The sequence below is a fragment of the Propithecus coquereli genome, unplaced genomic scaffold (genome assembly GCF_000956105.1).
Source record: "Propithecus coquereli isolate 6110/MARCELLA unplaced genomic scaffold, Pcoq_1.0 Scaffold77, whole genome shotgun sequence".
Lineage (NCBI taxonomy): Eukaryota > Metazoa > Chordata > Mammalia > Primates > Indriidae > Propithecus > Propithecus coquereli.
The window spans coordinates 4,873,117-4,994,606 of record NW_012153840.1 but is presented as its reverse complement, the minus strand read 5'-3'; the positions used below and the strand labels follow the sequence as shown (position 1 = coordinate 4,994,606).

The 121,490-nt window shown below is 55.2% G+C and overlaps 1 protein-coding gene across 1 annotated transcript; it reads left to right on the top strand.

The window, feature by feature from the left end:
- Window positions 1-50,196: 50,196 nt before the first annotated feature.
- PTCHD2 (patched domain containing 2) lies at window positions 50,197-102,718 on the top strand. Its single transcript, XM_012662540.1, has 21 exons — window positions 50,197-50,324; window positions 69,713-70,811; window positions 71,391-71,610; window positions 82,585-82,721; window positions 83,581-83,715; window positions 84,192-84,352; window positions 85,572-85,711; window positions 87,397-87,545; window positions 87,743-87,904; window positions 89,293-89,454; window positions 91,400-91,513; window positions 92,230-92,366; window positions 93,509-93,693; window positions 95,617-95,747; window positions 95,819-95,991; window positions 96,842-96,968; window positions 97,468-97,613; window positions 99,606-99,765; window positions 100,242-100,355; window positions 100,800-100,966; window positions 101,543-102,718. Exons 2-21 carry the CDS (start codon window positions 69,716-69,718, stop codon window positions 101,903-101,905), a joined length of 4,179 nt encoding a protein of 1,392 aa, XP_012517994.1. The 5' UTR covers window positions 50,197-50,324; window positions 69,713-69,715; the 3' UTR covers window positions 101,906-102,718.
- The last annotated feature ends 18,772 nt before the right edge of the window (window positions 102,719-121,490 follow it).

The following is a 121,490-nucleotide window of genomic DNA, read 5'->3' as shown; positions in this document are numbered from 1 at the left end:
AAGCACATGGGGAGGGTGCCTGGTCTTTTCCTGCAGAACTGATGAGCCTGGGGGGTCCGGGGGAGGCCCAGGTGGAGGAGGTGGGGGCGGGCAGGGAGAGGAAGATGGTGGGGGGAGCAGGCCAGGCTAGATATTTGTAAGAGGCAGGGAGAGCTGGGAGGGGGGAGGAGAGGGGAGCCCAGGGGGGGTGTCCCTTCAAGGCCATGAGAAAACAGAGTGTGTCTTAACATTTTAGGGAGTCCCAGACCCCTTTGAGAATCTGATGAAGGCTATTGGCCCCTGCGACATCTTGCTGCCATTCCAGGTGCTACATCCTGCTGTCCTTCCCAGCGTCTCTGACCTCCTAGGGGTCCAGATATGGCAGAGAAGACAAGGCTGCAACTTGGGACATTCCTTCGTCTCTGGGAAATTCAGAGGCCCTGCGGGGACCTGGGTGCCGTCCGAAGCCCCAGGTTTTCCCAGACCACAGAGAGCGCTGGGCAGCTTTGCCGGAGCTCAGCTTCTCTGAGAGGTCTGCCACCAACGGCCCCTCTGACCGGCACTGCCTCGCTGCAGCCAGGACTCGTGTCTTGCTCTTGAAGTTGGCAAGTGCCCGAGTCTACACAGCAGAAGCGAGTCGGGCTCTATCAGGGACTTCAGGGGCCACAGGGACACAGGCAAGTCCTCACCCAGTTGGCTAGACCAATGGAGGGGGCAAAGGAAAGCCTTTTCGCGGATATCCGGGCTCTGTGAAGTGAATGGAGGATGAGGACCCCGACCTGCTGCTGCTGGCTCCGTTTCCTCCCCCGGACTTCAGTCCTAAGCCTCTAAGCAGCTAATAGAACTTTCTGTCCCAAACTGTAGCCACCAGCCTTATGTGACTATTTCAATTTAAATTAATATCAAAGAATTCAGTTCTTCAGCTGCATTAGCCACATCTCAAGTGCTCAACAGCCACGTGTGGCTGCTGGCTCAAGTATTGGACAATGCAGAACCATCTAGAACATTTTCATCCACAAGGGAAATCCTGCTGGACAAAGCCGGTCCAGGGTCCCGGTACGTGTTAACACGAGTCAGACCTCAGAGGCTGCCCCCCGACTTTGTGTTAGCCATCTCTGACTTGGCCCTGCATTCGTTTCCTGTGGCTGCTCTAACAAAGGCTCACAGCCCAGTGGCTTAAAGCAGCACAAACATATTGGAGGTCGGAGGTCTGACGTGGATCTCGGCGGGCTAAAGTCGAGGTGCCAGCACAGCAGTGCGCCTTTCTGGGGGCTCCAAGGGAGGCTCGTTTCCTTGCCTTTTCCGGCTTCTAGAAGCTGCATTCCTTGGACGGTTCCCTTTGTCCATCTTCAAAGCCAGCAAGACCGCGTCTCTCTGTCGCCGCAGCTGTGAAGGGTCCTCCCTTTCAAGCACTCACGTGATTGGACTGGGCCCGCCCGGATGGTCCTGAGTCAGCTCCCCATCGCAAGGTACTTGATTTAATTCCACCTGCAAAAACTCTTTCCATATGAGGTAATCTATTCACAGATTCAGTTAGGACATGGACATCTTTTAGGGGCCATCATTCTGCCTACCGCAGGTCCCAAACTTTTATTTTTTATTTTTTTGAGATGAAGTCTCACTCTGTTGCCCAGGCTGGAGTGCAGTGACCCAATCATAGCTCACGGCAGCCTCAAGCTCCCTGTCTCAGCCGTCCGAGTAGCTGGGACTACAGGCATGTGCCACCACACCCGGCTAATTTTTTCTATTTTTTGTGGAGATGGGGTCTCGCCATGTTGCCCAGGCCGATCTCAAACTCCTGGTTTCAGGCAATCCTCCTGCCTCTGCCTCCCAAAGTGCTGGGATTACAGATGTGAGCCGCCATGCTCGGCCACAAACTTTTCTTTTTCCAGGCGGGGACCCTGGGATCCAGAGAGGAGAGGGGGCTTCTCCGAGGCCACATAGGGTGTGGTGGCTACTGCAGTGTCCACCCAGATCCCTCTTCTGGGGCACCCACCCAGCCCCACGTGCTGGAGTTCGGAGCTGCTGGCAGCTCACAGCTGTGCCCTCACAGGGCATCGCCCTTAGCCACAGAGAACTGCCTTGATCAAGGCTGCACCCTGCGCCTATCGCCTACACCTGCGGGGACCATCTGCCGCCAGTGACTGACAGCTGTGGAGGTGTGAAACTCTGCTCCCTCGCCTCCACTCGGGACCTCCGTGAGGGACCAGCCTAGGTCCAGAACTCCCCCAGGATCGGCGCGGGTCTCACGGCAGCGCACCCCCATCAGCTTCTCCCTCCGGCCAGTCCTGCCACCCCACTGCCTTCCAGGCGATCTCTCCGGACCTCTCCGGAGACTCCCCAACCACCTGCGGCAGCCCAGGGATAACACTCCAGCCGCTGTCCTTGGTCCCTAACGCCTTCCGGGCCCTGCTGACCCCTCAGCTTCGGCAACTCACACGCACCCCGCGCTCCAGCCCAAATGAGTCACGTCCAATTTTCCAAATGTCCCAGACCTTCTTGGCCTCCAAGCCTTTACCCATGCTGGTCCTGCTACTTGGAAAGCCCTCCGTCACCTGGCCACTCCTCCTCACTCTTCAGGACTCAGCTCAAATGTCAGCTTTTCCTGGAGGCCTTCCCAGACCTCCCTCACCCCGCCCGGTCTCCAGGACGAACCCCTTCTCTGAGCCCCTGCATCGCCCTCAGCTCGCTGCTCTGCAGCTCTCACCAAGGTCTGCAGAGTGCTCTGAGGAGGACTATGGGAGGACGGAGAGTTTGCTGATTGACTGTTTGTGAACTCAGCTGTCTTTGTGGTGGGCCCTATCATTCCCATTTACAGAGAAGGAAAGTGCGTTTGAGAAGGGAGTGAGACTCCAGACACTGAGCCCGATCCTGGGACTCCTTTTCCCAAGCAAAGACATCCCGGCAGCTCCCCAAACTCCAGCAGGCCAGGAACGGGGTGGAACCGCCGACAGCTGCAGCTCCTGCCTGATGAGTGATTCCTCTTCCACACGTATGTTTCTGGTGATCGGTCGGCCCGTCGTTAGCCCACGGCAGCAGTTGTCTCAGCTCCAAATGAAATGCGAATGTGATTGGTTTCCTTAGGCCTGGTGGGCTCGGGCTCCCCTTCCCAGGAGGGGGCCGGTCTTCCTCTCCCAGACTGCGGGGGCCCTGGACTCGGGGCTGCAGGGCCGCAGGTGCCCTGGAGCAGGTAGGCCTGGGGCTCGCCGAAGCGACATAACCCACGACGCTCACCCGGTGGTCGGGGCAGGACCCTGACTTCCACATTAGAAGGAGCTGGAATCTTGCTTTTGGCTTGTCTCATGCAAAGGGGTGAAGGATCTCTGCTTCCTCCAGGCTCCTTGCCTCCTTCTGCTCCCACCCCGACCCCCAGCCCCCGTCCCCCTTCCTGCCATTCCTGGACATTGACATTAAGTGCGACACAGCCAGGGTTCGGTCCTGCCTGGCTCTGCCTCTCTTTACCTGCGTGACATTGGACAAGTCACCTAACCTCCCTGATCCTCACTATTTCCATCTGTGAAGTGGCAATAATAAAAAAATAATAATAATAAAATAATAATAATAATAAACCTGCCTGGAATTTGCTGCGAGATTACATGGCGAAGCCCCTGCCCTGGAGCCAGCCGGCCCGGGGCCTGCACGGAGGCAGGACTCCCTAAATGTAGCTGCCGCTGGTACAACCACCACTATTACCTCTTCTATGCCCTGACCTCCTCCTCGCGGGTGCCCCAGGGCTTAACTGGAGAGAGCTTCGAGCTGTCACTATAACTGAATTCTTAAGCATTTCCAAAATGGTAGCTGTGGGTTGATCAAATTCTCTTTCTGCCTTAAGCCCCTTCCTCTGGGTGGCTCAATAAGGCAGGGGACAGTGACAGAGCCTGGTGATGTTCTGGGGGAGGGTGGAGGTCAGAGCTCCCGGGAATCCCTGGCAATGTGGGTCCCTGACACGAGCTATGACCCTGGGTAAGGCAAAGGCAGCTCTGGCTGGCCTGGCAGGTAAGTCAAACAGGACAAATTCAATCAAATCCATCTGCTCTGTCATTTGCTAAGAAAAAAACAGAACCACATAATCCTTCCTCTCTACCTGGCCAAAGCCTTCCTGTCTTCAAAGCTCACCTGAGGAGCACCTCCTACAGGAAGTCCTCGTTGACTGCCCAAGCTCATCTCAGGGTTTTGGCTTGTTTTGTTTCTCCTAACACCAACCAATCTGCTTGCCATGCTGGTATGCAGTTCAGTCGCAAGTGTGCTCAAGTAACATGCCACTAATAATCATTGATGTACCAACCCTTGTGAGTAATTTGCTTTTTTTAAAAAAAGATCAAGTAGAGTAGACTTAATGTTCTCTGTCTAATAAGGTCACTGTCACTCATCCCGTGTGCTTCCTTGCAGCAAAGAGGGCGGGGGCATCATATCTGGGAACAGCATGGCCTCCAGGGCTGTCTCATCACCGTGGCAGCTGAGGGTCATAAACGGTCAGGCCAATTGTGAGCGATCACGGGGCGTGTGCATTGCGATTTTATAGCTACATTCATTTCCTTTTACATGGCGGTTTTTATTAAACTCTGGATGAGCTTGGATGGGGGAGTTACCGAACTGCTTATAATGAGGACAGTTAAGCCCTCTGGAGCACTTTCCCGCGTCGCGGTTACCACGTTCAGAGCTCTCCGTGCATGATGATCTTCCTAATCCTTTCGTGAGCCCATGAAGTAGGTTCTATTACTTTCCTCATTTTAGAGAGGAAGGAAAACTGAAGCTCAGAGAAGTCATGAGATTTGCTCAAGGTCACACAGCCGTGTCAGAGCAAGGATGCGAACCTAAGTCTGTCCGGGTCCAGAGCTTGCTTGTTTACCTTGTCGCAAGATGTAGTTGAGCTGCTCGGCATCCGCCCATTCGCCCACCTCCCGTGAGCTGGGCCCCGTGCTGGGCTCCGGAACATCAGAAGCCAGGTCCTGGGAGCCACGCCGGGGACCCCAAGGGTCCCTGCTCCCCCAGAGGAAAGTTGCTCCCCGCCTATGTCCTAGTGCCGTCCTCTCTCCCTCCCCAAGGATGGCGATTCTCTCCTCTCGCCCTCTCCGGCACCATCAATTTTCCCTCTCTGCCGGGTCATTCCGACACCACGGGCATGCTATTATTTTTCCCGTCTTAAGAAAAGAATCTTCTCTCAACCACGCTCCTCTCTTCCGCGCCGCACTGTCTTTCCCTCGTCGCTCTGGAGTCCTCCCCATCAGGCAGGCTCTCACTCCCGTGGCCCCATTGGAACTGTCTTTGCCAAGGTCACGATGACCTCCTCGCTGCTACATTCCGTGCCGATCCTCGCTCCTCTTTGTACTTGTTCCAACAGCCGCCTGTGACTCTCCTTGCTCCCTCTTGACCCTGCTCTTGCCGTGGCCCCCGGGGCACCCGTGTCCTGGCTCCCCTCCTTCTCGTTCCAGTTGTCCCCTTGCTTCTTCTTTTGCTGGTTTTTCTGCGATAATCCGACCTTCTGCGTGCCCCAGCCTCAGCCCTTGGACTTCTCTGCTCTATCTACACTCACTCCCTAAATACGTCATCCACGCTCATAGCTGCAAACGCCATCTAAACGCTGCTGACCCTGGACGCCTGTTTTCAGTCCCAGTATGTCCCCTGAACTCCAGACGTACGCGTCCAGCTGCCCACGCACCATCTGCACCTGGAGGACTGCAGACAGCTCAAGGCTGACACGCACAGCGCTGAGCTTGCGAGCTTCTCCCCAGACCTGCTCCACCTGCTTCTCTTCCCTTCCTTCTCCGCACCGACCCGTGAGCACGTCCTGTCTGCTCTCCTCTCAAACACACCCCGGATCCGGTCACTTCCTTCTCCCTCCGGGGTTACGGTCCTCTGGGCCTCGTGGGCTTTCATCTGGTTTAGGGCCGTGGCTTCCCAGCTGGTCTCTCTGCTTCTGCCCTGGCCCTGTTCACTTTATTTTCTGCCCAGCAGCCGGAGGGATCCTGTTAAAACATAAATCAAATAAACCCTCAAATGGCTTCTCATCTCACTCAGAATAAAAGCTGAAGTTTCACTCTGGCCTGTGAGGTGTCACAGGATCTGGCCTCTCCTTTGTCCCCACGCATCTCCTTCCTCCTTCTTCTTATTTGCTCTGCACCTGCATCCTGCTGGTCCTCAACCCTAGGTGAGCTCCTGCCCCAGGGCCTTTGCACCTGCTGCTCCCGCTGCCTGCTATTCTCTCTCCCCAGAAATCCACAGGGCTCCAGTTCCCTCCCTGCCTTCAGGCCTTTGTTCAAATGTCCCTCCCCAGAGAAGCCTTCCCTGGCCTCCTTCTAACATGTCACCACCTCCCCCCCTTACTCCACTCTTCTTCCATGCTCTACTTTTTCTCCTTAGCCCTTGTCACTAGCACAACATATATTTTATTTATTTGTGAGTTTATTGTCAGAGAATCCCACTGCAGTGTCAGCTCACAAGGGCAGGGACTTTGGGCTTTTTTCTCCACTGCTCTGTCGCAAGCCCAAGGCACATAGTGCCCAATAAATGCCTGTTTAATGAAGGAGTGAATGAATCCCCTCTCCTGTCCAGCGTGAATAGATACAAATTATCCACAACTTCCATGCCACCCAGGGGTCAGGGGTGAGAGGCCAAAGGGCACCCCAAGACAACAAGTGGGCCCTCAAATGTTAGTAGCAGAGGATTCTCCATTTTCCCAGTGAGAACTTGAATTTATATTCTCCTATGCTACTGGAAAAAGTAGTTAAATATCTACTTATAATATTTAATTTATTAGTTTATGTGTATCTATTAGAAAGCACACATGTAAAATAAGGTGTGCTCATTCAGAAATGTGGGACTTTTCCCATTCAGTGCACCTCGTGAAGTTATTTTGCTCAAGCCCCTTTCTGGGGTCTTCCCCACCAGGCCTGCAGCGTCGCCGAGCCCTGTTTGCAGGTGTCCGTCTGGGGTGTTTGAGATTCAGCACTTTTGTGTCCTTGTATTACGTGTTGCCATCACTGGGAATTCAGCCCAAGCTTCGGGGGCCTGTCCACTTCCGATCAAGAAAGTGTGTTTTTCCTTCGTCCACTGGGTGTGTGTCACGCTCACCACAACCAAACCACACTCCTACTGCCGGCACAGTGCCCTGTGATAGGGTGACCAACTGTCCTGGCGTGCCTGGGACCAGGAAAACCCAGGTTGTTCTCCCTGTCCTTGAGGGCTCGTCCCCAGCCCTCCCTTTGCAGTTCTGAGGTCACACGCCCGGGAAAAGCAAACACACGTGGGTTGATTTTCCCTTCTGCTTTTTATTAGCTAATCCACCGGGAGCTCCGTGAGGGTCTCACGCTAGCTTTGGTTGAGGCTGACGTGTTTTTCCTAAACAGTGCCGTGTGGTCCAAGATAAACGATTGTCAAGGACTCCAAAAACAGAGGCTTTGTGAGGACCCTAACATAGCCCAGCCAGGCCTTCTTAAGTTGTCGTGAGGCTTAAGTAAGGAGAGTCCCCTCCCCCATGCCTCACTACCCTCCCCACCCCCCCCCCCCATTGGGTTTTGGGTTGGCTTGTTGTTTGCCCTTTCATTATTCCCGGTTCTTCTTTGCCAGGTTAGGATTTTGTTTTTTGTTCTTTTTATTGTTTTTTTTCCTTTTTGGGGTTGGGAAACTTGGGGTGGGGGGTGGGTGAGAAGTGACTTGTCCAAGTTCATACACCTAGGACTCTCTCTGCCCCTAGCACCCCCACCCCACCCCCGGCACGTCGTGACTCGAGCTTGTCTGGATTTACTCTGCAGCTGGAACGAGGTAAGGTTTATCCAGGGACTCGGCCCCTCATTCCTGGTGTCCAGGCGTATGACGTGGCCCTTGGGCTTTGGGACCCAGTCCCCGAGGCCTCAGCCTCCAGGGCCAAGACTGCAGACAGGGTGGATGATTTTCTCTTTACACTTCGTCTTTCAGGGTCCCTGCAGCATTCGTTATGAGTACAACACAGGAGATTTCATTAAATTAGCCCCATTTATCGTAACCGGCTTTTAAGTCACAACTTTCTGCAACCCTTGACACCACAGCGAATTGGCTTCCTTCTGCTTGGAAGGGGGACGTGGCCCCCGATGCTGCCGGGAGACCCGGCGCGCAGAGCCTGACCGGCAGACTCAGGGAGGGCGGAGGCGGGGCCTGGGGACACAGGTGTGCCCTTCCTGCCTGTCTGCAAGCACGTTTTGAGCACCTGCCGCGTGCAGGGCGCATCCAGGGTGTGAGGAGGCAGTGGTGGACACAGCCTGGCCCCGGGCACACAGTGGCGCTGTGAGCTGGCTGGGGCATGAGGACTCACCCCAGGCCTGATCCCGTTTTCCATGTCTCTCCCTGCCTCTCTGCCTGATTTTCAAATCCCAGCTCTGGTGACACCTCCTCAGGAAGCCCTCCCCGCCTAGCCCAGACCACTGTTGTCCCTGCCACACAGTTGAGCAATGAGCCAGAGACAGTGGGGGCTCCTTGAGGGTGGGGACCAGCTCTCTTGGTTCTCCTTACCCCAGAAGCACACAGCCCTGTGTCTCTGATTTCAACGAATTAGAGAATCATAGAATATCCTTGATGGAACAAAAAAACCCTGAAGATCAGAGAGGGGCAGTAACTTGCCTGAGGTCACACAGCAGTTTAGGGCGGAACGAGGACTCACATGCTTCTCTGCAGAGTCCTTTCCCCTAATTATGGTAATACCCTTCATTTATTGAGCATTTTTTATGTCTCTGGCCCTGTACTAGGTACCTGAGACACATGAATTCATCTAGCTTGTCCGCAGCCCTTCAAGGAAGACATTAACATCGTCATCCCATCCCCACGGACAAGTGTTCTACCTGGGCTGGGAGAAGCTGCAGAATCTGCTTTAAGACCCTTAGGAGTCGGTAAATAATGGAGTCAACATTCCAACCCAGGTGAATCACCCCCAAATCTATGCTCTTAACCATGGCATCATATTCATAGTTCAGCTGGGGGGCCTGGATAGAATTCAGGGGGCTCTGACACCCCCCAAACTTGCGTGCGTGTGCATTTTCAGGGGAGAGAACCTATAGCTTTTATCAGATTTTCAAAAGGGTCTAAAGCTCCCCAAACTAAGGCTCACTGTTCTATGTGGCATTAATTGGACGGTTAATTACAAGGATGGAGTTCCAGGTGAGCTTAGTAAAGGTGTGTTGTGTGCATGTGTGTGTCCGTGTGTGTGTGTGTGTGTGTGAGTGCATGTGTGTGCGTAAGCTGCCATGGAGGGGGTGGGGTGGGCTCCTGCTCTATCCATTTTCCTGCCCTACCTCCAGCCCCTGACGTTCCCTCCCGACGTGCTGTCCCTCGTCAGCAGCCGTGGCCTTCACAGGGCCTGGCCGCGCACACGCGTGTGCTCCCACACGCAGCAGGCTGGACTCACCCCCGCCTGCACGCCATGTTCCATTTCTCTTCCGCCCATCAGCCGGGCCTCCCCGGGGCCCGATCTCCGCGGTTGTTTTATGGAAGGTGTCAGCTCCCTGCTCCACTCTCTGGCCTGATGTAGTTATTAGGAACAGCTACAAGAAGAGACAAAACACCAGGTGAGAAGGCGGGGGCCGGGGTCCCGAGGCAGCTGCTGAGAACGTGTAATCCCTCATCCCCGGTGTCACTGAAACCGTCTCTCTGCTCCTGCCATCGCTTCCTGTTTAGAACTGCGTAATAATTAGGATGCATGTATTTGGAAACAATTACAAGTAAGCTGCCAGCGTGTGGCTAATTTCGCTCAGGCTGCGCTGATAACGTTAACCCAGCGGAGGCGGAGCAGGTGGGAGGCGGAGCCCACGCGGGCACCAGGGCCCAGGCGGCTCCTGGCTTGCTGCCGGTCTTCATCCAAGGCCCCTGGGGCCTGGGCCTGGCGGAGGTGCAGAAGGTTTGGGCCAGCAGCCAAGGCGATCAGCTGGCGGGTGGGGCTGGTCGAGAGGGCCCTGTCTGAGCTGGACCTCACCTGTCCCTTCTGAGTCCGCACACCCACGCCCCCGGGGCTATCCTGGAGTCGAGTCCCCGATGCTTGGAGTGGACAGCCCTCCACCCACGCCTGGCCAGCCCCCCGCTTCTGAAGCCGCCACGGTTCCTTCTGCTCTGGCAGGTAACTCACAGGTCACCCGATACCTGTGCGTTTGCGCTTTGTGAACCGTGGAGGTCCCGGCTTGCAGTCCCAGCCCTGCCGCCCCCTGGAGCCTCGTAGAGATTCCGCCCCTCCTGCCCCTCTGCCCTCACTTGCTCAATCCACGCAGCTCCCTACACAGCACGGCCTCGGCTGCCCTCTTCCTTCTGGTAAACCCACAGCCCGTGTCCTGGCTCACAGGTCACTTGCTCAGCGAGGACTTCCTGGCCACCCTGCTGAGCTCTGTCGAGCACCCTTTTGCAGCCCCTCCCCTTGCCTGCTTTATTTTTCTCCGTAGCAGCTACTGCCTTTAACGCACATCATTCTTCCTATTTCTTCGTTGGTCGTTGCCCTCCCCCAGTAGAATGAGCCCCCATGAGAGCAGGGACTTTGTTTTGTTCATCACTCTATCCCTCGTGTCTAAAATAATGCTGAACACATGGCAGGTGCTCGGAAACCATTTGTTGAGGACACGAGTGACGGGCAAGGCGCCGCGCCGTGCAGCGACGGCAACAGTGGCCAAGTCAACACGGCCCCTGCGCCCTCGGAGCCCACTGGTGGGGTGGAGGAGGCGCCTCTTGCTGTCCCCCGTGCTCCCCTCTCCTGCAGAGAAGGGTCCAGGGAGAAGACAGCACCCGGCCGAGGGCGGACTGATGGGCTTTCATCTTCCCCAGCAAAACTGCTGGGAGCACCTGCTGTGTGCCAGGCCCTGAGGCAGAGCAGGGTCCTCGGGGGACACGAGATGTGACCCGGGAGGGCGGCTGTCCTGTCGGTCTCACTCCCGCTGTATCCCTAGCGCCTGGCATATCGTGGGTGCTCAGCAAAGATTTGTTGAATGAATGAATGAATGAATGACTCACTTCTGCCCTGAGTCTGAGACTGTCCAATGCGGTGGCTCTAGTACTGGCCCAGATGGAAGTCCTTGGTCTGTAATCCGAGTGTGCCCCCGTGAAGGGGTCCTGGGTCCAGGGCGAGCCCCTGCCCTCGGTACAGGACGGGAAAAGGGGTGCAGACAGGGGTGCTGTCAAGGGGCCTCGGCAGCAAACCCTCCTGGGAAGCAGCAGAACTACCTGCTGGTGTCCCCACTGGTGGGGTGGGGGGGTGCTGGCCACTGACCAGCCCAGACCCTCAGGCTTTGCTGGCCCCTGGGCTAGTTGCCCAGGTCACTATGGAAGTGGCCCCTCTGCATGGGCTGGCGGTGTACCCACCCCTGCCAGGAGGCCATGATGGCTTAGAGCTGTCCATCACAGGGCACGATGCCCCCTAATGACCGCCGGCCTGCAGAGCCGGGGACAGCAGGCTGAAGGGAATGCCATTCATTAAGGGCAGAACCTCTCACCCACAAACTCAAAAATCACCACATCATCTGTTGTCCCCTCTGCCACCTGCAGTTCCAACCTGGCCCTGCCACTGGCTGCCAGCTGCACCCGGCTCCCCAGGGGCCGTCTCCAGCAGCTCAAGGAGGCTGCTGGGAGCCTGTTCCACACCCTAGGGAGAACAGAGCAGATGGCTACAGGCTAGCAATGGTGTTCCCCAAAGCTGCTCGCAGGGGACACTTTCTCCACCCCCTCCCAGGCCCATGCCCAACATCGATGCCCCTTCACCTGAGGCACCTGGGTCCAGGGGTCAAGAGCCAGACCGGACTCCCGCCCCTGGGAGACGCCTGGGCAGGGATCCCAGGCAACTCTTTCTCCCCAGACACCCTGACGCTCGAGTCTATCTCGGGGGATAAAGTCCACGTCCCCATCTGGCTTCGCAGCAGCAGGTGGTCTTTCTTTTGGCAGCAGGCAGGGGCCTGGGCATCGCACGCAGCTTCCCCACCACTGTCTCCCATCGTCCGTGCTGCCCCGAGGGAGGCCGGGCCCTGTGTCTGCCACAGGCAGGATGTGAAGGACACGCCGCCGCCAGCCGCAGGCTCGTCAAAGGCCGTAATTGTCGGGAGAGCTTCGCCAGCGCAGTGAAATAAAGAGCCTTGGAAGTGTAAAGAGTCGGCGCTGCCGAAAGGACGCTGTTTTATGCACACTTTCATTCCCCAGGCTGGAATGAGAACACAGGGGCTTTTTTTTGTCATCTGAGCCAAAGCTTTTATGCCCCAAGAAGGCCAGTTCGAGTGTGAGAGAGATTGAGGCTGGGGCAGACAGGGCTGGGGGAGTCTGTCTGCCGGGGTCCCCACGGTGGCTGGAGCGTCTCCTGCCCTCTCGGGCTGTCTCTGAGCCCATCCTCGAGCTACGCTGTGGCCCAGAGCCCTCAGACCCCATGGCTGTACCCCTCCTGTGTCCCTCCCCACCCTCCCAGCTCCAGAACTAGGGGCGGGGCCCACAGGCCCCAGGACCCCACTTCCACTGCCCCCGCAGGGCTCAAGGGAGAATGAATGGCATCCTCCGCTGGACCCCGTGTTTCCCCACCTCCCCACCCCCTCTTTTATATAATTCAGTTTGGTGACAAGGTTCATGGTAGAATATTGAGAAAAGCTGTGAGCCCGAAGGAAACATTTACTTTGCCCGTACAACCCTTCACCGTCGCGTGCTGTGGGTCGCAGGCGCTCTCTCCTCGCGTTTCTGCAAGCGCGGGCTCCTACCACACACGTTTCTCTGCAGCCGCTCCGCCCCCGCGCGGCAGCACATCCCCAACGTGAGGCTGTGCAGCCCCCTCCACGCGGCGTCCAGCTGGCCCACGGGTCCCACGTGACGTTAGCCACCTGTCTCACTCATTGATTGAGAACGTGCAACAGGACAGCAGCGACCATGCATCCACCCAACACGCATACGTAAATTCATCCTCTACGAATCGCGAGAGCATCTTCCTACCCCTGAAAATGGTCTTATGTAGATGGGCGAGCCACAGTATTTATTCAATCTGTGGGCAACTGTGAATGTGTGTGGGGGCCCCTTTGCCCAACTTTGGCCCCTTGGGTCTGGAGGAGCTGGGGAGTGCCCGGTGGTGTGTGTCAGGGTTTGGGGATAGATAGGTTTAGACCCGCAGCACCTTGCACATGTAGACTGAGCTATTTGAGAAGTTATTTGTGATTTGCAATATTTGCTTCCCAATTCCTTGTCCTCCTGGTCACAGCTCCTCAAGCAAAGGAGCCCTCTCCCTCGGCCCCCTCCCTCCCCACCCTGTGAATGACCTGGGACAGGTGACCCGTCATGCAAATTAAAATCCACCCAGGTGGACATTAGCATAGACAGCAGGCTGGACAGTAGAGGAGGCAGACGGGATGGGGCAGCTTGATGGGTGAGAGCTGGAAAGGATGTGGGCATCGAAGACCTAGGAGGGTTGGCCGAGACGGGGCACCAGAGTGGGGGCCACACGAGAGCCTTCAAATGAAATGGAAATTGCTGGAAACGGACGGGGAAACACGCTGAGGTTCAGCCTTCTCTGGCGTTTGATCAGCAGCCGGCAAGAATACGGGATCTCAGCGCCGGGCTCCCCAGTCGCAGCTCTTTCCTCGAAGGAAACCTTCTCTGTCACGGCCCAGCAGGGAACCGTCCAGCTGCTGCTGAAGGATCAGACCTGCCAGTCCCCTCCGATGGCTTCCGCCGCGCTTAGGCTCAAATAAGCTCCTAATGATGGTCCAGAGTGCCCTGAGCACTGGGTTGTGGAAGGGTTTGAGGTCATAGTTGAACTCTGTGATCAATTAGTAATGCCTGCAATGGGCATCAAGCCAGAAACAATGGCATGTGTGCCACATACCTGCCGCACCAGGATCAGATTGGCAGCCCCCTGGAAAGGAGGCAGAGACTTCGTATTCTCCCTGGCAGCCCCTGGCACTGGCATGGGCCAGGTGCTTGGTCACGACGGAGCTTGGCTGACTGGCCAACTGGGAATTGCACAACTTCGAGGCCCAGGTTCCTGAGGAGACAGGAGACAACATCTAAGCCAATGGTTTTCAATTTTTTTTTTTAAAAAAGCCCACAGTGTTCTTTCTTCAAAGGACATCTTACACGAAGCCTGGCATATTAGCAGATGAAAGCAAAGCTGCTCTGGCTGAACTGGGTTTGGGGCCCAGAGCCCCACCTGCCTGTATCCCCACCACCAAAGTCATCCCTGAGACACCCTCAAGGGATGCGATGGCTCCCCAGAACCCAGTCTGAGAGCCATGGATGAGGAAATCAGGGTCAGAGAGGGGAAATGACTCACTGCAACCAGAACTGAAAACAGGGTGCCAGCCCCGGACTCCCAGTTCAGTGTTCCTTCTATCGCATCCCCCGGGGTTCGCACAGGGCAGGTGGCCTCGGCTCTGGGCTAGGCTTGCAGGCCGGTAAAGGACATCCCCCACCTCTTCGGGGCGGGGTGGGCACCTGAGTAGCCACCTCGCCCCAGACCCTGGGAGAGGAGCATCTGCCCCTCCTGGCACGGGCCCACGGGGGTGGCGGGCTTCTGCTCTGTTTGTCTTGCTCTCGGAGCCCCGGGGTGCTTTGGAAAACAGCTCCCTCTCCCTGACTGTGCTTTATTAATTAAAGCATTTCCTCTCTTTGGTAACAGCTGCTTCGAAAGAGCTCAGCAAATGTTTAATTCATTGGTTCTGAGCTGGTCCCCCAAACCCCCCCAACAACCTCCTTCCTTCAAAGTGCTTTCCCGGGAAACCCTCCTGGCACGGGGACTGTTTCCCTGCCTCTACGCAGAACCGCCAGGCCGCCTAGCCAGCGACGCTCCCCCTCAGCGAGCTGAAGGTGATTCGTTATTCAGCCCCAGAAATCTGCCAGGAACAAGCAGGGCTCCGTGCAAGCCCACGTCCCCTCCTTGAGACAGCCTGGAAGCCTGGGATTTGTCCAATTACTACATGAGTATTTAACGATCGCCTTCCTTGGCCATTTAGAAGCAAAAAATGAGGGCATTGATTGCTCCACGAAGCTGATTAGAGGCCGCAGCTCCCCAGGGTGTGTCTGGAGAGGGGGTGCTGCTGGCTATCGCTGGGAGGGGACCTGACTGAGGAAGCAGCATCTGGGGGCCCCCATCCTCTTTGCAGCTGTGGTTAGCAGAAGAGAAGGGCCCTGTCACCAGGTCTGATCGCCGTCAGTGGGAGCCTGCAGACCACCGGCTCCCCCCAGCCTCCAAGCAGGGGCTCGTCTGCACGTCTGCACACGCACCGGACCCCCTCCCTCGCCACCACTTCCTGAGCTCTTGAAAGATCCAGTTTGAGCTCCAGTTGAGGGTCGATAGAAACCCTCTTAAGATTGGGAGCGGCGAGCCCATCTCCTGCCCGTGTGGGTGGGGCTCGAGGAAGGGGAAAGGCCGCCTGAGAGAGGAAGGCAGCCGGTTCAGCCCGCCCCCCCTTGCCCTCCCTGAAGCCCCCGATCATGGCGCTCTCTCACACTACCCTCCCGGGGTGTCCCTCGCTCTCTCCCACCAAGCAGGCACTACGCAGTGTGCACCGTGGTGACATCGTATGTTTGCAGATTTGTAACAAGAAGCAATTCCTGTGCAATTTGGGAACTTAATGATTACCAGGAGTGGACCACCCAGGGGACACCTCACCACAGATGGGGACAAAACAAGGGCCTCGACCCTGGGCTCAGGGCCTGCTGACTTGGCTGAACCAGCCCCATGGCCCTGACACGGGGCTCTCCATGACCCACCCAGGAGACAGACCAGCGGGTGGTCCTGCCAGCGGGAGGCATTTATGAGACATCTTAGGAAGGGTCAGAAGAGCAGGCAGCACCCTGAGCACTTGGCCCGTGTAGACGCTGTGCAAAGTAGGACATGATCGCTGGCTCCCTGAGTCCCCACGCAGCCCCGGGAGGCAGGTGCCATTGGGCGGGCCGGTAAACCAAGGCCGGGAGAGACTTGGCAGCTGCTCAGCGCCCAGTGCTGGCGAGCGAGTCTGCACCCACGTCCAGGCCCGTCTGGCCGCGTGCTGCACAGCTCGATACCGAGCGGGGTGGGGCCCACGCGGTCGCTCTGGGCAGCTTTGGGCTCAGGCAGATTGGTTCAGATCCTGGGCCTGGCACCTAACGGCAGCTGCGTGGCCCTGGGGAGTTACCAAACCTCTTTCTGCCTCAGTTTCCTCATCTGTCAAATGAACACACTGCCAGTGCTCACCCCTGGTGGTGGTTGCGAGTTTCCTTTACTCGGACGCAGACATCTGAGGGAAGAGTGGTGCAGCCAGAGGGCGCGGCCCCCGCACGGCTGCAGGGGCACGGCCGGGAGTGAGGTCAGCGCTGGAGCCGGAGTGTGGACGTTACAGGAGATGAGGCTGAACCATGGGCGCCTCCGAGGTCTTTGTGAGGATCTTGGCTTTACTCTAGTGGAGCCGGGGCTGACCCAGGCGCTGCGCGCGGTGCCTGGCGCAGGGACTCCCTGTTCAATATCAGCTATTCTTCGTTATTCCTTTTAAATCATTCTCTCTTTTTTAAAGGGGTCGAGTCGGGTGCCAGCGTAGCCTTGGAGAGAAGCTCCCCTCTTGCTCCCAGAAGCAGACAGCCCAATGAGATGTTCGCCCCGTCGTGGAGGAGGTTATCTTTCTGTCCTTGCACTAGGACTGGCTTCTCGGTCCTGCTCCCCCTCTGAGAACAAGCGGAGTTCGCAGAGTGGGGGCTCCCTGCACTCTGGGGCCCTGGGCAGGGGAGGGGGTGAGTGAGGAGGAGGAGGGAGAGGAGGAGTAAAAGGGAAGAGAGTGGAAGGAGGAAGGAGGAGGCAGAGGAGGAGGGAGAGAAGAGGCAAGAGGAGGAGGAGGGAAAAGAGAAGGATGAGGGAGAAGAGAGGAGAGGGAGGAGGAGGGGGGAGGAAGGAGAAGCAGAGGAGCGCCAGGGCAGGGCCAAGATGTCTCAGCCTGTTCAGCTCAGGGGTCCCCACGTGGGGCCCCCCACGAGTCTCAACGAGGTGGTTATTTTGGGTGGCAGCTGATTGGGAGCTTAGAAAGCAGGAAATTGAGTGGTGATTACGCTTGTAATAAGTTGACAACATCAAATATCATTACCCTTAGAACATGCAAATGATCACCTCTTTACCCGGGATTTGCCATGCAAATACCAATTAGCCGGGGAAGTATTTGCCTTGGGGGGGTTGGGGGGAGGCTGGTTCTCTTTCCAGTGCCCCTGCACCGCCCCTGCACCAGGTAAACAAACGGGAGGGGCACAGTGGCAGTGTGGGGGAGGGGACTGTGCTTGAATGTCACTGGCAGAGGAGAGGGAGGACCCGGGGGCTCTGACCAGCCAGGAAGGGTGGTGACTCTGGCCTTGCGGAAGGCTACCAGAAACTCTGACCTAGAACTCTCCACAGTGGTCTCAGGGCTGCTAGAAGCTTCTTGGACCAGCCCCTGGGGCTGTGGCCTGCCCTGTGCTGACCTGCATAGCCTTTGCAGCCCGAACACCCTCAGACTGTCAGAAACTCACTTTCTGCAGCTTGGAGCCACACGGCTGGTGATGCCCTGCGGAACAGGAACCTGGAAGGGGACGCACAGGGCAGTGTTGAGGCTGTGGCCCAAGAGTCCTCTCACTACTGCGTCATGGGGACTGACCTCTGAAGGGTCCAGGAGAGATGGCAAGGAATGACTGGGTAGGAGGTCCTGGTGTTTCCTTCTCCTGGCCAGATACTTGCCACCCTGCCATGTACCTGGCACCGAGAAGGCACCATTTCCCATTCCGAGATGAACGCGGCACGATGCCTGCCCTCAAGAGCTTCTAGGCTCATTCGGTAGGTAGAAGTCACCACGGTGAGAGTCAGCAGGCCCGGGGCGTAAGGGCAGAGGTACCAACCAGAACAGCTTATGCTGTCGCAGAGATGAACTTGCTCTTTGCCTTGGTGGCATGAGAAGGTGGCACAGAATTTGGGCTGAGCCCCAAGGGAAGATTTAAGGGACAGGGAGAAGGGGAGGGAGGGAGGGAGCTCTCGGTGGGAAGAATGGCAAAGGCAAGATCTGAGGTTGGAAAATGCGTGCCATGCTCTAGGGCCAGTGAGTCTGGCATCCACCATCCTATCCAGCCATTCAACTATCCTGCCCTAATCCACCCATCCCATCCGCGAACCAGCACACCAACCTGTCGCCCAACCACCTCTCCATACACCACCTGAACTGCCAAACCTACCCACCCACCCAAGCCTAACCCAACCCCGAATCCATCCACCCATCACCCACTCGCCAACCCATCACTCCCTCCCGAGTGCACCTCGCCAGCACGAGCCAACTCTTCCACCCACACCCACCCGCCAGCCCAGGGGAGAAGCATTGACTCTGGAGCAGGCCTGGGTTCCATACCTGGGTTCAACGTCTCTTTCTGCTGTGTAGCCTTGGGCAACTTTCTTAACATCTCTGTGTCTCAGAGCTCTTGTCTTTGGAATGAAGGTGACAATTACATGTGCGTTATTGTGAGGAGTTGGCGGCATTGTGCGCGAATGCGCAGTGTCTGGGAGGTAATGAGTACTTGATACATGGTGTCACTTGCTACCTAGGTTGACATGACTTATGCCAAAGCTGACGGGGCCCAATAGGAAGGGGGGTACTGGCGTTGGAGCTGTATTGGAGGAAGGTTAACCTGCGGGGGGATTAGTGGGATCAGAGGGATTCGACCCCTGGGCTGGGGGCCCGACAGGGCATTTATCTAGGCCCAGATCTGGTGGGGAGGAGACAGGTTCTTGGGCCCCTCCCACAGCGCACCCCTCCATCCTGCCTCAGAGAAGGGCCCATGGGGCGGGGGGAGGGGAGCTGGGCACCCTGGGATTTGTCCACAGGGGTCTCGTTCTTATTCCCAACACCCCTCTGCCTGGTGCTCTGTCCGCTCACGTCTATAGATCTCTCCATCCTCTTAGAGACCTCCGACTAGCCCAACCCCCCTTCCACCCCATCCCACCAAGCTCCTGCGGAGGGGGGAGGGAAGGAAGGTTTCCTGCAGCCCTTATCCAGCCAGAAGCCTCCAGTGGCTTCCATATAGCTGCCTCAAGAAATGCTTTTGATCATCTAAATCCGGGTTGTATTAATTCACCAAATCCCTTAAATTCCCAGGGATTTTCTCTGATGTCTAATGGAGGTCCCTTCCCCAGCTCCTTGGAACACCTTTGGCTGCAGCTTGCCGGCAGCCTCCGGCAGCCACTCGGGCCACGGGAGGTGAGCAAACTTGAGAGAAGCTTCCTGGGGCCGGAACCAGGCACCCTTGGCTGCCCAGTCCGGGGGCTGGATTGCCCATCCCCCATGGCTGGGCAGGTCGGGCTGACCCAGTGGGTTATCAGCCCCGACGCCTGGCTGGCAGAGCTGTTCCAAGGCACAGTACAATTTCATGCCCTGTTTCCTCCTTCCTTGGTCGGCAGTTTCTGCTCTATTTGTCCAAAATGAACAGAGACGAAGTGCAATGAATTACAGTCTCTCCTTCCCCCTCTCCTCTACCCTCTTTTCCTCTCTCTGCCTCCTTGGCACACCTGGTCAGCCCCTCAGTTTCCCTCCTCATCTCCTCTGCCCCATGTTCCCTTCCCCATGCTCCGTGTCTGGGCTCCATTAAAATGTGCAACTGTGCCCCACACTTGCCACTCGCTCATGCAGCCATTCAGCAAACGCTCGCTGAGCTGTGCGTGGGGCATGTGCCCTGCCGTTTGCCTGGCCGCTCCCCACCCTCCCCTCTGCCATCCTGCCTGCCTGGGCCGCATCAGACCACAACAGCACTGGTGTTTACTCCCCTGGGAAGGTGGGGTTACACTCTCTCTTGCCTTCAGTGCCCCAACCCTCTCTTGGCTCAGGTAATCATGGCTGGACAGCTGGCCCTAAGGTACCTGCAAGATGTCAGGGGCACTGCCAGGCAAAGGTTTAGCTGGGGTTGGTCCAGCCCAGCCTCTCTGCTCTGAGAACTGTATCGTCGTTTGAGTGCTCAGTCCTTGTGTCGTGTTCGGCCCAGCCCCCGAGGTGACCCGGACCAGCAGTGTGGGGGCCGGTGCAGGCTGGGCCCTGCGGCCTCCTTACAGGGCTTGGGAGTCGGGCCCCAGGTGATTCCCCCAGGGATGGGTGCAAAGCTGGGGCCACATCTGACCCTCTGCATGGGACGAAGGGGAAGCTGGTGTGCAGAGGGGAGGAGGCCGAGTGGACCTGCGACCTGCGACCGTCAGAGAAGAGGGAGCCCTGCTGGCTGAAGGGTAGGGGAGCGCAAGACAGAGAGGGATGGAGAGAGATGGACGGGGAGACAGAGATGGAGAGACTGATGGGCGGAAGGAGCACAAAGACCCAGTGATGGGGACCAGGAGAGAGAGGCTGATGCGCACAGCAGGTGCGAGTAAAGGACAGAAATCCAGAGCCAGGGGCAGCCACAGTCCTGCTGTCTGCTGCTCGGCCTCCATCCCGCCCCTCCTGCCCTCGGTCCCATGAGGAACTTTTAAAACTATAATAAAGTCCCCTTTTTGCGCAAATGAGCACGGATGGGTTCCTGTCCCCGGCAACCATGAGTGTCTTGTTGTGAACCTGACTCGTCGGGGCCTGTCCAGGGTGTGCCGCACAGCCGCTGCTCCAGGGCCCCTCCTGCCCTCCTGTCCCGTGCTCCTCTCCCCGCCCCTCACCCCTGCCCCCACTCTGGGGTTTCTCGATTTCACACACACCTTTATTCTTCTGACTTCAGCTCAGCGGGTCCTGCCCAGCCTCTGCTGAGCACATGTACCAAGCTGAATGCTGGGCCTGGGGCTTAATCCCTTCCTTCCAATCCCCCGTGAAGCTGGCACTGCAGATTAGGGAGGCAGCTCGGGAAAGCTAACCTGCCTGAGCTTGTGCAGCGGGTAGGAGGAGACGCAGGGACTTGCTTCATGTTCTCACTGCAGCTCCAGAGCTTTTCTCTATTGCACTTAAATCAAGCCCCTTCTGTAGACAGCACTATGCTAGGGCCCCATTCTGAGGACAGCATTGGACAAACCACCCCCCATCTGCGTGGCCTGGGCCCTGAGTCAAAGGCGACATAGAGCCAAACAGGCACTCCTGTCTATCCAGATGAGCAGAAGTGCAGGTGACGACGGGACCTGTCCAGGTCACCCAGCAGCTGCCCTGATCCAGAGGCCATGGCTGCCACTCCAGGCTGCAGGTAGGAGGCTTTGGGATGACGGTGATGGTGGCAAGTCAGGAACAGAATGACCTACGAAAATGCCCAGCAAGACCCAAGACTCCTGACCCTAACCCCTCTATCCGGCAGCCTCTGCTGGCGAGGCTTGATTTCTGGAACAAGTACGCTTTTTGGTGTTGGCCAAAGTCCTCGGCAAGGAGGTCAGTATGCAGGCAGGACAGGGGAAGGAAGGTAGGAGCTGCCCCTTGCCCAGGCATGCCCCTTCTCCTGGATCAAGAGCTGGTACCTTTCTAGGGCACCTGAGTCCTAGTTCTTAGCTCTGCAGCTCTAACCTCCTTCATTTCTAAGCTTTCCAAACTCTAAACCAGGAGCTGCAAACTCAAATGGCTACCGGGCCCAGCCAGGTGAAGCAAATGGGCAGAATGGGCTGGATGGGGCACAATAGGGAAAGGTGAGGACTGTGGTAAACTGGAAGGGAATGCACGTCTCCAGGGGACAGCCACCAGTCCAGCCCACCGTTACCCTGTGGGATTGTGGTCCAGCGTGGCCAAATTTTGTTTCTCTAATGGGCCCACACGCTCTGCCGAAGACACTTTTCTAGAAGCAAAGCAAAGGACTGTGGCCCTTCCCCCACCGCCCCTGGGCCCCACGGCAGCACACACCCTGTTGTTCAAGAGAAACGATAAATCTGGGCTTTTAGACACATTTGTTCTTTTCGTTTAAACATGTTGCAGATCAACATTTTAAAACAGGTATGCAGGCCAGATTGGGCCTACAGGCTGCCAATTTGTAATCATTGTTCTAAATGCCCTGAGTTCTAAGTGCTCCAGAACTCTCCAAAATGCCAAATTCTCCCCTCTGCATGTTGCCATCAGGATGGATAGATCCCACTTGCCAGGCTAAAACTCTTTCCAAACCACTGCCTTCAACAGAAGGGGTAGTAATTACACTCTGACATGAATATTTAAGCCACAAACAGAGTTAGCGTGCTAATACTGTCCCTGAAGGCTTCGGATGCGCTTGAGTTTTATCCTTGTGAGACCTAATTATTGTCAGCAATGAATCCTGAGCAACTGCAGGATTAGGGCCAGGGAAGAGGAGTCAGGCAGATCCCTGGGGCTGGTGGCTTATGGGGCAGACACAGGGTGGCCCGGGGACTGGGGTCGATGCCCACTGGTCACGGGGCGTCCAAGAGGCTTACGAGGCAGTAAGTGGCTCTGCTGGGTCCTCCTGGCCCCGTACGTAGGGATCTTGCTCCTAATACGTCCCCCACGAGTACTGGGGTCCTACGCCTCAGTATTCACATTCTGGAAGTTCACGACAGTCTCTGACCTTTGACCCCTTGGCCTAGTATCAGGGGAGACCCCCCTCACCGACCCACTCACTTAGGAGAGCTCTCAAGGGGGAAATTGGCATTTTGTGCTTCTGTGTTTAGAGAAAAGAAAAAGGGTTTGGGCAGGGGTCGTGGGTGGGTCAGGAGTGTGCCACGCAGAGGAGGCCGAAGCCGACTTCCCAGAGACTGGTTTCTGGAAGCTTCCATGTCTCCCAGCTTCTGCTGGGCTAGTGGGTCTCATTGGACTGGTGAGGTTTCTGCCCTGCTCGCTGCAATGGTGGCAGCCCCACCTCAGCACAGATGCGCTAACGGCCGAGTGGGATTGCCGGGAGACCCAGGCAGAAATAGTCTGGAAGCTTCCGTCCCCATCTGCAACCGAGTTTGGCCTTGAGGAGGGGTCTGGGTGGGGACGAGGGGAGAGCGTGATAACCGCATGAGCAGAGCTCAGGTTTCTTCTCCCTGCGGGAAAGGCGCGGGGAGCTGAGACCTTGAGCCGGGAGGCCTGGGTCCGAGGCCCAGCTCTGCCCTCTTCTCAGCTGTGAGGCCCTGGCGAGGCAGCCCTGCTAGACTTAGTTTCCTCCTCTGTAAAATGGGATCATTTCTGGGGCGCAGGGTTGAGGGAGCGTTAAGTGAGGAAATATGAATACCGAGGCCGGCGCACGGTGAGAGCAATTGCCAGTTGTCTCTCGGAGGGGCCCACACACCCTGCCTGCCGAGGACGCTTTACTGGACGCAGATGCCGGACTGGCGTCCTCCCCCCACCGCCCTGTGTCCCATGGCAGCACCCACCCCGCCCCCAGACCTGACCCCACAGCGCCTGGGCGGGCTCCCCAGGCCCGTCCTCCAGGACTGCAATGCCTCCCCACCCCCACCTCGCCCTGGAAAATGGCAGGCTGTGCGTATTCTCAATTTATCTCCAGGAAAGAAAGACCCAGGAAAAACACCCTGGACTAATCCGCCGGGGGAACGGATGGGGCCGTAACTCAGCCGGGCGGCGCTGGCGGACGGAGGAGCCCGGCTGCAGGCCTGTGGCCGGGAGGTTGAGAACCTGGGTCCGGCTGCGAGGGGTGGAGCCTCTCCCCCGCCTGGTCCTCTGGCTTGGGGACTGAAAGGGTGATTTGAGGGTGGGAAGCTTAGGAGGGGCTCATGGCGCAGGTGGAGAAAGAGTCTCACACAAGGAGTAGGATGTAATGAAGAAAAAGGTGATTTTACTGTCTCAGAGAGAAAAGGCAGGGGGTGGGGGAGGAAGGTCGCGGCACCCAAAAGGAGGAAGAGGGGATGCCAGCCCCGAGCCAAAGAGGCTGGGGCTTTTATAGGGAATTCTAAAGGGTAAATAAAGGGTTAATGCTGCAAGTTGGTAACAGCAGAGGTGACACCACCCGCCTGGTTTTCCATTTTTTCCCCCTCTTCTCTCTGAGCCTGTCTTATCAGAGTCCTTGGAATCCGTTCTGGCAGGAACTTGGGGGGTGTCACACCCCTGCTATCTGCTTAAGGCTCTTCAGGGCTCAAGAAAAGGCAGGTGCGAGGGTCAGAGAGGTTCCGGGGACGTCGCCAAAGACAGGGGTGGGGAGTCACCTGCCTGCTCCCCTCAAAGCCACGTAGAAGCCAAAAGAGGCCCGGGAGGAGGCATCTGCCTCAGTTCCTTGCCCTCTGCCCTGTCCCCAGAGGGGTCTGTCACCTGCCCTCGATGCAGCGTCCACCACTGGAGGAGGCGTGTGCCGGAGCAACCGCCCTGGGGGGTGATTAGAGGCCTCTCTCAGGATTAACAAGGCACAGACCCTTTGATGCAGCAAGACCCCTCCTGGAACTCTGCGCTGCAGAGACATTCACCGTGTGCACGCTGAGCCGCGTGCCCGAGAGTGCGGCAGCCCTCGCGGGAGCAGGACTGGGAACAACAGCGGTGCCCGTCAGTGGGGACTGGTGATAAACGATGGCTCGGCCATGCCGTGTGGGAACGATGTCTGCGAAGGAGTGAGGCAGCTCTCCGTGTGTGGGTGGGGACAATCGCCATGATCCTCTGTGATGGGAGGGAGGCGAGGGACAGACGATACGCGAGGGACAGACGATACACGAGGAACCGTGAAAGGCGGAGGCTGAGTCGCAGAAGGACGGAGACTGGTTCCACTTAGGTGAGGCCGTGGCAGAGTCAGAGTCCCAGAGAGGGACGGTAGGACGGTGGGTGCCAGGGGCTGGGGGACGGAATGAGGACATAGGGATTTATGGGGACCTTCCTATTTCAGTTTGGGAGGATGGGAGAGTTCTGGAGATGGATGGTGGTGATGGTTGCACAACAAGGAGAAAGTTCTTGATGCCTTCGAGGTTTGCTGTGTGAGCTGGGGGAGACCTAGTGAGTCTCTGGTCCTCTCTGGGCATCAGTCAATGTTCCATCTGTGCAAATAGGAGGCTGTATCCAGTCCTGCCCTCTCTGGCTGCAGCCTCTGACTTTCCAACCTTGGTTAGCGGCCTCCAGGGCAGGCTGAGCAAGGCAAAGATCAAAGGACAGCAGCGTGGTCTTGGCAGGGCTGGATAAACCACCCCTGCATCTCGGGTGGGCAGCAGTCCTCGGACGGCTGCTGTCATGAGGACGGGGGACAGCTTGAGCCATCTGCTGGGGCCCCTGCCAGCGTGTGGTCTCAGGGAGCTGGCCGCCCCTTCCCTCTGCAAGCCCCCAGCTCCTGCCAAGCCCCACCTTCCCCACTCCCCGCAGCAGAGGCTGTGCTGAAAGCCGGTCCCTCTGCTTTCCGAAGTGGCAACTTTGATTTTTATCCTCCCGGGGGCTCCTCAGTGCCAGTCAAGGCCATTACCAGCACGTGGAGAATCTTCGAGCAAAGGAGAAGCAGGTGCCCTTCCGAGGACCTGGTGCTGCCGGGGGTGAGTTTGCTCCAGGGCATACATGGGGCGACTGGGCCCCAGGAGTGAAGCCATCTGTCCTAGGGGCCCATCTCCGTAGCAGCGATGTTGAGCGCAGACTGGGCTCTGCACCCGCAGGCCAGAGCGGCTTCTACTCCACCAGGAAAGTCTCTGCCAGGCAGCAGCGATGCGGTGGGAAGAGCAAGGACACCAGGCCACCAGGGCAGTTCTGCCCCCACGAAAGGCCAAGAGCCTGGGCTGGGGTTGGTGCAGGGGAAGGGGGTTGCGAGGAAGGGAAGATCGCAGAGACATCACTGCTGAGAGAAGAGGGCTGGCGTGGGAGGAGCAGAGCAAAGTGCCCACCCAGGTGATGGGACCCAGCCCTGGAGCCAGGTGGGCCTGGGTGCGAATCCCTGGCTCTGTCGCAAAGAGAGGCTTCTCGAGCCTCAATTTCCCCCTCCATAGACTGGCAGCAAACTCGCACCGACCACTTAGTGGGGTGTGAGAAATACGTGAGATGATCGTTGAAAGCGCCTTGGCCGTGAGACTCTCACGGGGGCGGGAGCTCCTGTTGTGACTGTTGCTGTTGCTGCCTGAGATAGCGGGTGGCCTCATCCTGCATGCCTGGAAGGCTGGTTTGGGGAGGTGCACTTGGAGGAGAAGGAGGTACAAAAGGGAAGAGGGCTGAGACTGGGCAGGGCTGACCCTAGGGCAGAGGTGGGCTGGGGATGATGATGATGATGATGAATTTGGCTCTAGGCTTAAGAGCAGGATCTGAAAAAGGGGACACAAGGACCCCTACCCTGCTCAGGTGCCCACCATTGGTCCTCCCAGCCGCACCGAGGCCCTGCCATGGCACCTTGCCCTGATTTGCCCTCCTTCCGGGATCCTTCCCACAGGGCACCGGCTTAACCTTCCCTGGCAAGGAGTTAAACTGCAGCAAGAATTTAGGGTGCAGGGGCGAGGAGCTGGCGGAGGCTGACAGCTGAGCACGATGCTGTGCTTCCGGTTCACCCCGCACGCGCCTGTCTTTCCCCTCCGCGCATCCCGGCGCGAGTGCAGCACAGAGCGTCGAGGCCTGGAGAGACCGAGGGACTGGCTCAGGTGGGGTGACAGAACCGTGGCCGGCCTGAGCCCCGTGAGCTGAAGGCGGGGAGCAAGTCCCAGGCAGCCTGACCGTTAGCCCGGCACCTCCCTGCTGTTCTCGGAAGCTCGGAGATTTCAGTGGTCGGGGACGTGCGTCGGGGGGCTGTTGACCAAAATCCCCCTGGAGAAGGGAGGGGCTGGCTCCCCCGGCATCTCAAAGTCGGTGCTGAACGGATTCATGAACTGAATCTCAGACAACAGCCGAGGGCAAGGGGCACCGTCGCAAATCCACACGCGACAGACCCGCTCAGGCACTCGCTGTGGTTTATCTTCCCTGGACGTCGAAAGCGTCTCCGGCTCAGGCAGGCAGTGGGCAGACCTGAGTTCAAATCCCAGTTCTGTCACCTGCAGTAAGGCCCTGGACAGGTCATTTCTCATGGAGTTGGCGTCCTCATCGTCACCATTTTACAGATAGGGAAACTGAGGCTCTGAAAAGCTGAGGGCTTGTCCAAGGGGCCAGAGTCAGTGGGAAAGCTGGGACTTGAACCCCGGTTGATCCGACTCCAGAGCCTGTTCTGCCGGCCAACGTGCTGCGGGTCAACGTGAGCTAAAGGAAGCTGGTGACGTCTTGGCCGAGCACGGAAGGAGGGTTGGTGCGGGGGATGGGGGGTCTCTGAGTCCTGCTTCTCGGATTCTGCCCCTGGCTCCAGAGCCCAATTCATCATCGCATCCCAGCCTGCCCCGCCCATGGTCACCCCCGCCTGGTCCAGCCCCTGGGGCTCCCGTGCTTCCTCTGACTGGAACGAGATTTCGTAGGGGAGACAGCTGGTCATCCCAGGCTCCAGTTCAGGCTGCCACCGTGACCTGGCGCAAGCTGCTCCCCTTTTCTGGCCTCAGTTTCCTCATCTGTGAAGTGGGGATCAACTCAACTGGGATGATAACACAGAGTACTAAGGAAGGAAAATGACCAAAAGATACCCCTGGCCGTTGTAAAGGGCCGAGAGACTCAAACGCCAAGGCCCCGGGGAGTGCGGGGGGCAGGTGGGGGGCGCTGATGCTGTGTGGCCTTACTGTAGCTCTCAGCCCTGCACCCAGGGAGGGGAGCTGGGACACGGACAGTCCCAGAGAGCAAATCACTCTGGCTGAGACTTAGGGTGCATTCCACTGTCATTTGTGACACCTGAGTCACCTCCTGACCCACCAAGCTCGAGAGCCCTCCCTGAGCCGGTCATGGGAACAGGAGTGGGCTGAGGAGGGCAACGCCCGCCAAGGGGCGCAGCGGGCCGGGGACAGGAATATGGGGCTCAGCTCTTCTTGGCCACACATTCCCTTCCCGGCTCTGCTGTCCTGGGCCTGCACCGAGGGCCCGCCTGCTCCGCCCCGCCTGGGCGCTTGCCACACTAGCCTGCACGCAGCAGGCGCCACGCTAGCGCTGCCGCAACCCCGCGCCTGGCGCTGCAAGGGTCCCGACCTATCCCTGCTCCTTGTCCTCCCCACCTCCTCCCCTCCTCCCCTCCTCCCATCCCCTCGCACATTTCCCACCTAGCCGGGTCGGAACAGAGAGGGCGAGGCGCCCGCGCCTCGCAGGACTTCGCCCTCAGCGGGCTACGCCGCGCAGCCGGACGGTGACAGCAGGACGACCAGACGACCTTACCCAGAGGCTCGCGGGCTGCAGAGCTTTAATTTATTTAATCAATTCCGGCCCCGGGCTGGGGAAGGGAAGCGGCAGGATATTAAATCTGTCGCTCTCACCAAGCTGTCATAGGGCTGTCAGCGCACATCGACTCTCCTCCTCCCGCCTTCATTAACTGTCTCCTCGGGGCTGCCGGCTCCGCCAGCCCCAGCCCGGACCCTGCCGGGAACAGAGAGCAGATTGCAAGTGGGAAGGAAGGGAGTGGAACAGGGGGCACAGGGTCCTTTCGGGGGACAGTTATAACGGGAACATTTTTCAAGTTGGGAGGCGAGGAGCCTGAGGAGCATTTGTACTCCCAGCTCTTCAGGTTATAGATGGGGAAACTGAGTCAGAGAGCAGAGGGGGATTGTCTGGACATCACAGCCGGTCAGGGACGGGGCTGGGACCAGAGTCCAGGACTGCTGATGTCCAGGCCAGGGTTCTTTTCATTTATTTAATCAACGTATTTTTCTCGAATGACTATTAAGTGGTGACAGTATTGGCTGCTGTATCGAATGACCACGGCTCACTGGTTTCACACAACACAAATTCATCGCCCCACCGTCCCGGCGATCAGAAACCTGGAAAGGGCCTCAGTGAGCTAACACCGAGGTGTCGCCGGGACTGTGTTCCTTCCTGGAGGGAACAGATCCTCGTGCCTTTTCCAGCTTCTAGGGGCCACCCACAGCCCCTGGCCGTGCAGCGTTCAAACCAGCAATGGCAGGCGCGTCACTTGTGTCACATTGCACCGACACTGACACTCCTGCCTTCCTCTTTCATTCATAGGGACCCTCGTGATCACCCTCGGCCGCCCGGACAATCTCCCCATCTCAAGGTCAACGGATCAGTGAACTTAATTCCATTTGCGACCTGGATTTCCCCCCTTGCCACGCAAGGCGCCACACTCACAGGTTACAGAGATTAGGACACGGACGTCTCTGGGGGCGCTACTCTGCCGAGCACAGGCGCGTCGGGTGGGTCCTGCACGGCAGCGAGCATCTCACGTCAGGCTACAACTCAGTGAAACCAGTGTAGCTCACGCCCATTTCACAGACGAGTAAACCGAGCCTCAGGGGGGGTCAAGACTTGCTAAGCCACACAGCTGGTCGGTGGTGCTGACTCGGTCCAGGTGAGCCCAGAGGCCAAGCTCTCTGCTCTGCTGCCCTGGACTGGGGGGTCCCGAGGTGCAGCCGCCAGGGAGGGGCAGCCTAGAATCGCTGGCTGTGGATCCAGGCAAGGAGGACAGGACCCTGCAAGAGATCTGGCCCCTGCCTCGGCCCAAGGAGGAGGTGAAGGAGCCACACTTTAAAAGAGGGGAAGCTGGACAGTCCCCCCAGATTTTGGGAGGCACTCTCTGCTCTAAATAATTGAGCGCACTTCCCCACCTCCTGTCCCCAGCCCACTCTCTCTCATACGATTTATTTGCTCATAAAATTGAAGGCCTTTTCTGGCACCATTTTCTGTTCATCTTAGACAAATATTTAGCAGCCAGTCCTGACCTTAATTTCCTTAAATAGCAGGGGCCCTGGAAGATGAAGAGCCTGCCTGGCGGGTGAGGACACAGTGCACCTGGGGTGGGGAGAACGGCCGGGAAGCTGCTCCCCCTTCCCCGGCAAGGCCCAGCTCTCCCCTTAACCAACCACGAGACCACCCCCACAACTGCCAGGCCTCCCCTCTGCTGGGGCTGCAAGAAGAGGTGGGATGCAGATGGCAGGGTTCCGGCAACTCTCGGTGCCCGACGGAGCTGGCATTCTGGCTAAGGCCTCTCTGCCGGGGGTGATGGGCAGTGCGGTGACCCACCCCCCACCCCACACTCCCTCCCCGTAGGGTGTGGGTGAGCTGTGCATGGGCGGGCCGGGCCAGGAGGCGCAGGTGGAGGCAGGAGTGGCCTGAGAGGGTGGGGGCCTTGCACTGGGGCTGCCGGGGCCGGCGACTCTGTCATTGGTTCCCTGTCCCGCAGTCATTCACGGACTCATTTCATTCACTGATGCACTGAGCAATGTCCAATCTGCGCTGGGCCTAGACATCAGAAATGGAGTCCAGGGCCGCTGCCTTGCAGGAGCCGGCGTCCTGGAAGTCGGCCAGTGAAGGGGGATGCGCGGAGTCTTGGGTAACGGGTGGGGTGGGGGAAAGAGAAAGGTCGGGCTGGCCTCAAAAAAGAGGGGTGACCAAGATGAGTCCTAGAGGGTGAGTTAAACAGGCATCCTGCAAATGGCCAATGTCTGGAGGAAGCAGGGCAGGTGGTCCTGGGGGTGCATCTGTGTCCTCGGGAGACAGCATCCTTGGGCGCTATTTTTAGGTCCTGCCTCTGAAGCCAGCTCCAGAGTCCTTGTCTGTCCTGCCCAGCCCTGGCCCCATCCTGGCCCCCTTCTGTCCTCCCTGTTTGTGTAAGTGGGGCCCCCAGAATCCTCCCAGCCACCCAAGTGGAAACCATCCCCTCAGACTGATAATAAAACCAGCAACCACACTAAATGCTTTGTACACATTATCTCATTTAATTTGCACAGCAGCCCTGGGAAGTAGCATGTGAATTAGCCTTGCTTTGTAGAAATGGAGGTCTAGAGACATAGTCACCTCTGCAGGGTCACCCAGCCAGCATCCCGTAAAGCTAAGTTTGCAAAGAGGACAAAAATAGGGAGAAGGCACTCCAGGCAGGACACAGTCTGTGCAAAGGCCCTGGGGGAAGGGACAGCAGAGTGTGACACACACAGAGAACAGCAGGTTCGTGCAGCTGGGTGTGCCTGAGAGTGTGGGGTGAGAGAGGCACAGTTGTGACTGGATCTCGTGTGTTTGAGAAGTGGTGACATTTCCTGGGTGCCTTTTAAGTTCCAAACCACTTTCACTTCTCTCATCTTTGATCCTGTTCCGTTGCTGTTACAATAAGCAGCTCAGAGAGGTGAAGAAGGTGCCCAAGGATGCACAGGTAGGAAGAGGCAGGCTTGGCCCCTGCCCTGTCATTGTGTCCCCCCAGGGACTTTGCAGATGGCCAAGACCACCAGGGTACTCTCTGGCGAGCTAGAGTTGGACCAGGAGCCCTTTAATGGGGAAGGAGAGGCAGAAGGGGCAGTTGGAACCAGAGCTCTGGTCCCTCATGTCGCTGGAGCCTGCCACACCTCGCCCTCAACACTGTGACCTTGGGCCTGCCCTTCCCTCCTCTGGGTCTTTGTCTTCCCGTCTACAAAATGACAAACTTCTACTCACTCTCCAGATCTCTGTTGCAGCAGCATCTCCTCCAGGAAGATCCCTTAGCCTCTCCATCTCTGTCACCACCTCCAGGAAGCCTTCCTGGCCTCTTCATCTACATGACATGTCCCAACCAAATGCCCTTGGTGCTCCCAATTCCTCCCGTCACCACCGTGGTGTTCCACCTAGTGTGACTCTGTACAGTATCTTCCTGGGTCTGCATTTGGTTTGGGACCTGCTACATTCTAGCTACATGCCTCTGAGCCTCAATTTTCTCATCAATAGAATGGGAAAGTAACAACAGTGCCTACCTCATGTTTCTGTTGTGAAGATCCGATCCGAGAGCTCATGAGTAGCTCCTAGCAGCGTGCTGGGCATCAAAGAAGCTGTCAGTGAGTGTTCACTGTTTGTTGTGGGCTGAACTGTGTTTCTCCAAAATGATGTATTGGAGTCCTCAATTCCCAGGACCTGCGAATGTGACTTTATTTGGAAATAGGGCCTTCGCAGATGTAATCGAGTTAGGATGAGGCCATTCTGTGTTAGGGTGAGCCCTAATGCAATGACTGGCGTCTTTATAAGAGGGAACTCTGGACCCAGACACACAGGGAGAACGCCACGTGATGGTGGTGACTGAGATCGGAATGATACATCCACACGCCGAGGACCCCAAGGACGGCCTCCACCTGGAGCTGGAGAGAGGCCGGGGACAGATCCTCCCTCAGAGCCTTCGAAAAGAACCAGCCCTGTCAACACCTTGATTTTGGACTTGTAGCCTACAGAACAGTAATAGAATGCATTTCTGTTGTCTTGAGCCACACAGTTCGTGTTGACTTGTGACGGTAACCCTAGGAAACCAATACACTGGTATTTCAGTGCAGCAAAACTCTGAGCACAGTACTGGGTACACAGTGGTGCTCAATAAGCTCCGCTCTCTTACGTCTCCTTGGTGCTACCCTCTGCCTTCGTCATCTCCTCCTCCCCTGCTTTGTCCCTGGCCAGTCTGGGCCGGGAGTGACTCGCAGGGGCAGGCTCTGGCTCCAGGCCGAGGCCCTGGTAACACGATTTCGCCTGTGGCCAGCACTAAAAGCAGCCCCGCCGGCGTCATGGATGGGCCGGAAGCTGCGATCAGCGCCTCCCACCCCCTCCTGGGCCCAGCAAGTCTCCGACGTCCCAAGCAACTGGCACGCAGCGCGCCACACAGCTGAGGCGCGCAGATAAACCGCCTGGCGCTCGGAGCGAACGTCAGGAAATGAATGGGGCTTGCGGTGGGCAGCGCCCCGCCCGCCCCGTGCCCCGCTGCGTGGCTCACTCTCCTGCCCACGGCCCCTTCCTGGGCTTTGTTCACTTCTCCCCTTTGTGTCCTGTTCGGATAAACACGATTCATGCCGGTCCAGCCGGGCCCTGTCACCAGCCCTAGGCCAGCGGTATGTCTCAGCAACGAGCCACGGCGCTGGCTGCGGGAGCCAGGGCCCGACAGGCATGGCATCTGGGGTGGAGGCAGAGGCGACGTGGGGGCAGCACTTGGGCAGCAGAGCGCGGGGTCTCCGCAAGGTGCCACCGAGTACTGGGCACTCAGGGGGACTCAGAGAAGTGACTGTGGCCAGACGCTTCTGGGTGGACCCTCCCTGCCTGCAGGCTCCAGTGTCTGTCTCCTAAGGCTGCTGTTACAAGTGCCACATATTGGGTGGCTTAAAGCCACAGAAATTTATTCTCTCACAGTTCTGGAAGCCAGAAGTCCAAACCCAAGGTGTCGGCAGACCGTCCTCTCTCTGAGGGCTCCAGAGGAAGTTCCTCCCTTGCCTCTCCCAGCTGCCAGCAGCAGCAATCCGCAGGGTTCCAGGCCTGCGCAGCTCCAGCCTCCGCCCCGTCTTCACACGGCTCCTCCTCCCAGAGTCTCTCTTAGAAGGACACCGGCCATACTGGGTTAAGGGCCACACTGCAGTATGACCCCATTTTAACTAATTACATCTGTAACGATCCCGTTTCCAAATAAGGTCACAGTTGCAGGTACCAGGAATCAGGAATTCAACTGACCTCTTTTTGGGGGACACAGCTCAGTGCAGACCAGCTGCCAAGGCTCCTGGCGGTGTGGCCCCTGCCCCTCCCTCGTGGCTCCTCTCTTGTCACCGCCTGGCACACATCTGATGTCTGGCCACCCTGGGCACTCGCGAGTTCCTAGACGTGGCACGTTTTCCCTTTTCTCTGGGCCTCTGTGTGTGCTGTTCCCCCTCCCCGGATGCCTGACCTGAATCTACCCATCCACCTGCCCCCCATGACCGTCCTTCTAGATTAAGCCTCGCCGCCTCCTCTCCCGGAGCCTCTGCTGACCCTGGCCTCTAGGCCCCCGAATGCCCCGTGCTAACTTGCACCGCAGCTCACAGCCCGCGTGGTGTCTTTACCCACCTACCACACCCCCAGGCCTGGGCTCACCGGCTCCAAGTGGGCAGGGCCGGTGGCTCAGCTCTGCACTCCCAGCGTGGGGTGCGTGCAAGTGCCCGGCAAAGGAATCACTGAATGGAGAGTAACTGAGTACTTCCTGTGTCCCAGTGCCAGGCACTGCTCTAAGCTCTTCGCATGGATTCACTCACTCAATCCGCACAGTAACCCTATGATGTAGGTGCCATTGCTAATCCCATTTTACAGTTGAACAAACTGAGCTCAGAGTGGTCAGGCAAATTGTCCAAGGTCTAATGCCTGATACACCGTAGTGGCTGTGATTTGGAGCTGGCAGTGTGAACCATTCCTTGGAGGGCTATGCAGCTGAGCGACAGGGCTTCCCGAGCTCCTGGGAGCTCACACTCTGGGGTCCTGGGAGGGGCCCCAGGCATTGATGCGGTGGGAAGCCAGGGCCCAGACACGTGCAGCTGGACTGAGGAGGGGGTGGTCTTGCACATCCCCAGGCTGGCGCCCTCCATCCAGTCCCTGAGACTGCCATCTCCCTGGGGGCAGGCGAGGACCACAGCTCTCCCTGCATTTGTCTCCTGTCCTATTCTAGCTATGTCCTGCCCCCAGTGGGCAGAGCCTGGCATCGCCAGGTGTGGGTCCCTGGTTCTGCTGCCAGCTAGGTGATCTGGAAGGGGTCACTTCTCTCCGGGCCTCCGTGTTCTTCCCTGTCACTCCGGAACAGCCATTCAGTGAGGCTCAAGGGGAGGTGGCTTTAAAGTGCTCTAACTTGCCGCGGGAAGGAGGAGGGCTTGGCTTCGGGGTCAGACCAACTGGTGTTTCAGTTCTAGTGCTGCCACATATCCACTCTGTGACCTTGGGCCAGTTACTTGAGCTCTCTGGGCTCTCTTTCCTCGTGTGTTCAGTGTGGAAGACAATGAGGAAAGCCGTGCCAGACAAGCAGGGAACAGGTCCAAAAAGCCAGCAGGCAGTTGATAGCGGCCACTGTGCCCTCCCAGTCTCTGCCTCCCGAGAACAAGGACCAGCACCAACCTCCCCGGGGCGATGCACGTGGCTTTCTCTTCCTTGGCATTTAACTCACTTAAATTTTAACAATTTTTTAAAGAAACGAAGGCAAACACAGATAAACAGCCATTTAGAATCATGACTCCATAATCCAGGAACTCTCTTTCCGATGCAATCTGTTCAGTGATGATTTTGTGAGGCGGGAGGGAGCGCGTTGTGGGTAAATGCGGCATGCAAGTGCCCAGGGGAGGGTGAGAGCCCAGTCCTCCAGATTGGTCTTTGCTCCCTAGAAATGTCAGCGTGTGTCCCAGTTCGGGACTATAATGTCCCGAGTCTTGGTGAGCTCCAGGGGAGGGGTCTCTGCCACGTCGGGACCAAGGCTTCAGTTTATTGTAAAAACGGCCCGTGGATGTCTCCTGGGGCCAGCCGTACCCAGGTGCGCGGAATTGGGCTGGATCATTCACCCCATGGCCTTGGGAACAGCTGTGCTTAGGGTCAAGCTCTGGCTTTGTCACTTGCTGGCTGCACGGCTTCAGGAAAGTCCCTTAGCCTTTCAGGACCTCGGTTTCCTCAACTGTAAAATGGGTACCAGTAGAACCTACCCAGTGGCTTGGTGGCGAAGACTGGGAGAGAGAATGATGGCAGCGCTGCGTGCCGTTTCTGGCCATGGGAAGGGCTGGACACATGGACGCTCTGGTCGTCAAAGTCCCAGGCGGAGAGATGAGGGCTGCCTGACACGCTGCCGAGAAGAGCAGAGCAAAGAGCCACCGCGCAGGAGAGGCTTCCCACAGGAGGCGGCATCCTGGAGGAGAGGATGTTCCTGCATGTGAGCCGGGCTTTGGGCGAGGAGGAGCCGGCTTCCTGCAGGGGACGGAGACTAAGCGTGGAAGCCATTTCCTGCAGCTGCCCGGAAGGACTGTCGTGAGGTTCAAATGCGTGTGCTGTTCCTGTCGCAGGACTCTGTTCACAGCGGGCGCTCAATCCACATTCTCCTCTCTCAGGGCCCGGTGCTGAGCGGTGTGCAATACACACGCCCCTCCCAGGGATGGCGCACGGCAGGTGCTCTGCGCACTCTCCTCTCGCTCAAGGACCGGCGCACGGCAGGGGCCTGGTCACGTTCCGATCACGCAGCGCTCGATGCACAGCTGCGTTCAGGTCATGTCGCGTCTTTCCCCATCTCATCCCCCTGGAAGAGCCGAGACTGTGTCCTCTCCCAGAAGGCCCACCACCTCCCACCCGCGGTGAACGCACAGTAGGTGCGCAGTAAACGTACACTGAAAGGACCGTGCCCTGCTCCCTCCCGGCTGGGCTGAGCACAGCAGGCAAGCTGAGAGAGCGCAGCTTCCCACATCCAGAACTTGACCTGATGCTGAGCACAGTTACAGTCCTGGCGCCTGCCTCCCCGGCCCTTTGGGGTCACTCATCTGACTGCAGTTACTGCCTCACTCACCTGCTCGTTAGCTCCCTGCTGGGGACGGTGGGCGTGCAGCTGCCACCTGCCTCCCCCTCTCCCTCCCTGCTGCTTTCCTGGGAAGGAGCCAGGTCAGGTGGGCTGTGCACGGCGCCTTGGCAGCTCCCGGGCTCTGCACCTCTCAGTCCGTGCCAGGGCCAGGGCTGGGCTCTGTGTGACGGAGGATTGGCGAGTGGGGAGTCAGCCACATGCCTTTCAAATGAGGCTCCAGAGGTACCTAGACCAGGAGGGTACCGGAGCCCATGGGACACCCTGCCCCCCACGCTAGTGGTCTGGGTGCTTCACTCGATCACATTTATCCTCTGTCCCGGCCATGCCCAGAGCTTGGCGCTAGGGAGCCTGGTGGTCCCCGACCTCCAGCGGCCACAGTCCATGGGGGCAGGCAGATTACAAGGGAGGTGCGTGATGCAGGCAGGAGTTGCCCCCACGTCCAAGGAAGCTCTGCTGTCCTTGCCTGGAGGCATCAGATGGGCTTCACTGAGAAGGTGACGTTTGAGTTGTGCCTTGGTGGCTGCATAAGGCTACTCTGCAGGAGGAGGCGGAGGAGAGGACATCAGGTAGTGAGGGAGTGTACCGAGAGTCTCTCAGTGCTGTGAAGAATCAGCAATGTCCGCCAGGGGGCCATGGCCCTGATCTGGTCCCCTTCCACCCCTCCTTTTGCACATGGGGAAAGCCCACTGAAGGCAGGTCACTCGCCCGAGGACACACAGAGCTGGGAAGGGACACCAGATCTCTCCCAACCCAGGGCTGTTTCCACTACACCAGAGATTCTCGAACTTCACTATGCATCAGAGTCACCTGTAAGGCCTGTTAAAACGCGGATGCGGGCCCCACCCCTGGAGTTTCTGATTCAAAAATTTGCATTTCTAATGAGCTCCCAGGTGATGCTGACGCTGCTGGTCTGGGGGCCTCACTTTGAGACCTGCTGGGGGTAGAGGACCTCAATACCCTTTTCTGAAAAACGGGGGTAACCACACCCGCCCGGGCTCCTAGGGTTGTCGAAAGGGCATAGGAGGCAGAGTGGGGCCGTCCTCTGTGAAAGGCAGCGGTCCTCAGCCTCGGCTCACACCTGCCGGACTTCAAAGTCCTGACGCCGAGGCCGTGGCCCAGACCAATCAAATCGCAATCCGTGGGAGCAGACCCAGGCATCAGCGTCTCTAAACCTCCCGGGGTGACTCTAACACAACTTGAGAAGCAGCAGGGATCTTGGTAGAGACGCCGGCTCACATCCTGCAGGTTTGGGACAGGGCCTGGACTCTGCGTTCTTGACAAATGCCGCGGACCGACGCTGCTGGTCCTTGGACCATGCTTTGAGAAGCAAGGTCCTGGAGGACAGAGAGAAGCTGCTGGTGTCATCCCTGGAGCTCAGCACATTTCAAGATATTTTAAGTACGCAGTGAAGGGTTCATCCTCACATCTGCAAACCCTCCCTCCCCATCCCCACCGTCTCCAGCGCGCCACCCTGACTGCAGTCTTCCCACCCTCTCGGAGCTGTGACTGGGACACCCGGGCACCGCTCTGGAGCTCACTGTGCTAGCGCAGCCCCTGCAGGCCCCAAGCTGCTTCGTCAGGCAGGAGCCAAGCGCGACATCCGCCACCACTCATTTCCCGCATCTCCATTCTGGTCTTTAGCAAGCAGCGTCAGATATGAGAGATTTTTTTGTTTGCAAACCCAGCCGCGAGGCTGGAAATTGACATCTCCCTTTCTCCTGTTGCATCCTGTGCGTCGTCCTGTCTTTTTGCTCATGGTTCTTCCTTGTCAGTTGCCCACAAGGTGTTTCAGAAATTCACGCATCGACTGAGCACCTGCTGAGTGCGAGGGGAAGGACAGTTTGCTCTGTGGCCTTGGGCATGTCTGTTACTCCAACTGAGCAGCATATGGGTTGGGACCTTGTTTTAGTCACCTTAGTGTTCCCAGAGCCCAGCACAGTGCCTGGCAAGTAATTAGCACTTAAGCAGTGTTTGTTAATGCTGCTGAATGAAGTCATGACCTCAAAGAGCCCTGGTTTCTTTGCAGTGGGGGCGGTAAGGCCTATTTCATAAGAGCTTAGCGAGGTGTTTCACTACTGGGGAGGCCTCCAGTTTACAGGTGGCTGAACTGAGGCCAAGATATGCAATAGCAGGTCACTGGAGACGGTGGAAATAGAACCCATATCTATTGCCCCCAGGAACCTCCATTCAGGGCAAGAGAGTCCTCTGCCTTCCAAGGAAGAGTGGCCAGGCCAGAAGTAGAGCTGGATCCAGGAGCTGAGGCCAAGCAGGGCCCCGTGGCTGGAGGGGAACAGAGCCAGCAGCAGGCCCAGCCCTGGCAGAGGGGAGTGGACAGGAGCCAGGTCAGTCGTTGGCACCTTTGAAGATGGTCTGTGCAGCTGGCGAAGCCAGGGTGAGGTGGGAGCCTTCATTTTCTTTCCTGAAATATCTATGCAGCAAGCTGAGCCAGCAGGAGCAGGCAGTGATGCCAAGCTGGAGGTGGGCTCTGTGGGTGGGCCTGGCCCAGAGGAATCTGATCTGGGGCAGCCCTCCCTGCAGGCCGAACACAGCCCTCCAGGGCGCATCCTCACTGCCCACCTTTCCTTCTGAGCAGCCCTTGTGCTTTCCAGCCCCTTGTCTGCTGGTCTCTCCCAGCAACACCGCCCACACTGCCCCAGGCCAGCTCAGGGCCCACCTCCTCCGTGGATGACAGGATGGAGGGTACCATCTAGAAACACAACCATGCAGGACCACAGGTTGGTGCCATGGCTGAGATAAGAAGCTGGGATTATGGATCTCATTGTATCTGACTCATCTAGGCCAGTCAAGGGCCCGACCCTGCAGGACCTCCTGGTCCAGAACAAATGTGCTGGCACGAGTGGGGGCACATAAAGGCATGTTGGTTCTCCCCCCTGTCCATACTGACAGCTTTGGGCCATTCCCCACATTCCCCTGAGTCAGGCTTAATTTCTAAGGACTTCAACTCTCTGAGATTCAACAAATATATGACTCTAAACATCCTTGGCTCTAGGTGTCTAAAATTTTATGATTATAGGATTCCAAGTTTATTTAATCGGGACTCTTTCAGTTGCAAGTGACAGAAAACATGTTCCACCTGGCCTTATAGCCATAGAACAGTCCAAAAGTAGAACTAGGACTTCAGGCATAGCTTGATCCAGGAGTTCAGGCCATGTCTCCCTCTGTCCCTCAGTTTATGGCGACATATTCTTGGGATTGATGTTGTGTCATGATAGCTGCTGGTAACACAAAGCCTACATCCTCTTAGGTTCAATCCTGCCAGGAGAAACTGAGTCTCCTCCCCAGCAATTTGACAAAAAGTTCAGAACTGAATTTTCATTGGCCTGGATTTGCCATGAGTCCATCCCTTGAACCAATCACTGTGGTCAAGGAGATGATGGGATACTCTGATTGGCTTAGGCCTGGGTCACATGTGCATACCTCCATCCAAATCGCATAGCCTGAAGGGAAAGACGGTTCTTCATTGGAAATTGAGGGGCTGCTATCAAAAGAATGATGAACAGATGCAGGAAGGCAAAAATAAAAAGTGGGCTGGGCACGGTGGCTCACACCTGTAATCCTAGCACTCTGGGAGGCCGAGGCGGGAGGATTGCTTGAGCTCAGGAGTTCAAGACCAGCCTGAGCAAGAGCGAGACCCCGTCTCTACTAAAAAATAGAAAAAATTAGCCAGGCATGGTGTTGCATGCCTGTAGTCCCAGCTCCTGGGGAGGCTGAGGCAGGAGGCTCACTTGAGCCCAGGAGTTTGAGGTTGCTGTGAGCTATGGATGATGATGCCGCGGCACTCTAGCTGGGGCAACAGAGTGAGACTCTGTCTTAAAAAAAAAAAAGCGCCCCCACACTGAGATTCTGAGGCTTGGTAGAGCAGTGGTCCTGTGAGAAGTTGACTCAAAGCTTTGAGGAATTCCTAAAGCTCACCTCTCAGATCTGGAGCAGTGGACGGTGCCAGAGCCCGTAAGAGGGAAGGTGGCAGCATAAAATGCACCGTAGAAGATTGAATTACTGGGCTCACTTTTTCACTCTCCTGGAGTGGTATTGCTTGGTCACACGCTTGTCAAGGCCACACGGTGAGCAGAGTCTACTTGCTCAACACTTGACTTCAGGCTTGGCCAGGTGACTTGTTTTGGCCAATGAGATGGCTGCAGAGACAATGCAAGAAGAACCTTGAGATGTGTTCGTGTGTTCTGCTTGTCCTCTTATTTTCCCGCCATAGCCAGAAAGGGAGCTTAACCAGGGCAGCCTTGGCCCCTCACATGACACACGGGGTAGACTTGAGCTGTCCCACAGCCTGAAGCAGAGCTCCCCAGCGAGCTTCTAGACCTGCGAGCAAACTATCAGTGTTACTGTTAAATGTCGCTGAGGTTTTGCAGTGCAGCGTTATTGTGGCAATAGCTGACTGCTGGGATTAGAGGCTCTGGTATGCAACAGCTCCGCCCTGTAACTGGGATTTTAGGAACCCCACAGGATTAGAAACTGGGGAGCCAGGTTTGGCAGTCCCCCACAAAGTGCCATGTGATCGTGGGAAAGTCATTCTTTTAAGGAGCTTCAGTTGTCCCACCTCTAAAGTGAGAGAAATAATGTCTGGCCCCAACTTCTGACCTTTAGGAGCCAGCTCCTTGAACAAACGGTCCCAGAGGGATCCACCTCTACCCTGACCCCAGCCCCCTGCCTGCAAAGTGCTCCCCCGGAGAGTCTCGAGCCCCCTCACACTTAGGCAACTGACTCTATGTAGAAAACAAGTCAGACCGTGATAAGTGCAGAAATAGACGTGTGAAATTGTTCTAGGAGCAAGGAGGAGAGAGGGTTGAAGGTTCTCCGGGGGAAGGAGTCGGGGGAGGGCTGGGGGTGGCTTCTCCGTGGAGGGGGCGTGCTGGGCTTTAAGGATGAGTAATATTCCAGCTGGCAGAGAAGAAGAGAAAGAGCGTTTCAGGCAGAGGGTGTGACGTGAGCGAAGGTTGGGGGGCAGGAAGGAGCCCGGCGTGCTTGAGCCTCTGTGGGATGCGGGGATGGGGAGGGGACCGGCAGGTGATGGGGTCAGAGAAGCCACTGGGGAGGAACCAGCTTCGAGTGCTGCACTCGGTGTCAGGGCTGTGTCCTGTGGGCAGTGGGGCTGGGACACGCATGGCTTGGAGCAGCAGACCCTCCCCCAGGGACCAGCGGGTGCCCTAGAAGTTCTCCTGGCTTCTCCCAGCGCCTGGTCTGGATTTGGGACCTCTGTAGGCGCCCATGCCCTGGGATCCCTGCACAGTGAGCAGGATTAGAGGCGGGGAGACTCTGTTGGAATTAAGGAGGAGTGTTTCCGAAATAAGTCAGTAGGAAAGGGCAAGCTTCCAGCTAAGGCAGGTGGCGAGAGGAAGCAAGAGGGTGGGGCGGTGAGCTCACCTGGGTCACGGGATTGGAGGGGATGGCTGAGCCTCAACAGGGCCCACGGACCCCCTCGGCCTCTTAACCCAGAGACGTGAGGCTGCACTGGGAAACCCTTAGGCCTGGGAATCAGTCAGACCCGCGTTCGCAGTGCTTTGCCATTTCCTAGCTGTGTGACCTGGGACTCGTGACTGAACCTCTCTCGGTTACTTCTTTCGTAAAACAGGGACTATAACATCCACTTTCTGAGATTGTTAGGAGATAATAATAATGGCTAACACTCACTGAGCACTTATGTCTCGCACCAATCTCTCTACTTTCCATGCACCCCCAGCCCCACAACACAGCACCACTGTTAGCATCCCTTTGCAATGAGGAAACGGGTGCACAGAAAGGTTAGGTCCCTTTCCCATAGTCACACAGCTAGTAGGTGGCAGGGTCGGGATTTGAACTCAGGTCCTCTGGTTTCTAGGGCTTGTGCTCTGAACCCACACGCCCTGTATGAGGTGATAGGAGCAATCTGTACATCGCGGATAGGGCACACACAAAAATGTCAGCTAACACCTTGTTATCTAAATCCTACCAAATAATATTTGCGAGAACAGACATCTCCTGGGAAGTGAGTCCTAAGGAGACCTCCCTAGGCCAGCGGGAGTTGTTTCTGTAAATTCTCTGGACCCACAATGAGGCAGCTAGGGGCAATGACATTACCCAAGGACAGCTGTGTGCCAGGCACACTACATGTGCTATCCTACTCGATCTCACAACCACTCCTTGAGGCAGGTGTCACCTGCATGTTACAGGTGAGGAAACTGAGACTAAGAGAGTGGGGGACCTGGGCCAACATCATCCAGCCGGTAAGTGACGCAGCTATGCGTCGACCCAAGTCTGTCTGCTCGAAACTCCATCCTCTGAGCCGCCTGCTCTGCGTGCCTCTTAGTTATTCTTGGATTAAAATCGATGACACCACAAGCTCCCCAGGGCGTAGGGGAAGTCCCCTGCACTTACTCTCACATGCGATGTCTGGTTCCGTCTTCCTGAGTCAGCATAACGGTGAGCACCCGCTGGCCTTGGGCTGTCCAGATGGCACAGAGCGTGTCACACAGTAAGTGCTCAGTAAATGTTTACTGTGGTCATTACCGAGGCAGGAAATAATCGTAAGGGAGGGAAGGCAAAGAGCTTGGGATTGCTGGGGGGAGAGGGGACGGAAAGCGAGGGTGAAGGAGGAGGAGGAGGAGGAGGAGCAGAGTGGGACATACCGCCAGCCAGATGTGCTGCTCCCCCACGCGGTCATTTAGACTGCTCATGCATTCTTTCTGCATTCCGCTGCCACATCTGCCAGATGTGGCCCTGAATGCTAGCAAGAACAGCTGTCCCTCAGCGTGCCCAGCTGCAAAATGAGAACCCAGAGATGTCAGGAAGGACACAGAGGCTTGGAGGGCTTCCCAAAAGGACAGGGCTGTCAGGAGGCAACCACACCACCACGCTCACCCGCCCTGGGCCCCCACGTGTCCATCTGTGAGATGAGAGGCTAGGAGATGACTAGGCATCCTGTGCCGGGTGACACCAATCCCATGGTGTGTTCACAGCTAGTGGCCCTGGCCCCTGCATTTTATCCTGCAAGGCATTAGGTATGACCCTGCCCCCCGGGGTCCTGGGAACTGTCCTACCATTCCGCAGGATGCCCCCCTGGTTTCCAGGGGAGGATCTCATTGAACAAAGCAATTCTCAAATTGGAATGTGAGCTCTGCCTTGGAATGTTTCCCTTGGTAGACTGGGGCTCAGAGAAAGGCAGCAACTTCCCTAAGGATGAGCAGGGAGATTGGTTTAGATGTGTCTTAGACCTAGGATGGGACCTGAGGGCCACAGTAGGGAGCACTGAGAGTGGGCACCTGACAGGGACCCGATTCATGAGGGAGCAGTAGAGTGGACCAGCGTGGTGTCTGTGGCATCAGGCACACCTTGGTTCAAATTCTTGCCATCACTGACTCTTCCTGTGACCCTAACCAAGTCCCTTAAGCTCTCTGACCCTCAGTTTTTCCATCTGTAAAATGGGGAGAATAATGTGGTAAAGATCTTGGGCTGTAGAATCAAACTGCCTGGGTTTGGGACCTCAGTATTTATCTGCTGTGTGACCTGAAACAACTCATGACTTTCTGAGCCTCAATTTTCTCATCTGGAAATGAGGATGTTAAGAGGACTCACCTCATGGGGTGGTTGTGAGTTTGAATGAAGTAATGCACATATGGGGCCTGGCAATCAATATGTGGTAGCCATTAAATATTATTGTTGATGGCCAGGCGTGGTGGCTCACGCCTGTAATTCCAGCACTTTGGGAGGCTGAGGTGGGAGGATCGGTTGTGATCAGGAGTTCGAGACCAGTCTGGGCAACATAGTGAGACCTCATCCCAACAAAAAGTTTTAAAAATTAGCCAGACATGGTGGTGTGCCCCCGTAGTCCCAGCTACTCAGGAGGCTGAGGCAAGAGGATTGCTTAAGCCCGGGAATTCAAAGTTACAGTAAGCTATGATTGTGCCACTACACTCTAGCCCAGGTGACAAAGTGAGACCATGTCTATAAAAAAAAAATTATTGTTGCTGATGTTGTAAGCAGCATCCCTTGCTTGCTGCCTAAAAGGTATTTCAACTGTCAGGACACTGATGATCTACCTGTCAGCCCTTCGTGTCAGTGCAGGGGCCCTGGCACAGAACATTCTCCACCCTGCCCACACTGAATGTGCCAGAAGAGGAGCTGGCACTGGGGCAGCCCCTCAGAGCACCACAGATTCCTGACTGGGAAAATGCCAGAAAAGCTTTTTCTTGCTGTCACCGCAGAGGCTTGGATGCGATCTGGTGGCCAGGGTTAAAGCTGACCTGGCTCCTGGCACCAGTGGGCCCGCCAGGCTGACTGGGGTGGTGGAAGGTGCTGGCCAGCTTGTGCCAGGAAACCAAAGCCAGAGAGACAGAGGAGCAGCGCAGGGTGGGGAGATGGCTGGGATTCTGTGCTGAGTCATGGAGAGTTCATGCACACGCAGGTGCCCTGGGAGCCTCAGGTACTTAAAAGCCAGGTGTAGCCGAGTTATTCTTGACCCTGGCCCTGCTCCACGCCACTCCCCCAGCCTCAAACCACCTCCAAGGACTCACCTCAGCGCTGAGTGCACGCCCCCATCCCTCTGGGCCACTTCCGCCGGCATCAGCCACTGTCCGTGGTCCTGAAACACCCCAAGGACAAAGACTGTGCCAGGAACTTCTACCCAGCCCCTCCCAGGAGTTCTGAACCAGGTGATGGCTTTATTTTGTCTTGATAAAAGATATGTGGTTCCTCTTCCTGCTGCAGAACCAACAGATTTATGACTGGCTTAGCTATTTATGAACCTGGTTCTGTTGGCCGTTCCATCGCATTTACCACTGTTGCCATTTACCTCCTTGGAAAATTAGGGATTAAGTATTCCTTGTGGCCTCCTGCTCATTCTGAACTCATTCTGTCTTCCTATGTTTTCCTGGGAGATCACAGTCAGAGGTGCTCCGGAGCACATCTAGATCATGTCCTCATCTAGCAAGTGGGAACAAGAGGCCAGAGATGGAAGAGCACCACGACCCCAGAGTAATTTTAGAGCAAATCTGGGGTCAGCATTCAGGTCTCCAACTGCCCGTCACCCCACACTTCTCTAGGGCTCATGGAATCTCCTTCCAGAACTTTTTCTTTTAGCTGGGCAGAACATGAGCATCTCTCTGAATCTTCCTCCATGGGGAGGTGTGGCCACTGTCCCCAGTTTATAGGTGAGGACATGAGCTCAGAGACATGAAGTGATTTTCCCAAAGCCAGAAAGCTAGTATGTGGCTGAGCTGGGATTAAAACCAGAACTTTTTGGGTATTTCTGACCTCCTCCTTTCAAGCCAGTTCTAATAATAGGAGCCCTCAGCAAATCTACTTAAAACCCTCACCCTGGAGGTTATAATCTTTCTCCCACAATGGGACAGACAGTCTTTGGCTAATGCCACATTGTCCAGATCTTTGGCAGGGTCCTGCTCTTCCCACCAGTGGTTTGGCCCTGCTATGAGAAGTGCCCCTCTGGGTCTAACCCTGCACTGGCATTTACTCTTGAAGGCCTCAGCAATATTTGATCTACTCCAGATGTTGGGGTCAGAGCAAAGCCCCTAGACACGTGGCTTGAGGATGAGAGGGCTGTCTTGATGGGAGAGGATTATGCAGCAATGTGAATATTGATGAAGCTGTAATTGGCTCCCTCTCTCAGAGCCCTGGTGTCTGCAGGCCCAGGAGCTGGGGCTAATTGTTGCAGACAATTAATAACTTGGATTGTATTCACTGTGGCACAGGCTGCCTCCTTCCTTGGAGGAGGCAGGCAAGGCTGGGAAAGGAGTTCTAGGCCTGGCTGCTTGCAGAATTCTGGGGGAGACAGAAGGGGAGGCCACCATCTGTCCAGCCTCCCCCAGTCCTTGTCTGCAGCACCCCTATGCCAGCCTGGCCCTGTCACCCTTAGACTTTTCTCTCTTCTCTTGAATTATTGGACCTTCTATCCTCTGCCCCCGTAAGCTCACACTCACCTCCTGAACAGAGCTTTGGGGAGGAGGAGGCTGGGGAGAGGAAGGATAGTGTTTCAGACCTGAGAAGCTCAGGGCTTGAACTGGGAGGCCTAGGGTCCAACCCAAGCTCTTCCACTAATTTGCTATGTGACCTCAAATTGGAACTTTATTCACCATGAACTTGGGCAAGTTTCTGAACTCTTTTTTTTTTGAGACAGGATCTCGCTCTATTGCCCATTCTGGAGTGCAGTGGTATCATCATAGCTCACTGCAACCTCAAACTCCTGGGCTCAAGTGATTCTCCTGCCTCAGCCTCCTGAATAGCTGGGACTACGTGTGTGCACCACCATGTCTGACTTTTAAATTTTTTGTAGAAACAGTCTCTTGTGATGTTGCTCAGGCTGGCCCTGAACTCCTGGCCTCAAGTATCCTCCTACCTCAGACTCCCAAGGTGCTAGGATTACAGGTGTGAGCCACCATGCCAGGCCTCCTGAGCTCTTTTGCATCCATTATGTCACATGAAGTGCAATGAACCCTGAAAATCACAGGAACAGGGATGGTCGTTCTCTCATGTCTCTCTCTAACTGTAGATAGAACTAGTTATCAAACTGTTACCTGAAAATCTGCGTTCCACTTCAGCAGAGAAGATAATTGCAGGTATATTATTGGCAGAAGTCATTATTAATCCCATATTTCAGATGAGGAAACTGAATCTCAGAGAAATAAAGTGACTTGCCCAAGGTCATACTAGTAAAAGATACGCATACGAATCAAACCCAGTTTCTTAAATCTAGAGTTCTTTCCAGCCACCTGGGCTCACCTGACTGCCCAGTGGCGTCCTGGAGAAGGTGAGATTGGAGGTGGGGGTCGAGAGCTCGAAAGTCAGTGTGTTGGCAGATTGAAGAGGGAATTACTTACAAATGTATTTATTCCATTCCCCGATGCTGGGGCAATGTCTTAATATCATATTTTTAAGATAAACATTCCCAACCCTCTGCGTATGCTCAACCCTCAGCTGCTCGACCATCTGGTGGGAAGACTTCATTTGCACACAGCTCCCTCCCCCGGCAGGAGAGGGGGGAGAAAATAGAGGTGTTATAGTCAGCTCTTGCCCAGCGGGTGGTAATAATATGAAGAAGAAAGTGCTAATATTTATTCAGCACTTAATATGTGCCATGTATTGTGCTAAATGCTATTTTTGCAGAGATGATCTCATTTAGTAAACTCTTTACTGCAATGAGATAGATGTGTTGCCATCCCCATTTTATAGATAAGATGACTGGGACTCAGCAAGGTAAAGTGCCTTTCCCACGGTCACACAGCTGGTAAGGGGTGGAAGAGAAATACAGCTCTACTGGGAGGGGTAGGATCAGAGGCTGCGCTCAGAGGCCCTGCTTCAGACATTATTGGAGAGAAAATAGGAAGCGAAATAAAGGGATAGGAGCTGAGGACAAAGCTGCCCTTTATAGCTCATACCCCTTACAAAAGAAGGCTTTTCAATTAGTTGTGAAGACAGAGTATAAGGGAAGCTGCTTATCGGCACCAAGAGGCATTTAAATCAGACCCGGGAAGAACTTCCACCAAACAGCAGTGGAATGGGCAGCTAGAGGGGATGCAGACTTTCATTCTCTGCAGCCTTGCAGCCGGGCAGATCGTCTGGCCCCTGGAGTCATCTCCTTGATGACACACCTGGAGGTAAGGGAGGCTTCAGGGAGGTACCCTGAGGTTGGGCAGAGATGCCTGAGTCCCTCATCCCCAGGCTCCTGTAAACAGGCTTCCTGCAGGCAGAGCAGGCAGAGGAGGGGAAGGGAGTCTGAGGATGAGCCCCAGGAGGAGGGTTCTCATGACTTTCCGCACCCGCGCCAGCTCTGCTGCCACCACCGGTTCCCCTTTATGGCAGGCATATTTCAAAGGCCTGGTTCCATTTGCATTTTTAAAACCCCACTGATAGCCTGGGAAAATTGCATCCTTCCAGTGTTCCTGGGTACCACGCTCTCCACCTCCTCCCCCACTCCGCTGGCCTCGGCCTCTGCACCCTCCCTGTGCAGATCCCCCGCCAAGGGCAGAGCCAGTCCAACCCCACCGGCAATTATCTGGAGGTCCCGAGAGGCCAGGGAGGGCTCTGAGGAGGGTGCGGACCAGCGTGAAGCTGGGACCTTTTTGAAAGTGGTGCAAATTTTACCAGGGACTTGTATCAAATCTACTAAAAATATTTCCCAGGGGAGGGGAGGGCCAGACCCCCAAGTGTGGGCTGAGGGTGGCTCAGCGTCATGGGTGCATCGATGGGATGCCCTGTGGATGTGTCAGACTGAGAGGAACAGTGCTGGGGCCTTGGAGAACTTTGAGGAGGCTCCTGGAAGCAGCCTTAAAACAAACTGAAAAGAATCCAGCCATTCACCCAGCAAAGAAAATCCTTTGCTCTCAGCTGGGCTTGGGAACACACTTTGTGTCTCCCTATTGCTCCCTTAAAAACAAGTCTTTTCCTTGTTCTCCTTCCTTCCACCCCTCCCAGGGCTCCTCATTCTCTGCCTTCCCTCTGGGGTATAGCAAATGGGACTGGAAATTTCCAGGGCACTGCTGGGTCTGTTCCTCTGCACTCGTGTGTCAGATTTGGCCTCAGATTTTGGCAACACACACACCCTCCACTGCTTGGGAGAGGTCTCCTGTCTCTCTCTCTCCTCCTCACATCTGAGCGTGGCAACCTTCACACCAGGAGCTTCCCCCAACCCTAATGTCCTCAAGGCCAGTGGAGCCACTGGGAGTCCTCTGACAGACTTAGCCAGCCTGGCAATGACTCCCCTGAGATCCTGAGCACACAGGGAGTGCGGGGGCAGGAACACCAGCTTGGGCCATTGCTTCTGCATAGATTAGTTCTTGAGGTATCCAGGGTCATACATACCAGTGTGTCCAGTTGGCAGCCAGCCATGGGTGCAGCTCCCAAGGCCTGCACACCAGAGAGACAGAGCAGGGTGGCAGGTAAGCAACAGAACAGGAGCTCCACTCGGCACCCCGAAGTTAGAGGTATCCCCAACTCAGTTTTCCTCTTTTAAAAAGATAAGGGTAGTGTTGGGTACTGATGTGGGTTGAGCACCTTGTGTTGGGTCATGGGGCTCATCGTCATGTTTCATTTCATAACCCTTCTGTATTCTTATCTCTCCCATAAGCTGGAAACTTCCTGAAGGCTGGGATTGAGTCTCACTCGTCTGTGTCTTCCCAGGTCCTCCATCAGCACACTCTGATGCATGACAAACTCGCGGCTCACCCCCATACCTAGGTGGCAATGGCCTCCCTCCTTTCTGGCTTCTCTCACTAACGCGCCCAGCTCCTGCAGCTGGTCCTCATTTGAGGGGTCCTCCTTGGCTCTCCCTGAGTGACAGCAATGCCAACGCCCTCTGAGCCCCAATGGATGGAAAGGGGCCAGGGCACTGCCTTGGCTCCGCGGGCCCTTTCTCCCTGTGGCCCTCCGGCCAAGGATGTCCGGCAGACAGTGTGCTAGAGCTGGCGGGATGCCCGGTCCCAGGGGCTGAGGGGCTGAGGGGCTGAGGGGCTGGCATGGCTCCGGGTTCTGGTGCCAGAGAGGTGAATGAAGAAGGAAGAAGGGAGGGATGGCGCCAGGAGCCTGGACTTGGCAGCTCCCTCCGGAGGGCACCTGGGGATGCCCTCGAGCGTCCAGGAGGCTGGTGGCCTGCCAAGGGTGGGCGGACCCACTGGAGAGCAGCAGGAGCGCGGGCGAGGGGCGGGGGAGACTCAGGAATCCAGGAGGCTCGGGGGCGGGGCGGGGGGCCCGGCCGGGGCCGCTTGCAGAGGCGAGGGCTTGCCCCTAGGGGGCGCTGCGCCCGCTGCCCCCGCCCGCCAGCGCCGGAGCCCGGCTGTACCACCGCGCGGCGCCCGCAGGGGGAGCGGCGGCCTCGGCGGCGCCGGGCGGCGGGCTCCGGAGACGGCGGCGGGCGGCGCAGCGCGGGCCCTCGCCGGCCAGGCAGGCAGGGCCCGGCGGCGCGGGGGCCGGAGGCGCCAGTGGCTGGGGGGCGGCGCGGATCCAGAACCTGCCCTGGACACCCCCGCACCCCGTGGTAGCAGCCGGGACCCAAACAAAGGCGGGCGACGAATAAAAGGCGGCGGCGGCGCTGAGTGCTCCGGGTTTCCAGCCTGGGAGCGGGATCCGCACCGAGCTGCCCGCGCTCTCTGCGCCCCGGAGCGGAGCGGAGCGGAGCGGAGCGGGGAACTCCGGCCTCCCGCAGCTCTGAGGAGCTTCCCCTGCGACTTCGGCGAGGGGCCAGGTCTGCGCCGCGTGGTGGCCGCAGCCCCCGCCCCTCCGGCGCGCCCCCTCCCGAGTCCGCGGCTCAGCCCGGCTTAGCTCGGCCGACCGAGGTGAGTGCGACGGCCGCGAGGTGCCATCCGCTCTCGGGGCTGGGGTTGCCTTGCTCGGAGAGGGGGACCGGTCCTCCGCGCTGCCTGCACCCCAGCCTGCGCCGGGCCGCGTGTGAAGTTCTCCCGCTGTCCGGCCAGCCCGGGATGCGGGCCTCGGAGCCCCCCGGGAAGGCCGGCCGGTGGCGGGCAGAGCCCAGAGCTCGACCCCCGCGGCCCGGCCCCCGCTCCACGCCAACCCCCCGTAGGGCCTGAGCAGCCTCCGTGCGTCCGGTGAGTTTGATGTCCAAAAACGGCTAGACTTCCGACCTCCGGCCCCCTGCTCGTCCCCGCGGGTGCATGTCTGGTTCCATAAAAGTTGAGCGTCAGTCTGAAGCCACCCCTGGATCGGGCTCTCGGCCAGGCTAGAGCGGAGGGAGGGGACAAGGAAAGGTTAATGATCCCCTCTCCATCCACCCCTACCTTAGCGCACCCTTGCTCTCGGCGGGACATTTCTCAAGTCCTGGGCCCAATTAACCTGCTGCAGGTCCGGTCGGGCTCATGGGGGCTCTAGGGCGGGCCCGGCAGGCGATGGAAGCCTAGCGCGAGAGGGTCCCCGGGCTCCGCTGAGAACGCAAAGGAGGGTGCAAGTGGGGTGGGCATCCGGGCAGTGGCGTCGCTGAGGGTCGGGAAAGATTCCCAACGTGAGGAACGCCGAGTCCCGTGAGCCAACCGCACCGCTGGGAGAACTTTCCCCAACTCCTCGGGGAGGCCCACAGCTGGGCTGGGAAGGTGCCTCCTTGGGGGCTTCTTCTCCTTGGCCCCTCTCTGCTCCACACGGGTGCTAGCTTCCCCCTGGGCGCTGGTCCCCGTCGGTCCACGCCCCGGGTCAGCACCGCGGACAGCGCCTCGAGCTGGCCTTGGAGACTCACAACCCCCGCGCGCGCCTACAGACCCCCGCGCACACTCACGCATCCATGCGCACGCACACATATCTGCAGACCACTCGAGAACAGTCCACACACATATTCATAGCCCACTTGTGCAAATACACACCCACCCACAGTCCACAAGCACGCACAATGCACACACAATTCATGCACACGTGGGCAAACGAGATCTTCTCACAAGCACCAGTCTGTGGACCTGGGCAGCATCTTCACTCCGAGCTGGCACTGGAGGCTGCTGTCTCGGGACATACTGACTAAGCCCCCGGCTCCAGAGACCACCACCTGGTGCTCACACTGGTGCCCAGTGACTCACAAAGCCACTCAGGTTCTGGAGCACAGACACACCCCCACGCCCGCTCCAACACACACACACACACACACACACACACACACATTGTCCTGCTCCTACGGGGAAAGCATGGGGGAGACAGAGCAAACGCCCCCCCCCCGCCCCCCGCTGCAGACCTCCCACAGGAACCAGGCATCTGCCAAAGGGAGGGAGGAGGCCACGGCTCGGTGGAAGCTCTGGGCAGAAGCCCAGCATGGGCAGGTGCCTTGCAGAATCTTGGTTTTAAGCTGAGGGTCCACTTTGCTCGGCTCTGCACTTGGGTGCCCATTCGCCTTCCTCTAACCTTATTCTAGACATAGCTTCTGCAGTCAGGGTCCGCATTCTTTGCCTGCACTGTCTTTGTTTTCCTGCTCTGTTCCACCCCCAGGTTTATCTTTCACACACACCCTCCTTTTCGGTCTCTCTGGTCATCCTTCTCAGCTGCCTTCACTTCTCTCCCCAACTTTCCTTAGCCTGGGTCTGACCCTGTCTTTGCTTTGATGCAGGCACAGCTGACCCTTAGGGGGAGCTGACTCCATTCTCCCAGACTTGCCTTCTCAACTGCAGAGTCCGTGCCTCCATGAGTCTCTCTTTGGAAATCTGACTTTCTCCACCCATGGCCTCAGCAGCTTTCCCCCCGCCCAGGAAATTTTCCAGGGCCAGATGTTCCAGAGCCCCCCAGTCTGTCCGAGGGGCCAAGAACCCCTGGAGATTTGGCTTTTTGAAGCATCTTGTACCCGTGCTCTGGCTTGCCCTCTGACACCTCTCCTGCTCTTGCCCTTAAAATGCAGAATCTGGGTTGAAGAAGGAGGAGCCCAGCGTGAAGCACTGCGCTGGCAATGAGCAGACCTGGATCCTGGTCCCAACCTGACCACAGGCTCCCGGTGTGCCCTTGGCAAATTTCTTCCTTTCTCTGAGCTTCAGGTTTCCCATTTATGAAAGGAGAGGACTGGTTGAGGTGACATTTAGGGTCACTTTTTGGCCCTAATAATCTGGAACGTTGATTCTCTAGTGAGTCTCTTGAGTGTGGATGGGATTGAAAATCATGGCTCTAACCCTAGAGATCATGGTACCTTTCCCTTTCCTTAGAGCACCCACCAAAGTCAGCCTCTCCCTCAAGTGAGGAATGTTTAAATGATTTCCTTAATAGGACCAGAGATGTCAAGTAATTTTCTTGAGGTCACACTGCTGAAGTACAATCTGCATTGTAGCAGGCATTGATTCCACTGTCATATCCTCTGCATGAACCACTGGTTCTTCTGGCTGGTGTTTGGTGAATGAATGAATGAGTGAATGAATGAATAGAAGACTGAAAACCTAAATCTGGGTCTCCTGATCCCCATATCCTTAGAATTACAGTTTAAGCCCTTTCCTCTGATAGTATAGACCTGTTTCCCTCATCTCCCCATCCTCCTCCCTCTACTCCCCTGGTCATTCAAAGGCAAATGGAATTGTCTGAGTTGAGATCCCTCTCAGAGATGCAGCCTCTGGCCTGTTTGTTGGTGGCCACAGGGAAGGGACTGGTTGAAAGCAGCTTTAGAGGTCCTGCCCGGTGCGTAGGGGCTTGGCAATCAGCCCCAAGTCCCTAGACCCAACCGAGTAGCCTGCCGATGGACAGTTGGTTGCTGGCCAGCATCTAAGGCCGGAAGGGAAGGCAGCCATTGCCACCATTTGGCAGAGCAGCCTCTTCTCCCCGCCCCGTGAGCTGTGGACTGCAAAGATAGCCTTTATGGAAGAGCAAAATGAGATGCCGAGAGATGAGGTGGTTTCCCTAAGGGCAATCAGCTGGCCCACTGTCAGTCACTAAAGTGGGCGCCCAACAAAGGTGGAGGGTGGTGGCAGCAGTGGTTGATAATTACAATCCTATTGGTGTCGACGATGATGTTAGCATTATTATAATTGGAAGCTCAATGATTAGCCTCTGTGGTTCCCTTCCCCCTCTTTGAAATTGTTTCCCCACCTGAACCCCTCTTGTACTCCTCCCCCTACCCAAATATGGAGAAACCAAGGGCTGGGGCGGTGAGGCAGGTGTGTTCAGTTGTCCAGCAGTCCTAGCCAAGAAAGAGGGCTTGTCATCTGAAATCTTCTTCCTCCCTCCCCACCCTCCCCCCACCCTAGCGTGTTCCCTGCCAAAGGAGCCTGGAGAGGTGTCAAAGTCTGTCAAAACACCCTTCCAAGCGGGGTTCCAAAGCGCCAAAGCTCAGAGAAAATAAATAAAGAGAGCAGTGTCGGCCCAAAATAGAAACATGCACCAACTCACAAATATGCATGTTTTCCAAAAGTCGCATTTCGCGGGCAGACAGTGCAGCTCATGCTCCAGCTGCTCGACAAAGGCCAGAGGCATGGACGCTGTCGGACTGGTCCAGGGAAGGTGACAGAGCCTCCCCCAGCGAGCTCACTCCCTGCCTTGCCGTGGGGAGGCCAGACGGCCGCACTCTGCTCCGCACCAGCTGGAAGGTGTATGGGTGGGAGGATGGCAGTGACTGTGTGTCTGTTAGTCAAGGCTCTTTGGGAACGGGCACCAGACAAGGCTGATGGCCTCAGGTCCTCTGGCTCACAGTGGGAGGTTGGTGATAGCAATGCCGATAATAATAGCTGCCATCATGAGTTGATACCTACTATTTGCATGGACTGTCTCACTTATGCCTTGCAACCATCTTATGGCATACGAATTGTCATCCTCATTTAATATATGGGAAAAGCAAAGTTCAGAGAAGTGAAGAGATTTGCCCAAGGTCGCACAGCTAGAAGAGGTCAAGTTGGGATCAGATTTTGATCTGAATGAAGCAAAAGCCTCCATTTTGCCCAGTACCTTGCATTACTGTTTCTGGTTGTTTAGTTGTTCATTCATTCGAGACATATATATATTTTTTTTTTTTTTTTTTTTTTTTTTTTTTTTTTTTGGTCAAGAAACCCATTTGCATGATAGTTTTCAAAAGAACATAAATTCCTCTGCCAGAGGGCTGGGGGTGAAGGGCAGTACTGTCACTAGAGTTTATCTCTCAGTGGCTTGGGCTTGGTACTCGAGGCTTCTGAGCTATGGCTGTGCTGGGGCTGAGTCCCCAGCCATGACTCTGTCCCCAACCATGAGAGCCTGGCATGAGCTCAGGCAGGAGCCCCACTGTGAGGCTTGGACAACTTAATTCTGTAAGAGTTCAGGGCTGTGAGAGGCCTCTGCAGATGGGGAAGTTACATCAGAGAGGGCAAGTGAGTTGCCCAGCCTCACACAGCAGTTGGTGGCAGAGCCTGTGTCTTAGAATCCCAGTCCAGAGCTCTTTGCAGGCAGCCGGGCTGACTTGCCTGAGTGTGTGAGAAGCATCCAGACAGCACCGGAGAAGGGATCTGAACCGATGCAGGCGGCCAGCCTAACAACTCCCTTCCAAGTGCAGAGGTGGAGCGCTGCTAGCTTCCGCTGCTCAAGTCCTCTCCCCTTCGTCCCCTTTGCCATCACACCTGCCCCTGCTGACCTGCCCCAGGTCCCTACCTGTTTGTCATCTTGAACAACAATAGCCAATGCAGAACATTAGCCATGTGCCAGGCACTGTGCTAAATGCTTTTCATACATTAACTGACGCAATCCCCACGACCACCCTAGAGGGAGGTGTTCTTAGTCCATTTCACAGTGGAAGTGCCTGAGGCTAGAGAGGTTGAGTCACCTGCTCAAGGTCACACAGCCAGAAAAGAGGCAGGTGGGGCCCAGCAGAGCCCCTGCCAGCAGGTTTGCTCTGGGGCTGAGGATGGGGAAGGTTTGGAGCCGATGCCAAGGGGGTGGAGAAGCTGATGGGCAGCAGCAGGCTATTTATACTACACCTCCAGGCTGGTCACGCTTGCTGGCATGCGTTCCAGCGAAGGCTGTGTCTCTGCCAAACCTGGAAGGAAGAAGCCCAGTGCAGTATCCTGGGACCAGCCCCTGGAAGACATTAGCGAAACGTAGGGTGTGGGTATGTTTCTCTCTGAACCCAGGGGAGAGGGCAGAGAGGGCCTGACTGCCTGCGGAACTCCCGCACACCCTCCATCCCGGCATCTCCCTTCCTCCCGTTTGTTCCTCCCTCTGGGGAAACCAGATTGGGAACGTGACAGTTTGGAAGTGGCCGTCAGCTGGCAGGTTATGGTCTTGCTGTATACAGTGAGCTTGACCATCGGGAACTAGGAGATGGTAAGGATAACGGAAGGATTGGCTAGGATTTAGGTGCCAGCAGGTGCCATCCAGGCCCCTGATGGGGGGCACTTGGAACCAGTGAGTGATGTCCTGGGAGACAGTGTCCAGAGGCTTCACCTCCTCCACCAGAAAAGGCCTCATCCTTAATCTCCCCCTCCACAAGCATCTGGTGAGCAGGCCTCCTGTGAGCTGGGTGCAGATGGGAAAAGGTCTCTGTCTCTGCCCTTAGAGCTCACCAGAGTCCCCATCCCCACCCCCGGGCACTTCTTACCCTGGGAGCAGAGGTGATAGATGATTAGTGATGGCGCACTCAGTCCCCCACTGGAAGTAGAAGAGGGACCCAGGTGTCCCCTGGGACTGAGAGGACATGATCCTGGCCAGTGGTCATTCCAGGGTCAGGAGGGAGGTTTCCTAGGGGTGGTGCTTTCAGTACAACTGGGCACTCTCCCCAGCTCGATGTCTTGGTGGGAGAGGGGTTCAGCGAGGAAGGCTCTTCCCCGCCCAGCCATCTGCCCCGGCATCCAACGCATACACTGGCACCTGGACAACGTGTCCTTTGCCAAACCTTGTTCATAGAGGAGACACGACTGCCAGCTGGAAGGCGCTCCCATCGTGAAGGAAGGAGTATGCGACGATCTCGTCTCTGGGGAAGGTGGCCTCAGCAGCGCTCAGGCTGGGGAAGGTCGTGGCAAATTGGTGTTCCTGGTCTGGGAAGGAGTATGTGTCTCTCCCCGTCTGCGACCTCTGCACTGTCCTAGAGAGCGTGCTCTTCTTCGCTGGGGAGCCCTGCAGGGCGGTCACGCCCATGATAATGATAATGATAATAAGCCAACATATTTTGAATGTTTACTACTTGCCAGGCGCTGGGCTCAGAACTTTATAGATATTATCTCATTTCGTCTTCACACCTGCCCAGCAAGGGGGATAGCAGCATTATCTCCATTTCAAGGATGAGAAATGTGAAGCACAGAGAGAGTAAGCAGCTTACTAATAAGCAACAGGGACAGAATCCAAACCCAGGCTGGCTGACTGCAGGTGTCATGAGCGCAGCCACCACACAACCAGTAAGGCCTTTATGTTAACTTGATTGGGGTCTTTAAGGATGAGTATGATTGAAGCCAAAGTACCCTTTGCATCCTTCAGTAATCTGGGTAATTTGTACCTTATAGGCTTGGGCTGTGTTCTTATTGTTAGGGTGACGGGTGTTGACCATTTGCTTCTTGACTGCCAAGCCACCGAACAGATCACTTTTTGGATGTCCAGATGTGGGCAGCATCTGGCAGACTGGCAAGACTTTGCTGGCTTTCATCCAGATGTTTCCTCTTTTCATGCCTTGTAGACACAGCTGGGGCTGGCATCCCTCTGGACATGATTGCAGGTGGGCAATTTCTGGTTGGAAAGTATGTATGGGTTTTAAAGTATCATCTTGTGACTTCACAAAGGCAAGATGTTGGTTTGGGTTCCTTCCTGCAATCCAGATCTGAGAGGCATTAGGCTAAGCTAGAGAGGAATCAGGCTTTGGAAAGTGACAGCAGCTGGAGGAGGAAAGCCCCTCCTTCCCTTCTCTAGCCACGGAAGCTGAGAAAAGGCTGGCTGGCACCGTGTATCGCAGGCAACCGGCGCTGCGTGTTCCCTACCAGGGTTCCTGACTTTCCGACCTGGTGTTTCGGAGACTTCGAGCAGATGATCCCGGAATAACAGAGCCAAGAATTTGTGATGAACGGGATCTGTCAGCCAAGAGGCATTCTCAGGCAATAACGAGCATGAGAATAGATCTGGGGTGAGAAGGTTTTTGCAGCCTTCAGGAGGAAAGGCGTTCAAGACATTGCAAAGATGATGATGATTTAACAGAAAGTCCCTTTTCGTATATAGCAAGCACCAACAAGCGAATGAAGTGAGGCGATGAGTGAATGAATGAATGAATGGACGAATTGGTAAATGTGTGAATTGGTGAATGGGCCGATGGACTTTGACAGTCAGGGCTTTGATTTGGCGGGGCCTGACCCCAAGTACTGACAACGGGAAGGGTCCTATTCTTGTCCCCACCCCCCAAATTTGAAAGAACGTCCCCCACCCCAGGAAAAGCAGAGGAGCTGCCCTGCTCTTTAGGAGAGGGCCCTGGGTCAGAAACGCCTGGGCGGGGGGGGGGCTTCGGCTCTGAGTTAGGGAGGGCCCCGGACGTAGTCCTTTCCTGAGGGGGTGGGAAGAAGAGGCAGCTGAGCCCAGGTCTGGGGTGACGGGGCGGCTGCCACTGCTGCTGCTGCTGCCCAGAGGTTGCTCGGATGCTCCGAGGGTGTGCTTACAGGCAGCTGCCCTCCTCACCACGGCCTTGCCTGGGACAGCATTTGAATAAGAATCAACTGCTTCATTCCTGCTCTCACCAACCGAAAATACTAAGTAGGTTATTTCTCCCTCTGCAGATCTGCTATCAAAGCATACCCAGGCTTTGCCTCTGCAGCTGGTTCCCCTGCCCCGGAGTAATGAGAGGCCCAGAACACCCTTGGCTCAGGTTGGAGAGAGGTGGTCTGACTCCCTGAACATTGCCCCCTCACTGTACCCTCCACCCCATTCTGCAGGGCCCCCCAGGCTCCTGGCTGTGGCATGGGGTGGAATCCAGGAGGCTGAAAGCTGAAAGAGGAGTCTACAACCCTCCTCAACTTCCCAGCTGGCTCCCTGGCCCTAAGCCACCCCACCCTCTCTCCTGTCACACTCCTATGTCCTGCCACTTTGGGGACTCCAAATGACAGAATTGGGAGGTGCCTGAAAGCTCATTGAGTCCAGCCCTCCCATTTGACAGAAAGGCAAACTGAGGCCTAGGGAAGAGGAAAGACTTGACCAAGTTGACAAGGAAATAGGAGACAGAGCCCTGTTACCATGGAAGGATTGGTGTGTGTATGTGGTGGACAACGCTTCCCCACGAAGGAAGGCAGGGTGCGGGGAAAGGGTCTGGGATTCTTGAGCCCAGATGGCTTCAGTGGGTCTCTCCAGGCGTCTGGTGCTGGGAGCAGCAGTTCTTAGTTCCCGGGGCCCTGACCTTCCCAAGCATTGTAAGAGAGAGGCAGGAGATTGGGGGAGCACCTGAGGACCCACTCTCCCTCCCGGGCCCTCCGCGCCAGCTGTTCAGCACCGACCCCCGACTCCTGTCTCCATAGGCAGCTGCGTGGTCACGGACGGTGGGCTGAGGCTGAGGCAAGTGTCAGAGTCCCCACTGTCAGGGCCTCCGCGCTGGTGCCAGGTGCGAGGGTACTGAGCCCACTTCCTGGACTGACGCCTGCTCCCCACTACACTTGCCTGAGCTGTCACGCAGCAGGGGAGCCGGGAAGCCTTCCCCAGAGCCGCTGACCTGTGCAGGCACTGCAGGTGAGATTTCACTTGGACACCCGAGATGGAGAAGTTGAATGTTAGTCCCTGATATTTCCACCCTCCGCCCTTCCCAGGGACCCACTGTCCCAGCCAGTGCTGTCCCTAGACTGCGGCCAGAATGGCTCAGGGGCACATGCTAGGTGCGGGTGCGTGTGTGTGTGTGTGTGTGTGTGTGTGTGTGTGTACGTGTGTATGTGCGTGTGCGCGCATGTGCCCCAGTAGGGGGGCGGGAGGGCTGACTCAAGGACTCAGAGTTTTCGAACATGTAAGGCTTAAATAAAATCTGCTACAGTGAGCTCTTCTCACTGGTACTCTTTACCGGTACTCTTTACCGAGCTCATCAGAAATCAGGTTCAAATAAGTCCTTTCACTTCCTTACCCTCAGTTTTCTTGTTTGCAAATTGGAAATCGTTCTTAGGAGGAGAAAACCCACAGGAAAATGATCTGCGCACTCGAAGCTGCTGCACAGACGCAGCATCGTTCAGTCCCCCAGTCGGAGGATCGAGGGCGGGAAGAGCAATGGCTCCGGCTCAGAGATGTGAGGGCCACCCCCACCGTGTGCCTGTTTCATCAGCTGCTGCCTCCTTAGCTCTCCACGAGCCCAGGCGGCAAGCGGGGGATGGGGAGCCCCAAGTTCTCAGAGGGAGGGAGATTTACCCTGAGGGTCTCACTTCCTTTCCAGGCAGTGAGGCTGGGGGTGCAGCCCCTGCCCAGAGCTCCGTCCCAGACCGGTCATGGGAGCCCCTCTGCAGGTTTGAGCACTTTGCCTTTGTATCTTGCAGCCTCCAATCTACTCTGTAGCTTCTTGTTGGGTGCTATGGAAGAGTTTTGCAACTCCCTGGAATTGTGGTCTGGGTGTGCTAGGACTGGGGCGGGCGTGGGAGAGTGGGGGGGCAGGGGCAATCTCCAAGGCCTTCCCCAGAGCTAGGAACTGGCAGGTGGCACCCAGCACATGGTCTGAGCTCTGCGTGCAGCCCCCTCCAGTTACTCAATAGCCTCTGAATAGAGGAGAAGGGACCCTCCCCAGCATGTAGCTCCCCTTGCTCTGCCTCCCCCAGTAGACAGCAGCTGAGAATCAGAGGCAAAGGGTTTAGAGAGTATCTCTTCCCACCAGAGGCATTAAGTGACTTGTTCTAGGTCACACAGCAGGCCCCAGTGGCTGAGCAGGTCCCTACTCCCAGCCCCTGGGGCCACTTCTGCTGCCCAGGCACTGATATGCTGCTTCTTCTCCACCCCACCCCCCAGCCCCTGAACTTGGGCTTGCAGGAAGAGCCTGAGCTGCCATGCTAGGGGAGTTGTTTTACATATCTGTTAATCGGGTCTCAGAGAGAAAAGAGCCCCGAGCTCATCAGCCAGAAAGGAATCCAATTAGGATTTTATGGCCGTGGTTATTGGTCATATATTGTGGGGATCTTTTTGTTGTTTATTAACCCAGCAGTCTGGGGGCTGGGGAGCTAGACCAGCTGCAGGGCCCAGTGGGTCCTTCGGGCTCAGCAGCCACCGTCTCCAGCCTCACACGGCCAGAACCAGGGACTGAGGGTGGGGGAGGGGTGGTGGGTGGAGACGGGCTGGATGGGGTGGTCAGGCCTGCAATGAGGGTTTCCTGGAACTTTCTGACCCTTCAGGCCAGGGGCATCTGGGAGCCTGGTCATATTTCACAGGCTCTGTGATCGTTGCTGGTTTTATTAAGCTTTTATTGCCTCTTTCTCAGTGATGCTGAGGCTGCTTTGTGGCCTCCAGGATCGGGGCTGATGTGTGTGGGTGGCGAGGCCTGCGCCGTCCAGGTGGGGGGGGGTGGGGGGCCAGAGTGGGTCAGTCGGTGGAATTGCTTTTGGCAGCAGAGTGCAGGTGGCTAAAAGGACGGGCTCTGACACCACTTCCAGAGGTTCCGATCCAGCTCCACCCCTGTAAGCGGCCTTGCAGGGAAGACATTGGATCCAAGATGACATAAATTAGTAAAGTACCTGGCATGTGACACACAGTAGTGCTCAGTGGATAATAAACTCTCCACCGAGCCCCTTGCCAGGGGCCTGGAAGATAGTAAGCCCCACTGCATGGGCCCACCAGGAAGAGCTATTTGGCAGAGCTGGGTGGCCTCTTTGTGTCCCCCCTCTGGTCACAAAGTCCTGTTCCTGGCCCAAATGCCATCATTTCTTCCCTCCCCATGGCTGAAGGAAGAGACACTCCAGGGAATGAGCCCTGGCCTGAGACCCAACAGCCTGAGTCCATCCCCAGAGCACCCAGGCACACCTGGGCGGAGGCCGGAGGCTATGCCACCTGCTGAGGGAGCCACCGGGAACTGGGGAGGTGAAGAATGGTCCTGGGGCACCTGCTGCTGAATCACCTAGGGAGGTGCTTTAACTACAGCTTCCTGGGCCCACCTCCTCAGTGTCCGATCTGGTGCCTGGTCCTGGAATTTGCATGTTAACAAGTATATGCGCGCCGCTGTGGTAGCTCACGCCTGTAATCCTAGCACTCTGGGAGGCTGAGGTAGGAGGATTGCTTGAGGTCAGGAGTTCAAGACCAGCCTGAACAAGAGCGAGACCCCATCTCTACCAAAAGTAGAAAAATTAGCCAGGCGTGGTGGTTCATGCCTGCAGTCCCAGCTACTCAGGAGGCTGAGGCAGGAGGATCGCTTGAGCCTAGGAGTTTGAGGTTGCTGTGAGCTATGATGACACCACTGCACTCTAGCCCGGGCAACAAGAGTGAGACTCTGTCTCAAAAAAAAAAAAAACTCAAAAACCAAGTATACCCAGAGACTCTGACTCGCATTAAAGTCCAAGGGCCTCTGCAGCAGAGAGTCTGCTCTAGCCGCCTTGTGGACCTGCCCGCAGCAGGTGCTCTTGCCCTCTGAGAAGTTCACGATGATCATACTGGCTGCTGTGATCCAGCAAGGGGGGTGGTGTCACCGTCCCCACTTTACAGATGGGGAAACTGAGACTTGCCCAAGGTGCGGGGCTAGTGGCAGAGCCGGGGTTTGAATCCAGGTCTGGCGACTGCACAGTCTATGCTGCCCCCTGCCCTCGAAATCAGGCCGGCTTGCTCTCGGACTCTGATTTCCCTTGAGCACTGGGGGGCCAGTTCTGTCCCACTGAGCCCACTGGAGAGAGGACACATGGAATGGGGGAAGTAATAGTGGCTGTTGTGCCCATTAATGTTGGATTCCTCTGGTGTCAGCCAGGATATTTCCTCGGGTGATATATTGACCCGAGCAAAGCTTGTTTGCCTGATATATATTGAGCTGTTGGGTTTACGAGTCAGCGCCCACAGTTTCCTCACCAGCTGTCAGCTCGGGGAGGCCAGCCGTCCTTCATCCACTCCATCTCTGCAGCCCGCTCTCCTCTGAGAGATGGGGGCTTGACAGGCTCAGCACAGAGACCCCCCAACTCCCCACCCCCACCCCACCTGGGCTCCCAGTCCATAAGCCCAGCTTTTCTTTGCAGAGAGGATTGGTCGTGTGAATTTCTTGCCAGCAAATTGAGCCAACAAAGACCACGTTTATTAGGGGGGCAGCAGGTGTGATGGGGCAGGAGCAGGTGCCTAAGTCAGCCACAGCCACAAAGCCAGGTCTCCCCAGGGCTGGGGCAGGCAGGATGGGGTGGCAGATTTAGGATCTTCTTGGTGGGGGGAAGGGGTCGGACAAGTGTGGAAAGTCACCCAGCCACATCCCTCCTCTATGGATTTGGAGGGCGTCCCCTGGCTCTACTGCCATTGTCATCTGAGAGCCTGGGTAGGGCTTGGGACTTCTTGAGAGAAGACTCTGGGAGGCCCTGGGACCCAGCGGCTGGGATGAGGCTTTCTGCTTCACACCACTTTTCCTTTGGGGTGCTCCGTGCCCCATCGTAGTAGCCAGGGTTCCCCAGAGAAAAAGAATGAATAGGATGTAAATATACACATGTGTACACACACACACACACACATACAGATCTAGTATGAGGAATTGGCTCACGTGATTATGGAAGCTGAGAAGTCCCAAGATCTGCGGGCAGCAAGTCGAGGCCCGGGAGAGCCCGAGGTGTAGCTCCAGCCCCGGCCTGGGAACCAGCAGGGCCAGTGCTGTAAGTTCCAGTCCGAAAGCAGGCAGGCTCAAGACCCAAGAAAAGCCAATGTTTCAGCTGGGGTTTGAAGGCCAGAAAAGACCGATGTCCAAGCCCACACGGTCAGCAGAGTCCCTCTCTCGTTCTGTCCAGGTCTTCCCTTGATTGGCTGAGGCCTGCCGTGTTAGGGGGGCCGTCTGCGGCACTCAGTCCACTGATCCCAACGTTAATCCCACCCAGAAACATCCTCACAGACACACCCAGAACCGGGGTTGGCCAAATGTCTGGGCACTCCATGGCCCAGTCAAGTTGACACATGGAATTAACCATCACAACCATGTCCCTTCGAAGGGGGTGGAGACTTCCTTTATGCCATGCCCTGAGTTGTCACCTACTAAAAGCAGAATCGCTGAGACCTGGGTGATTTTAGGTCTTACGGGGATGGTGCAAACTTGCTAAAGGCCAGTGGGGGTTTCTGCAGTGAGTGCTGACAGCTCGGCTCTCAGGGAAAGCTCGGGCTGCCTGGAAAGGCCACAAGAGCCCAGGCTTTGAGATCAGTAGACCTGAGATTCAAACTCTAATTCTGACGCTTATTCTCTGTGTGACCACCAGGGAGTCACTTAACCTCTCTGATTCTGATATTTCTTCTGTAAAATGGGGATCCTCCTAATGTCTCCCTTGCAGGGCTGATGCGAGGATGACAGAGGATGCATAAGGAGTACTAGGCATGCGGTAGATGTGGACCTAATTATTATGTTATAAGTATCTTAATGCGCATCAGAGTTTCTGCATTGACCTAGTTGGACGTTTGGCTCCACCCCCATGTGTGATTTTTTTTTTTTTTTTTTTTTTTGAGACAGAGTCTTACTGTGTTGCCCAGGCTAGAGTGCCGTGGGGTCAGCCTAGCTCACAGCAACCTCAAACTCCTGGGCTCAAGCGATCCTACTGCCTCAGCCTCCCGAGTAGCTGGGACTACAGGCATGTGCCACCATGCCTGGCTAATTTTTTCTATATATTTTTAGTTGTCCAAATAATTTCTTTCTATTTTTAGTAGAGACGGGGTCTCGCTCTTGCTCAGGCTGGTCTCGAACTCCTGAGCTCAAACAATCCGCCCGCCTCGGCCTCCCAGAGTGCTGGGATTACAGGTGTGAGCCACCGCGCCCGGCCCCCATGTGTGATTTTGCCCCAGTTTCACCACCATGTCTCCAGTGCTTCCCCAGCCCTCTGGCCTGAGATGGAGTGTCCAGGTCCCGGGGAAGCGTTTGGGACTCTGGATGGCAGGCACATAGCCAGGGCATCTGAAGGTTGCCAGATTCTCAGCAGTGAGAGTCAGGACTTAGGAAGTGATGTCTGGGAGGCACCAAAGCCTCCTAAACTTTCCTCCCTTCTCTAGAGCTGTTTAGCTCAAAAGATTTCATTTTGAACTTCTGCCCAAATCTCTTGCCCCAAGGGCAAGAGAATCAAAGACCCGGAGATGTTCAAGGGCCGGAGCTGGACCAGGAAGGCAAAACGCCGCGAGTCAGGAAGGAAAAGCTGATTAGCTCCTAATTGCCATTAAATTATATATATACATATACGTATTTTAAGTCAAATCTGCATGTCTAATGTGAATTTTTTATTACATTTTAATAGTCTGGCTGGGATGGAGGAATGGAGAAGAAGGGCTCTGTCATCCTTTGCCAGGCGGAGAGAAGTTGTCAACAGGCCGCGGGGAGGCGCTGGCGCGGCCGCAGCCCTGGGAGCCCCGTTGCTCTGGAGAAGAGCGATGCCCGCAGGGGGCTGAGGGTGTCTTTGAGTCAGACACCACCTCCCACCTAAGCCCCATTCTGTCCAGATGGGGACGTCCATCTGGCTTGTGACTTGAATGCCTTTTTCCTTAGGCTTTAAAAATAGCTTTCCTATTTTGGCTCGTTTGGGCCCACAGGCCATCTTCTCCAGGCCTGGGTGTCCCCTGGGGCTGCCAAAAATTCCCCCCAGAATCTGGTGATGGAATAGAATGAAAGCTTCGAGCCAGGAGTCCTGGTCCCGCCATGGATAAGATGACCCTGGCTGAGTCCCTTCTCCTCCCTGGGTGTCGGTTTCCCCATGTGTGGAAGGAAGGCGTTGGACCAGGTACGTGCTGAGGTCCATTCCGGGTCTGATGGGCAATGGTCTACTTCCTGCTCATGTAAGACCGCGCTCTCCGTCGCAGGGGAATAGGCGATTCCACACGCACTCACTTGCCGGCATTTGCCAACTCCCTCTGTCCCCAAGGTCCTGCTTTCGCACTGGGATCTCTCCTGCTACAACTTAAGCCAGCTCTTCTTGCTTTCTGTCCTTGGAGGACAGAGCACTCCCCTACATAATGCCTATTGTAGTCACTCCTCAAAGAGTGGAAGGCTGTTAGCAGAATCCCTTCCCCCACATGCACACACATTCTATTTTTAAATAACATTTATTTCTGATTCTAAAAGTAAGGCTATACCTGATCATTGCAGAAAAATTGGAAACAGACAAGTATAAAGGAGAAAATAAAAATCACCTATAATTCTTCCGAATGGGTAACTGCTATTAATGGGTTTCAAAAATACCGTATATATGCAGATTTTTTTTCTGTTATAAAATTGGGATTTTGCTGCAGATGTGGCTTTGTGTTGCTCCAAGCCTGGCCTTGAAATTGGGTGAGGTTCTTCTTTTGAGGCTCCCACGAGTCTGCTGTTCTTTCCAAGAGGAGAAAGACCTTGTTCCGTGGACGCGCGTCCACCTTGGTTCATGGGCCCCTGGGAGGCCCGGGGTTTAAGTTTTGACCACCTCTGAGTGTGCCTGTGTGGAGGACACTCCCAGGGCTCACCCTAGTGGGAGAGCATAAAGGAATGATCACAGCCCCGCTTCCCCCTAGATCACAGCCCTCCTTTGGGCTCTCTGTCTGCGTCAGTGACAGGGACCGCAGGAGCCACCCTTGGTTCCTTTCCACCGAGCAGCTGGAGCGCCTCGCTAAGCTAATCAATTCCCATCATTTGAGAAAAGAAAACAAATGTACGATTTGCTGCCCATCCTGCCTGCTGTGGAGGGGCCTGCATTGGTGTCAGACCCCCACCCACCAGCCAGGCCTCATCATGGGGGAGGGACTCTTGGATGGCGCCTGCCCTCCTTGGCCCGAAGACCAGGAGTGGGGAACGCCTGGGTGGCTGGGGCTCCTTGGAGACTCTGGGGCTGTCACAGCTGGAAGGACCTGGGCCTTAGCCACCCCACTTCAAGATAGGGGAGACAGGGTGGGACATACTCAGGGCCACACGGAAAGGTGGTGGCTAAGCCAGGCCTGGAGACGTGTCGGTTGACCACCAGTCTGGTGTGATTTCCCACGCGGACTGGGAAGGCGGTCCTGTCCTTTCTGTCCAGGGGTGGTTTTGTTGGCTACCTAACCCTTCAGTGCTTCCTTTCCCTTCCTTCATTCAATGACTATCTGCTGAACACTGACTTCTCCCTCCCCCCCACCCTCCAGGGTATTTTAAGCCACGGGAACCTAGCCAGGAACATGACAGGCAAGTCCCTGCTCCCTTGGAGCTCGTGTCTACCAGGCTGTGGGGCTCCCACTGCGGGGTGGAGTGTCTGGGCCTCATTTTCTGGTCACTTAAATCCAGCAAATGCTGTCCGCAGGGCATGGAGTCACATATATGGAACAGGGCCCCGTTGTAATTGTTCCAGTTGCTTTCGCTATGTAACAAAAACATCCCCAAATGTAGTGACGTTTAACAACCACTGGATCATGCTCGTGGACGCTGTGGTCGGGACAGGGCGCAGGAGAGCGTGGATTAGCTCCACTCCATGGTGTCTGGGCCTCAGCTGGGAAGACTTGAAGGCTGGGGGTTACTCAGTGAGCGGCGCTGGGATTATCTGGAGGCAGCTTCACTCAAGTGTTCACATCACATGGCACTGATGCTGGCTGTCTCCTACATGTGGTTTCTCTGCACGGATAATTTGGGCTTTCTCCCAGCATGGTGGCTAGGTTCCAAGCAGAGCCAGGAGTGTCCCGAGAGAGCCAGGTGGAAGCTGCATCTCCCTTTATTACCTGGCCTCACAGGTCAGAGAGCACTGTCCTGCCATAGCCCCCAGCCCACCCAGATTCGAGAGGAAGGAAGGCAGACATTCCTTCCCTGATGGGAAGAGTGTCAAAGTCATATCACAAGATACACCTGCGAGATGGCAGATATCATCGCAAGCATCTTTGGAAGATACAACGTGCCACACAGCAGGTTTGTTAGGAGTTTGTTAGGAGTCCCCAGCCTTTGGGGGGAAGTAGAGTATAAAAGAATAGTAGCTGTCATTTCCCAAGCACTTGTACCTACCAGGCTCTTGATCAGTCTGTTGTGTACATCACCCTTCCAGCAACCTCTGCGGTGAGTGCTGTTATCCCCACTCTGCAGGTGGGAAGACTGAGGTTCAGAAAGCCCTAAATCATACAGTTGGTGTCTGCACCCAAGTCCATCTGCCTCCAAAGCCATAGCTCTTAACACTCTGCTACATTGCCTATCCCTCCCTGCCCCTCAGTAATTTTTACCCCCAGGCAAGTGTGGTCAGCGTGGTGAGAAGCTTAGACAGGCAGCTGGGGGTTCAGAGCTGGGAAGGCTTCTTGGCAGATGTGACACTTCAGCAAGGCCTTGAAAGATGAGTTAGATTTGGACACCTGAGGGAGGGGGTGGTGTTCCTGGTAGAATAGCAAAGAGATGGAGGGGCTTTCCAGTCACCCAAGGAGTGTTGCTGTGACTCAGAATACTAGCCTTTGACCTCCCCCCACACGCACCCCAACACACTGTAAACCGTACTCCCCACAAGGCAGGCTAGGTCAGGGGCAGGATGGTTGGACTTAGTCCCCAGAAAAAGTGCACACATGGCCCCTGCCCTACTCTACCCTATTCCCATCAGCTTCCTTCTTCTGAGGCCAGGAACGGGGCAGAGGCTCCCACACACCTCCACGGCCATGGCCACGTGCAGACTTGGTTTTCCCTTTGGAGATGGGATGAGTCTGAGCTGCCTCCAGTGTGAATGCAAATTGGGGCCTCAGAACAGTTACGATCCCCTCTCCTCCTGGCAGGCTGGTGGGCTCACATCGGGGTATTGCAAACGGGAAGTTTAATTATCTCTTCAACAGGAATCTGGCATATTACAGGAGCAGTTCCCGCCCCTTCCAGGCCTCTCTTACAAGTCTTCTCCTGTGCACCCCTCCTCTCCCACCCGCACTATGGGGCCCCCTCCTCAATCACTCTTTCTGTTTCTCTCCTCTTTGTTTCCCTGTCTGCATCTGTCTCTCCCCCCACCATTCCATTCTCCCTGGTCTCTCTCCTCTTTCCCTGTCTCGGTCTCAGATCTCTCCCCTGTCTGTCTCTGTTTCCCTCTTTCCCCTCACCCTCTCTTCCTCACTTTCTCCGGACTGACGGCAGCCCCCCTCTTCCCGGACAGACCATCTAATTGAAATGGGGCACTCCAGAGAATGTTAATGGGGAAGGCAGCATTAATTAGCCAGCTTCAGCATAATTAGCTTCCTCCTCTCATTGCCTGGCATCTAACTGAATAATGAGTCTCTCTCCGTCCAGAGGGCAGGCAGGACAAGGGGGACAGGCCATGCCTGGGATGCCGGAAGGCCTACTGCCTTCAGGGCCACCCCACTGGAGTCCTCCAGCTGCCAAGCTCTGCCCTCTCCTGCCAGGCCCTCCTGCTGCTGTGCTCAAGTCTCAGGGAGGCAGATGCCTGGCCCCTGCCTGTGCCCAAAGGTTCGATGTTGCTGGAGCTGCATATTAAGTGGTCTGAGTCTGACAAACAGTGGCTGCAGCTGCAGCATCCCAGTGAGGGGGTGGGGAGCTATTGAGGTCCTCCAGAAGAGCTATGACAGGCATCTAGCCCTGGCACAGCACCGTGGGCAATGGCTGAGCATGTTACAGTCCCCAGAGGGGAGCAAAAAAACCTGCTTATGTGACAGATAATAACCAATGTACTACACAGACTGCAGAGTACTTGCACCTTTGACCCCATAGTCATGTGAGGTACAAATGGCCACTTCCACTTTATAGATGAGGACTCTGAAGTTCAGAGAGGCTCACTGCCTTGCCAATGTTCATACTGCCAGGACCCAAACCAGGATCTGTCTGATGCTAAAGTTCATGTTCTTTCCCTTGTACCCTGATACTTCCTGAAGATACTGTACAGCTGGCTCATTAAGTAAGAGTGGTTGCAGTGGGGTCACATCTTACATTGGCCTTGAGTTCTAAAATAAAAGAATGCAGCAATAATTAGGAAATATGTGTAGTCAAAATTCTCCTTGATATGCCTTACACCGGGAGAGACATCTTTTCTGTTTGCAATTGTGCTGTGATTTTCCTTTTTCTGTGGCCTTGAGAGCCAAGATCTAGTTGGGAGAGGTGACGGGCAAATAACAGGATTTTTCCTTTCTGTTCTGAGCACATGTGGGTGAATTCCGCTGGGTGAAATGCCTCCGTGATGCAGTTCCACTACAGCGTTATCAGGTGGTTATGAGTGGGCAGGATTCGTACCCAGTGCTGGGTGAATTGCTCCACGGGGCGCCATCCTCTCCTGTCCTGCAGGTTATGGACACGGAGGATGACCCCTTGCTGCAAGATGTGTGGCTAGAGGAAGAGCCAGAGGAGGAGGAAGGAGCCAGTGAGGCCTTCAGGGCGGCCCAGAAGCCAGGGCCTGGACCCGGGGCCGCAGGGCAATGCTGCTGGCGGCCCTGGACCTCGCCTTCCCGGCCCCCAAGCTCGGGCTTCTGGAGTACGCTGGGCTGGGCCTTCACCAATCCGTGCTGCGCGGGGCTGGTGCTCTTCCTGGGCTGCAGTATCCCCGTGGCCCTGTCGGCCTTTATGTTCCTCTACTACCCGCCCCTGGACATCGACATCTCCTACAACGCCTTTGAGATCCGCAACCACGAGGCCTCCCAGCGTTTTGACGCCCTCGCCCTGGCGCTCAAGTCCCAGTTTGGATCCTGGGGGCGCAACCGGCGCGACTTGGCCGACTTCACCTCCGAAACGCTCCAGCGCCTCATCTCAGAGCAGCTGCAGCAGCTGCACCTCGGCAACCGCTCGCGGCAGGCCTCCAGGGCCCCGCGCGCAGTCTCTGCGGCCCCACCGGGCGTCCCCCGCCTGTCCAGGGCCCCCTCCACGGCCCAAAAGTCAACAGCCAATCGGAGCGGGCGCCTTCGGCGTGAGACCCCGCCCCTGGCGGGTCTGGCAGCCAACCAGAGTGACGACCCGCGGAACCCGGGCCTGAACATGAATGGGCGGTGCCATCCCAGCATCCCGCCCCCCGGAGCCGCAGCAGCCAATCAGAGCCGTTCCCGCCGGGGCGCCTCACGCTGGGACTACTCACGTGCGTACGTGAGCACCAACACCCAGGCGCACGCGCACTGGCGCATCGAGCTCATCTTCCTGGCGCGCGGCGACGCGGAGCGCAACATTTTCACCAGTGAGCGGCTGGTCACGATCCACGAGATTGAGCGCAAGGTCATGGACCACCCGGGCTTCCGCGAGTTCTGCTGGAAGCCCCACGAGGTGCTCAAGGACCTGCCGCTCGGCTCCTACTCCTACTGCTCCCCGCCCAGCTCGCTCATGACCTACTTCTTCCCCACGGAGCGGGGCGGCAAGATCTACTACGACGGCATGGGCCAGGACCTGGCCGACATCCGCGGTGAGCGGGGCGCGGGCGGTTGCGGGCCTGGGCGATCCTGGGGACAGTGCGTGGGCCCAGACTTAGCCCAGAGCTTTGGGGGAGGCTTGGGCCAGGCGGAGCAGAGTGCCGGGCGTGGCCTAAAGGCGAGGTGAGAAGGGCTGGGCGTGGGTGTGAGGCGAGTACGAGCTAAGAGGGAAGTTTGGGCGCAGACCCGGATGCAGGATGTTCCGCGTTCTGCTGTGGCCAGAGTTAGAGAAGGCATGGGGATGAGGCTTGGGCGTGAGGTTGGTTAGAGGGAGGCCAGTGTGTAGTTATGGAGAATCAGGGATTTGGTCCGAGGAAGACGGGGAGCGACTGGGGTTGAAGGAAGACTGGGGCAGGGTTTATTTTAGGTAAATTAGGGATGGGACTTGGGGAAGGGTGGGGCAGGGCCAGAGGAGTGGTTGTGGGGACTGGGGTGGAGTTCACGTGTGCCTTTTAAGGGAGGACATGGGCAGGGCAGAAGCCTAAGAGGCAGGACTGGCATGATGACTTTGAGGGACGCCTGGTAGGAGCTGACCGGCTGAATTCTTTGGGCTCCCACCCCTCCTCCTGCAGGCTCCCTAGAGCTGGCCATGACTCACCCCGAGTTCTACTGGTACGTGGACGAGGGCCTCTCTGCAGACAATCTGAAGAGCTCCCTCCTGCGCAGCGAGATCCTGTTTGGAGCACCCCTGCCCAACTACTACTCCGTGGATGACCGCTGGGAGGAGCAACGGGCCAAGTTTCAGAGCTTCGTGGTCACCTACGTGGCCATGTTGGCCAAGCAGTCTACTAGGTAGGAAGTCTAGCTGTACCCCAGTGTGTGGCAGCCCTTGTGTGTATCGGGAAAGGGCTGTCTTAGGGTAGGGAATTGGGTTCCAGGTGCCTCTTACTCCTAAACACCATATCCCCTTCTCCACAACCTTTTCCGAAGGAAGTCTTCCCAAATCAGGGGTAGAGCCAGGTACATCCTTGCTGTCACTGTGAGAAGTGAAAGGCCCCTTTTCTCGACCAATGCTAATAGTGCACATGACAGCTTTGGGCCAGGTAGGAAATCCCAGAACTCTTGCCCTGGAGATCTTGGGTATTGATTTTCTCCTGAGATGGTGCTAGAGGTCTTTCTGGAAAGAGTGTTGGCCACTGAGTAAGGAGTTCCTCCCTGTATCCGTCAGGGTTCTTCAGAGAGACAGAGCCAATAGGATATATATAGAAGGATGTATGAGAGAGGATTTATTAGGGGACTGGCCTCATGTGATTATGGAGACCGAGAAGTCCTACAACAGGCCATCTGCCAGCTGGGTTCCCTGGGATGCTGGTGGCGCGGCTCAGGCCAAGTTCAAAAGCCTCAGAACCAGGGAAGCCAAAGGTGTAATTCTCAGTCTGGGCCTGAGAACATGGGCAGCTGCTGATGTAAGTCCTGGAGTCCAAACATCAAAGAGTTTGGAGTTCTGGTGTCCAAGTGTAGAAGAAGAATGTTCCAACTCCAGGAGAGAGACAGGGAATTTCTTTTTCTCTGCCTTTTTTGTTCTATCCAGGCTCCCAGCTGATGGGATGGTGCCCTCACTCATTGAGGTCGGACCTTCCCCACTCGGTCCTCTGACCCACACACCAATCTCCTCTGGAAGCACCCTCACAGGCGCACCCAGTAGTAACGCTTCACCAATTCCCTAGACATCCCTTAATCCGGTCACGTTAACACCTAAAATTAACATCACATTCTCTGCTTCTAATACCCAGGGAGATAGTGGGCAAGTCACTTCACTTCTCTTTATAAGTGTCCCTACTTATGAAATGGGACGATGATTCCTGCCACCCTCTAGAGTCATTAGGAAAGATGAGCTATCAGATGTGAAGGTGCTTTGGGAGTGGAAGGTGCTTTGGGATGGTACGTCCAGGAATACAACTGGTCCCTCGCCTCCAGGACAGGGCAGCCCTTCTGGGCAATAAGTGCAATGCCTTCCCAGCATCCTGCCCTGGCAGGCCAGTCCCAGGCACAGGAGGAATCATTCTGCCCGAAATACCCTTGTTCCTTCCATTGCTCGTCCATTGCATTGAGCGACTGCTGTAACAATCAGAGCAAACACTTGCTGAGCACTTACTCTTGCCACACCCTGTTCTAAGTGCTTTACACACCACCTCATTTAATCCTCACACCAACCCAGTGTGATGGGTGCTGTTATGATTATCTCCATTTTACAACTGAGGAAACTGAGGATCAGCACAATTAAGTAAGTTGTCCAGACTTTTAAAGCCCATCAGGGGTGGAATGGGATTCAAGTCTAAGCTTTCTAATCCAGAGCCCACACCGTTGGGTTTTTTGCTGGTTTTTGTTTTTGTTTTTCGAGACAAGGTCTTGCTCTGTTGCCTGGACTTGAGCACAATGGCATCATCATAGCTCACAGCAACCTCAAACTCCTGGGTTCAAGCGATTCTCCTGCCTCAGCCTCCCAAGTAGCTGGGACTATAGGCACACATTACCATTCCCAGCTAATTTTTCTATTTTTTGTAGAGACAGGGTCTTACTATTGTTCAGGCTGGTCTCAAATGCTTGGCCTCAAGCAATCCTCCTCCCTTGGCCTCCCTGAGTTCTGGGATTATAGGCATGAACCACCCCGTTTTATGCGAGTTGCTGTGCTAGGAGTCTTATCTCTGCCCTATTTCTTTGCCAGGCAAACTCCTGTTCATCTATTAAGATCCCACTTGGGCAACTTTTCCACAAGGCTGGATTTAATGTCCACCCTACCTGCTATGGTTTGGATGTGGTTTGTACCCACCAAAATTCACATTGAAGTTTAGTTGCCAGTGCAGCAGTCTTGGGAGTTGAGGCCTAGTGGGAGGTGTTGGGTCATGGGGGTGGACCCCTCAGGAATAGATTAATGCCATCTTTTGGGAGTGGGTTCTCACTCTTGCAGGGATGGCTTAGTTCCCAAAAGAGGGGGTTGTTATAAAGCGAAGTTCCTCCTCCTGTGTGGTCCCGTTTCAGACATCCTGCTCTCCCTTCTACCTTCCTCCATGTTATGATGCAGCACCAAAGCCCTTGTCAGAGGCCAGCCCCATGCCATTGAACTTTCCAGCCTGCAGAACCATAAGCTAACTAAATCTCTTTTGTTTATAGTTTTCCCTGCCTGACGTCTTCTGTTACAGCAACACAAAACGGAGACACTCCCTGTTTCCACAGTTCCCTCCCTTCTCCCTGCAGAGAGAGAGAGAGACACACACACACACACACACACACACACACACACGGATATATTTGGGGTCAGGTCCCCCAGTTCCTCCACTTATTATGAGTTTCAGGAAGCTATTTCACCTCTCTGAGCTACAATTTCATCACTTGCCCCTCAGCATTTTAGTTGTAACTCAAAGTGCAGTCCTCCAGTTAACAACATCAGCATCACCTGAGGACTTGTTAGAAATGCAGAATCGCAAGCTCTTTCCCAGACCTATGGTACTTCCAGGTGATTTGTTTGCACGTTAAAGTTTGAGAGAGGTCCGGTTTAGTTTTCTGTCTCAGTGGAATGTGAGTTGGTTGAGGGCCAGCATTGTTTCTGGTTCGTTTCTGTAGGCCTAGCCCCTAGCACAGTGCCAGGTACTGTCAGTATGGGTTTGTCTGAGCAACGAATGAATAAATGAATGGAGTAGCCTCAAGGAAAGGTACTTGGCTGGGTTGGGAAGCTGAGTGTAGAGGAATCTTCAGGGTTTAATGATTATCTCTGCCCACATATTCAGCTCCTGAGGCGAAACCCCCGCCCTTAGAAGAAAACGCTGCTCTTTCTCCTTTCTTCCCCCTAGAGCTTCGTAGCAGCGGTGACAACCAGGGCCCCTGTAGACATGACTCCAGTGCCTTCTTTTGTACTAACAAAAATTTTTTAATTATTCTGTTTTTGGTTACTCGAGATGACAACATGCACATTGACTTACTACAGGGTAATACAAATGATCACTTTTACTATTTCCCTGATAATACTGGAACCTTAGAACACATTCACTGCCTTTGTTGTATGCAGCCTTCTGCATTTTCATTGTGTGCATTTTAATCCTATATACATTTTAAACCCCATAAGACATTACATTACTGTTTCACAGAGTTTGTATTCATTTATATTTATTCACCTATTTACCTTTTCTGTTGCTCTTTATTACTTTCTACAATTTTATGTGTCCCTCTGGGATCATTTTCCTTGTGTCTGAAGAACTCTCTTTAGTACTTCTTTTAGTGCAGGTTTGCTGGTGATAAATTCTCTGTTTTGTTTGCCTAGAAAACATCTTTATTTTACTTTCATTTTTGAAGTGTATTTTTGCTGTATAGGATTATAAATTGGCAATTTTCTTTTAATATTGTACTCAAAAGATGTCACCCCATCGTCTTCTGACTTCCATCATTTCGTACAAAAGTTAGCTGTAAATCTTTTTTGTTGCTCCTTTAAAAGATGGTCTTTTTATCCTCTTTTAAAATTTCTCTTTGTCTTTGGTTTCAGCAGTCTTACTCTGAGGTATGTTGGTGTATTTTTATCATATTTGTTCTGTTTGGGGGTCACAGAGCTTCTTGAAGCTATAGGTTGATGACTGTTCTCAGTTTTAGGAACTTAGCTATTATCTCTTCAAATATTGCTTTACCTCGTTCTCTGTCCCCTTTCCTTTTAGGACTCCAATTACACAAATGTTAGATCTTTTCACTGAGTCTCATGTGTCTTCACTACTTCACTACTTTTTTTCTAGGTTTTATCTATTTTTTTTCTAGGCTTTGGTTTAGATATTTCAGTTTGCTGATCTTTTATTGTGCCTAATCTACCATTTAATGTCTATTGAGGGTTTTTTTGTTTGTTTGTTTGTTTGTTTTTGAGACAGGGTCTTGCTCTGTCTCCTGGGCTAAAGTGCAGTGGCATCATCATAGCTCACTGCAGCCTCAATCTCCTGGGCTCAAGTGATCCTCTTGCCTCAGCCTCCCAAGTAGCTGGTACTACAGGTGCACACCACCATGCTTGGCTAATTTTTCTATTTTTTGTAGAGATGAGGTCTTGTTCTTGCTCAGGCTGGTCTCGAACTCCTGGCCTCAAGCAATCCTCCCACTGCAGCCTCCCAAAGTACAAGGATTACAGGAGTGAGCCACCGTGCCTGGCCAAGTTTTAATGTTAATGTTCTATTTGTCTGTTGAGAATTCCATTTGACCCTTTGTTACCCATCTAAATCACTGGTGAAGTTCTTCATCATTTATTTTGTCCACATTCTCCTCTCTGTTCTTAGACATATTAATTATAGTTATTTGCCAGTTCTTATTAGCTAACTTTTAATGTATGGATCTTTCACTTGGCTTGGGGTCATGTGGTCCTGCCTATGGGTATGCCTGGTAATTTTTATTAAGTGATGAACGTTGTGTGTAAAAAACACAGAGGCTCAGGTAATGTTATTTCCTCCAGAGAAAGTTTATCCTTCCTTCCTTACAGGAGGCAGATAGAGTTGTGGCTGAACACCTTAAGCAGGCAGTGCCTGCACTGAGTCAAGGATGGTTTCCAGCCCTGAAAATTCTCAGTCTTCCTCTAGTTTGGCTTGGGTTCTCTGGGATTTTCAGCTAAGAGCCCGGTGTATTCTGTAGATTCCCTTCCTCTGACAAGTTCCAGTCTCTAATCTTGATCTCTCAAAGCTGCTAAAAAAAAAAACCCTGCATTCTGCTTTTTCAGAGGATTTTTCTGCTTAGCTTTTTTAGTCTTGTGCCCCACACAGCCCCAGTCATCAGCAGAAGTGCTGAGGGGAAACCTAACCATGTGCTCTGCCAGTCTGCAAGTCTCTGCCCAGGGCTCTGCCAGCTTATCTGACTCCCAGCCAAGATCTTCAGCCTTCTGCCATGTTCACAATAGCGAATGCCTCCAGGATAGCAATGGCTCTGGAAGGGCAGTTTACCTTTCCTTAGTTCTCGCCGTTCTCAAGTCTTAGCCAGCTGGTTCTCATTACTTTAGCAATTCTGCTGTCATCACAGATGATTTCCGAGTTTTACTTGACTTTGTAGCAGTTCTAGGCAAGAATTCTGGTCTTCCATGTGCTGTTCCTTTCTACTTGAGAGTAGAAGTCTGGGCCTTTGTCTTTTTATAACCAACAACTGCAACGGGACCTAGAAGACACTCTATAAATGGTATACAAATTAATGTGCAAGTGAATAAACAATTGATTTAACTTGCAGTTTTATATGCTAATGAATGTACAGTTAAACTGTTTAATTCAACAAAATAGATAATCCAGAGATCTTTTTGACTTGGCTTTTAAATGTCCTGTTTGTATTTTTTACAGCTTTTGAGGTATAATTGACATATAACCAACTGTACATACTTTATAATTTGATTAGTTTTGACATGTGTATATACTGTGAAATCCTCACCAGAGTGAGGAGTCATCACCCCCAATATGTTTCCTCACGTCCCCTTAATAATTGGTCCATCCCGTCCTGACTACCCACTCCAACCCTAGGCAACCACGTCTTATTTTCTATCATTATGTATTGGTTTTCATTTTCTAGAATTTTATATACATGGCATCATTTAGTACGTACTCTTTTGATTGGCCTCTTTCATTCCATCTAATCGTTTAAAGTTGTATCCACGTTGTTGCATGTATCAGTAATTTATTCTTTTTACATTCTGAGTATTATTCCATTGTTTGGAGCCGTCACATTTTGTTCATCCATGTATCTGTTGATGGATATTTGCGTTGTTCCAGATTTGGCAGTTACGGATAAAGCCGCTGTGAACATTCAGGTACAAGCCTTTGTGTGGATGTACACTTTCATTGTTTTAGACTAATACCTAGCTGTAAAATGACTGGATCATAGTGTAAGTTTAACTTTTTAAGAAATTGCCAAACTATTTTCCAAATTAGTGATTCCATTTTACTTTCCCACCAGCAGTGTATGAGAATTCCAGTTCTTCCCTATCCTCTATACTGCTTGATAGGGTCATTTTAAAAATTTTTAGCCATTCTAATAGGCACGTGGTGGTATCTGACTGCAGTTTTAATTTGTATCTCCCTAATTATTAGTGATATTGGACATCTTTTCACATGCTTATTGGACATCTATTTATCTTCTTGGGTTGAACTATCTATTCAGATCTTCTGCCCACTTTAAATTGGGTTTTACACATAGTATTATGATGTTCTATTTCAAGTTATTCTTTGTATATGGTACAAGGTATGGATCGAGGTTTATGATTTTCACATGGGTGTCCAATTGTTCCAGCACCATTTATTGAAAAGACTCTTCTTTCTCCTCTGAGTGGCATTTGCAACTTAGGAAAAAGTACGAAGGACCCGCCTTTGCACCATATATGGGTGGGTCTGTTTTTGAACTCTTTATTCTGTTTCATCAGTCTGTTTTCCCCTGTGCACACTAGAATCACACCATCTTGATTACTGCAGCTTTATACCAAGTCTTGAAATCAGATAGTGTTAATCTCCCAACTTTGGTTTTCAAAGTTGTTTTAGTTATTCTAGGTCCTTTGTGTTTCCATAAGAATTTTAGAATCAGCTCATCTGTTTCTATTAATATAAAAAAAAATCTACTGGGATTTTGATTGTAATTGTGTTGAATCCATAGATCAATCTGAGGAGAACTGACATCTTAATATTGAGTCTTCTGACCTGTGAGCACAATATATCTGACATATTTGGTCATATTTATCCCTCAGTATTTCATATTTTTATGGTATTTTTAAAATTTCAATTTCCAATTGTTAGTTGCTAGTATATAGGAATATAATTGATTTTGTGTCCTATGATCTTGCTAAACTCACCTGTTATCAGTTCTAGTAGATTTTGTGTTTTGTAGATTCCTTTGGGATTTTCTACATAGATGTCTTCTGCTAATAAAGATAGGATTACTTTATCATTTCCAATTTAGGTGCCTTTTATTTCTTTTTCTTGCCTAATTGCACTGGCTGAACCTCAGTACAGTGTTGAATAGAAGTGATGAGAGCAGGCGTTCCCTGTCTCATTCCTAATCAAAGAATGTAGGTTTTTCGTAGGTGTCCTTTATCAGGTTAAGTAAGTTCCCTTCTGTTCCTTATTTGCTAGTAGGTTTTTTTTTTTTTTAATCAGCCATGAATATTAGGTTTTTGTCAAATGTTTTTCTTCATCTAGTGAGATGATCATATAGTTTTTTCTTTTTTAGTTTAATATGGTGAATTATATTGATTGAATTGTCACGAAATAGCATCCTTTTCATATAGTGTTAGATTCTATTTGTATTTTGTGTTATTGGGCACAATATGTTCCTGTTAGACATTGGATTGTAGTTTTCTTATATCTTCAGCTGATTTTGGATTCAGGGTAGTTCTGGCCTCATAGGATGAGTTAGGAAGTATCCTCTTTTCTTTAGTTTGTGGAGAGTTTATGTGGAACTGGTATTATTTCTTTTTTAAATGCTTGGTAGAATTTTCAAGTGAGACTGTCTGGGCTTAGAGTTTTCTTTATGGGAAGGTTTTTAACTACAAATCCAATTTTAAAAATATACATAGGGCTGTCGAGGTTATCAATTTGTCTTACATGATCTTTGGTGGTTTGAGTCTTTCATAGAGTTTGTCCATTTCGTTCAGTTATCAAATTTGTTGATGTAAAGTGATTTATAATATTCCCTTATTATCTTTTTAATATTTGTAGAAACTATAGTGATGTCACCTCTTTCATGTATGTCTGCTTTCTTTTTTTGCATGATTACTCTGGCTAGAATCTCATCAATTTTATTGATCTCAAAAAACTAGCCTTTGGTTTCGTTGATTTTTCTCTATTTTTCTGTTTTCTTTTTTATTGGATTATGCTCTGATCTTTATTTTCTTTCTTCTGTTTACTGTACATTTAATTTTCTCTTGTTCTGTTTTCTTAAAGTAGAAGCTGAGGCCATTGATTTTAAATCTTTCTTCTTTCCTAATAGAGGTGTTTAGTGCTCTAAAATTCCCCTTAAGTACTGCTGTTTTAGCGCATTTCACAATTTTTGATATGTTGTGTTTCCATTTTCATTCGATTCAAAGTAGTTTCTGTTTTTCCTTTTGATCTCTTCTTTGACTCATGTAATTGAAAAGCATGTTGTTTGGGAAGTTTTCAGTTACTTTTTTGCTGCTGATTTTTAATTTAATTCCATTATGGTTAGAGAACATACTCTGTTTGACTTAAGTTCTTTTACATTTATTGAGTCCTGTTTTATGGTCCAGTATATGGTCTGTCTTGCTGACAGTTCCCTATGCACTTGAAAAAAAATGTGTATTCTGCTCTTGTTGGATGAAATGTTCTGTAAATGTTAATTAGATCAAGTTCATTGATTGTGTGTTGTTCCTGGTCTTCTATATCCTTACTGATTTTCTGTCTAATTGTTCTAGCAGTTATTGAGAATGGTATTGAAATGTCCATCTATAGTTGCGGATTTCTCTAATTCTTTTTTCAGTTCTATCAGTTTTTGCTTCATGTATTTTAAATTTCTGTTATTAGGTACAAAACATTTAGGATTGTTGTATTCTCTTGATGAATTGATCCTTTTATCATTTGGAAATTATCTTCCTTGTCCCTGGTTATATTGTTTGCTCTGAAATGTACTTTGTTTGTTATTAATATAACCAGCCCAGCTTTCTTTTGATTCCGTTATTATTTTATCTGTTATCACGCTATCTGTTATCATTATGTTTGTATGGTATAGCTTTTTCTATCCCTTTGCTGTTAAACTATTTGTGTCTTTATATTTAAAGTGAGTTTCTTTAGGCAGCTGGGTCTTGATTTTTTTTAAATCTGACAGCCTCTGCCTTTTAATTGGGGTGTTTAAGTCATTTACATGTAATGTAATTATTGATATGGTTAGACTTAAGTCCATTTTATTCTATTTGTCCCATGTGTTCTTTATTTCCCTTTACCTCTCTTTTGCCTTCTTTTGAACTGAGTGTTTTTTATGGTTCCATTTTATCTCCTTTGTTAGAGTTTTATCTCTAACTCCTTATTTTAGTGGTTGCTTTAGGGTTTATAGTATCCATCTTTAAATTATCATAGTGTACCTTTGAATGATGTTGTATCATTTCATGGATAGCATAAGGGCCTTACGATAGTATACTACCCTTTCTTCCCTCCTGGCCTTTATGCTGTTGTTGTTAATACATTTTATTTTTATGTATGTTATAAACCCCATGCTACATTGTTATTATTTTTTTAACCAGTCAAGTATCCTTTAAAGAAATTTAAATAAACTATAAGAAAATTTTATGTATTTATTTTTGTCATTATCATTTCAAATGCTTTTATTCCTTTCTGTAAATCTGTGTTTCTGTTATCATTTTCCTTCTGCCTGAAGGACTTCCTTTAACATCTCTTGTAGCGCAGGTATACTGGAGATGAATTATTTCAGTTTTTGTATATCTGAAAAAGTCTTTCATTTTGCCTTTGTTTTTGAAATATATTTTTGCTGCGTGTGGAATTCTGGGTTGACTTTTCCCCCAGTATCTAAGGGATGTTACTGTGCTGTCTTGTCACCCGCGTGGCTTCCATTGAGAAGTCTGCTGTTGGCATTGTCCTTGTTCCTCTGTCATGTGGCTCTTAACTCAGGCTGCTTTTAAGACTCTCTTTTGGTCACTGTTTTTGAGCAATTTGATTATGATGTGCATTGTTATAGTTTTATTTCATATTTTTTGTGCTTGGGGTTCATTGCTCAATCTTCTTGGATCAGTGGGTTTATCGTTTTCATCGAGTTTGGAAATTCTCAGGCTCCTTTGGAGTCCAGTAGCCCGTGTGTTAGGCTTCGCTGAGGACTGGAACTCTCAAGGCGGCAAATCAGGGTAACCATAGTGCTCATTTTTTTTCTCATCCCCCCGGATCATCATCCTTGGTTGTCTGATGTCCAGAGTCTTGTTTCACCCATTTTCCCACTTTTTTGTTGGTTCCAGTGAGAAGGTAAATCTAGTTTCCAGCTTGTTACTCCAGCTTGGCCAGAAGCAGGTTCGCTCCCATTTGTATTTTAAAATGCAGTTTGACCAGTCTCGTTATGTTTCCTTTTTTTTTTTTTTGAGACAGAGTCTCACTCTGTTGCCCTGGCTAGAGTGAGTGCCGTGGCATCAGCCTAGCTCACAGCAACCTCAAACTCCTGGGCTCAAGCGATCCTACTGCCTCAGCCTCCGAGTAGCTGGGAATACAGGCATGCGCCACCATGCCCGGCTAATGTTTTCTATATATTTTTAGTTGTCCAGATAATTTCTTTCTATTTTTTTTTTTTTAGTAGAGTTGGGGTCTCGCTCTTGCTCAGGCTGGTCTCGAACTCCTGAGCTCAAACGATCCACCTGCCTCGGCCTCCCAGAGTGCTAGGATTACAGGCGTGAGCCACCGCTCCCGGCGTCATTATGTTTCCTTTTTAAAAATAACTTGTGTTAAGCACACACTGGGTAGCAGTGTAAAACTGAATATCCACAAGCCAGTTTGAATTTAGAATGTTGCTGTGGACAATTGAGAATTAGAAAATGACATAGAATCTGAATATAACATTATTATCTGTATGAAGCAGTGGTTCTCAACGTTGGCCACACATTTGAATCACCCGGGAGATTTAAAGAACACTGATGATTCAGCCCCCACGATTCTGCTTTAATTTGTCCAGAGCCTGGCCTGGACATCAGGATTTTTGGAAGCCCCAGGTGGTTTTGATGTCCAGCCCAGGTAAAGAGCCCCTGGTGAAGTGGCTGCTCCCAGTCCTCCCCCAGTGCTCACAGCCGTCTCCACTCCCCTCCCCGCCTTTCCTCTCTGCGCCTGCTCCTGCCCCCAGCAAGGTCCAGGTTCTCTACGGGGGCACAGACCTGTTCGACTACGAAGTGCGCAGGACCTTCAACAACGACATGCTCCTGGCCTTCGTCAGCAGCAGCTGCATCGCCGCCCTGGTCTACGTCCTCACCTCCTGCTCAGGTAGGTCTCCGCTGATGGTCTGGCTCGGAGACAGCCCCCTTCAGCCCTCCCGGTATGCTCCTGTTGGCCCACAGCCTGCCCTCTCAAGACTGCTGGGGTGCTCTAGAATCCCGCACGGCAGGGGTGGGGACATGGACGGTGCTCAGAAATCATCTTCCAAGCCCAGGCAGGCAAACAGAGGTCCAGAGCCAGATTGGGCCATAGCAGCCTGAGGTCGGGGCCCACCCCCAGGACCTCACACAGTCTGACCTTTGCCATTGGACCTCCTCGCCAAAGCCCTCGTCGGCAGCTTTGCGATGGGAAGCCAGGGTACTGGACTCCCCTTCATGGGTTCTTCTGTAGCCTGTTTTGTGGTCCCAAGTCAGCTGCCCTCCGCCGCCTGCTCCCTTTCCCACCTCCACTGCCCGTGTACACTAGCTGCTTCTTACTGCTGCCTGTATACAGTAGGCATGCTTTATTGCCCAAGTGAACAAAAGCATGGTAATACCTTCAGAAATGGAAAAGACATTCATTCATCGTTGCAACAAATATTTACTGGGCACCAGCTGTGTCAGATACTGTAAGGTGTCAGGGATTTAGACACAGTTCCTACCCCATGGGTGACAGACAGAAAGCGTCTGTGTTCATAAATCCCTGACTTGAGGTAAGGTCTGCGAGGATGAGGTCCCAGGGGCACCCTGACTTACTCACTTGGGCCTCCTGCCCAGTCCCTTCTTTGGGCGTGGGAGGCTGTGCCTGTGCTGGGAGCACACAGGCTGCTGAGGGGCACCCGGTGGGGTGGACGAGGCAGGGACACTAAAGGGGTTTGTGCTCCATGAGGGTCCTGCCCCACCTATCCTTGTGCCTCTGGCCTACCCAGTGTTCCTGTCCTTCTTTGGGATCGCCAGCATCGGTCTCAGCTGCCTGGTGGCGCTCTTCCTGTACCACGTGGTCTTCGGGGTCCAATACTTGGGCATCCTCAACGGGGTGGCCGCCTTCGTGGTGGTGGGCATTGGTGAGTTGCCTCCGTTGCCATGGCAGTGGGCCCCCAGTTGGGAACTTTGCCTCTTCCCCCAAAAGGGGCCTTCTCCCTGGACACAAAGCCTGGCGTCCGTGGGGCTCTGTAAAGCCCCCTCTCCGGCTTAGGCTTTGGGGTTAGAATGTGAGCGGTGGGTGGGTGCCTGGCATGGGGGTGGGAAGAGCAGGAGGGCGTGCTGGTAGGAAGTGTGGGAAGGAGGCTGAGAAGTGGAAGAAGGCGCAGAGTTCTGGCAGGGGTTGGGGCCAACAAGTGTGGCAGGTGGGGCTTGGGCTCTCACGAGTGGAGCTGGGCAGAGGGGTCTTTCCAGACCCAGAGTCCAGGCTGAGAAGCAGGATGTCCTGGGCCCTGACCTCTCAGGAGGCCCCTCAGGGTTGGTCCGGGCCCAGCTCGGGCCTAATCGTGGAGGCAGCAGAGCGGTGCTGATGTTCTCCTGGTCCGACTGCCTCCTGCAGGCGTGGACGACGTCTTCGTGTTCATCAACACCTACCGCCAGGCCACTCACCTGGAAGACCCGCAGCTGCGCATGGTCCACACCATTCAAACAGCTGGGAAGGCCACCTTCTTCACCTCCCTCACCACGGCCGCCGCCTACGCAGCCAACGTCTTCTCCCAGGTGGGGGACCCGCCCCTGCACCCCTGTCCTGTCCTCCCCATCCCTCCCGGTCGTCCCTGGCCCCTGGGCTCTGCGCTTCCCACCCGTGCCCTTTGTGGCCACCCTGCCTTTGCCTGCAGGTACTTGCCATGTCTCTAGGGCCATTTTCGTCACTAATCACCCATTACCGAAACTTAGCATGTAGGAAAATTATAATACTACAAACAGCGTTTATTACTGACGCTCATTAATAGTAATCCAGCCTCCGACCTGAGGGCATTTGACAGCTTCCAGCACGCTTTCACATTTTGTCTTCATTACCCACGAATAAGGACAATTGCCATCCCTGTTTTCCTCATGCAGTGATTTCCTCAAGGTCACACCACTGGTCAAGGCTGAGCCTGACTCAGTCTCCTGGCTCCTGCTCCAGAGCTGCTCCCACCCACCTGTTTCTGCCCCTCGCACTGACTTCTTCCCGCTGGTCCCAGGGGCCTTCCAGCCTCGGAGTGGGGCTCAGAGAAGGCTCTGAGTTTGGCCTGGGTCCTGAGTGCTGGAAGATGATGAGCGGGCCCAAGTCTTTGAGGGACTTTATGACCTGGGCGGAGTAGCCCATCCAGAAACTACTAGATGCTTGGGGATTTTCTGGGTATTCCCGGACAACCACTTCCAGAAAGCAGGCAGAGCTGGGTTCGGTGTCCACTGTGTGACCTTGTGCAGGTTCGTAACCTCTCTGAGCCTCACTTTCCTCATGTGGGTTATTCGGGGACTGGAAAGAGAAGATGATTGTGAAGATGTTTCATGAGGAGTAACAGGCTCGTCTGCTTGTTGGCTACGGTTTCCTTCCAGCTGGCACATTTCTGTGCAGGTCCCTGTGCAGGTCCCCAGGCTCCCTGCTTCCTTCATGTGGCAGCATTCTCCCCCTTCCTCGCTGCCACACGGCCTGCTCTGACAGGCTGTGTCTTCCTTGTCCCCCATCCATTCGGGCAGTGACAGTTACCGAGCACCTCCTACGTGCCAGGCACTGTTCCAGGCAATGGGCTACAGATAGACAGGAACCTCCACTCTCGAGGTGGGGACCCTTCTTTCACTGCTGTGTCCCCTGCAACAGCTCCTGGCTCCTGGTGTCCCTGCAGCCTGGGCCTCCTCATCCTGCCGCTGTCCGGGAGTGGTCTGGGGCCCTGAGCGTCTCCGGCTCCAGGCCTGACCAACCCCACCTCCCTCTCTGCCTCTCCGCCACCAGATCCCGGCCGTGCATGACTTTGGCCTGTTCATGTCCCTCATCGTGTCCTGCTGCTGGCTGGCCGTGCTGTTCACCATGCCCGCAGCCCTGGGCCTCTGGAGCCTGTACCTGGCGCCACTGGAGAGCTCCTGCCAGACCAGGTGAGCTGAGTGGTGTCCTCCCCTTGCTGAACACCCACAGCAGGCCACCGCAGGCCACTTGGCACACCACCCCCTCTCTTCTAAAAGCCCTTGTGGCTCTTTAGTGAGCACCTCCTGTATACCCAGTCCTGTGCTAGGCAGGGGACAAGGGAGGGAGAAGATACCCCTGTCCAGTTACCATTTTTGATTACCTGTGTGGCACCAGGACGTGGGCAAAGCACTTCTGCACAGAATCTTATGACACCACCACCCCCCAGAACCCCTGGGAGCTGGGGCCTCTCATTGTGCCCATTTTACAGATCAGAAAACAAGGACTCAGGGAGGTTGGACAACTTTCTCGGTCACCCATTTAGTAGATAACAAAGCTGGGATTTAAGTGCAAGAACATCTGACTCCAGATCCCAGGCTCTAAGCCGCGGCGTTAGAGGTCCTCAGGTTCTCGTCTTTAGATGTAGTGAGCCGTGTGCAGAGTTGAACGGGTCAGTTCGGAGCTGCGGCTGGAGGTCAAGGGGGAGGGGTCTCTGGTCCTGGTGGTCAGAGAAGGTGGGGTGGTGGGATCGAATCAGGCCTGGGTAGCTGCCTGGCATTAGAAGAACTGGGGGATGACGGAGGGTCTCTGGGCTTGGGGCAGGGCAGGCAAAGGCCTTGGTTGGTGGTTTTCGGGGGTCCACGACAATGTGCACTTGATCATGTGAGCCCAGGAGGGGTCTGGAGGGAGACAAGGGCCTGGCAAGGAGCTCAGGCCTGTGCCTGAGATGGACTCCTCAGCTCTGCTCGCTCACACTCTTCCTTCGAGGCTGCCATGTGTGCACAAGGTCGGGCGCTGCGTGAGAGCACCCCGGCTGGACGCTGCTGTCTGTACCCAGGACATGCACATTTGACTATCTTTATGACAGTTTTGCGGCAGAAACAAAGTGTCCTGGGGAAAGGGCAGCTTTTCTCAATCTCCACAGAGATGCCAAATGACCCTGCCTCGTGTCTTCAGCGGTAGGCGGAAGCCATAGTCCTCCCAGGCAGTCGGACCCGGCTCCGGCCTCAGCCTCTCCGCTTGGCAGAGCGGAAGCTTGAGCAGGTTACTCACCCTCTCTGCGTCTCAGTTTCCTTTTCTCAAAATGGGTGAGCACCGTGTAGGAGCCCTCGAGGCTTAAGTGAGATAATCACATGGGGCACACAGCTCTCTGCCTGGTGCGCAGCACGCATGAGTGTTAGCTGTGTGTGTTCTTGTCCCCAGTCCCTGGCGTGAGCCTCATCTTATCCACGTTTCCTCCAGCCGAGCCTCCACCACGCCAGCCCCAGCCCCAGCCCAACCCTACCCGCCGCCTCCCGGCTCCCCCGGGGATTAGCTGGTGTCAGAGCACCTGGGCCACACGACAGCAAAGGAATGAATCCCTGCTTTGGTCACCTGGGTGCGCTGGCCACTGTGTGTTGTCATCTCTTCTTCCTGGATAATGTCTACTGTCACCATTTTGTCTCCCGAGAGGAAGACTGGCACCTGAGGGCCCCAGGGGGGATGGTACTAGAAAGAAATCAGGTGACTAGCTCCTAGAAGTCTGGGATGCATGTCCCGTGTGTGACGCCAGCAGCAGTGTGATACCTGGGTTCATCTGGTCGCCAGGGCCTTGCCCTGCCCCCTCTGGTTACCCACCACCCTCTGGGCTCACTCTTCTCCCCCACTCTCTCCACAGCTGCCACCAGAAGTGTGGCCGCAAGAGCTCCCTGCACTTCCCTGGGGATGTGTTTGCTGCTTCGGAGCGAGTCGGGGGCAGCCCTGTTCAGGGTCCCATACCCTATCTGGACGATGACATCCCTTTGCTGGATGTCGAGGAGGAGCCAGGTGAGAGCTGGCGTGGGCTGCCCTGATGACCCCGGTGACACCTAGGGGCTGCTCTGGCAGTGGGGGATGTTGACAAGGTGGGCCTGAGGCAGGGGGCTGGACAAGATGGCCTGTGGGCATTAGGCTTCCCTGGGGAGGGTGCAGACCAGGGTGGGCTTTTACTACGGCTTTGACAGGCTGCTGCTCTGCCCTGGCAGTGTCACTGGAGCTGGGAGACGTGTCCCTGGTGTCTGTGTCCCCTGAGGGCCTGCAACCAGCCCCCGACAGGGGTAGCCAAGGCCAGCTCATCACGCAGCTGCAGGAGCTACTGCACCACTGGGCCCTGTGGTCAGCCGTCAAGAGCCGCTGGGTGATCGTGGGTAAGTGGGCTCTCTGCCCCTGCCCCTCTGGCGGTTCCACCCCAGGGAGGGCAAACTCCCCCAAAGAACACGTGGACGCTGGGAGCTCACCCCCTCCCACAGATGCACTAGAGGTGCAATCCCCAACCTTTTTGGCACGAGGGACGGGTTTCATGGAAGACGATTTTTCCATGGCGGAGGCGGAGCTCAGGCAGTGATGCGAGCTAAGTGGAACAGCTGTAAATACAGATGAAGCTTTGCTAGCTCCTGGCCGCTCACCTCCTGCTGTGCACCCCCACTTCCTAAGTTTCATGGAAGACCATTTTTCCACGGATGGGGAGCTGGGGGCGGGAAGTAAGGGGAAGGGAACTCTACTGCCTGGTTCCTAACGGGCTGTGGACCAGTACCAGTCCAGGGGGTTGGGGACCGCAGCACTAGAGGTCAGAGGCCCAGGTCTGTCACTCTCTGGACCGCACCTTCTTCCTGGGTAGAGTGAAGCTAGTCCTACAGTAGCGGCTGCTGACTGGTGCCAGTCATCACTCTGGGCAGCAGAGTGCGTAATGCTTGGACTCTGGAGTCAGAGCCACTTTGAATCCCAATTCTGCCACATACTTGCTGTGTGATTTTGGCTATGTCAGTCTGTTTGATGCTCAGTGCCCCATCCTGTAATCGAGGATAAGAATAGTGTCTGACAAGGCAGGTATAAGGAGTGCAAGAGTGTATATAAAGAGCCTGGCCGGGCGCGGTGGCTCACGCCTGTGATCCTAGCACTCTGGGAGGCCGAGGCGGGAGGATCGCTTGAGCTCAGGAGTTTGAGACCAGCCTGAGCAAGTGCGAGACCTTGTCTCTACTAAAAATAGAAAAATTAGCCGGGCATGGTGGCACGTGCCTGTAGTCCCAATTACTCAGGAGGCTGAGGCAAGAGGATTGCTTGAGCCCAGGATTTTGAGGTTGCTGTGAGCTATGATGACACCACGCACTCTAGCCCGGGCAACCAATCGAGACTCTGTCTCAAAAAAAAAAAAGATCTTAGCTCTGGGCATGGCATGGAGTAAGTGCTCAATAAATGTTTAGTGCCATTATTACCACCCTCTTCCACAGTATTGTAGAGCTGCGTGAAATCGGATGGCTGTTTCAGCTCTTACGGACTATGAAGTGCTCTTGTCTGGGAGTGTTGGCTTATAGCTTACAGTCAGACCCCTGGGACACCACACTTAACAACCAACCCCTATCCCTGGGAGGACCTGTCCCCAGCAAGCTTCACCTGCTGGCTGGCGTGCTGGGCCTGTGCCCACTCCCTTGGGACACCCCCCCATAGTGACAGCAGCTCTCCCCAGGGTCTGGGAGGCCTGGCTATGAGTTTGCCACCTGGGCCCCGCCCTGCCTAGTGCAGCGTCCTTCCCTCGCAGCGCTGTTTGTCTCCACCCTCGTCCTGTCCCTGGTGTTCGCCAGCCGGCTCCGCCCCGCCAGCCGGGCCCCACTGCTCTTCCGGCCCGATACCAACATCCAGGTGCTGCTGGACCTCAAGTACAACCTGAGTGCTGAGGGCATCTCCTGCATCACCTGTTCAGGTGAGGGTTCCCAGCTGGGGCGTCCTCTTCCCTGTTTGGTGTCCACGTCTCAAAGACTGTTGGCCTGAGAAAGACAAGATCCGGGCTCCCCACCACTGGTGATCTCAGGCACACCACACTCGACTCTGAGCCTCAGTGCTCGCACGGTTCATCAAACAAATGCTTGCTGGCTGCCTGCTGGGTGCTGGCCCTGGGCAGGTGCAGCGGGTGGGAGAGATAGGCTTCCGGAGCTCAAGGAGTCCACATGCCAGTGCTGGGGACAGGTCATTGTAACAGCAGATCCGAGCTTTGGGGGAGGAAGGACAGGGTGCCTTAGGGGCACAGTACCATGGAAGGCTTCCTGGAGGAGGTAGTGTCTAAGCTGAGACCCAAAGGACTGGAAGCAGTTCGCCAGGCCAGGGGAACTGGTGGGGGGAGGAGGGGGGTCCTAGCAGAGGGGGCGCCAGAGATGGGAGAGACCAGGGCAAGTTCTAGAGAGGTGGTTGCAGGAGCTCAGGCTGGCCAGGTGGGCTGGGCCAAGCCAGCGGGGCTCAAGTGAGGAGCCTGGATTCTATTCCACGTGACACTGGAAACTAGTGGGGGGGTTAGGCCGAAGGGCGGTGATCGAGTGCCCCAGGTGCCATGTAGATTGGGGGCTGGGGAAAGGCAAATGAGGGCAGCGTGCTGAGGGTGGCGTTGGTGTCAGAGATGAGCAGAGAGGGGAGATAAAGGTGTCTCCTTGCCTTGGAGGTGGTCCAGGCCCTCATTTTACAGAGGGGGAGCCTGCTGTCTGGGTTGGAAGTGAGTGGCCAAGCCAAGGTCATCGGCTCTGCCAGGGCAGTGAGAAAGCCAAGGGGAAGATGCTTGGGGGAGAGCCTCCCGCTCACAGGAGCGGAGCCGCCGGCTGCTGTAATTGCCTTCATTTAATTAGGGCGGTGTTCAGATTAACCTGGCCTTCCCCGTGGTAATGGCAGCCAAGTGCATGATAATCGACTGCAGCTCAGAGAGATGCCTGAAGAGCCCCTCGTAAATGGGAGCCAGCCCTGGCCACATCCCCAGCTCCTCTCCCCGCTGCCTGGGCGTAGGATCACACCCCGTTATCACTGCTGTTGGCCCTGCCCTCCCAGGGCCTGGCTGCCATTCCACAGACAGCCAAACCCAGGATGGTCCCAGAGTTCCTGGACAGCACCTCGAGGGGAGCTGGGACTCCAGTCACTCTCGTCTTTGTGAACTGCCCCTTGGAGGGGCCCTTCGTGGTACAGCAAGAGCACCTGGGCTTTAGAAAGGACAGGTGAGGCCACTGGGGGCTGCTCCCCTCGCTGCCTCGCTGCCTCGTGCGGGTCTCTTAGCCTCCCTGCGGTGGACCTCTGCTTTCTCCTCCGCCAAGCGTAATTCGTAATAATGGCCTCCCAGGATTGCTGGGAGGATTAAAACTTTTAAAGTGTAAAGTTTTAATTTAAAAAAATTTTTTGAACTTTTTTTTAAAAACACTAAGAAAACTAACACACAATGCTTGAGGCAAAGCAGAAATATCATCCCCATCTCTGCCAGTCGCTAATGTTTCCTTTCCAGTCGCTCCTGTCAGTGGAGCATTTAGCACGAGCCAGACAGGTTGCTAAGTGCAGGGGACCCAACGTCCCTTCTCATTCCTCAGCCCCCTCTGTGGGAAGCACAGCATCCCCCACTTGCCGGAGGACAGCGACACCCAGGGAGGGCGAGCAGCGAACGCACCAGGCCTCTCTCTGGGCAGGGCTGCACCCACCTTTCCTTTGGCCTAGGAGTTACAAGTTCAGTATTGGATGGTTTTTTAAGTTCTCTCTAGTTTCTGACCTCTGACACCTACCCACTCCAGTCCCCGGGCCCCAGTTCCTGGGACTGTCACGGATCCCAGCCTCTGCCCTCTGCCTGCTGCCCACCAGGCCCCAGTGGGGAGGCCCTGCTGTCCCTGATGGGGGGCGGGGGGCAGGTCTGTTCCAGGAGAAGCCCCACAGCCTGCAGAACAACATCCGGACGTCCCTGGAGAAGAAGAAGCGAGGCTCAGGGGTGTCCTGGGCCAGCCGGCCTGAGGCCACCCCACAGGGTAAGCGCAGGGAGTGGGGTTTCAGAAAATCCTCCTGGGTACTAGAGTGTGGGGACCCTGTACAGGGAGCAGATAAAGTTCGTTCCTGATCCTCCTGCAAGAACGAGGGCCTGTGCTGCTGGGTCACTGTGGGCGGGGCTGGATACAGGGTGAACCTGGGGCCCTCACCCCCATCCCAGCAGCTCTCCTGGGCCAGGACAGTGGGCTCCCCCTGCCACCCCCCTCGCTGTGCACCAAAGCCACCCTGAGGGTCTGGGGCAGGGGAGGGGGTGCCCTGGGCCCTGGACACTGGTTTATCCCTGCTGGGGTCTCCATCCGAGGTAAGTTACTGGGACAAGTGTACTGTGGGAGTGAACCTTGTCACCCCATGGCATTGTCACCACCTCTGTCCTCACCGTGGTCATTCCGAGCACCAGCCCCACCGTTCACACTGTGGCCCCCATCGATGGCATCACTGTCCTAGTCCACCACTGGCACATACTCCTCCATAGCTGTCATCCCACTGTCCATGCCACACCCCATCCTGGTGACCACCTCTCCCACTGTCATTGCTGTGGGCCTGGTCCAGTAGAGAGGGACAAAGACAGCATTTGGAGACAAGCCCAAGGTCAGGGCTCAGCTCCTCTGTCAACAGAGCCAAGGGTGGGCTGCTCCAGGCTCAGGAGAATCCGGTGGAGTTGACTGTCCACCCCCTTCCATCCCTCGCTTGTCCCTAGACTCCCTGGGCACTGTGTTCATCTCCAGAGTGAAGAGTAAAGGCCACCCAGCTGTCTACAGGCTCTCCCTCAATGCCAGCCTGCCTGCTCCTTGGCAGACCGTGTCCCCTGGGGATGGAGAGGTGCCCTCTTTCCAGGTGAGCCTGGGCTGTCCTGAAGTGCACTGCCCCACTGGGGGAGGGGCCCTCAATGCCACACTGGTGGGCGCTGGCCGCATAGGGAGAGAGAAGCGGGGTTCTTGCGGATGGGGCTCCTGCCAGCAGATAAGGCCCCCACCCCACCCCCAGATCAGCCAGGTCTATGGCAAGGACCTTCCAAGTGGTAACAGCGTGGGCTTCCGAGTCAGCCAGGCCTGGGTTTGAGTCCTGACTCTATCGTTTATAACCTGTGTGTCCTTGGGCAGGTAACTTAATCTCTCTGAGCCTCAGTTTTCTCATTTATGAAATGGGGGCATAAAAAATACCAGCCGGCATCGGCAGAGGCACATGAGGTGGGGCCTGTGCAGTTCGGAACATCTGGGGGGTCGCAAGTGCTCAGTAAACGGGAGCCATTAGCTAGTCTTGTTCCTGGCAGCTGTGCCAGTGCCCCAGAGAGAGTCTCCAAGGGCCAACCCAGACTTGCGCTTTTCCCCTCACAGGGGTCATCTGTGTTTCTTTGACATGTTACACCCTCCAGGGTGACAATGACGTATGTCAGGTCATTTGCTCAGGTTTATATTTCCATTGGAAGGATGAGGTCTCTGAGGCATATCCTGACTCTGAGCCTTTGCATTTGCTGTTCCCACTGCTTCGAAAGCTTCCGTGCAGCTTACTGTGCGGCTGACTCCTTAGTGCTCATTCGGGTGTCCGCACAAACGTCAGCCCCCGGAGAGCCCTGTCCCAGCCACCCTTCTCGCTGCGCCCTCTTCCTCGCTGCCGGTTATGCTCTGCCTTGTCATCCCAAGACAAGGGGGCCCTCGTAACTGCCAGCTCCATGGGGCCGGGACCTTGCCTGTCCTGCTGGCTGCTCTACCCTCAGAGCCTGGCGCAGGGCCCCGCACACAGTGGCTGCCCAGTGAGCAGTTGTTGGAGGAAGAAGTGAGGCTCAGAGAGGGAGGAAGGATTTGCTCAAGTTCCGAACTCAAACCCAGGCCTCCTGAGCCCAGGGCTCTGTCCCCCACTTTGAGGGCCGGGACCGGGTGAAATATGCTGAGGATGGAGGGGACGGAGCCTGAGGCCGGGCCCAGGCCGAGGCAGCCCCCCCGAGTCACGTGTCTTGTCTCTGTCAACCCACTGCTTAGGTGTATAGAGCGCCTTTTGGTAACTTCACCAGGAAGCTGACCGCTTGTATGTCTACAGTAGGGCTGCTCCAGGCGGCGAGCCCCTCCCGCAAGTGGATGGTGACGACCTTGGCCTGTGACGCCAAACGGGGCTGGAAGTTTGACTTCAGCTTCTACGTGGCGTCCAAGGAGCAGCAGCACACCCGGTAACAGAGCCTCGCGGCTAAGCCAGGCCGGCCCGTTCCTTCCTTCTCTCTCTCGTCTGTCCTTTCACGTGAGAGACGTTAGCAGGCACCTGTAAGAAACTCCTGTCCGTTTCCACGCACCTGTTCAGATGTTCCTTTGCCCGGGGATGGGAGAGGGGGCATTGGCAAAGACAACAGGCCTGCGACCTGCTCCTCCAGCCCTGTCACCGCTCCCCCTCTGAGGGCTCTGCAGGGGTCACAGTGGCCGCCTTGCTGTTCCTCCAGCTCAGTAGGCACCTTTGCACTGGCCGGTCCCTCTGCCTGGAATGCTCTTCCCCAGCCCGTCACGTGGGTGGCTTCTCAACATTCAGGTCTCTACCCAAATGTCATCTCCTGGGAGAAGCTCCCTCCCCCATCTAAAGGCACCATGCCCAGCCTTTCCCTGCACGTTACCCGCTGCTCTCCTCCTGGTGCCATTGTCACCTGACATTGTGCTGACCTGGTGTATTACGTGTCTTCCCTCGGGAGCACATCCCATACCCACCCTGTGGTGGCACCTAGACTGCCTTGTTCGGTGCTGTGCCCCCGCACCCCATAGAGTGTCTGGGCACATGGCAGGTGCTCGATAAGTACCTACTGAATGAATGAACAGATGGATGGATGAGCGCGCACTGCACTTCCTCTCCAAGGCACTGTCCACATTGTAAATATATAACTAATTCAGAAAATATTTATTTAATCCCCCCCAACCATACAGGGCATGAGGAGAGGGCCGTGTCTGTGTATTTGTCTCCGTGGGCCAGTCCCTGCCAGCGCCCGGCGTGGACTAGGTCCCTGCTGCGAGCCGAATGAGAGCTGCGCTCTGTGCGCGCGGGGTCTCCGCGCCGGCCGGCGCGTCTTTTCCCTGGTTTCATTCCCTGTGTTCTGAGATGGCACCACGTCCCTTTGTCCGTGGAGGCTGTATTAGCCAAGGGTCTCCTCTCTCATCTGTTCACTGGTTTAACAAACCATGAGCACCAACTATGCGGCACTGTGCTAGGGCCAAGGACACTGGTGACAAAGACAGATATGACTCCTGCCCTCGGGCCGTCTAGCAGGAGACAGATAGCTAACAAGTAAACAGCAGTGTCGTTGCAAATGATGCTGTGTGCTCCGAGGGAAAGAGCCCCGCTGCCGGGCTGGTGGAGAACAGCAGAGCCGGCCTGCACAGTGACATGGGACTGTGGTCTCTGACAGGGACTGGCTTCAGGGCCTCGAGCACCCGCACAGGGCCAAGCCCCGCTTGGGGCAGAGGGTGCAGCTTAGAGGCAGGGGGACAAGCAGGACAGCCCTCGCTGGGTCCTTTCCAGCCTGGCACCCTGAGTCAGGGGTGAGGGTCCCTCTGCCTGCCCATTCCTGCGCCCAGGGTGGGGCGTCTTCTGCACATGCACATCAGCAACCTGCTTGGATGAGCCTAAAACATTCTAGAAAGAACTTTGAGCTGCATTAGGTCCGGCGCTTAGCAAACTGACCGTGGAACCCTTTCTCCAGACAACCTCAAGACTCGCTCGCCGTTCAGATTGAGGCAGGGCTGGGGCTTCTGAGCGGGGCTACCGAGGCTGGCCCTGGCCCTCTGAACACTCACACTCCCTGGGGGACAGCCTGAGAGCTGCTCGTCTCCTCTGCCCCTCGTGCCACCTGTGGGGAGACAGAGGCCCGGGGAGGGGAGGGCCAGGCTCCTACATTCAGCCTCAGCAGGGGTGGGCCTAGAACAGGCCTCCAAACCCCCAGCCTGGGCACTTCCCCCAGCCCCCAACCTAAGGCCAACTCCCTGGTGGGGGTGGGGGTCAGGAGGGAGAGCCTGAGTCCAGTGCCTGCCCAGCCCCCGCCACAGTCGCGCTGGCCTTGCCTCCCCCACCCCTCCTGGCTCTTCCGGCCTCAGCCCTGCCTTCCTTGCCTCTGCAGGAAGCTGTACTTTGCTCAGTCCCACAAGCCCCCCTTCCACGGGCGCGTGTGCATAGCGCCTCCCGGCTGCCTGCTCAGCTCCAGCCCCGACGGGCCGACCAAAGGCTTCTTCTATGTGCCCAGTGAGAAAGGTACGCGGGCACGTGGTGGGGCCCCGGAGCCGGGCCCTGCTTCCCTTACAGCTCTGACTCCCGCCCTGCAGCGTCCCAGGCCCGCCTCTCGGCCACCTTCGGCTTCAACCCCTGTGTGAACACGGGCTGCGGGAAGCCGGCCGTGCGGCCCCTGGTGGACACCGGGGCCATGGTCTTCGTGGTCTTCGGCATCATTGGCATCAACCGCACTCGGCAGGTGGACAACCACGTGATCGGCGACTCGGTACGCGGGTTCCCACGACAGGCTTACAAATAAGTGCCGGCCCACGGGGCCCCCAGCCCAGCTCCTCACACCCCTACTTGGGCCCCTGGTGGTTCGTCCCGCCCTAATAGGACCCCACAGGCTCCTGGGGGCACTTTTCTCTTGAGGACTGGGCAGGGTTGGCCTCTGAGAGTCACCCAGGAATCTGGGTACGTCTTTCGGCCCAAGCTGGCGGCCCATCTCCATGAGGGAAGTCAGGCGAGTGAACCTCCCTGCCCCCTCCCTGCGCCCTGGGCAATGGCAGCCGGTGCTGCCAGCCTGGCGTGGCGCCCTCCGCTCTGAGGCTCCCTCCTCTTCCACACCCTGCACGGGGCTCTGCGGCTTTTGAAGGCAGAGAGGGAGCCATCCTGCAGTGGGTGCAGTGGGTGGTGAGGATCGTGGCAGGACGGACGGGTGGGCCCTGCCTTTAGAAGTCAGTCCGGCGGGTTGCCAGGAATGACAGATGTGAAGTAAGTTGGGAGCAAGGTGCGGGTGGAGGAGGTCTGTCTGTTGTGTCCCGGGTGGGGTTCTGCATGTGTTCAGAGCAGGGGGCCGGGAGGCCAGTGTGGGGACAGGTAGGACATGGCTGTCTGGGAGGGAGGTGGGAAGCAAGAAGTCCAGGTGAGAGTGTGCTGGGTGAGGGGAAAGGTGAGGCTAGGGCGCAGGGCAGAGTGGCATCAGGGGGGACAGTGGGCGACCAGGCAGGGGGTTGCAATGTAAGGGTAACTGGGGTGGCAGGGAGGTTCTTACCTTGGGCGGGGAGAGGCGGGATGGAAGACTGAGCCCCTGTCTCACCGAGTGGCCCGGGCCGGCCTGTGTCTCCTTGGGAAAGGGCAGCGTCATCTACGACAGCAGCTTCGACCTCTTCAAGGAAATTGGGCACCTGTGCCGCCTCTGCAAGGCCATCGCGGGCAACTCGGAGCTGGTGAAGCCGGGCGGGGCGCAGTGCCTGCCCTCAGGTGCGGGGTGGGAGCCGGCTCCTCTGAGCAGGGACAGACTGGGGAGACCATGGAGGCCACAGTTCAGGGGTGCACAGCCCGAAGGACACATGCCTGGCCTGTGGGTGTCTTCGCAGACGTGCGTCTGTGCTTGAGTGTGTCCACGCCGGGGGGGGGGGGGGGGGGTGCATGTGCCGGCAGTTAAGCGTGTTCCAGATGAGAGCAGGCTGTGTGTGAACAGGGGCTGGCGCGGAGGTGTGCATGGGGGCGCTGGGGCACACCTGCAGGAGTAGCTTTTCCAAAACTGGCCCACGGGTAACCTGGATGAGGCCGTGCCAGGGCTGTCCCTAAGAGGGCCCCAAATGTCATTTCCACCCCAGTGACAAACCTGTGGTGTGGGTTTCCCAGTGACATTGCCAGTGGTTTCAAACACTGTTTAAACCTTGGAGGTAGGTGAGTGCCTGGGCTCTTCCAGGTCCCCACCCGCCCACTCACGCCCCTTTCTCGCTTCTCCCCACAGGCTACAGCATCTCCTCCTTCCTGCAGATGTTGCACCCCGAGTGTAAGGAGCTGCCTGAGCCCAACCTGCTCCCAGGGCAGCTGTCCCACGGGGCGGTGGGTGTGAAGGAGGGCCGCGTGCAGTGGATCTCCATGGCCTTCGAGTCGGTGAGCCCCGGGCGGCTGCGTTAGGCACCTTGCCAAGGGCTTGCCTTGCAGTGTCACCTCTGATCCCTGGCCCTTGTCCCAGATCAGGGGACTGAGACTTAGAGAGGTGGAATGACTTGCCCCAGGTCACACAGTTAGTGGGCGTCAGCAGCAGTGCTAAACCAGGCCGTCTGACTGCAGAGCTCTGCCCTTTCTGCCCCTCAGACAGTGGCGAGCTCCCCTCCACCCTCCCTGTCTGCTCCCTCCCTCCCTCCCCACCAACCCGCAGTCCACATCATTTTGCAGCCTCAGGCTGTAGGGGCTGGTGGGCATCCAGAATGTTCCCCTCTGCCACTGCGGGAGGCCGGAGCTGGGGCCACAGACCCTGGTGACGGGCCTCCCTCAGGGTGGCCAGGAGACAGGCCATCCCACACACTTCCCTGCTGCCTGCGTCACCCCTGGATACTCCCTGGGCTCGGCCCGAGGAGGCACATGTGCACACGCATACATGCACATACTCGCACCACACACACGCCTCTGACCTGGGCACGCACGAGGCCTCAAGGCTCCGGCACTTGGCTCTCTGAGGCTTGGTACGTCTATCCCTGCTGCCTCCATGCAGAGACCACTCCTCGCTCTGATCCTGGTGTGCTCTGTGTCCTTGAACAAACCGCTCGTCCCCTCTGACCTCAAGTTCCTCACCTAAGAATAGCATTGAAGATCCCGCCCTCCTCGGGCAGGTGTGGAGATGGCACACGCAGACCCGGGGCTAAGAGCAGCAGTGACCAGGTTACAGGTGGGCGGTGACTCTTCCCCTGCCCAGCCCTGTCTTCCTTCCTGCCATCTGTGTCACTCGCTGCGCAAGCAGCGAAACCACTGGCACCAGCCGGGAGGGCCCAGAGCCCTCAGCGAGCCCCCAGGCTGATGCAGACACGAGGTCAAGCCCCGGATAGGTTTGTAAAAGATTTTCCTTAAGTGGTAAATATATGTAACAGAAAACTTAGCATCTTAACCATTTTGAAGCGTACAATTCGGTGGCATTAAGTACATTCACAGTGTTGTGCAGCCACCACCACCGTCCATCTCCAGAACGTCTTCATTTTCCCAAACTGAAACTCTGTCTCCGTTAAACACTACCTCTCCTCCCGCCAGCCCCCGGCACCCGCCATTCTACTTTCTCTGTGAATCTGGCACCTCTAGGGACGTCCTGTGAGTGGAACCATACGGTATTTGCCCTTTTGTGACTGGCTCATGGTACTTAGCATGACGTCACAGTTCATCTGTGTTGTGGCACATCCAGAACGTTCTTCCTCTTGCAAGCCGAAGCCCCAGTTTCAGAGAGGAGCGCAGTCCCTGTTCAGGCTCGTCCACAGGGTGCCCACTTCCAAGCTGACCCACTGACACGCAGACACACGCGCACACGGACGCTCTGTACACTGGCGTGTGCTCGGTGAGAGCAGAGCTGGGCCAGTGAGATAACATAAGACGGTTCCAGAGCTGAGTGAGTGCCCGTTTCTCTCATTGATCATTCATGTCCTGTGAACATCCTCAAGGCTGGACGCTGAACCACACAGGCTGCTGCTGCCCTCGCGGACTCAGAGTCCCAGCAGGGTCGGGCAGGCTGCCAGGCAGTGATGGGCTGTGACGGGGAAGCACCGAGGGCTTGGGGCACCAAGGAGGGCTTCCTGGAGGGGGAACCCCAGCAAGCTTTGAAGGATGCATATGGGCTGGCTGTGCTGCAGTGGGCGCGACATGAGAGTGTGGGGGGTTCTGGGAGATGAACGTAGTTCTGGTGGAAAGGGACAGGGACTTTGGCTGCATCTGAACCTGCTGCTGTAACGATCACGTGATGCCTCCAGAGCCTGCTGGGAACTTGTTTTCGATTGGGTCATCGTTCGCACCCCCACCACACACAGCACACTCCACTGGTGGCCACAGAGCGGACTAGCCACGCCCCGGGAAGGGTGAGCAGACCACGGTCCCCGCCTGCCTCACCAGCTCATGTCCCCGCAGACCACGTACAAGGGCAAGTCCTCCTTCCAGACCTACTCGGACTACCTGCGCTGGGAGCGCTTCCTCCAGCAGCAGCTGCAGACCTTCCCCGAGGGCTCGGCGCTGCGCAGAGGCTTCCAGACCTGCGAGCACTGGAAGCAGATCTTCATGGAGATCGTAGGCACGCGCAGCCCTGCCCCGACCCGGGCCCCCAGGGGCTGAGGCACAGGGGACCTGGGGCAGGGAGGGCGTTCATGGCCTTTCTGAGTCACACTCTTGTCATCTTCTCAGTCCTGGCCAAGAACCCTGGAAGCCAGGATGACATGGTGGCCAGGATGCTGATCAGAGACCCCAGTTTGGGTCTCCTCCTGCTCACGGGCACCTGGCCACATTCTCTGATCTTGACTTTGGTCCCTAAAAGGTAGCCGTCACGACCATGACAGCAGCTGTCAGTGACGGGCCCTTTCTAGGCTCCAGGCCTCACGCTGAGGGCCTGCCCTGTGTCAGCTCTTAAATGCTGAACAGGCCTGGGGTAGGTCCTGGGGTCACCCCACTTTACAGATGAAGACATGGGGGCCCAGAGGGTCAGGGGCCCACACAGAGTGCTGGCTGTGACTGCCCACCGTGCAGCCCCGCTGAGCCCCTCTCGCCTTGCAGGGGTGCAGAGCGCCCTGCACGGGCTGGCGCTGTCCCTGCTCATCTGCGTGGCCGCGGTGGCCGTGTTCACCACCCACATCCTGCTCCTGCTGCCCGTGCTCCTAAGCATCTTGGGTACGTGAGTGAGGGGTTGACGGGCGCCAGGCCGGTAGGGGCAGGAGCAGGCAGGGGTCTCCCTGGTGGCCCCAAGCTAGCAAATTTCACTGAACCCTTGACTGTCAAATCTCCTCAGTGAAGGCTTCCTGGCCACCCCCACCCCAGGCAAAAAGAACGTCTGCCCAGAGCCATCTGTGACAGTGGCTCATGGGACTGTCTCCCCCACAGTCTGTGCTCCCCAGGCAGCGCTGGTGTCCCTAGGAGGCAGCTTTCAGCTCAGTGACATGTTGCTGCACCTGCCCCCTCCCTGGGGCCCCGACACTCTCTAAACCTGGCTCTCCCCCTCCCTCCTGTCACTCGGGGTGGGGTTGGACTCGACCTCCCCACTCTACAGGGGCCCTCCAGGGCTGTGCTGTGGTGAAGGGGGCGTCCAAGCCGCCTTCGCCACCAACTGTCTTGCAGGCATCGTCTGCCTCGTGGTGACCATCATGTACTGGAGCGGCTGGGAGATGGGCGCCGTGGAAGCCATCTCCTTGTCCATCCTCGTGGGCTCCTCCGTGGATTACTGTGTCCACCTGGTCGAGGGCTACCTGCTGGCCGGAGAGAACCTGCCTCCCCACCAGGCTGAGGTGAGCACCTGCCTGCCTTGCCCCCCGCCCCCCAGCAGATCCTCCACCTCAGCACAGCTGGGGGACCCCCAGGACAGCTGGACACCCCCAGTACTAGACCCCCCAGCAGGCTGTGTTCTGGGAACTGGGTTCCCAAGGCTGATCCGCAAGCCCCAGGGACTCAGATTCTAGCTAGGTAGGTCCTCGCCCCCCAGCCTCAGTCTCCCCACGTGAGCAGTGAGGGGACTGGGCCAGAAGAGGATGTCCAAGGCCCTTCGTGCTTCACCTTTCCCGGGGTCCAGCCGTGACCCTCCAGCCCCCCTGTGGCTTGGTGAGGACATGTCCATGACCTCGCTGGCTGGCAAAGCGCTTTCCTTTGTTTAGAATTGTGTCTGCGTGAAAACTTTCACAAGTATGTGGAAGTCAAGTCAGTTATACCTGTAACTGCCTTTGGTGGAAAGAAAGCAATTCCCACCAGGGCCGCCGTTTAGGAAGACCTACCGTGTCCCGTCACCATAGCAACATGCGCCATGTGCTACGGGGGGGCGCCACATGCTCCCCGGCCCCGAGGGTCCCCAGCGCTGGCTCTCTACCCAGGATGCGAGAGCACAGCGCCAGTGGCGCACCCTGGAGGCCGTGCGACATGTGGGCGTGGCCATCGTGTCCAGCGCACTCACCACGGTCATCGCCACGGTGCCACTGTTCTTCTGCATCATCGCCCCATTCGCCAAGTTCGGCAAGATCGTGGCGCTCAACACGGGAGTGTCCATCGTCTACACGCTCACCGTCAGCACCGCACTGCTCGGCACCATGGGGCCCGGCTCCTTCACGCGGACCAGGACTTCCTTCCTCAAGGCCCTGGGCGCCGTGCTGCTGGCGGGGGCCCTGGGGCTGGGCGCCTGCCTCGTGCTGCTCTGGAGCGGCTATAAGATCCCGCTGCCCACTGGGGCCGCCCTATAGCTGGGCCTGGCCCTTGACTCATGCACCTTTGGCCCAGGGTGGGGGACAGGACGCCCCTCTTTACCGCAGGGATGCTGTTCTCCAGCTCGGCTCCAACTAGCCATGTTCCCAGGCCTGGGCCCAAGGCACCCTGCGGTCCACTCCCACGCTGTGGGGACCGCACTGCCTTCCCCCCACCACGGAGCCGGAGCTGGGAGGTGGAGCCACAGCCCTGTGTGTCCCCCTGAAGAGACCTCCCCTCTTCCTGTGCTGGTCACCACGAAGGCCAGGTGGCTTTTGTGGGGGGGTCTCCCTGCCACACTGCCTCAGTGCTCACAACCTTCTTGTGTGGGTGTCACAGGCCCCCATTCTACAGATGTGAAGATTGAGGCACCAAGAGGCAAAGTGCCCTATAGCGGGGTTGGTGGCAGAGCCAGCGCTGTCTCCCGAGCCTCATGCACTTGGGGGCCTTGCCGGAAGAGCACAGTGGATTCTGGGCAGGGCCTCACCCCCTGCCCCTCCTTCTCTCCCTTCAGCTTGACAGAGGCCAGTGCTGAGTGGCCCAGTGGCCCTCCCCAGGCCTTTCACTCCTGGCAGAGAGGACAGAGGGACTGGGCTTGGGCTTCTGCATGTCCTACCCCGGCGCCAGCCTCCAGGAGCCCCTCTGAGGCCTTCCCTGGGGGCTGTGGGGCCCAGCAGAGCTCTCCTCACAGATCCAAGCCCCCATCTCCCCCACCCAACTCTGAGAGAGACGGTTTCGGGGGTGGCCCCTATGGGGAGGAGCTGTTCGTGCCTGTAGCCTGCTTGTGGCAGAGGGTTCCTTTTAAAGAGAAATGAAACCACAGACCACTGCTGCTAACACGTGAATTTGAAACACTGCTGGCCCTGTTGTATTCCTAAAGTTGAAGCAATTACTTACAAGCTGCCCAGCTGGAACTCAGCACAAAGGGTGGGGCTGGCTTTGGAAGGAGATGGGCGTGGGCGAGAGGGTGCCTGACCTTCCTGGGAACGAGGTCACAGGTGTTCTGGGAGCCCGGAGTGAGGCCGGGGGCCTCCCCTGGGAGGCAGGGCTCAAAAGATGCTTCTTTCCTTAATGGGCTCCTCTGGCTGCACAGTTGGGACATTTTGAGCACCTGTGAGATGCCTGGCATTGTGCTGGGCACAGACCTTTCTCCTTGGGGACGGACATTGCCCCCTGGGCTTTATGGCACTGGACACAGACCGAGCTGGAACTATCCCTGAGGGCGGGAAAGAAATCAAGGGTGGTCTCTGGGCCACTTAGCTGGTCGTCTGTAAATATCAACTGGGGGCTGGGGGTGCAAGACAGATGGGTGTCACTTGTCCCCTGCCCAGTACCTGTCAAGGGAGTATCAGCCCTTTGGGCCCACCATCAGGGTGAAGGAGGACATCAGACAGTTAATGACACCAGCTGACAGCACTGACTGTGCTGGGCGCTCTTCTCAAGGTTTGTGTTAGTGTCCCGGGGCTGCCATGATAAAGTGCCACACGCTGTTGAAGCTTCTAAACTTTGTTAAAACTTCAACAAGTTTATTCCCACGCAGTTCAAGAGGCTGGAAGTTGAAGGTGTTGGCAGGGTGGGTTCCTCCTGCAGGCTCTGAAGGAGGGTCGGTCCCAGGTTTTTCTCCTATAGCGTCTGCTGGCTGCCAGCACACAGACCTGGTGTCCCCAGCATGTGGGTGCAGCACACCAGTCTCCGCCTGGTCTCCGTCTTCACATGGCCGCCTTTTCTCTTTGTCTATGTCATCTTCCTTCACACGAGGGACGCCAGTCATTGGATTAGGCCCCACCCTGAGCGTCGTAATTTGATCACCTACAGAAACCCTGTTTCCCAATAAGTTCACGTTCACAGGTACCAGGGACACAGTCCGTCCCCCAGCACGGCTCGGCATATCTCAGCTCATTTGTCACCTTTGGGCGGCAGGTGCCAGCACCCCCGTGCACACACGGGCAGCAGGGACCCGAGAGATTGACTTGTCTGCCATGCAGTTAGTGAGCCAGCCGGCCTGTCCCCGGGTGTCCTCAGCCACTAAGGCGCACAGCCTCTCATGACAGTTGGAACAAAGCCTGACGACAGCTGTAGGGACACACGGGGTTGGTGGTCACATCAAGGCGTTCTTGGAAAATCCGAAGAGAAACCCTTGTGTCTGATGGTAATTCATACTTTCGCATTTTCCCGTCGGCCCTCTGTGAAGTCTGCACCCCGAGGCCCAGCCGCGAGTGCTGTGTTGGAGGGGGGCTCACGCCCCGCAGCACACAGCCCGAAGGGGCAGATCAGGGGCTCCGCGGGGCTCTGGCCCGGGACCCTCTGGCAGCCCCCACATGGGCAAGGCCACATCTACAGGGCCAGTCCTCTTTCCAAGGACTGGGGCAGGCTTATGGGATATGGCCAGGGTGAGGAGGTGGGGAAGGGGAGGGGGCTGACAAGTTGACAGGACATCCCAGAAGTGCTTAGAAAGAGGACCTACATCTGCAAGTTCTTGTCCCAAGACCCTCCCAATAACCTAATTTTAATGTGGAGGTGGAATTATTTGCATATCATTTGCATACACTCCAAATAACGCCCATTTGTAAAGAAACCCTCGCCAAGCCCACTTCCCTGCTTTGAAAGAACGGCTCCTCTTCCCTTCCCTGGGCCTCTCTTTCCAGGGTTTTGTGGGGTGTTGGGCCAGCATGTCAGGGTTGGAGGGGGCCAGGCTGTGTCACTGTCACCTACCCCCAAGGTGGCCAGAGCTCCCACATCTGTACAGCTCTGATGTGACCCTCCTGACTCTCTGGTGAGCGGGGTTCCCATTTCGCAGATAAGCACACTGAGGCCCAGAGGGGAAGGGAAGCGCACACAGCACGCTGCCAGGCGGCTTCTGACCAAGGTCTTGCTCCCTCCGGCCTCTGGCCAGGCTCACCTCTGTGGGTGGCATCCTCGACTTCAGATCTGTACCATCTTGTCCCGTGAGGCCCTGCATGGTGACTGATCTGTCTCCCTCCCAGGGCAGGGCTGGGGCAAAGCTGGGGGAAGGATACGGGTGACCATTTGGGAGTTTCAGAGAACTCAGGCCACACAACTGGCCGCCTGCTTGCCTGCAGATAAACCCCCTTCATCTTGTTTGTGAATGCTGGCGCCACGGGGTCCCAGAGGCACCAACTCCCATGAAAAGGACCTTGACCTTCCTTTGCCGCTGAGGCGCAGCTCACGGTCTTGATGACTTTGCTGGTGCTGATGAGATGCCCTTCGTCAGCTCTGGTGCAGCAGTGGCCTGGGGTCTTCGGTACAGGGTTTAGCGTACCAAGGTGGCAGAGCTTGGCACGGAGGAGGGGCAAAGGGGAGGGGCACCCCCATCACCTGCCAAGGTTCCCTAAGGCCCTGCTGCTCTCTCCCCTTCCCTTGGGGACCAGGAGCTGTCACAAAAGCCAGGCTTTAAGGAGTGCCTGCCTTGCCCAGCCTACCCGGGCTTTCTTGGGACTCTCAGCAGCGTTCCTCGGAGGCAGCGCCTTTGCCTGCTCCATGCCCAGAACGGGAGCTGTGTGCACGTCCACCTCCCTCACCGATAATGACCCTGAGAAAGGACAGGGCTGTGCCCACCCCCACAACGCCAAGGCAGCTGAACTTTATCCTGAAGGCGATGGGATACAATGAAGGGTTTTAAAAGCAAGAGACCTGTTATGCCTGTGCAATCGGTAAGGATCTAAAAGCTTGATAGCGCACTGTGGCCCGGCACGGAATCGGCTGTCCTGCGCCGTCAATGCTGGCGGCGTGCAAACTGCTTCAGCCGCAGCGGAGGGTAATTTGGCAGGAACTGTCAAAATCACAATTGCATGATCCTTTTGACTCAACAATCCCACTTCTGAGAATTTGTCCTGCAGATGAACTCGTGCCTGCCAAGCGTGGAAGTTACTCACTGGAGACTTGTGAGCTACGGCAAGGGGCTGCGAACCCCGAAACCTCCATCAGCACAGGGACAGACGAAATGAATTGTGGTCAGTCCGTTCAGACAGGAGGATTCTCTGCAACTGCAAAAAATGAATGAGGAAGTGCTCTATGTGCCGATGTGGAAAGAGCACCAAGATATATTAAATGGGGAGAAAAAGGTTGCAAGACGGTGTGTAAAAAAATGGGCAGGTGAGAATATGGACTCATTTTTGCTTGCACATGCATAAAGAACTCTGAAGAAAACACAAGAAAAACTAAAACAGTGGTTACCTGTTGAGAGGGGTCTAGGTGGATGGCAGAGAGCAACAGGAGGAAGATTTTGTTACAAATCTTTTCACATTCTTGGATTTTTTGACTGCCAGAATGTATCATCTGGATGATTTTTGTAAACAGGGGAGAGGTGGGGCTGTCATTTGCTCCTTAGAAAGCTCACTCTGGCTGCAGGGCAGAGGGTAGAGGGGAGGCAGGGAGAGCAGTGAGGAAGGAGAGAAGGAGTGCACCGCCCCCCCAGGCCATCTGCAAACATCAGCTGACTTGCTGGGCACGGAAGGCACTGCCAGGGGCCACCCCACCCCCCTTCCCTGAGCAGGGACGTAGGACTTCTCTGCCCTGGAGCCAGAGTCCAGGTGTGAGCCTTGCAACGACCGACCGGGAGAGTCGCCTTGGCTGCTGCTGCTCCCTCCGGCCTTGCAGCTGGGCAGGCAGAGGTGATGCTTGGGAGGGGCCTTGTGGGGTAACAACAGAAAGGGCTGAGCTGCAAGGCCATCCTGCTGGCTGTCACATCCTTGCCCCGCCTCCACGAACTGGGAGGATGTGGGCAAGTCACATACGCTCCCTTAACCTGTTTGCTCACCCATTAAGTAGAATAACGCCCATTGAGCATGGTCACTGTGTTTTATGAGAGGATGTTTGCCAAGGGCTTGGCCACAGATACCTGCTAAACCAGCATCACTGTCATCACCGTTGTTATCAAACAGATTTCTCCCAGCTCTGGAGAGCAGTATGCACTTGGCACTGCAAAGCACTGCGGTGGATAGGAACTGTTCTCTCCCCTGCTCGTCCCTCGCCAACGTGAGCGAAATACACATTCTTGTCCTATTGATGTTGGGCCTGGCCGTGTGACTTTTGTTGTCCGTTGGACGTCGGCAAGCGAAGGCTTGAAATGTGCCTGTGTGAGGCCACCTGCCCTCTGTGCTCCTGCCCCCCCGGGAAGAATGTGCCCTGGCGAGCCGAGGGTCCCAGGGGGCTGAGAGACATGTGGAACTGACTTGACCCATCTGCGGCCTAGAGCCAAGCCTGGTGGTCTTAGAATGGCTGAGCCGACCCCAGCTGATGCCAATAAATGATCGTTGTTTGAAGCCATTGAGTTTGGGGAAACTCGTCATGCAGCGTTTTGCAGCAATAGTCCACTGAAGCGTTATCCATGACCTCCAGAATTAAGCTGAAGTCTCTTCATACGGCCTTCAAGACCATCTAGGGCCTCACTGGCAACTTCTCCGTTGGTGTCTCAGGCCACTGCCTCCGCTTTGCACAGGCGCCGGCCGAACCAAACTCTGTCCCCAGGGCGGGCTGTGCTGTGGCTCAGCTCCGGCCTCAGGTGCGCTGCCCTCCCGCCTGAGCTGCCCTCCCGCCTGAGCACTCCTGTGGCACCTGCTGCCTCCTCCTAGAGCCTCCTTCGCCTTCAAGACTCTGCGCCCTCCAGGAAGCCTTCCTGCTGCCCAAGTCTGGGTTAGTCATCCCGGGAGGTGACACACAGCACTAATTCCTTCGCCCTGTGTGTGAACGACTTGCTGCTCGGCTTTCTCCCCCGACGAGGGGAGAAGGCACAAAGGCTCCACGACTTCCCCTGGCATACGGTGTGCTCACTGCAAACGCTATTGACTGAACACATGTTCTACCCTTGCAAGCCTCAGTCTACCTACCTGTAAAGTGGGAGTGATCTCATCAGAACTGGGCAGAGCACTGCCCTTGCCTTGCTTGGCTGCAGGGGAAGAACTGGCACGGTGCCTTTTACTCTCCAGCTGCCTCTGCCCTCCCATCCTGCCCCCCGCTGCTCCCTGCCTCTTCTCTAAGTGACTTGAGGGGAACGACGTGGATCATCAGCAGAAGATGAATGGAGCCATTGTCCTGCATGGTCCACCTGCCAGAGGTGCTCCCTGTGGTCACCTGGCTGGCACGAGGAGAAGAGAAGGGCTTCTCTGCCTGCAGGAGCGCCTCCAGGGCTAATCTGCATTTGTCTTGTTGGTGAGAACAGGCAGAAGCTGGGGCAGGAGGGAAGGAAGGAGGGAGGGAAGCTGAGCTGTAACTGCGTTCCTTCCACATGCCTCCTCTCCACCCATAAGCTCACTGCATCCCCACCACCCACCCTGGAAAGGTGTATCCCCATTTCTCAGAGGAAAAAAATGACTCACCCACCTTTACCCAGTGGTGGGATTCGAATCCAGGTCAGTTTGCACTATGTGTGAATGCCCCCACAGGGAGCAATGACTTGAGGGGCCTCCGTGGTACAGGTAGTATCAAAGAGGACAGAGGGTGTTCATGACATTATTACAATAAAAGGAGAGATTATGCAATTCACAAGAGGCTGTCCCATTCAGAATCTCACCAGCTTCTCACAACTTTGCAAGGCATGCATGTCACTACCCCATTTTACAGATGAGAAAATTGAGGGTTAGCAAGGGGCTAATCCTCCAGGGGCTCACAGCAAATGGTGAAGCTGAGCCACCTGGATCACTGAATTCCAGAGGCCCCACCCAGGGGCTCTGGGGCTCTTTGTCCCAGGGACAGTTCAGCAGAACCTTATACCTTGGGACACATACTGTCCCCATGGTGTGATCAGACCATCAGTTTCCCTGGGTTCCACTTGTAGCTGTGTGACCTTGTGCAACCCTCTTAATCTCTCTGGGCCTCAGCATATCAATAATTTCTTGCCTAACAAACCACTTCAAAATCTAGTGGCTTAAGACAACAACCATGTATTTAGCTCATGATTCTGTCGCAAAAGAAACTGGGCTCAGCTGGGTGGTTCTTCTCTTCCTGGTAGGGTCCCTCATACACCTGTGGTCGGCTGTAGGTTGGCTGGGTGGCTCTGCTTTGGGGGTTTGGCTGGCTGTCGGGCTGAGGGACAGGACTCACAGGGCCATAAGTCACTCACCAGCCAGCACACAAGCTTGGGCTTGTTCACAGGCAACGTCAGTGTTCTTGGAGAACGAGTGCTATGTGCTGAACGATGTCCCCCCAAAAGACACGTTGAAGTCCCAACCCCCAGTACCTCAGATGTGACTGTATTTGGAGATAGGATCTTTAAAGAGGTGATTAAGGGGGAATGGACATGCTTGAAGCTCTCACTGGGGTGGAGGCAAGGACAACGTAACCTAAACATTTGTACCCCTGTAATATGCAGAAATAAAAAATATTTAAAAAGTAAAAAAAAGAGGTGATTAAGTTAAAATGAGGTCATTAGGATGGGTCCTGATCCAATACGACTGCTGTTCTTGTAAGAAGAGGAGATTAGAATGACCAGAGAGACAGCAGGGGCAGATAAGCACAGAGTGACAAGCACATGAAGAGGCAGCAAGAGGACAGCCACGTGCAAGCCAAGGAGAGAGGCCTCAGGAGAAACCAGCACTGTGACACCCGGATCTGGGACTTCCAGCCCCCAGAACTGTGAGAGAATCAATTTCTGGGTTGTTGAAGCCCGCCAGGCTGTGGTACTTTGCTATGTCAGCCCAGCAAACTAATACAACTGGGATCCTTATAAAAAGGGGAAATTTGGACACAGATACACACAGAGGGAAGATGATGAAATGACCCACAGACAAAATGCCACGTCGAGATGGTGGACCGGGGTGACGCATCCACAAGCCAAGGATTGTCAACAGACCATCAGAACACAGGAAAGGCCGGGCGCAGTGGCTTTCCTACGGCTGTAATCCCAGCACTCTGTCTCTAAAACTCTAATTTAAAAAAAGCTAGGAAGAGGCAAGGAAGGAAGGAAGGACCCCCTACAGGTTTCAGAGGGGACGTGGACCTGTCAGCACCTTGATTTCAGACGTGCAGCCTCCGGAACTTGAGACAATAAACCTCTGTTGTCCAAGCCGTCTGGTGATGGTAACCTAGTTATGGCAGCCTTGGGGGACAAACACACCTCCCCAGGCCCCAGCAGAGCGGGCACAGCGTCACTGCTGCCGCCTTCTACTGCAAGGGCAGCCACGGGTCAGGCCGGATTCACATGGTGGGGGAAGAGGCTCTACCTCTGAATGGGAGGAACTTCAAAGTCACGTTGCAAAGGGGCGGGGATGCAGGGAGGGGAATCATTACAGCCATTTCTACAAATAATCAACCCCTCAGTCACTTCGTCTGTCAAATGGGGCCAATGATGTTTCTAACCTCGTGTTCTGGGGAGGATTATAAGGCAAGGTTGATAAAGCGCGTGGCACAGAGCGGGTACAAAGTAAGGGCTCCGTAAAAGCAAGTGGTGATTTAGCAACATGGATATTTTTAAAGGCAGGGTCCTTACTCGTGCGTGAGCTCCTGTTTCTAGCACAGTGCCTGGTGTGTAGCAGGAGCTCGGGAAGAGTCTAATGAATTCCAGCTGCTCTGGTATGGAGAGTCCCTGCCCGTGAGGGCCCGCCCTGTGCCACCTCATATTTGAAGGTGCCCGGTCCACAGTGAAAAAGCTGCCACTTAAGCCAATGTCCTCGTTCCTGTGGCAGTTGCCGTAAAGAGCACATGGGCCCTCAGCCACTCCAAGCTCACTCATCCTGGGGAGCTGCTTCCTGGGCGCAGCCTCCTGTCTCCTGGTCCAGACTGAGGCAGTGACCCGCAGAGAAGAGGGCAGGGCCACCCCCCCTTGGAGCCAGGCAGAGCCAGTTCGGAGACAGGTCAGCTCCTCCAGGCCCCCGGCTCCACGCCACCCTTCTCCCCAAACTGTCACTGGTGCCCGGGTGGGTCACAGGGCAACACCTCTTTGCAACCTCCCTTTCCTTCCCTAATTGCTTCAAACACCAAAGACTTCTGAGCAGCGCAAGATCACAAGTTCTGACCGCAAGATAGATGGTCAAGCTTTTTTTTTTTATATAAGAAAACTAGAAAAGGCAAGGGTGGAGGGGAGAGGAAGGACACACACACACTCACATTTGCCAACCTGAAAATGTAATTTATAAAATGAAAATCTGGTGTGAAGTTCAACTAAATGAACAATTTATAGATAACTCACAATGCTCATACCATTAAGCAAATGCACTTTAAATTGATTTCAAATTAGTAGGCTAATGATTCCCCCCAGGTCCAGTCTCTGCCAGCCCCCTGTGCAGCGTTTTTAATAAGAGGTAGCTGTGTGATAACAGCCTCTTTATTCCATAATTGGAGCCATAATTGAACCTGAGGTCACAGCCAAGGGCCCTATTGATCTGCGTGGGGAGGGAAATTGCTGACGGTGGCCACGCTCAGGCCGGAGGGGCGGGTGGGCCGGGGAGACTCCCGCAGCGTGGCAGCTTTTGAGCTCATTTCCTGTATGAACTGCAGGTAGCCTTGGTGGCTAATGGCGGAGTTAAATAACCTTGAGACAGGCAGAGCTCTCACTCCCAGTCCTGCAGATTGTACTCAGGAGCCCCCTAAAAGCATGTTCCTGGGGCCCCAGGGTGAACTCTGCACCCTCTCTTGGCCCACCATGCCTGCCTGGCCCCCAGCTCTCCAGGCCAAGGGAAGCCAAGCCAAGGCGCGCCACATGTGTTCTATGCCCCCCGCTCATCCTAAGTTCTGAGTCCTCTAACCCTCAGCCCAGCAGAGAGCTCCCCTGACTCTAGCTCAGACAGGCAGGGAGGAAGGTCTGCGATCCCGTTGGCATAGCCCCGACTGCTCCTGTCTCATGACGCACAGAGCGTTACTCGTCTCCACTTCTGCTCTGAGGGGCCTTGAGAACCTTTGGCTCCATCTCAAGGGACATAGGAGCCTCATTTATTCTGCACCAGCCATTGGGACTGTTCTGAATCTAGAGACTTTTTCTCCGAAGAGTGCGGCAAAGACTGGGGAGCGGGAGGAGAAGCAGGGGGAGAGAGAGAGAGAGAGATGCAGGGGAAGGGAGTGAGGAGAATGACAGAGAGACAGACAGACACACAGAGACAGACCGAGAGGCAGATAGAGAGGCAGACAGAGAGACAGAGAAATTGATCACACAGAGGAGTAAGCATGCAATGGGAAATCTCGTGACCCCAGTGTCAGAGAGGACAGCCAGCGGGATGAGTTGAACCCTGGGCACCGGGTCCTGTAATGAGTGGATCGATGTTTAGGGCAGCCTGCAAAGCACTCCGTGTGCGCCCTTGAGATCGTGCAGTTGTCTGTGATACAGTCCCAGTTGGAGCCTTAAAATGATCTAAGCACTGTGCATTAGCAGTAGATATATTGCCCCCAAATCTCATAAAATCCGAGGAAAGGGTGAGAAGAGAGAACAAAGGAGAAGGAGCTTGCTCGTCCCCTGCCACATGCCCCCCTCCTCCATTCTCGAAGCACAAAGCTCCTTGCAGATTTTCAGTTGGCCCTTGTGTGTCTGGGGCTCCAGGACCCCTCGTGGCACTGGGCTGACGTCCATGCCCCTGGCTGTCCTCGGCTGGATTCTTCTCGCAGGCGTGTTCCGGCCCGGGCGTGGAGGAAGAAGAGGTCTTTCATTCCAAACGCTGCACCATTCATAACATCGGTACCATCTGTAATTCATTCAGATTCCATTACAGGAGTCAGTCGCAGTGATAGCCAAAGAGAAGAAAGGTGTGAGAGAAGAATGGCTCTGGTTTCTAGGCAGAGATTAGTAGGGAATAGTCATATAATCGATGTTGATTCATAGAGTGCCCTGGAAAACTCCAAAGCCACAATTCCTTAAACAGAAACTCCCCCTAGAACATCTCCATTGATCAAGAGAACACAGAAAAGGGCCAGGTGCAGTGGCTCATGCCTGTAATCCCAGCACTCTGGGAGGCCAGGGTGGGAGGATCAGTTGAGGTCAGGAGTTTGAGACCAGCCTGAGCAAGAGTGAGACCAAAAATAGAAAAATTAGAAAAATTAGCCAGGTGTAGTAGCGCACACCTGTAGTCCCAGCTACTCAGGAAGCTGAGGCAAGAGGCTCGCTTGAGACCAGGAGTTTGAGGTTGTAGTGAGCACACTGCACTCCAGCCTGGGTGACAGAGTGAGACCCAGTCTCAAAAAGAGAGAGAGAGACAGAACACAGAGAAGACAAAGGCAGGAAGAAGAAATTTTCTTGCAAGAAATGATGGTAAATTGATACAACCACTTTGGAAACATGTGTACACTAGCAATTCTACACCCGGGCAAATATCCAACATAAATAAGTGCTCTGTCCATCAAAAAGACATGCACAGGAATGTTCATAGCTTTATTCGTAATAGCCTCAATCTGGAAACAACCCAAATATCCATCAACAGTAGAATCCATAAATAAACTGCGACTTGTTCACACCGAGTGTTATAGAGCAATGAAGAAAGAATGAGCCACTGATATGCAACTACACGGGTGAATCTGAAGCCATAACGTTCAATGAAAGAAGTGGACCCAGAGAGTGCATACAGAATGGTCCATTTGTAAGCAATTTGAGCATAGGAAAGACTGATCTATGGTGACAGATGTCAGAAAAGTGGTGACTTTTGGTGGAAGGTGCTGCCTGTTAGGCGGCAGGCTGAGGGGTGGGGCGTGCTGGAATGTTATGTATTTTCACCTGAGTGATGGTTACAAACACACACACACACACACACACACACACACGAATTCTTTTAAGCTGTGTACTTAAGATTTGAGTACTTTATATGTTATACCTCAAAAATTTCAATAAATATTTCTAAATCATCACCCCATAACTCCAAAATTTAAATCGCCACCTGTCACTTACTTCTTGAAGGCCACAAGATTCAAGCGCTTGTTCCTTATTTTCCATCTTGGGGGAAAGGGAGCCGTATCCACCTGATGGGCTTCTAAGGCAGAGGCACCACTACGGACCACAGAGCCTAGGGCTGGACAGGCAGGTGCCGTGGACAGTGGAGAAGGGACGTCTGTGGCCCCTGTGCCTTTTCCCGTGGCATTACTGATGTGGTTCACCACACCCAAGGCTGCACATACCCTGCGGAGCTGCCAAAGAGCTCAGCACCCCACAGCCCTGCCACTGTCTCTGGAGCAGTGTCAAATGGCTGCGGCAGCAGCTCCTGGGTGAGCTCGAGAGATGCCAAATGAGAATGGAACGATAGTCCAGCTTTGTGATTTCCAGTGGCCATCATCGCAGTGGAACCCAACAATGGCAGGGCACGGTGACCACACATTGCCGGGCAGCTCCTGCAGTGTGTGTGTGTGTGTGCGTGTGTGTGTGTGTTGGTGGGGCTGGAGGGGTCCAGAATTTCAGACAGAGGTGTCCTCCTCCCAAAGCCCAGATGCCTGACTGAGTCTATTATTTCAGCACCAGGGACAGCAACTCATGCATTAAATGGATATGGAAATAGACTGGGTTGGCAAAACGTATTTGAGGAGAGCAATCTTCCCACGGTTTGCTATTTACACACAACGCTCCTGCTTCCAGCTTTGTATAACAAATTAGATTTCTGACAGCATTAAAAATGTATGTGTGATGAGAAGATTGGTTTGGAAAACACCCAACATTTACCTCCCTTCCACTGCCTCCTCCTTCCTCCAATCCAGGTGTTTCCCAAGGGACCCGAACTTCAGGGAATGCCCAGGTGAGTGGCGTTTCTCACAGTTGGAACTGTCAGGGGAGCACACGAACAGAAGGACAGGACCCCCGGGGCACTTCTTATTTTCCAAAACCTGGACACGAGAATGCTTTCCTCTCCAAGAGGGCAAAGAGAAGCTATTTTTTTAAATCTTTCCTTTAAAATATGTGAATTAACTCACATATGAATGAACTCATTCTTTCCACTAATATTTATTGAAAGCCTTCTGTGCACCGGGCACTGGAAATTCAATGATAAACCAAATAAATCCCTGCTCTCGTGGCGTTTACATTCCAGTGGGAGGGAAAAACAGTAAACAATGAACATGTCAATAACTGGGAGAATTTTAGTTTGCTCTAAGTGATATGAAAAAAATAAGCAAGGTAGGCCGGGCGCGGTGGCTCACGCCTGTAATCCTAGCACTCTGGGAGGCCGAGGCAGGTGGATCGCTCAAGGTCAGGAGTTTGAGACCAGCCTGAGCAAGAGCGAGACCCCATCTCTACTAAAAAATAGAAAGAAATGATCTGGACAACTAAAAATATATATAGATAGAAAAAATTAGCCGGGCATGGTGGCGCATGCTGTAATCCCAGCTACTCGGGAGGCTGAGGCAGAAGGATCACTTGAGCCCAGGAGTTTGAGGTTGCTGTGAGCTAGGCTGACACCACGGCACTCACTCTAGCCTGGGCAACAAAGCGAGACTCTGTCTCAAAAAAAAAAAAAAAGAAAAAAAGAAAAAAAGAAGCAAGGTAATGGGCTGTGTAGTGACCAACTGAGAACCGCCTTGGCCAGGGTGGGCACGGAAGGCCTCTCCGGGGAGGTGACGTTTCAGTTGACTTGAACAATGAGAAGGAGCCCGGCTTCTAGCAGAAATGCAGCCCAAGAAAAGGGTGCAGCTACGGGAGAGGTGCAGAGGTACAGATAAATGTGGCGTGTTCAGAGGGCAGGAGGAACCAGTGTGGATGGACCATAGTGACTAAGGGGGCGTCCTGGGGGAAATAAGCCTGGAGAGGTGGGAGGGGACCTGACCACATGGGCCATGCAGGACACAGAAGGAGTTTGGTTCTTAAGCATGGGGAAGATGTGACCTGACTTATGTTTAAAACGACCTGTTTTTTAAGCTGCTGTGATGGTTAATTTTATGTGTCAACTTGATGGGGCCATGGGGTGCCCAGACACTTGGTTAAACGTTACTCTGGGTGTGCCGGTGAGGGTGCTTCTGAATGAATCAGCAGACTGAGCAAAGCAGATCGCCTTCCCGAGCATGGGTGGACCCCAGCCGGGCAATTGAAGAACTGAATAGAATGAAAGGGCCGACCCTCCCACAAGGAGGAGGAAATGCCTCCGGCCTGACTGCCTTCCCGCTGGGACATCAGTTCTTTCTTGCCTTTGGACTTGAACTGAAGCTGGCTCCTCCCAGGTCTCCAGCCTGCCGGACTTCAGGCTGGAAGACCATTGGCTCTCCCGGTTCGCAGGCCTTCAGACTTGAGCCGGAACTGCACCGACAGCTCTCCTGCTCTCCAGCTTGCTGCCTGCAGATCTCAGGACTTGCTGGCCTCCAGCATCACACGAGTGGGCTCCTTACAATAAATCTCTCTATGCACATAAATAGGAGACATGTGCATATATGCACCTATCTTCTGTTGGCTCTGCCTCTCTGGAGAACCCTGCCTGATGCAACTGCCGTGTGCAGAAGGGGCTGGGGAGGTGGACGGAGAAGCTGGGGGACCAAGCCAGGCCGAGGGTGATGAGAACCTCTCCTCACCTCCCACCAGTGCCATTTTACCTCCAAAATTAAGGCTGCACTTCTCTGAGCCAACCGAGCTCCCCTCCTCCAGTCCCTCTCGTGGCCAGGCCACACATCTGTGGGCTGTGATGAGAGAACATGCACAGGGTCACATGTTATGGTTTAGCTATTTATTGTTGAAAGAATGAGTTAACGGCAGCTTCAGAGCTACGTGGCTCCTCTAGAAACAGAGTCTATCGCCACTTTTATGCCTGTTCTTCTCAGACTCTTTCAATCCATGGGCTACCACTTGGGGACGGGGCACGCAGAGCACTTGATCCACTGCTCGGGACTCGTCGTGTGAGAAAAACAAAGCTCACCACAGCCAGTGGGAAGGATTGGCTCAAGCTGATGGGATGCCCACGGGGGAGACCACACACTGTCGGTTACGCGGTGAACGAAAGCATCAACACACATGGCATCTAAAACATTAATACAACAGGGCTGTCACCTGCCAGGCCAGCCAAAGGACCAAAGGGACCACAGACGCACAGTGGACAGGCTCACGCTCTACCCACTGGACTCACCAGCCACAGGTGCCTTGGGGATGTGTGCCCAGTGTGACTGCCAGGAAGGAAGCGAACTGGACAATGTGGGGACAAAGACCCCTTGGCCTCGCACCAGGGCCCCGGTGCCCTATTCCATCTCACTCACTAACTCACTTGAGAATGACAGGCAAATCCCTTCCTCTCCCTGGGCCTTATTCTACTCATCTGCAAAATGAGGGGCTTATTGGAACCCCACGATCTCCCAGCCCCAGCAGTCTGCAAGTCTGAGATGGCCCCAGGACCTGCATCTCCCACGTTGCTTTTGCTTCCACGCCTGAGTGTCTCCTCTGGTCCTCCTCAAACTCCCAATAAGTATGGAAAGCCTGTATCCTTGTACCCATTTTTCAGGATGGGAACACTGAGACCTCAAGGTCCTATGGGACTATTCACGAATTTACAAACTGCTTGAGGTAGAGGAGGCCTAGATCCCATCACAACTCACCCAGGTGGGGGCTGGCAACAGGACACTCTGCAAGGCCTTCCTTGCCTCACTCCCCAGACATCCCCTTCCCCTCCTCCCCAGCCCTTCCAGCCCCTGCTGGGCCCTGGCTCTCCCGCAAGCTCTCTGGCCCTTGCCAGGAGGTGCGCCAGGGCTGCGAAGATGTGGGCGCTCCACGCAGACTCTCGGTGTGGTTTGCTGTTTCAGCTGCAAGGCCAGTCAAGCTTCGTCACGCAGCCCCTTCCACTGGGCTTGTAATTGGAACCCGTCAGCTCGTTACCATGAGGAAGGGGAGGAGGACACCCTGGGCTTTATCCACCAGTCCTGATTTAGTAGATGTTCCCTTCGCAGATCCTGGGCCTTGGAGGAATCTGCGTCTTGCCTGTGTGTGCCTGTTTGTTATGGAAATTGCCGTCCGCAGACGGACGTATAAATGTGCAAGAGCCTCTTGTCATTTCCAGCACGTCCACGGGCTGCAGGGAGGAGGCTGGGCGGGGCTAAGGCTGAGACCTCCATCCTCGTGCTGATGTCAGAGGACTCTCGACCGCACGAAGAGCTCATGGAACAGTTTCCCGGCCTCGCGAGTTCACCGGGCACCCCGCACTGGGCTCAGGGTTTCCCACGCATCGTCCCGCTCAGGCTTCACGGCAACCCCACGTGCACAGTGTGTGCGAGAGCACCGAGGCTGGGGAAGACCAGGAGACTCGCTCAACACCACGGGAGTGGAAAGCAGCTGCCCTCGCTCCCCAGCTTCCATGTCATCCCGTGATTCTTGTACTCTTTGGGGAACAAATCGTGGCGGGAGGAGAGGAAGGAATGGGGGTGACATACTCCATGAGGTGGGGACTCCTCCAGAGCATTTTCCCAATGTTTCTCTCCCGGAGATATTCTGCCTTCCCGCTGGAGGAAGTTTCTCCTCTGCAGAATGAGTCTTGGGGCTCAAAATCTTGGTCCTTCCACTACATTTGTGGCAGTCATCTCTCCGTCCCCTGCTCTGTTGGTAAGAATTCTTTCAGTTGTGCCAGAAACATAAAGTTCCTGGGCAGGACGGGGTTAGCAACATGCCGCTACCCGGAGGCTCAGGCAGTGTGGTCAGACCTCTGCCTCCCTAGCTCTCAGCTCCGCAGGTGTCTGCCTGGAACCGCTCTGCAGGCAGGCTTGTCCCAGCCGGAAGCCAAGACAGTCACCGGCAGGCCCAGACTCTCATCCTCCTAGAAAGTTCCTCCCCCGAATTCACAGATCAACACCAGGAAAAATTCCAGTGGCCCTGCGTGGGGCACATGTCCATCCCTGAACTCCTGGTGGACCAGCCTAGCCTACGGGCCCACTTGGTGGGAAGGAGGGGTGGGCAGCCACGCTGAGACCGAGCGTACGTGTGCTGTGTTTTCCAGAGAGGGACCCCACAATATCTCCCATCCCACATGCTTCTCTTATATGTGACATTGACACTCTGCAGAGCAGCGTGTCAGGTGGCCTTGGACAAACAGTTCTCCTCCTTCTTGTACTCGTAGTTCTCAAAAATAACTGGAGAACGAGCTGGGCATGCAATATTCTGAGATAAAGAGGAATTGCCTGAAGCAGCTCAGGTCTCGTCCCTGTCCCTTCTAGGGAATGTAGCATGTCGAGTTGGGGAGGACCTTCCCTGGACAGCGGGCTTTGTTCCTCTCTCCCCTGCAGGCAGGGTGTCCTTCACAGCTTTAGCCCAGGAGTCACGCTCCCTTTCGAGGTCCCTCGGCTGTGGTGCAGGTGAGGCACGTGCAGTAGAGATTCCATCCACCCCAGGCCGCTTTCCTGAGCCTTGGGGGACCCACTCACAATGGGTCCTAGGCTTCTTTTGTCCTTGCTGCCCACTCGTGAGTAATAAATCTGCTTCATATAACTTGTGGTGCAGGAGGGTGATCTGCCTCACCAGATTCAGAGAAGTTGGCAACCAGGGCAGAGTGAACCTGCTTTACACCCTCCTCCCATCTCACACTGGGGTTTCTGTCCCTTCTTGAAACTGGGTGGACCTTCGTGGCTTCCTCAACCCATAGAATATGGCAAGAGTGACACTGCCTCATTTCTAGGTCCAGTGTTAGAAATTGGCAGCTTTCACTTCTTGCCTCTTGAGACGCTCACCTCTGGCGCCCTGAGCCCCCACTGAAGACGATCAAGGCCGCCATGTTGTGAGGAAGCCCAGGCCACACCGAGAGGCCAAGTGCAGGTGTTCTGACCGACAGCCCCAGCTGAGGTCCAAGCCGACAAGCCACATCAACCACCAGACATGTGAGTGGCTTCTCCTCAAGATGATTCTTGCCCTGAGACTGAGTCCTGCTAGGTGAGGACCCAGATGTTGTGTGAGCAGACACAGCCATCCCTGCTGAGCCCTGTCTCAATTTCTGACCCACAGAATCTGTGAGCACAATGAGTTGTTTTAAGCCACTAAGTTTTGGGTAACCTGTTATGCAGCAAAGATGACTGGAACTGTGTGTGTGTGTGCACATGTGTGTGCATGCACGTGCATATGTGTATGTGGGTGTGTGATGGGGAAGGGTGTTTTCCCACAGGAATCAGAAGGAGGCAGGTGGGGAAGCCACTAGGCTACCGGGGGCTGTGTCTTACCCTCTAAGAGCTGCCGTGGCGCCTGCCATTTTGAAGTGCATCCACTTTCCTTACGGGGAGGAGTGATTGTGCGACCCAAGCAACGCCCAAGCAGGTGAGTTCCGGGTACAGAGCCTCACTCGCCCGGCTGGCTTGGCAGAGGCTTAAAGCACTGAGGCTCTTCCATGCTCTTCTGCAAATCTGCCCTTCTTCACCCCGAGAGGCGGCCGCTCCTCTGAGCAAGGTCTCCCAAGCAGGTCTCCATGCTGCGCACGTCCAGGGTCACCTCTCACCTAGTCTTCCTTGTAAGTGGTGGCCCCTGAACTGAGCCACGTCCATGGCATTTGTCTTGAGGTCCCTGTGCCTTCCACCGACCAGACCTGCCCCAGTCATTCTGACAGTCCCCACCCCTCCCCCTCAGCCTCCTGGACCCTGACCCAGGAATGCTCTCAGTTCTGCTCCTCTTCCTCCCCGGGCTCTCCGAAGCTGCCCTGCCTCCAGGGTTTGTCTCTCCTCCTTTCTGACTGCTTAGATGCTCCAGGACACCCCAGTTTCTTCATCCCCCACTTCCCCGAGTCATCAGCGCACAGGAAGAAGCGAAGCTCCCCGCAGCCAGGCGGCGCCGCGGTTAAGAGGGTGGACGTTGCCTCGGACCGTCAGCCCTTCAGGCGCCTGGCTCGAACCTGGCTCCGCCCTGCCAGCCGTGCGTCCTCAGGTGCTTTGGTCAGCTCACAGCGTCTCCCTGTCCAGTCTGCAGGAAAAAGATAACAACAGCGCCCGTCTGATGGAGTTGCACACGACAATTAAACGAGATAACCCAGGCAGGGCACTCAGCACCTCGCTCACGTTAACCCAAACCGGACGAGGGCTCTCGAACTCCTTGCTAACCACGAATTCCAGCAGACACCCAGTCGGCTTCGCCTCACCCATGCGGGAGGCAGCGCCCAGCGCCTCTGGTTTCGCAAGGACAACTCACAGTTTATACCTTTCGGAAAACAGGCATAGCCATTTAAATCGGACTGCCAGTGTAATAAGCTATTACGTAAGACAATCAAACACAACTGTGGGGTTTTTTAAAGAGTCAAAATATCTGCCATGGGGTTTGCGACCCTCTCTGAAGTCGGGGTGCCACGTGAAGCTCTTTGTTAGGAATAACGTGTGCGAGGTCGGATCTTCTGACGCTGACTGGAATCTGCCTTCCTGGCTGCAGGGAAAGCGGAGGCTTGATTTTTTTTTACGTCTTATCTTGCTGAGATTTCTTTCATCGGCAGTTGCAGGGACCCGCACTTCCAGACCACATATTGGAATCTATGAGTCAGCGCTGAGGGGGAGACAGCAGCCTGAGGGGGTAAAACTCACCATGTGAAACAGAGAAAAGGCACAATAGTGCTCCTCGATGGAATACAGGCTGTTTAATAATTGTCAGTCATCACGCCTGTAATCCTAGCACTCTGGGAGGCCAAGGCGGGCGGATTGTTTGAGCTCAGGAGTTCGAAACCAGCTCTGAGCAAGAGCGAGACCCCGTCTCTACTAAAATTAGAAAGAAATTAATCGGACAACTAAAAATACATAGAAAAAATTAGC

Coding starts and splice junctions, on each gene's coding strand:
- PTCHD2 (XM_012662540.1), top strand. CDS start 69,716: ATGGACACGGAGGATGACCCCTTGCTGCAAGATGTGTGGCTAGAGGAA. Junction 97,614..99,605: donor TCTCCATGGCCTTCGAGTCG/GTGAGCCCCGGG, acceptor ATGTCCCCGCAG/ACCACGTACAAGGGCAAGTC. Junction 99,766..100,241: donor GATCTTCATGGAGATCGTAG/GCACGCGCAGCC, acceptor CTCGCCTTGCAG/GGGTGCAGAGCGCCCTGCAC.